The sequence below is a fragment of the Trichomycterus rosablanca genome, chromosome 9 (assembly GCF_030014385.1).
Source record: "Trichomycterus rosablanca isolate fTriRos1 chromosome 9, fTriRos1.hap1, whole genome shotgun sequence".
Taxonomy (NCBI): domain Eukaryota; kingdom Metazoa; phylum Chordata; class Actinopteri; order Siluriformes; family Trichomycteridae; genus Trichomycterus; species Trichomycterus rosablanca.
The window spans coordinates 27,298,443-27,442,621 of record NC_085996.1 but is presented as its reverse complement, the minus strand read 5'-3'; the positions used below and the strand labels follow the sequence as shown (position 1 = coordinate 27,442,621).

Genomic DNA, 144,179 nt, shown 5'->3' with positions numbered 1-144,179 from the left:
GCAAACTAAGGGAGCATCTAAAAAGTGCAAGAAGAAGAAAACTGTTTAAAATGCATTAAAGGTTGCAATAGTTACACAGTGACATGTGGGTGGCACTGTTGCCTCACAGCAAGAAGGTCCTGGGTTCAATCCCCGGGAATGCAGTCCGGGTCCTTTCTTTGTGGAGTTTGCATGTTTTCCCCGTGTCTGCATGGGTCTTCTTCCCGGTGCTCCAGTTTCCTCCCCCGGTCCAAAGACATGCAAGTGAAGTGAATTGGAGATACAAAATTGTCCATGACTGTGTTCAATATAACCTTGTGAACTGATGAACCTTGTGTAATGAGTAACTACCATTCCTGTCATGAATGTAACCAAACTTGTAAAACTTGACGTTAAAATCCTAATAAACAAACACAGTGACATGTACGATTCATTATACCTGTATTACAAAATAAAAGACCTACTCAGTAAAAAAAAGGATATAAATATATTATAACATGATGAATGTCAATTTTAATATAATAAATGTAGTTGTTCTTTAGTGACATACTATATTAATTTTAAAATGTACATTTCACAATTTTAAATTTTTTTTTTACATTGTATGATTTACTACTATACCCACGCTGTAAGGCTTTTTTCTTTAATATAGCACGTTTTTTTTTTTTTTTATGAAAAACGAATGACCAGAAGTACACGGACCCTTTTGCTTTCTCTGAACAAGCTGTCCTCCAAAGTCCCACTCAAGCTTTCATCTCATTTCTTTTCTCTATGGCAGAGAATAATTAACCTTGACCAGAAGCCAGGGGAACGGTACGCCGACGATATCCTGAAGCCTTACGGGGTCGAGGGCACGGGCTCTCCCGCAGGGTCTGTCGGGTGCTGTAGTATCCTAGAAAAACAGAACACACTGGACTTCCTCGATTCGCTCGGACCCAAATTCAAAACCCTGGCCGATGTGTGCACGAGCAAAATGGACGGGAACAGGCTGTAACCCGGTGTCAGAAATGACTGGAGGGAACGCCTCTGCTTCTCCTGAGTAGAAGAAAATGAAACGGAGGGATGTGGATACACTGGTTTGTTGTGATTAGCAGCCAAATGTACAGCCAAATGTATTACTGGTCGGGGTGAACTTCAGGAAAAAAACTGCCCCATTTAATGTGGGTGTGTTTGTGTGTCACTATAAAATGTCTATTATTGTCCTACCCTAAAACATTTTTACAGTCCAAGTATCAAACATGGGTTTTGTTTTTCGCAAAGCTGATGCCACCTGCATTTTAAAATACCGGCATTTGACTTTTGCTTGTGCGTTTTTACTGTAGTTTGCAAGTGTTCTTTATTTTTTCTTTTAAGTGGCAGTTGTGCTTTTTGTACTATATTGAGCTAGATTTTTATTATGAAATTAATGTCAATCATTCGTAGACTTAGACTTAATTTAGAATTATTTTGTGCTTGCACAGTTTGGCTTTTTTATTGAATGTTGGTGCTGGTGTGTCACTAATATCTAGTAGAACCCGTCTGTACAGTTTATTCTAACAACCAGTGGGTTCTCCAATGTCTTTGATAGGCTGTAAGATTTTGTATAGCATTTTTTTATTGCATGGATAAAAACATTTTTAACACAGATGTATTTAAAAGCCAGCTTAGATACAAACATATGTGGACACCTTTTCTAATTACTTAGTTCAGGTGATTTACACTCATTGTTAACTGGTGTATAAAATCAATACATCTGGCCAGTTCCAGCACAACTGTGTATTGTGCAGATTGGTTTCGTTAAGCTTTTGCATTCAACATCAGTGCCTGGTGGGAGCCTGTTATGGCTACAAAAGGTGAGGTGGGGTGGGGGTTCCATGTTAATGTCCGTGGTTTTAAAATGGAAAGTCTAACAATACTTCAATGAGCAAATTTTGTAGCACAGGAACATACAGTATGTCCTTAGGACCCAGTCACTGTTTTTAAGGAGTTTTGCATGTTCTTCCTGTGTCAGTGGTATGTTTTCTGGTCGCTCTGGACACACCATGGCCTTGACCAGTAATAATGAATGTTTGGAGACAATTAATGTATAAATAATTGATTTTAAACAAAAAAATTGAACAAACAGGCGCTTGGGTGGCGCAGCTGTAATATACACTGCTGGCCGACTTCTGCTGTGATCTGGGGATTCAAATCTCAGTGGTGCTATCTTCTAATCAGGCAAGGTTGGCTTTGTCTAAAGTTGTCTGGGATGAGCGAAAAAGCCAAGCCATTGGGAGGTGCACTTGTCAGTGCTGTCTCAGTGCAGGTCCCATGGCCAGTTAAAATAAGGAGGGTTGTGTCAGGATTGGCATCCAGCGTATAAAACTGTGCCAGGTCAGGTTTGCTGACCAGAATCATTTTTTAGGCAACCCCTAAATCTGTGTATGTATAGAACCAACAGAGTATCCCTTTTTTCTTATGTATTTTCATGCCTGTCTGACTCAAAATGACTAAATATTGTTCCTATTTCAGTAAATATATAGTAAATATAATATATATTTTATATTTTGGTTGGAAAGTCTGAGAGACTGAGGGAGCTTATAGTCCGGATTCAGCACCATCTGATTTCCACTTTTTTGGAAACTCAGAGAAGCTTTTTTAGATTTTCATGTAATGATGATGTGAAAGGAGTAGTACATTAGTACTATGCGCTCGACCAAAAACTATTTTTGCTGATGGAGTTAAAAAGTTGGTACGACGCTTAAAAAAAATGCATCTGAAGGTGACTATGTAGAAAAGTCATGTCATTTGTTTTTAAAATTTGTACCTAGAACATATTGAGCACTCTAAAAAGCACTTTTATGCTTAAAAACTTAAACTGTGGCATCTATAACAGATTTGCATTGATTCTACTCTGTATGTTGGATTGTAGGCGCTGGGGTGGGGCAGCAATGTATTACACTAGCGCACCACTGTTGTTTTTTTCTTTCATGTTTCATAATTCACACGGTTGTTGAGGGTCGATATTTTCTATGAGAACCACTATGTTAGTGTCTGTGTTATTGTGGCTATGTGCATACTTTAAATTGTTTTCTTTACCTAGACACGTACAGTAATGCTTCAGGCAGTGTCTGTTCTTAAAGGTGCAGGTGTGTCTGTCTACTGTTTAACACCATTTGATTGTTAAATTCTACTGAACTTGCTGTAAAAAGAAACCCAGAAGAAATTAGGCCAGATGCTCTACATGTGATAACTATGTGATAACACCCAGAAAAGTTATTTTATCAATGAATAAACATGCTTTGATTTGCTTTATTTTTTACAAAAACTTCACCTACACCCCTTCTGATGATTCACCACCTAAATAATACCTGCTCTGTAGTGGTCCTGTGGGGGTCCTGACCATTGAAGAACAGGGTGAAAGCAGGCTAAAAAGTATGTAGAGAAATATATGGACTACAGTCAGTAATTGTAGAACTACAAAGTGCTTCTATATGGTAAGTGGACTGATAAAATGGTCAGTGAGTGTACATAGAAACAAGGAGGTGGTTTTAATGTTATGGCTGATCGGTGTATGTGCTGTTATTGTGAACTGGAAACTGGAATCTAAGCATAGCAACAGCTCAGCTGAAAAAGTAGGCCACACATGCTCACAGACTAGGACTACAAAACCCAGATCTAAATTTAGTATTTACTTTTACCAATTTTTAATTGCCCATAGTGCCATTAAACATGTTTGAGTCTTCATGCAAATACACAAATGTTTTATGCCAAGTTCACACTACACGACTTTCCAAGTCGGCAGATCACTGTACAATTCACACTACACAACTGGATCTTTTAAGTCATTGTGTATTTCACACTACACGACTGATCGACGATAAGGGAGTACACACTACACGATCTGTCACCAGAAGGAATCTCAAACAAGTCTATACTCGTGAAACTATTTCACATGTGAGAAGTGATGAGGGGTTTAACAATATCATGTCCAAAAATGCATGTCAACGATCAGCTAACGGTCAAATTTGTTTGTGCGTTGATGTGCAGTGTAAAAGCAAATAGGAAAAATAAATGAATTTGAGTTGATTGGGGTATTTGACCAGCAGGGATTGTCTGTTCTGTAGGGAGTTGGAGGTTAATAAATATTTTTGCAATGCAGTGTTGGTATTATGGTTTAGCGAGGATGGTAAGATCACACATACTGTAAAGCTTGTGTGTGTGTGTGTCGATGTATTCTAATAGAAACTATATTATGCCCCTATCCCGCTTTTTTTACACTCCTCTCCCTGGTTTCCCCTCACCCCATATTTAGCATTCATTGGCTGTAGTTCGACACTTGCTGTAGTTCGCTGCCACTCGCAACCTGCTTGCAACGCCTTTCACACTACACAATTTTGAGTCATCGACAGGTCCAGATATTTAACATGCTAGATCATTTTCTCGAGTCGCCGAGCAATTGGCGAGCTGTTCGGATCGAGTTGTTGAACACTTCATGCATAGCGATCAAAAGCCAAATTTTGAGCTCAGAGCAAACGCCAAGTTGCCTCCGAGCTGCCACATCTAGTGGCAACCAGTCAGTGAGCGACCAGTCATACCAGCACAACACGCACTAACACCTAAATAATACCTGCTCTGTGGTGGTCATGTGGGGGTCCAGACCATTGAAGCACAGGGTGAAAGCAGGCTAAAAAGGTATGTAGAGAAATAGATGGACAGTAATTGTAGAACTACAAAGTGCTTCTATATGGTAAGTGGAGCTGATAAAAGGACTTTTTCCTTTTCTTCAGGCTTCAAGTAAATCAAGTGAGACTGGCAGGACTACCATGTTCTTCTAAAACCACAAAGTGTATTTTGACACCTTTACCCATGTTAGATAATAGTTTTTTTTATACAAAAATAATTCAGCTGTCTTTATCTTTTTTAATAACTTGGCTGCTGATTAACACAGCATTGTGTCAGGAGTGCTCAAAGCGCCTACAACAAACAAGAGCAGTTTGTTCCTGCCAAAAAAGATGTAAAGAATTTAAAGTCATATACATTGCACTATAATGTGTTTTCATTTAACTTATCAATCACAGTCCATCAAAATTAAATTAATTACATTAATTTGAAATTAAAGCACTGGAATTCAGACACAAGAACATCTATTCAAACTCTAGCAGACAGACAATGTTTTCAATTCCACCCAAAATGCTGGATATGATTGAGGTCAAAGCCATTGAAGTTCTTTAGACCAAGATTTGCACCTAAAGCTGAAGCACAGTCGGGTTATACAGCAGGACATTTATGTCTTGATCCAAAGCAAGTCCATCTCTGAATTAGTCCATCTTAACTAATTGGTTACATGTGTAATTGTCACGCGGGGGCTAAGGACGAGACAAAAGGAGCGGACACACACGCAAAGATGTAATAAACTAAAATTTATTACATCTCTGCGTGTGTGTCCGCCCCCTTTGTCTCGTCCTTAGTCCCCGCGTGACATAATAATCCCCCATAATTAGGACACAGCGAGATGTTGTTTGTTCTGGAATTCCCTGAATTTGGATCCATGAGGTTTTCTCAGACCTTCCCGCTCAGTAGACCAGCACCTTATGATGGAAGCGACCCTTGGGTCGAGGGCTTCCTTCTGCAGAGTCAGCTCTACCTGCAAGACCTTCTTGACCCTCAGCCCACTGAGACACAAAAAGTTTTGTTTATGATGTCAAAGCTGAAGGGTGCTGCTCAAGAATGGGCTAGGCAGCTCTGGTCTGATAAGGGTGCTGAGCTGAACTCCGTTAAAGTCTTTGAGGGTCTCTTGAGAGCCAAATTTACAGGAAGGAACCCCTACGGGTTTGGGTTAGGGAAGTTTGCTAAACCTCCCGTACCCACTGGAGACGCTCCACGCAGCAAAGTGCCCACTGTAGCGTATGCCCAGCATCCAGTGCCTGCTAGGGATGTGAAAATTACCCCAGTACCCACTGCCGATGTGGTCCGGGTGCCAGTGCCCGCTCAAAATGCTCGTGATCGTCCCACATCTATGTTAGGAGCCAGTCAGGATCGTTTGTTTCGTAATGTTTCTTGTAATAACCCCAAAGGCTCCGGGGGTTCAGTTTTTTCGCCAGCTCCAGTTCCGTGTGGTCGAGTATATGTCTGTCCTTTGCCAGTTCGGTTGGTTTCTGGTTCGCCAGGTCTAGTTAGTCCTGAAAACATGCCAAAGCAAGCTAAGGTGTTTGTAGTTTTGGGCTCTCCAGCCACCCAGTCAGAGTCAAACTGTTCCAAGTTTTCTGTAGTTAACCCACCAGGGTCCAAGCAGCTGATTCAGGACGCCACTCCAGGGTCCAAGCAGCTGATTCAAGACACCTCACCAGGGTCCAAGCAGCTGATTCAGGACGCCACTTCAGGGTCCAAGCAGCTGATTCAGGACGCCACTTCAGGGTCCAAGCAGCTGATTCAAGATGCCTCACCAGGGTTTTCGCAGCTGACTCCGGATGCCTCTCCAGGGTCCTTGCAGCTGATTCATGACATTTCTCCAGTGTTTTCACAGCTTATTCTGGACGCCTCTTCAGGGTCCTCACAGCTGACTCCGGACGCCTCTTCTCAAGGGTCCTCGCAGCTGATTCCAGACGCCTCTTCTCAAGGGTCCTCGCAGCTGACTCAGGACATCTCTTTGCCAGGGTCCTCACAGCTGACTTTGTATGCCCCTCCACCAGGGTCCTCACAGCTGACTCCGAACGCCTCTTCTCAAGGGTCCTCGCAGCTGATTCCGGATGCCTCTGACTCCGAATGCCTCTTCTCAAGGGTCCTCGCAGTTGACTTTGTACGCCTCTTCGCCAGGGTCCTCACAGCTGACTCAGGACGCCTCTTCTCAAGGGTCCTCGCAGCTGATTCCGGACGCCTCTTCTCAAGGGTCCTCGCAGCTGACTTCGGATGCCTCTTTGCCAGGGTCCTCGCAGCTGACTTCGGATGCCTCTTTGCCAGGGTCACAGCTGACAAATCACAAAACTAACCACAGCTAAACAAAGGCTAAACAAGGCTATTGACAAAGACAAAGGCTAACTAAACTAAACACTGCTAAACAAAGGCTAAACAAGGCTATTGACAAAGGCTAACTAAACTAAATACTGCTAAACAAAGGTTAAAGAAGGCTATTGACAAAGGCTAACTAAACTAAACATAGCTAAACAAAGGCTAAACAAGGCTATTGACAAAGACAAAGGCTAACTAAACTAAACACAGCTAAACAAGGGCTAATGCTAACACAAACGGGCTAATTTAAATGTTACACAAAACAATGAACCTAAAGCTAAACAGAAATAAAGCTAACAAACAAAGACTTAACAGGTAAAACAGACAAAATAGAGACTACCAAGAAACAATAGCTTACTTAAATGTATAGGCCAAACAGACGAGCCAGCCGAGTCAGTTCAAGTCAAACTGATAACAAACCAAATGCAAAAATAATCCCTCGGTTTTCAGCTCCTCTCTTAAATAGGGCTGCTGGGAATAATTAGTAGCCTGGGACAAATCAGAAAGGGGGCGTTGGCTGGAGACTGAGTGCGCTCATGGGGAGAGGGGCGTGGCACACAGGAGCTCATTACAGTAATATACTGTAGGTATTGTGGCGCCGGCGAGTAGGAAGGAGAGCGTCGGGGCTGCGAGTGAGCTGCCCTTGGCAGTTCACTCAGTGGATTAGGACAGACACTCATTCATACACACAATCATTCATACAACAGACAAACATAAAGGCTGCCTATCCAGCCCTCACCGTAGCCACCCCAGCCCCAACACTGGGCTACACGGCCACGGTAAGTACGGACAGCATGGCCGCAAGGGCTTCTGGGTAAAGCCCGTGGCGGCCCCCTAGCGGTGACGCTACAGTATTGAATACATTTCTCTTTAATAAGCAGAATGATCATTTAAGAGCTTTTGCATTTACTTTTTACTCAAATTGTATTTATCTTATATTAAAATGAGCTGGAATATCTGAAACATTTAAATGTGACAAATTAACAAAAATAAAATAAATCCACTGAGGGGCAAATACTTTTAAATGTTTTTTTTTTCCTTCTTGAAACTAGGCCAAACCCTAGTCTACATTTGGGTGTGGTTGTATAAAGCAAGTTACTACAGAGCAGAGGGAATGCCTCTTCAGCAATGTTAAAGATGTGTTAAGGCGAGGCAGCAGTGGAGCTGGTTTAGCAGGGTCACATTCTACACACAACTGTTTATATTTATATAATGTACTAGCTTAAGCTACATAATCTTCACAATTAGAACCACAAAGTTTTGTCACCCATTTCTCTTTGATGGCAGAAATCCTTTTTAACTAAATTATTACAATTAATCAAGTTAATTGAGAGATTTATTTTATCCCAGGATTCAGCATCCTGTATATCAGAGGCTTCATTTATAGGAGAAAACTGGCTGAATGTTTTCAGTAATGTATTTCAATCAAAAAATGACATATTTTAAATAAATTTAAAATACGTTTTTGGGAGGCATGGTGCCTCACCTCACAGCAAGTAGGTCCGCCCTGGGTTTGATTCCTGGGTGAAGCCGGGTCCTTTCTGTGTGGAGTTTGCATGTTCTCCCCATGTCTGTGTGGAATTCCTGGGAACTACTGTCTCCTCCTACAGTTCAAAGACATGCAAGTGAGGTCAAGTGGAGATACAAAAATTTCTATGAATGTTGTGTTTGACACTAAACTCTTGAATCTTGTGTAACGATTAATTACCTGTCCCGTCATGAATGTAACCGAATTGATTAGGATTAAAATCCTAATAAATAATAATGACATACATTTTTAAAACACCAAAGTATCTTGCAAGCAGAAAGATCAGTGTACAAAGAAAAATCAGCCCAATAATCATTGAAAAGCAGCCCAAAAACTAAACCTTAATTAAATGAGCCCAGTATAGATAAAGACAAAGTTTACATACATTTGTAAGGCAGATGGATGGTCCATGGATGGCTCATGCTGGTCAAGAAAAGTTGCTGACAAGCACCAGTTCCCACCAACACTGAAGCGGCTGGAAAAAAACTAAAAACTAATAAATACAAATGTAGAATTAAAAATACCAATTCTTTCTTTTCCCAATGTTGTGCTGGTATGAGTGGATCAGACACAGCAGCGCTGTGGACTCACTGTTCACTCTATTCTACTCTACTCTACTCTACTCTATCCACCTGTAAAGTCAGAGACGATCGCTCATCTATTGCTGCTGTTTAAGTCAGTCATCTTCTAGACCTTTATCAGTGGTCACAGGACGCTGCCCATGGGGTGATGTTGGCTGGATATTTTTTGTTGGTGGACTATTTTCAGTCCAGCAGTGACAGTGAGGTGTTTAAAGACACAGTCCAAAGACATGCAACTGAGGTGAAATGGAGAAACAAAGTTCCTCACTAGGTTTCTTCTTGTATTTTAAGGGAGTTTTTCCTTGCCACTGTCGCCCTTGGCTTGCTTTTGTCTGTTGGTCATAGATTCTGTAAAGTTGCTTTGAGACAATGTTCATTGTAAAAAGTGCTATATAAATGAATTTTACTTTGACTTGACTGTTTGTTGTTAATCTTGTGAACTGATGAATATTGTGTAACCAGTAACTACCTGTCCTGTCATAAATGTAACTAAAGTGTGTAAAACATGACATAATTATATTCAGTTTTTACTTGAAAATAAATTTTGTTTTTGTTAGTTTAGTTTTAATGGTGTATTTAATTTTTTATATTTTTATTAATTTTATTGTATATTTTTGTCATTTTATTTCAGGTAGTTTTGAAGGGAGCATTTTTATTTATAGTAAATAGTTTTTCATACAAATTCATACAAAATGCATCTGTAGTTTTACCTTTGTAAAACTGTGTTTTACCTTTTTTTTAATTTTATAATGTAAGTGCCTCTCACATTAACTGGATGTATTTCTGTTCAGGGTGTGTTCCTGACTTGCTTCTAGACATGACCACAATAAAGCAATCAATAAAGCAATTAGTGAAAATTGATAAATGACCAACATTAACCTATAAAATTATTAACAGGTTTCAAATCCTCAAGACATTTAATGCAAATGTAAAAAATTAACAGAATAGAATTATATTTATTTGTCCAGAAATAATGGTAATATATCAACCTTGATGACTGAAAATAAAGTGATGCAGCAGATTAAATAAAAACAGTGAGTGTTTTAAAGCTACAGTGTATCACAAAAGTGAGTACACCCCTCACATTTCTGCAAATATTTCATTATATCTTTTCATGGGACAACACTATAGACATGAAACTTGGATATAACTTAGAGTGGTCAGTGTACAACTTGTATAGCAGTGTAGATTTACTGTCTTCTGAAAATAACTCAACACACAGCCATTAATGTCTAAATAGCTGCAACATAAGTGAGTACACCCCACAGTGAACATGTCCAAATTGTGCCCAAAGTGTCAATATTTTGTGTGACCACCATTATTATCCAGCACTGCCTTAACCCTCCTGGGCATGGAATTCACCAGAGCTGCACAGGTTGCTACTGGAATCCTCTTCCACTCCTCCATGATGACATCACGGAGCTGGTGGATGTTAGACACCTTGAACTCCTCCACCTTCCACTTGAGGATGCGCCACAGGTGCTCAATTGGGTTTAGTCCATCACCTTTACCTTCAGCTTCCTCAGCAAGGCAGTTGTCATCTTGGAGGTTGTGTTTGGGGTCGTTATCCTGTTGGAAAACTGCCATGAGGCCCAGTTTTCGAAGGGAGGGGATCATGCTCTGTTTCAGAATGTCACAGTACATGTTGGAATTCATGTTTCCCTCAATGAACTGCAGCTCCCCAGTGCCAGCAACACTCATGCAGCCCAAGACCATGATGCTACCACCACCATGCTTGACTGTAGGCAAGATACAGTTGTCTTGGTACTTCTCACCAGGGCGCCGCCACACATGCTGGACACCATCTGAGCCAAACAAGTTTATCTTGGTCTCGTCAGACCACAGGGCATTCCAGTAATCCATGTTCTTGGACTGCTTGTCTTCAGCAAACTGTTTGCTGGCTTTCTTGTGCGTCAGCTTCCTTCTGGGATGACGACCATGCAGACCGAGTTGATGCAGTGTGCGGCGTATGGTCTGAGCACTGACAGGCTGACCTCCCACATCTTCAACCTCTGCAGCAATGCTGGCAGCACTCATGTGTCTATTTTTTAAAGCCAACCTCTGGATATGACGCCGAACACGTGGACTCAACTTCTTTGGTCGACCCTGGCGAAGCCTGTTCCGAGTGGAACCTGTCCTGGAAAACCGCTGTATGACCTTGGCCACCATGCTGTAGCTCAGTTTCAGGGTGTTAGCAATCTTCTTATAGACCAGGCCATCTTTGTGGAGAGCAACAATTCTATTTCTCACATCCTCAGAGAGTTCTTTGCCATGAGGTGCCATGTTGAATATCCAGTGGCCAGTATGAGAGAATTGTACCCAAAACACCAAATTTAACAGCCCTGCTCCCCATTTACACCTGGGACCTTGACACATGACACCAGGGAGGGACAACGACACATTTGGGCACAATTTGGACATGTTCACTGTGGGGTGTACTCACTTATGTTGCCAGCTATTTAGACATTAAAGGCTGTGTGTTGAGTTATTTTCAGAAGACAGTAAATCTACACTGCTATACAAGCTGTACAATGACCACTCTAAATTATATCCAAGTTTCATGTCTATAGTGTTGTCCCATGAAAAGATATAATGAAATATTTGCAGAAATGTGAGGGGTGTACTCACTTTTGTGATACACTGTATATAGGATTTGATTACAGCTTAGGGGCAAGGGGAAGGACATCAAGAGCATATAGACATGAATTCCACTGTGCTTGTAGGTGTGTCTAAAGTAAAAGTGCAAAAACAACCATGAGATGGTTAGCATCGCCTTCTTACTGTTACTCATATACATCAGAGAAACCAGAGACGAGGAGAAAGTGAAGATTGGTTTACCTGTAAATGCAGGACTGGTGTGACCATGGCTTCCTTAAGGTTTGAACGACTTACTCTGTTTCTGCTAGTGTTTATAATTGTGGTGAGTGAACTTTATTCATTGGATGATTTCTACTTATTTATTTATTTTTAACTCATTTTTTATCATTGTCAAAATTCAGAATATCACCTTGTAAATTGTGTATGCTTATGTAGGGTGTTTTTCAAAAGAAGAAGTTACAACTAAAACTAAATAAAACTGACCATGTTTAATGTTCCAATTCATCTCAATAGCGTTTAACTGGGTTAAGGTCAGGACTATTTTCAGCCCACTTGTGTACAGGTGCACAGTCATGCTGGAATATGGAAAGGTTGCCACAAATATATAACAATATTTGTAATTTTACCATCACTGTAATCTAAAAAAGTAAAGAACTAAACATTCTGAATATCAATGACTGACAAAATGCTGATTTCAAAGGCATAAGTCAATCTTTATTAAACTGATGTCTGATGTTATTGTAAGTTTTTTAAATAAGCTTATCACACTGAGCAGTTACAATGGAAAGAGCCCCAGGCATCACCTAAATCATCACGTCAAAACTGACCTCTGCCCCACACAGTGTTTCATAAGAAAACACTGACAGAGCCGCAGTATTTGCACATGTATTAATAGCTAACATCTACAAGAAAACTGTGCTATACCATGAATTAACATTTATTAAAATATATCCACCCAACTGTTTGGGCCCACCAGTACCTCTTCATCTAACTATTATGTTACTTTGTATTTTTTATTGTTTGACTCTTAAGTCTTTTTATAGTGCTGCATCAGCTTATGGAGTTCTACCCTTTCTCTGGTGAGCATTTGGTATGTAACAAACTGTTGGACCAAGTAGCTGACTGAGTTACACTCAAGCACTGTTCTTCAAAAATGCTAAAGCATTTTCCCCATGCATATAGCCCATACTCCAGCATGTAATGATCATAGGGCTGGTTAATAGTCTTGATATTTCTGGTAATATCAATTTGAAAGCAGTAACACTGTTAGATGAGCCTCCTTTTAGGGGCGCAGAAGTAATTTCTTGCAATAAAACATAAAATGTAATTTTATGGATTAAGGTATTAGTTATTTGTTTGTTTATTAGGATTTTACCATCATGTTTTACACATATGGTTATATTCATGACAGAAACGGTAGAAACGGTTACTCATTACACAAGGTTCATCAGTTCACAAGTTTATATCGAACACAGTCTTGGACAATTTAGTGTCTCCAATTGACCTCACTTTAGATAGATAGATGATAGATAGATAGATAGATAGATGGATAGATAGATAGATAGATAGATAGATAGATAGATAGATAGATAGATAGATAGATAGATAGATAGATAGATAGATAGATAGATAGATAGATAGATAGATAGATAGATAGATAGATAGATAGATAGATAGATAGATAGATAGATAGATAGATAGATAGATAGATAGATAGATAGATAGATAGATAGATAGATAGATAGATAGATAGATAGATAGATAGATGATAGACAGACACACAGACTAATTCTATTTCATTAAAGATACTTTTTTAATATTTTAGGCAATGAAAAATGCAGATGGATCCAAGAGACCAAAGCGGGAGTGGATTGTCCCACCAATCAATATAAAAGAAAACTACAACTATGGAACCTCTGCCATTTCAAAAGTAAGCACTCTTTATTTAATACATTTATTACACCATTTTGTAATTACTTCTTTCTTAAATGACTCCAAGAAAAAGTCTTAAAGTTTTAAGTTACTCTAAAATTACTGAAAATTGTCATTTAGTGTGAAATTAGACTTCAAAGAAAATATGTTAGGTACAAACTTGGCCTTGAGAAATTAGGGGGGTAAACTTGAATTACAGGTTTTTAAACATAGACATTTTAACAGCTCGTGTGCAGTAAATCAAAAGCATTCTCAAGGACATTCTACATGTACAGACTGAAATGCTAACGTTCTTCTAGGGGGAAAGTATAAGTTGGAATGGTTGATGACTTTAGTTTTAATTCAAATTGATGTTATAGCCGGATTCTGTCTAATATTGTAGATCAGTTGCACATATTTATAGCACTGCATTATAGTGTTGTGTTTCAGACTCCAAACCCATTTCTTACTTAATGTAGCTAACACTCACATTACTCATATTACTTAATGTTTCCCCAGATTTAAGGATTGTTGTGTGTGTTTACATGCTGAACACTGTATAAGAATCTCATGAAATTAGTAGTATCTTACTGGCCACAAACAGTCAGCTCAAAGTATCTTTACAATGATTGTAAAATGAATAGTTGCCATATAGGAAAAGTTTAAAATCATACATTTCTGTTTTATTATTAATTATTTATTATTAATTATTCATTCACATAATGTTTCAACTTTTTTAAATTAATTAAATTTTTTTAACTCATGCTTAGCTGACTCTGAGTAAATGGATTTTGGCTTGTCAGAAACTTCATATATTTCAGCCATTGTTCACCTGTTTTAAATATGGCAATGCCAGACACACAAAAAAAAAAGAAATACATGTAAATTCTTAAATATTTAAATTTTCACTCAAATTGTTATTATGAATGTTTGATTTGTAATTAAAAACACTGTATTAAATTTAAGACTTTTCAAAATAATTCACCCAACTTGCATTTTAGAAACTTACATGTTAGAACCTAGGATCTTCTCACTGTGAGTTAAGGCACCATCTTTTATAATAAGCTGCATTCTAAACATGTTAATCAAGGGTAAAAAAATACATTATGTTAAAAAATTAACATTCTGATGTCCAAAATGTCTAAATAAGTTATTTTTTATGCAGATTGATGTACATTTACATTTTCAGCATTTAGCAGATGCTTTTATCAAAAGCAACTTTCAGTTGAGACAGTATACAATCTAAGCAATTGAGGGTTAAGGGCCTTGCTCAAGGGCCCAACAGTGGTAACCTGGCAGTGGTGGGGTTTGAACTGGCAACCTTCTGATTCCTGGTACAGTACCTTAACAACTAGGCTACAACTGATGTAAAGGTTAGATTGTGATGTCAGTCAGACAAGTTTTTATTTCTTTAATTTGAATACTCTAGTAGTTAATAAAAAAAAGTTTATTTTGCACTTAATTAAAATGAGGCACTTAGGTTGACTTAATTGTTTAAATGTAGTTTTAAAAAAATTATAAAATATAATCTGCTTGTGAACATTTTTAACAATAATGTGAATAATCAGTATTAACAAAATCTAGATATTATTTTTATTTGAAAGCAAGGATGTGTGTACAATTTAGATCACATCTAAACGTTTAAAAAAGCATTTAAAAAAGTCTTGGGATTTCTTTAACTGTCTTTTTTTATGTTTATTGATTAGTTAGTATAGTGTGGGTTCTTTGAAAATGTTATAATCTGCAGGGTTGAATAATGTACAGTACATTAGGGATGCATCAATACCATATTTTCCCCAACCGAGTACAAGTACATGTATTTTTGTACTTGCCGATACCGATACCAATACCTACATGTATGCTAGAAAACTCGATCCGGTCGCCGAGCGCTCGGCGAGCCGGTCGGATCGAGTTGTTGGATAGTTCACACTTAGCCATCAAGACTAGGCACACGGTATCGGATGTTTAGTATCGGAGCCTCGTTTGCGAGTACGAGTACAAGTTAATGAGCGCGGTATCTGGCAAATACCCGATACCAGTATCGGTACTCATGCATCTCTAATGTACATACAGCAATTTAATCATGATTAATTTGGTGGTGTAAAATGCAATAAGCATTAAAATGTAAAAGGCAAAACACTGAACAGGTTTCAAAAGCTAAATCACGGAATTTCATACATCAGAAATGTCACAGGAATCTGAAATCTGCAGGTCCCAAGATCATCTGTACAAACAAATCATGTCCAGTGTCCAATGTAAATGTAAGAGTGGTATTTTTACTATAACCTAAGATACGGGGTGAGGGGAAATGCAGGGGTTTGCATAAGAGAAACCAGCTAGAATAAGTAATTAAAGACAATAGATGTGTGTCTTGATCCAGAGAACTAGGCAGTCTAAACAACAAAACAAAAAGGTTTTTAGTTGCAATACACTAAATGAAACTTGTATAGGTGTCACTAAACACTAAACCACAGATGAGAATTAAAGGGTAAACAGTCACAGTTGTAAATGCTATGTTAACACCACCATGGGCCTAAAAGATTGTAAAAGTTGTTACTCAACAAACATGCACCTTAAAGCTTGAATTAAGTTTATTGCTAATGACACAGACAAAGAAATATCTCACTGAAAGAAAGTATTGTGATCAGATAAAACAAAGATAAAGTTATTTAACCGTACTGAGGTATGCTTGGTGGTACAAATGTGAGGCATTCAAACCCAACAACAATGTCCCTGTTGTCAAAAATGCTGACGGTTGTATTGTGTTCTGAGCTGTTTTGCTACAGTTGGAACTGGTTGTATTTCAAGAATGTTTACAGAGTAATAAAGAAGAAAGACTAACTCAAAATTCTTCAACACAACCTCAAGCCTTAGGTAGGCTATGACGTGTAAATGGGTGTTTCGAAACGACGATGTAAAACACAGTTTGAAGCTGGTTTTAAATGGTTAAATTAGTTTAAAATGAAGGATCTCATTGTTAAAAAATGGGTTTTGCTGTATGTTTTGATTTAACAAAGGTAGTAATATTGTATGTAAATGTGAATTAATCACCTTTCATGTATTTATGTATTTATTTTTCATTTATTTAGTGTTTTCTAATCATATAGTTACAGCAAATAAACAGTTGCAAAAATAATTAAAATTCCAGGACTGTCCCATACAAGTTTATGTAAACTTGATCTTTTGTACAATAAAGTAAAACAAGTCAAATGTAGATATTACGTTACATATTAAGTCACAAACTAAGGCACAAACCGGTATATCAGCCATAACATTAAAACCACCTCCTTGTTTCTACACTCACTGACTCACTGTAGTTCTACAATTACTGACTGCAGTCCATCTGCTACTATGCTTTATTAGCCCCCTTTCATGCTGTTCTTCAATGGTCAGGACCCTTTGGGTTGGGTCATTCTCAGCACTGCAGTGACACTGACATGGTGGTGGTGTGTTTGTCTGTGTTGTGCCGGTATGAGTGGATCAGACACAGCAGCACTGCTGGAGTTATTAAACACCTCACTGTCACTGCTGGACTGAGAATAGTCCACCAACCAAAAATATCCAGCCATGACTTTACATCTACAAGGTGGAACAACTAGGTAGGAGTGTCTAATAGAGTGGACAGTGAGTGAACATGGAATTTAAAAACTCCAGCAGCGCTGCTGTGTCTGATCCACTCATACCAGCACAACACACACTAACACACCACCACCATGTCAGTGTCACTGCAGTGCTGAGAATGATCCAGATTTTATACAAATATGTGTAAACAACAGCACTCATTTACAGTAAATGTATATATCTTTATACATCTATACAAGGCTATCCTAAAACTCAAGTGAAAAACAAAATTTTGATTTAGTAATTACTCACTTGCAGATTAGATCTGATAAAGAAGATGAAGGCAAGCCATTTTCATACAACCTTAGAGGGCACGGTGCTGACAAGGAGCCGTTTAACATTTTTATTGTCAACCACAAAACTGGCTTTATCACTATCGCACATCCTCTGGACAGAGAGGAAATATCACAGTACAACGTGAGTTACAATTTTTATTCTCTTCAAATGCATCACTGTACACTGTTACACTACTCACAAAAAGTTAGGGATATTTAGCTTTCAAGTGAAATTTATGGAAAACGTAAAAAGTTCACGCTACAGTGATATTATATCATGAAAGTAGGGAATTTAAGTAGAAGCATGCAATGGTGATTTCCTCATCTCAAACAATTAATAGGGCGGCACGGTGGCTAAGTGGGTAGCACTGTCGCTTCACAGCAAGAAGGTCCTGGGTTTGATCCCCAGGTGGGGCGGTCCAGGTCCTTTCTGTGTGGAGTTTGCATGTTCTCCCCGTGTTTGCGTGGGTTTACTCCGGGTGCTCCGGTTTCCTCCCACAGTCCAAAGACATGCAAGTGAGGTGAATTGAAGATACAAAATTGTCCATGACTGTGTTCGATATAACCTTGTGAACTAATGAATCTTGTGTAATGAGTAACCACTGTTCCTGTCATGAATGTAACCGAAGTGTAAAACATGACGTTAAAATCCCAATAAACAAACAAACAAACAAACAATTAATAAAACAAAAGCCAACAACAGTGGTGGGTATACCCCAACAAAAAATGTCAATGTCTCATTAACTTGTCACGTGCCCTTGAGCATTCAATTACAGCTTGACAACAATGTCTCATGCTGTTCACAAGTCAGTATATTGTCTGCTGAGGCATGGCATCCCACTCTTCTTGAAGGGCGGCCCTCAAGTCATTGTGGTTCTGGGGTACAGAGTTACGAGCCTCTACACGGCGACTCAGCTAATTCCATAGGTTTTCTATGGGATTCAGGTTTGGAGAAAGTGCAGGCCACTCCATTTGAGGTACCCCAGTCTCCAGCAGCCGTTCCCTAATGATGCGACCTCGATGAGCTGGAGCATTGTCGTCCACGAAGATGAAATTAGGCCTGTATTGTTCATGCAGAGGCACAATGACTGGATTAATGATGTTATTCAAGTAGTATGGGCTGTGTTATTCAAGTGTAGGGCAGTTCTGTATTGACTAGACACACCTGCCCACACTGTAACACCACCACCACCACCAAAGGCTTGTCTAGCGCTGTCCTTGATGTCTCCAACATTGTTGGCGGGCATCATTTCTGCACAGCGTAAATCGACTTTCATCAGTGAACAGCACTGAGGCCCACTGGTGCCTCGTCCAGTGTAAATGCTCCCGTAAATGACGCCTGTGCCTGGTGGTGTGGTCAGGTACCTTTGCAGGTCGTCTAGCATGCAGACCACACTGATGTAAATGGTTTTGATTGGTCTGACGTGACACTTGGGTGCCTCTCACCTCCCTTAAATGTGCATGGAGTTGTGTGGCATTAATCATCCGGTTCCACAGGGCACTGTTCACAATGAAGCAGTCATCAGTGTGGGTCATCCTATGCCTTTCTGTGACTCCTCCAGTCTCTCTGTATCTCTGTTGCCACCTGCTGATGACACTCTGTGCCACTCTAAGCTCAGAGGCCACTTCCGTCTGAGAACATCCTGTTTGAAGCCTCGCAATGGTGATCAATTGTTAGGTGCCGTCTTGGACTCATGATGTCAAAATGTGAACAGCATGATGAGGAGGACTGTTTAAATACCAATTCTAATTCATGGATCAAACACCTGTGATTTTTGCTGTTAAGCTCCTTGTTAGAGAACAGCAGAAAAGTTGTGCAAAAAGTACTGAAACATTGAACAGTTGGACATGTGCATTCAAAAGTTTAGAGAAGGTCACATTAAGTTCACCTGTAAAGGTTAGAGTGCATTTTTGGTTCATCATGAAGTTTCACCCAAAAGCCAAACATCTCTAACTTTTTGTGAGTAGTGTATATGTGATTTGTGATTCGTGATTCATGTCTCTAAGCTTCATGTCTAATCCTAAAAACTGTTGTACTACATGTGTACTGTTTGTTTGTAGCTGACCGGGATTGCGAAGTACAATGATGGAACTTTGGCCGAGCAAGAAATTCAGATAAAAATATTGGTTGAAGATGAAAATGACAATCCCCCAAAGTTCAAAAAATTCCAAGGGTCTGTGCCAGAATGTAGACCAACAGGTATGAACTATAAACCATTATGCAGTTTGTACATTTTAGCTAATTTAGTTAAATATTGAAAAGTGCAAAAACAAGGGTGCTCAGGTGGCACAACGGTTAATCATGCTAGCACATCGGTCCCCAACCTTTTTTGCACCACAGACTGGTTTCATATAAGATATCATTTCACGGACCGGCGTAGAAGGGAGGATTTAATATTATGTAATATTATTTAATAATATTGCTCAAAAACTATGTAAATTGAGCTGTTTTCGCTGCAACAAGATGCTGCTCTCACCTAGGGGTGACAATAAGACAATAACACCCGAAATAGAAGCAGTGAAAACTGTTTTTCTAGCGATCTCTAATTATTCATTCTTTCTGTGCGGCCTGGTAAAAAAAAGCTTGCGGCCCGATGGTTGGGGACCTCTGCGCTAGCACACCAGAGCTTACATTTGGAATTGGTTGGTTTGAAACTCGGCTCTGCCATCCAGCTGGGCTGAGCACCTACATGAACAATGATTGGCTGTTGTTCATACAGGGTGGGAGCCGGATAGGGACTCCTCATAACTAAGGCAGTTACGACCTCAGATTAATGGCACCTGCACAGAGTCAAGAAATAATGCATTGATCAGGGTGTGGCTCTTTGTGCCTTGTGCAAGTGAAAAGATGCTGTCGGCTACTGCACGTGTCGACGGGGGCATGTGTCAGTCTCGCTCTTCTCAATCAGGGCGGGGATCAGCGTCAGTAGAGGGAAGCATAATGCAATTGGGTAATTTGATACGCTGAAAGGGGAGAAAATACATAAACAAAAATATATGAAAAAGTGCAAAAACATGTTTAAATCATATAAAAATGTGGCTACTCAACATGTGTTGGCTATAGTAAGTGACACTCCTTCTAAATGGTGTTTGCTGCTTTCCGTGCCATAACCTTTGCAAACAGGTGATTAAACTTAATCTTCATAAACAAACACTAGCAGTAAATACATACATAAGTAAATACTAATATGCCTCTAATGAAACTGCAGGAACCCAAGTGATGAAGATAACTGCTGATGATGCAGACCAAAGTGGAACACTCAATGCACAAATTGCATATAGCATAGTAAAGCAACTTCCAGAAGGTTCCAAACCCATGTTTGGCATTGACAAACACAGTGGAGTGATATATGTTAAAGAGCGCTCACTGGATAGAGAGGTAAGTGCTGGTAAAGCTTTAAAGTTTTTTTGCTCTGAATGTTTGCCTTCTAACTAGCCTTATTTATATGAACAAACATTTTACAAGTCATTGTTCAGATGATCTTGGCTTGTGATTCCTAAAAATCTTCTAGTTTCATTTCTATTTGTTATTCACTACACAATTTTTTTTAGACTTCGCATTTTAATGCTTATTTAAAAAGCACAGTCAAGCGCGGTGGCTCAGTGGGTAGTACTGTCTTTCTGTGCGGATTTTGCATGTTCTCCCCATGTCTACGTGGGTTTATTCCGGGTGCTCAGGTTTCCCACAGTCCAAAGACAGGCAAGTGAGGTGAATCTTGTGTTACGAGTGGCTGCAGTATCTGTCGTGGATGTGGCCTATAGGTGTAAAACATGATGTTAAAATCCAAATAAACAAACAAACAAACTTTAGTACATTAAGTCACGTTAAGCTTTTTCCATATACCTTTGTTGAGAAATTTGTACCCTTAAACTCAATGTTTCTCTTAAACTCAAGTTTGTTCAGTGCACGGCTTGAGCAGTGCATTAAAACACGATCAAAGTGCAGATATGAGGCGAATCTGCATTTGTGTGGAATAAGTCAAATTCACTCTGAAGCTTTACATGTATCTGTGTTCAACTGGATTTTTCTTCTGATTCACTTTTAAACCTGTGTTACAGCTCAGGGTTCTGAGAAATTGTAAGGATCAGCATTTTATTTCATTGTTTTTGTATTATAGATATAAGTGTATAAGTGTCAAAACAACCCCGTTATTTTACATTAGCCTAAAATAAGGTATATGCTAGTCCATGGGACCATGAAACGCATGAATAGGTTTCCCATACATCCTTATGGAAAAAATACCTTGAAACTTAACACCTTTTAAACTCAACACCTCTCCCAGCACCAATTGATGTTGAGTTTCAAGGTACCACTGTAATAAGTTTAATTAGGAACAAAAAAGCTAAATGTAAAACTTATTCCTTTCTTTCTGGAACACAGTGTAAAGAACTTGATCAGAAATAACTTTAAAACTGTAGTCCTAAACTTCTCACTTCAAAAATGTTGAAATCATCCAGGAGGCCTGCAACATAACCCCTTAAAAATTTGACCAAATCAGCAGCATTGCATATTCCAACACACTTATTTGCAGCAGCAACCAAATAAATCAACCAACTGTGAACTCACAATGTGCTTATCATTCTAATTGGAGGTTCAAATTTTGTAAAATAAATACATTAATTAATTAAAGTGGGCCTCAAAGCTCATGCCTATATTTCAAGGGAAAATGTTCTTTTGCTTTCTCTAGTCGATTTGTAACCATTTTTCAAATAATCAGTGACCAGTTTAGATGTGAATTCATAGAAATATGTTCCCGAAAAGTTATCAGTGCCCAAGTGAGAAGTGAAGCAGTATTCATCTTTAAACAAATGCTGTTATTGTGTGGAGTATAAATGTAAATGAAAAATGCAGTATTATTAAAACATAAAGGATCTGACGGCAGTTTACGTCATCTCTTTTTATTTATTTTGTTCAGACTCTCGATCACTACACCTTAATAGTACAAGGTGTGGATCTGGCTGGTGCCCCAGAAGGCAATACAGGAACTGGTACAGTAGAGATTGCAGTGACGGACATCAATGACAATGTTCCTACTCTTGAAAAAGATGAGGTAACAAAAAAAGCAGAATGAAAAAGTTCAGAATGACTCAGATATCTGTATAAATTACTCATAAAACTTGTTTTGTCCTTATCTGATTACTGTACAAACTAATTCTACCTGAACTAATAATACATAAACAAATGTAGTGTTTATGTCTCTACTAAACACAGTGATACTAAACATCCATCAGTTACATAGGTGTAGAAATCCCTATAATTTACTAAACACTTAGTACTTAATGTACTGTAAGCATGTAACATAATGCCTTGGTTTAGTACAAAGATAGATTTAAAGTTTTAAAAGCTACACTCACTGTTCATTTTATCAGCTCCACTTGCCATATAAAAGCACGTTATAGTTCTACAATTACTGACTGTAGTCTGTCTGTTTCTCTACACAGTTTTTTAGCTTGCTTTCACCACACAGGACCACCACAGAGCAGGTATTATTTATGTGGTGAATCATTCTCAGCACTGCAGTGACACTGACATGGTGCTGGTATGAGTGGATCAGACACAGCAGTGCTGCTGGAGTTTTTAAATACCATGTCCACTCACTGTCCACTCTATTAGACACACCTACCTAGTTGGCCCACCTTGTAGATGTAAAGTCAGAGACGATCGCTTATCTATTGCTGCTGGTTGAATTGGTCATCTTCTAGAACTTCATCAGTGGTCACAGGATGCTGCCCACGGGGCGCTGTTGGCTGGATGTTTTTGGTTGGTCCAGCAGTGACAGTGAGGTGTTTAAAAACTCCAGCAGTGCTGCTGTGTCTGATCCACTCATACCAGCACAACACACACTAACACACCACCACCATGTCAGTGTCACTGCAGTGCTGAGAATCATCCACCACCTAAATAATACCTACTCTGTGGTGGTCCCTTTTCAAGGACAGCATGAAAGGGGGCTAACAAAGCATGCTGAGAAACTGATTGACTACACTCACTAATTGTAGAACTACAAAGTGATTCTATATGGTAAGTGGAGCTGATAACATGGACAGTGTAGAAACAAGTTCAGTTTACCTCGGAATACGGGTAGAGGCGGAGGAGTTGTGGTGGTTTTTAAACAGCGTCTGAGATGCCAAATGCTGAATATTGGGACTTTTAAAAGTTTTGAAGCACTGGTCTTTAAATCTCACTCTGTTCTTCCATTGCTCTGTGCAGTAGTATACAGACCTCCAAAACCAAACAGCGACTTTATCACTGAGTTTGCTGAATTCCTTGCTCTGATTGTACCTGTGTCTGACAGCATTCTGCTTCTTGGTGATTTTAATATTCATGTCTGCTGCCCTGTTAGATATCAGGTGAATGATTTTAATCAACTACTGGACTCTTAGTTTTATTCAACATATTCATAAACCCACCCATATGCAAGGTCACACACTTGATTTGGTGTTTTCATCTGGTTTTGATATTGACAAACTAGATATTGAGGAGGCTAGTTTCTCTGATCATATGCCAGTAGTCTTTAGCTCAACTATAACTGCGCATTTTCCTGCTCCTGTTTTAGGGCACTGGTCAAGGATTATCACTTCGTCTACATCTAACGATTTTTCCAGAGCCTTTTCTGACATGTTAAAATTGCCCAACTATGGTCAGACTCATGCTAATGTGGATGAGTTAGTTACTTCTTTTAATTATAACTGTTCAGCTGTTCTGGATTCTCTTGCCCCTATGAAATTTAAACGCTTAAAACCAAAAGTTCAGCCCTGGTTAAATGCATCCACACAGGAAATTAGACAGGCTTGTAGAAGAGCGGAACGGAAATGGAGAAAGGACAGATTGCAAGTAAGTTTGGATATTTTTAAAGGTTGCCTGGAAGACTATCAGCTAGCTGTTCAGTCTGCTAGAGAGGCATACTTTTCAAACATAATTGCCAAAAATGACAACAGACCTAAAGTACTGTTCAGTACAATAAATTATTTACTTAAATCATCACCCGAAGTTGGAAATGTTCCTTCTCCTAGAGTATGTGAAGAGTTTTTAAACTTTTTTGTGGAAAAAACTGAAACAATTAGGTTTGGCATTACTTACTTGGGTATAGATTCTCCACTTCCACCGCCGTGCCCAGGTGTGTTTGAAAAGTTTGAGGCTGTTTCAATCTCCAAATTAACAGATTTGGTGCTGAAAACAAAGCCAACAACCTCCCCACTTGATGTGATGCCCCCACAGATAGTTAGGGAGACATTTGATATATTAGGAATTTTTGTCCTGGATATCATTAATACTTCCCTAGCCACTGGTACTGTTCCAGCATGCTTTAAACATGCTGTAGTTACACCTCTGCTCAAAAAGCATAATCTTGATGCTACAGTGGTTAGTAACTATAGGCCGATTTCTAAATTACCATTCTTGGCTAAATTGCTGGAAAAGGTTGTATATTCTCAGCTTTTACCATTTTTGAGTAGAGATGGTATTTTTGAGATTTTTCAATCTGGCTTTAAGTCTATGCACAGCACTGAATCTGCTCTTCTGAAGGTGACAAATGACTTGCTACTTACTGTTGATGAGGGAAATTGTGCCATCCTCATTTTATTGGACCTTAGTTCTGCTTTTGATACTGTTGACCATGACAAACTTGTTGGTCGCCTGGAAAAGTGGGTGGGGTTACAGGGAGAGGCCCTGAATTGGTTCATATCTTATTTTAAGAATAGAACCTTTTCAGTGAATATTAGCAGCTATTTCTCTTCTTCTGCTGATGTCTCTTGTGGTGTTCCACAAGGGTCCATACTAGGGCCCCTCCTTTTTTCTCTCTATATGCTGCCATTGGGTCAAATAATTAGGAAGCACAATGTCAGCTTTCACCTGTATGCTGATGACATACAGCTTTATCTTCCCATTAGACCGAATGACAAGGGCTCGTTAACTTCTCTTAGCAGTTGTCTTGAGGACATAAAGAGGTGGATGGCTGACAATTTTCTTCAGCTGAATGAAAGCAAGTCAGAGGTTATCGTTTTTGGGGGTCCTCATCACATCAATAGTGTCTCCAATAACCTTGGTCACTTGTCTACATGTGTCAAAACATCTGTGAGAAATTTTGGTGTTATCTTTGACTCTGACCTCCGATTTGATAAACAAATCAACTCTGTGGTAAGGAACAGCTTCTTCCAGCTCAGAAATATTGTGAAGATTAAGCCTTTTCTCTGCTATTCTGACCTGGAAAAAGTTATTCATGCATTCATTTCTGCAAGAATTGACTACTGTAATTCTCTGTATATTGGGATTAGTCAGTCTCTGTTGCGGCGCTTGCAGGTAGTCCAGAATGCAGCAGCAAGGTTACTGACTAATACCAAGAAAAGAAACCATATTACACCCGTCCTCGCCTCACTACATTGGCTGCATGTTCAGCACAGGATTCATTTTAAAGTGCTTTTATTAGTTTTTAAAGCGCTTAATGGTCAAGCCCCGGCTTATCTCAGTGGTATGCTTTCTCCCGCAACCACACAGTGATCTTTAAGATCAGCCACTCAGAATTTGTTGACTGTTCCTAGGGCTCGTTTGAAGCTGAAAGGTGATCGTGCATTTGCAGTTTATGCTCCGAGGCTATGGAACACTCTACCTCCTACTATTCGACAAGCACCTTCGGCCGCTGTTTTTAAGTCACTCCTAAAAACATACCTTTATAAGCTGGCATTTGAACAGTGAGGAGCTGTGTTAATTTTAATTGTTTAGTCTATTTTTATCTGTTTTATTTGGTTCTTACTTTTTTAACATAATGTTGCGTTATGTATGCTTATTCGATATACAGCACTTTGGTCAACGTAAGTTGTTTTAAGAGTGCTTTATAAATAAAATTTACTTACTTACTGTACTTACTTACAAGAAGGTGGCTGATCGGTGTATATGTGAATATTAAACCATGGTTTATGAGTAGTTCATTCAGAATATCCGGTATTTTTAATTATTTACAAATATAATTACACATTTGCTTATGTTAAAATTTGGTAATGCTTTTAAAGTATTTGTAATAATGATCTTTCTTTTCCCCAAATTAGTATAGCGCTTCTGTTGATGAAGATACAGCTGATGTGGTTGTAATGAGAATCAAAGCTTTGGATGTAGACTTGAAGAACACTGATAATTGGCTGGCTGTCTTTGACATTATCAGTGGTAATGAAGACGAAATGTTTACTATAGAGACGGACCCTAAAACCAACGAAGGCATTTTAAAGCTTGTCAAGGTACATAGCCTCAGTTAATTCCTCATACACTTTAACTATTACTCAGCATTTTTTACTCATGTTCTCTGTTCTCTCTATCTTTTGTTTGTCGACTCTCCAACCATGACTGCTGTGTGAAGCCTGTGGATTTTGAAAAGGTGAAAACGCTGGACCTTGATTTATCCATTTCAAATGTAGCTCCTTTTATAAATGGAAGTGCTTTATCACTGGGCATTAATCTAAGCAATTCTGGAGCTTCAGGATCCCCAGATGGGACAGCAGTTGGAACTGGGGTGGGAACAGGTGTAGGAGTAGATATGAATCCTGCGGTGGATGTAAGTGTATTTGCAGGTGCAGATGCAGGTGCAGATGCAGGTGCTGGTGCTGGTGCTGGTGCTGGTGCTGGTGCTGGTGCCGGTGCTGGTGCCGGTGCCGGAGGTAACCCTGGTGTCAGTCTTCAATCAGGTGTTAAGCCTGGAACTAAACCAGGGACTAAACCTGGTAACAAAAAGCCACCTCCAGGTGGAAAGAGCTATCCGATAAAAATAGCTGTGAACAACTTACCTGAAGGTCCAGTGTATTCACCACCAGTGAAGGACTTTCCTGTGTCAGAGAACCCAGTGGAAGTTAAAGTTCCTGTGGTCATTGGGTCCTTTCCTGCTTTGGATGGTGACACTGGAGAGCTTGCTGAAAATGTAAGGTAAGTTGTAAATACATTTTATTTTATACAGTGGTGCTTGAAAGTTTGTGAACCCTTTAGAATTTTCTATATTTCTGCATAAATATGACCTAAAACATCATCAGATTTTCACACAAGTCCTAAAAGTAGATAAAGAGAACCCAGTTAAACAAATGAGACAAAAATATTATACTTGGTCATTTATTTATTGAGGAAAATGATCCAATATTTTATATTTGTGAGTGGCAAAAGTATGTGAACCTCTAGGATTCGCAGTTAATTTGAAGGTCACATTAGAGTCAGGTGACATTTCAATCAATGGGATGACAATCAGGTGTGAGTAAGCACCCTGTTTTATTTAAAGAACAGGGATCTATCAAAGTCTGCTCTTCACAACACGTTTGTGGAAGTGTATCATGGCACGAACAAAGGAGATTTCTGAGGACCTCAGAAAAAGAGTTGTTGATGCTCATCAGGCTGGAAAAGGTTACAAAACCATCTCTAAAGAGTTTGGACTCCACCAATCCACAGTCAGACAGATTGTGTACAAATGGAGGAAATTCAAGACCATTGTTACCCTTACCGAGAGCAAGGCGTGTAATAGTCGGCGAGGTCACAAAGGACCCCAGGGTAACTTCTAAGCAACTGAAGGCCTCTCTCACATTGGCTAATGTTAATGTTCATGAGTTCACTATCAGGAGAACACTGAACAACAATGGTGTGCATGGCAAGGTTGCACGGAGAAAGCCACTGCTCTCCAAAAAGAACATTGCTGCTCGTCTGCAGTTTGCTACAGATCACATGGACAAGCCAGAAGGCTATTGGAAGAATGTTTTGTGGACGGATGAGACCAAAATAGAACTTTTTGGTTTAAACGAAAAGCGTATGTTTGGAGAAAGGAAAACACTGCATTCCAGCATAAGAACCCTATCCCATCTGTGAAAGAAGAATTCTTAAGGAAAATGTCAGGACATCTGTCCATGAACTGAATCTCAAGAGAAAGTGGGTCATGCAGCAAGACAACGACCCTAAGCACACAAGTCGTTCTACAAAGAATGGTTAAAGAAGAATAAAGTTAATGTTTTGGAATGGCCGAGTCAAAGTCCTGACCTTAATCCAATCGAAATGTTGTGGAAGGACCTGAAGAGAGCAGTCAATGTGAGGAAACCCGCCAACATCCCAGAGTTGAAGCTGTTCTGTACGGAGGAATGGGCTAAAATTCCTCCAAGCCGGTGTGCAGGACTGATCAACAGTTACCGGAAACGTTTAGTTGCAGTTATTGCTGCAAAGGGGGGTCACACCAGATACTGAAAGCAAAGGTTCACATACTTTTGCCATTCACAAATATGTAATATTGGATCATTTTCCTCAATAAATAAATGACCAAGTACAATATTTTTGTCTCATTTGTTGGGTTCTCTTTATCTACTTTTAGGACTTGTGTGAAAATCTGATGATGTTTTAGGTCATATTTATGCAGAAATATAGAAAATTCTAAAGGGTTCACAAACTTTCAAGCACCACTGTACATAGGTGGCTAATACTAACTAATTTGTCTTTGAACTCAAAGTATCTGCAGATTTAATTCTATTTGTATTTTTCAACGACAACAGTTTTACGCAAGCACATTAAAACACAGCCAGTTAAGCCGCTCAGGTGGTGCAGCAGTAAAATACTCTAGCACACCAGAGCTGGAATTTCGAATACATACACAACAATGATTGGCTGTTGTTCACAGGGTGGGACAAGCCAGACCAGGGTTCCTCATAACTGGTGCAAATACGACCTCTGCTGGCTGACTGGGTTAAGGAATAACGCTAATCAGGGTGTGGCTCTTCGTACAGAAAACTGATCTGCATATGAACTCGCCCAAGCAGGTGAAAAGATCGGGACTACACATGTGTCGGAGGGGGCGTGTGTCAGTTGTGAGGCTCCTAAGTCAGCAGTGGAGGGTTGTATCGGTAGAGGAGATGCGTAACAATCAGGGGAGAAAATGGGGATCACAATCATATTTATTAACAAAGCAGTGATTTGTAACTTTGACAAGTATTTAAACATGGTTTAATGTTTTAACTTATAAACTTTGCTTTTAATAAATACACATTCAAAATAGATAGCTGCATTTATATATACTAAACAGCTACATTGCTCAGAAATGCTTGGACAAGGATTGGATGAATGTTAATGTTAATGTTTATTAAACAAGCCACTCAGGTGGTGCAGCGGTAAAGTACGATAGCACACCAGAGCTGGGTTTTTGAATACATCATATCAGATCTTCGCTCTGCCATCCGGCTGGGCTGGGTGGCTGCATGAACAACGATTGGCTGTTGTTTATAGGGTTAGGGGCAATTTGGATTATGGGTCCTCAAAACGACCCCTGCTGGCTGATTGATGGCACCTGCACAGGGCTGGGGAATTATGCTGATCGGGTGTGGCTCTCCATGCACAAGACTGATCGGTATATATGAACTCAACTCGTTAAAAAGAGGGGGCGTGTCTCAGTTGAGAAGCATCCTCAGTCAGCGACGGAGGTTTGAATCAGTGGAGGATGCAATCAGGGTAATTGGACATGACTAGATTAGGGGAGTAAATTGGGGGGAAAAGGTTGACAAAAATAGAAAATTAAAAATAAATTGATAATCAAGATTGAATGAGACTCCTAAGTGCCAAAAATGTGTTAGCAAATGATCTAGTAGTTTAAGAGGACATTAGCATGCAGCTGCAAGGATTTTAGGTAACAGTGCATTATCAAATAAATCTCTGCATAAAGTTTAATACAGGTCAAAAACAACATTTAAACAACTTTAAAATTAACTGCATGTAGTGTAGTTTAATTTATTAGAAATGCTGATACAGGAAATCTGATTACTTACTAACCTATATGACATTTTTCACTATAGAATTACTGTACATATAGAGTTAAAATATATTAATTTATAATGATGACATATTATAATTTAATTGCAAATACAGGTATGCCAAAGGATTTGATCCAGGCAACTGGCTGTCCATTGATGAGGAAACTTCAGAAATTAAACTGACAAAGATTCCAGATCGAGAGTCTCCATATCTGGTCAATGGAACTTACATGGCAAAAATATTCTGCTTAACCAAGGGTAAAACAACCCTTATTGTTTATTAGTTGAGTTATTGCATGGTTTTTTCATATAAACTGATATGAAATATATGTTCCACTGTACCATATTTGGTTGGGGTTTGCAATCTATTTCAATTCATTTTTTTTTTTTTTTAGATGTGCCACCCAAGACAGCTACTGGAACGATAGCCCTAAAGGTGCAAGATGTAAATGACAACTGTCCGGAACTGACCAGCACCTATCAAAATGTGTGTTCGGATGTTACAGTGATAAACGTGACTGCACTTGATGTGGATATGCATCCATTTGGAGACCCTTATACATTTAAGCTTATAGAGAAGAAGACTAGAGGAAAGTGGGAAATGGTTCCTGTCAATGGTAAAGCAAACAGAATAACACTTCAACTATTACTGTACAATATTCATTCATTTCCATTATACAATCATAATGTACATGTTTAATTATTATTAGTTTGTTTATTAGGATTTTAACATCATGTTTTACACTTTGGTTACATTCATGTCAGGAACGGTAGTTACTCATTACACAAGATTCATCAGTTTACAAGGTTATATTGAACACAGTCATGGACAATTTAGTGTCTCCAATTCACCTCACTTGACTTTGGATTGTGGGAGGAAACCGGAGCACCCGGAGGAAACCCATGCAGACATGGGGAGAACATGAAAACTCCACACAGAAAGGACCTGGACCGCCCCACCTGGGGATCAAACCCAGGACCTTCTTGCTGTGAGGCGACAGTGCTACCCACTTAGCCACATTGCCACCCATTATAATGTACATACAGTGAAGGAGAACACAAGTGATTTCCAGTTTTGTTGTTTGACTTTGTATTCATTATTATAAAACATAAATAAAGAAAAATGTTTAAAATATTTTTTTAAATAAAACAGGTGCACCAGATTTGCCCTTAGACTACTAATAATGAAGATAATAGAGAAGCTAGAAGTCATTTAAAAAATTGCAGGATGACATGAAAGCAGTAGGAACAACAGTTTTACAGTGAAGAATAAGCATACACTGCTCCAATCCTACATCAAACCCGAAAGAAGCACATTTAAAAGCCTTCAATGTACACACAAGAATTTGGACAGATCAGAACAATGGTGGTAACAATTTGGCTATGGGGATTTCTACTGTATCATCAAACAGTACTGGGGTATTACTCATTATAAAAAAAACACACAAATGGAGTAAGGTATCTTGACGTAGAGAATGATTTAATATTATTAGCTATTACAAACTAAATCTGGAGATCACAACCCTGAATACAAAGCTAAACACAAAAAAAATGGTTTCTAAGGGAGGTATGGTGAAGGTGCTGACATGGCTCATCCAATCTCCTGAAGAGTTATGAAACTAACTGAAATTTCACCTTCAATACTGCTGCCATTATAACTTGGCATTGCCACGGGTCAGCTGGGTGCCATTTAGTGGGCATAATTGGCAGTGCCTGCGTGGAGGGATGACCGTAATCTGAACTTCTTGGTTTGAAACTTGGCATTGCCATGGGTCAGCTGGGCACCATCTAGTGGGCATAATTGGCAGTGCCTGCGGGGAGGAATGACCGGAATATGTGGGCGGGGTCTTTAAATGCTGTGTAAGGACCCTGATTGGTAAATAGAGGCGCCTGTGGAAAGGAGTTCCTTTATGGGCTGTGTGCGGGTCGAAGGAGGCGTGAGCCGCAATGTTCCCTCCTTAACTGCAAAAAATTGGGGATCTCCCAGCAGTGGAAGAAAAACTGACCACACTAAATTGGGAGATAATCGGGGAAAAAAAGCATTTTATATATACTGTATTTATATACATAATGGTGCTATAAAGGTTCTACCAGCTATTGAATGCCAGTGGACAAACATTTCTGTCTCATTATCAGTCTACATTTTAATTAATAATTAATGCAGAAATCTATAAAATGATACCCAATATTATCCAAATTATATCCAATATTACCCATTATAATTTTTCTATTGTCAAATTTACACTTTTAGTTTGCATTTTTACATATTAACCTGTTATTTCTCTTTTTAAGGAACATCTGTAAGCTTCCATGCCATGGAGCCTCTGTGGCCAGGGGTGTATGAGCTAACAATGGAGATTTTTGATGCGGACGGTTTGGGCTGTACGGACAGTCAGAAACTTAAAGTGGAGGTGTGCACCTGTCAGGATGGTAGCACTTGTGCTGTCAGAGCAGCCAAACTACAAAAATCTTTAGCTAGATTTGGGGTTTCAGCAATTGGGGCAATAATAGGAGCCCTGCTTCTGTTCATATGTGAGTTAAAACTGCTGTCTGTTTCAGTTTGCAAATTACTAAGGCTATTTTTGTGAATCCCTAGAAAATTATATACATTTCATGGACAAAAGTATTTGGACACCTAACCATGAGCTTGTTGGACATTCCAATTCTGAAACAAATAGTATTACAATAGAGTGACCTTTATGTGAAATTTTAGCTATAACAACAAACACTATTTTGAGAAGGATATGTTTATGGGAATTTGTGCCCATTCAGTTTAAAAAGCATTTGTATGGCTGGGTGCCGATGTTGTTTAAGAAAGCTGTTCAGTGGGGCTGAGGTCAGGGTTCTGTGCAGGCCACTGGAGTTTCTTTAAACCAAGTGTTTTTCTTCATGTGTTTATAGACCTTGCTTTGTGCACAGAATAATCTTCCTAAGCAACTGCGGAAAAGTTGAAAGCATATAATTTTATTTATATAATTAATTTATTACACCTGTTAAAATTGTTGTGGCTAAAAAACTTGTACTCAAAAATTAGAAGGGGTGTCCCAATACTTTTTTCATATAGTGTATGGTGCATTATGTGCAATATTTATTGCCCTGTTTTTATACTCATACCTGCTCTGTCTTTTTGGTATATTTTAGTGATTCCTCTCATTCTGCTGTCCTGTAAGTTTGGAGTGGAGTTTAAAGATATTCCTTTGGAGGGAAGACAATATAATATGACATATAATGATGAAGGCAATGGAGAAGACAAGGTATGTTACAACTAAAATATATTGACATACATTGTACAATAAAAAATACAATTTAAATTAAAATATAAACATATATGTGAGTATTTTTAATTTAAATTTATGTAGTGATTGTGGCTATTTTATTTATTTATTCTTTATTATAATAATTATTATTATTTATTTTTATTGCTTATTTTTTTGTAGTGATGTCTTTTATCATATGGCACTTTGAGATTTGTACCAAATGTAAAGTATGTTATAAATGAAATGTATTATTACATTTACATTTGCATTTAAATTTTCGACATTTAGCAGACGCTCTTATCCAGAGCGACTTACAGAGGTGCTTCCATAAACATTTCATTTCTCTAGTTTAAGTAAACAACAGTCGAAGAACAGAGGCAAAGAACACAAATCTGCTGAAACCTGTTAGAACCAAAGTGTTTTTTTTGTCTTTTTTTGAAAATATAAACACATTAACAATTTGATGCCTGCAACACAATCAAAAAAGTTGGGACAGAGGCAAAATAAGCATGAAACATTGATAGAATATTGAAGGTACAGTATTTTGAAACATTCCACAATAAGCAGGTGAACTGGTAACAGGTGAAGGATTAATGATCAGGTAAACATTTAGGCCAAAGGCAACAACAATGATGGGTCCAAATTTTAAGAAAGATTTGTCAATCAATTAAAAAAACGTTTCTCAGTGCAAGATTGCTAATAATTCAGGTCTTTCACCATCTACCTTACATAATATTATGAAAAGATTCAGGGAATATATCCATTTATCTGTGCATCCATCCATCCAACCATCTATCTATCCATCCATCCATCCATCCATCCATCCACCCATCCATCCATCCATCCATCCATCCACCCATCCATCCACCCATCCACCCATCCATCCATCCATCCATCCATCCATCCACCCATCCATCCATCCATCTATCTATATTCCAATCTTTAGAACCAACAGCAGCTATAAGGATTTAAATACAGTTGTCAATGTGACAGTAAAATACAATTAAATATAATAAACTAACTTAGACTTTGAAACATACTTTCTTCCTTCTTTTAATAATAAGTAGTGGCCCTGTTTCCCAGACAAGTCCATCAATCTTTCCTAGGGAGACAGGCTCTTTTCTAACAATATAAAATGGGGACAATATATACTCATAATTTGTCAAACAGCATGCGATTAAGTCAAGTCAAATTTATATGTATAGCGCTTTTTACAATGAACATTGTCTCAAAGCAAAACTCCCCTAAAATACAGGAAGAAACCTTGAGAAGAACAAGACTCAGCATGGACACCCATCCTCCTTGGGTTGCCTGAAGAATGAATTGGATTTACACAAATCATATCTACGCAAAAAATAAATTAAACTAAAAGTTTTTAGTAGTTTTTAGTTTTAGTGATTCATTTTCACTTGCAAACCCTTCAAGTTCCCCAAGAAAGCGAACATAACCTTTTGTAGATTTAATAATATTGTGACACAAAATATTACTGTGTAATTTCATAGCAATTGTGTCTTTTTCACACTAGGAGTTACCGTTGTTTGCTGCTCCAGACTATCAGAAAAATGAGGGAGTTGGTAACGGTGCCAGCACAGGACAAACAATGGTTGTTTCAAATGTCTACGGAGCTGCACCACAAGCACAAGAACTGTATACACAGACTAGAGAGTCTGACATATCTGGATACCAAGGAGACTGGAGAATGATTGCTTATCAGCCTTTACTCTCTAGTGGTGGAAAGGCTGCTTATTCCACAGCATTTGGAGAAAAGAGAACTGATGTAGATGATGGAATAGCTCTAGCAGAATCGTATCTTCATGACTACTACTCTCAGGTAGGAAAAAAATGCATCAGTGCATTAATGTTCAGTCTTAAGCAAAATATAACTTTTCTATTGAATTTAGATATCAAGACAAAATACATCAAAATCAGACTTAATCAACCGAATAAATATTACCCTTACTTATTAGTGGATGTTAGACACCTTGAACTCCTCCACCTTCCACTTGAGGATGCCCCACAGGTGCTCAATTGGGTTTAGTCCATCACCTTTACCTTCAGCTTCCTCAGCAAGGCAGTTGTCATCTTGGAGATGTGTTTGGGGTTGTTATCGTGTTGGAAAACTGGCATGCGGCCCAGTTTCCGAAGGGAGGGAATCATGCTCTGTTTCAGAATGTCACAGTACATGTTGGAATTCATGTTTCCCTCAATGAACCGCAGCCCCAGACCAGGATGCTACCACCACCATGCTTGACTGTAGGCAAGAGACAGTTGTCTTGGTACTCTTCACCAGGGTGCCGCCACACATGCTGGACACCATCTCAGCCAAACAAGTTTATCTTGGTCTCGTCAGACCACAGGACATTCCAGTAATCCATGTCCTTAGTCTGCTTGTCTTCAGCAAACTGTTTGCTGGCTTTCTTGAGGTTCAGCTTCAGAAGAGGCTTCATTCTGGGATGACGACCATGCAGACCGAGTTGATGCAGTGTCGGGCGTATGGTCTGAGCACTGACAGGCTGACCTCCCACATCTTCAACCTCTGCAGCAATGCTGGCAGCACTCATGTGTCTATTTTTTAAAGCCAACCTCTGGATATGACGCCGAACACGTGGACTCAACTTCTTTGGTCGACCCTGGCGAGGCCTGTTCCGAGTGGAACCTGTCCTGGAAAACCGCTGTATGACCTTGGCCACCATGCTGTAGCTCAGTTTCAGGGTGTTAGCAATCTTCTTATAGCCTAGGCCATCTTTGTGAAGAGCAACAATTCTATTTCTCACATCCTCAGAGAGTTCTTTGCCATGAGGTGCCATGTTGAATATCCAGTGGCCAGTATGAGAGAATTGTACCCAAAACACCAAATTTAACAGCCCTGCTCCCCATTCACATCTGGAACCTTGACACATGACACCAGGGAGCGACAACGACACAATTGAGCACAATTTGGACATGTTCACTGTGGGGTGTACTCACTTATGTTGCCAGCTATTTAGACATTAATGGCTGTGTGTTGAGTTATTTTCAGAAGACGGTAAATCTACACTGCTATTCAAGCTGTACACTGACTACTCTAAGTTATATCCAAGTTTTATTCCTATAGTGTTGTCCCATTAAAGGATATAATAAAAATATTTGCAGAAATGTGAGGGGTGTACTCACTTTTGTGAGATACTGTAGTTCTACAATTACTGACTGTAGTCCATCTATTTCTCTGAATGCTTTGTTAGCCCCTTTCATGCCGTTCTTCAATGGCCAGGACTCTACAGGACCACTACAGAGTAGGTGTTATTTGGGTGGTGGATCATTCTCAGCACGGCAGTGACACTGACATAGTGGTGGTGTGTTAGTGTGTGTTGTGCTGTTAGAGTGGATCAGACACAGCAGCGCTGATGGAGTTTTTAAACACCTCACTGTCACTGCTGGACTGAGAATAGACCACCAACCAAAAATATGCAGCCAACAGCACCCTGTGGGCAGCGTCCTGTGACCAAAGCATGCAGAGATACAGATGGACTACAGTCAGTAATTGTAGAACTACAAAGTGCTTCTATATGGTAAGTGGAGCTGATAAAATGGACAGTGAGTGTAGAAACAATGCTATGGCTGATCAGTGTATATATTGCATCTGACTTCCGTTAATTTCCTTTATTTAAATAACACCCATCCTTATTCATACCAAAAAAAAGGATTCAGCAGGTTGTGGTCACCATTTAGAGGTTCAGCCAACCTCTTTACCCTTGTCTTCACTGGGAGACTCTGAGCAAAAGGCAGGAACACCCTGGACAGTGTGCCAATCCATTGCAGTGCTTCAGCCACCCCCATCCCTTCAGACATAACCAATCATATCTGTTTAGATGCACCACGGGCCAATAGCATGGGTGAGATTAAAACCCAGATCTCAGAGATGGTTGGCTAGTGTAATAGAAATAAATATACACTTTAGTTCATAAGTATTAAATTACTAATCCCAGTACCTTTACCTTCTGTAGAAATACATAACTCTATCTTTCTAAGCCCAGCATCTCATGCCTCATAAAAAATGCAAGATGGGAGACAATAAATGAGGTAAATATGTTCCCTGGCTAACTGAGGTGCAGAGACTGACTTAAATGGCACTGTCAGTCATCTGTGGATTTATGCCCCTTGTCACTTGATAATGGCATGACAGACAGGCATGATACTGTAATCAGTGCCCTCTTCCATATAACCGACATGTAGTCAGGTTAATTTGAGATACTAAAATTGCCCTAGATGTGTGTGTGTGAGTTTATGTGTGTAGCAGTTACACCTGCTACATGTGTGTGTCTGTGTGTGTGCCCTGTCTATATAAGGTGAAGAGACTGACTTAAATTGCACTGTCAGTCATCTGTGGCTTCATGCCCCCTGCCAGTCGATAATAGCATGACAAACAGGCATGATACTGTAATTAGTGCCCTCTTCCATACAACCGACATGTAGTCAGGTTAATTTGGTGTGTGTGTGAGTATCTGTGTGAGTTTCTCTGTGTCTGCCCTGTGAGGGACTGGTGACCTGTCCAGGGTGTTTCCTGCCTGTTGCCCAGTGAATCGTACCCTAAATACGATAAAACATTGGTAAAACAGACAATGAATAAATTAATTATTACTAATGTTTATAGACCAGATGTTTATGTGCATTTAATTATAACAGCAAATTTAAGTGCCCCTGTACTCAAAATATACAGTATTTTAAACATTGCTCACTCCTGTTAAATAGCTCATGGTTAGTTTTGGCTCAAATAAGTTACCATTTATCTTGCCAGCTGCCACGACTAGGTCTTTGGAACTCTGCAGCTTGATAGACTTATTCCATACTTTGCTTTTGCATTTTGGCTGGCATAATGAATGATTAATAATAACAAAATGTCTTATTATGGCTTCATATACAGTTTCACATACAAGCACAAAAGTACTTCATTTGCTCACCACTGTAAATCATAGTCAAGTGGATGCCTGTTTTTATGTTAATATAAGGTGAACCCACACAAATGTTAAATCTAATTTCTGTTTATTGCAGAAAGCTCACTGTGCGGCTGAAAATTCTCCTTCAAGTGATGCTTTGAAGATTTACAGCGATGAAGGTCATTGCTCTCTTGCTGGCTCTTTAGAATGTCTTGTGGAGTTTTATAATGACCATGATAATGACCTGCAGTTCCTCGACAACTTGGGTCTAAAATTCAATGCTCTGGCAAAGATTTGTTCCCCTCCAAAGCCCATTCCACAACCACGCAAATTTGAACAAACTGAACAAATTGTCAAATCAATGGAAACCGAAATTGAAAGTGAGAGCTTGGAAAGCACTAGTAGAGTCCAGGATGTTACATCTATTCAGGCTGTATCAAATGAAAGCCATGTTAGTAATGTTAGTAATGTTAGTAGTGTTAGTAATGTTAGTAATGTTACCGAGACTGTCAACAGTCTTCATGCTAGTCAGACAGTACTTGTTCAGCAGCAGCCTATGTATTATCTAGTAGAACATCAGGTACCAAGCACTGTGATTCTTGCTGAGAAACCTGCACAGGCTATGTACTTAATAAATGACGCAACAGCAACTGAGGGACTAGTTCTCCAAGGCAGTAATCTGGCACAGAACACGGTAGAACAACAGGAAATGTATCTTATAGGCAATGGGTCTATGGTACAGGGAAATATAATGTTAGGTGGTTGTGTCGCCAACACTAATCTTGCCAGCTCAGGAACTTTTCTTGCAAGCTTAGACCCTGCCAGAGCGGACACATTTGTTGTCAGTCAAAATCTTGGCAACTCAGGAACCTTTGTTTCCAACCAGAATCTTGCCAACTCAGGGATCGTAACTATCTCATCTACAATGGTTCAAGACGAGAAAGGCAAACAACAACCCAATGGTTCTCTACCCCAAAACCTGCAACAAGTGCAATCAAAACAGTAATCAATGTAGTGCAGGAGAAGGTGAAGAAGACTAAGGTTTCAAAGATTCAGACTCAAGAACAGAACAGAGCTGACTTTCACAAATTAGATATTTCAATAAGTAATCTATGATGTGACTAGTGTGTGGAATCAATCAGCCATTTAGCATCACATAGCATCATGTGTGTTCAGTTCAGTATAAGAATAGCAAACAAGTTACTGCTGTGATCTCAACAAATGTTATCTTGGGCAATTATGCATGATTATTTGGAGTTTGAAAAGCAAACTGATTGTACAGTAAGTAATATTTGTGCCATACAGTCAGGGACCTGGGGACCTGGGTTCAATTATTATCTCTGGTTAAGTGTATAGATGTGTGATACCTTGCAGTAGTCATATATGCCATGGCTTTTAATGATTTGTACAACTGTTCTTTTTATGTGATATTTCTTTGTCTAGAAAGTTTATTGTGGGCTTTTTTTTTGTGGAAATTTGGCATGCTTTTTTATAAAAATTGTACAAGTAGACTGGCACAATAATGATTTTATATAGTCTACATATTCTTGATAGTGTTTTAGTTTGTTTTGTTTGTTTTTTATTTGTTTTGTTGTTGTTTTTTTGTTTTTTTTTAAATCATAACACTACGACAGCATATTAGAGCCACTGTAAAAAAATGTAAAGTTTCGACGATGCAGACTCCGAGCGCATCGGTGGCGCACATTCTTCTAAATAAATGTAATCACTTCTCGTAATCATTTCCACTTAAATCTCATAATCATTTGGACTTTAATCTCTAAATCGAAACTTATACAACTTTATTCTTGAAATTATTACAACTTTATTCTCGAAATTATTTTAAACTTATTCTCAAAATCAAAACTTATACGACTTTATTCTCGAAATTATTTTGACTTTATTCTCAAAATCAAAATGTATACGACTTTATTCTCAAAATTATTTTTACTTTATTCTCAAAATCGAAAATTATATGACTTTATTCTCGGAATTATTTCGACTTTATTCTCGAAATTATTTCGACTTTATTCTCAGAATTATTTCGACTTTATTCTCAGAATTATTTCGACTTTATTCTCAGAATTATTTCGACTTTATTCTCAGAATTATTTCGACTTTATTCTCAGAATTATTTCGACTTTATTCTCAGAATTATTTCGACTTTATTCTCGAAATTATTTCGACTTTATTCTCAGAATTATTTCGACTTTATTCTCAGAATTATTTCGACTTTATTCTTGAAATTATTTTGACTTCATTCTCAAAATCGAAACTTATATGACTTTATTCTCAAAATCGAAACTTACACGACTTTATTCTCAAAATTATTTTGACTTTATTCTCGAAATTGAAACTTATACGACTTTATTCTTGAAATTACTTCGGCTTTATTCCTAAAATCGAAACTTTCGTTAAAGTGGCCCTAATACACCACTTGAAAAACTACTATGAAAAACATGTTTTTTACAAGTGTATGTAAACTTTTGCCTCAATTTTAAACTTTGAAGGTGTACATAATAAATTGGTTACTTAGTCTAAGTGAACAGGTTTATGCAAAAGTCTGGACACCCTTGTTTAAATGTAATGTTATGTTGATATTCTAATTAAAAACAAGGTAATACATTATATACAGAGAACAATACAACTTTTCTCTAAACAATAGTGCTGATTCCTATTAAATTGCCTCATTAATTAAAAATAATTGTATTATGTATTTGTATTTGCAGAGGTTTCAAATGTACAAGTTTGTTGTGTATTTTATGTGTTTGTTGTGAAGGTTTGAGGGTGTGTTTTTTTTAACAATGCATGGAATGTAACTGAGGTGATTGAAATTTTGCCAGAGTCTGTATGTGATTTAAATAAAGGGACTGTATAGTAAAAAGAAAAATGAATGAGGGAGAAGAATGTTGAAGCAGTTTAAGCCTGATCACTTTGCAAGTACTGTACATTTGCAGAAGAAGCAGTTTCATTTGTGAATGATTCATCTTTTATTATTATTATTATTATTTTGTCTCTATTAATTTTGTTTCACTGATACTTATTATCATTTTGGCTACACCCATTGAAAAGATTAATACTGCCTAAAAAGATGAATGCTTTAACACTTTTGGGATGATTTGGAATGTCGATTGTGAGGCAGGCTTTCTCATCTAATATTAGTGTCTGCACAAATGCTGCATGGACAGAATGGGCACACATACCAATTTTGTAAAAAGTCTTGCTCAAAAAGGGGTTTTGTTCACATACATTCGGCCATACAGCATACATTATATACTATACTAATATACACTACAGTGGTACCCTGAAACTCATTGTCCTCTAAACTAAAAATCTTTGAAACTCAACGCTCCTCGTCGAGGAAGTGTTCAGTTTGTTTGTTTTTTTCATTAATTTCTTTAATTTCAAATTAACAATGAACAGTCGCTTTGTTCAGAACTCGGCTTGAGCGGTGCGGTAAGACGTCATCAAAGTGTGCATATGAGACGAATCTGCATTTGTGTGAAATAACCAGATAATAATCAGATTCACTCTAAAGGCTCCACATGTATCTGTGTTTAGCTGGATTTTCCTCACTGTTTCACTTTTAAACTTGTGTTACAGCTCGGAGTTCTGAGAAATTGTAAGAATCAGCTTTTTATTTCAGTGTTTTTATATTATATTTGCGTTATTTTTAGTGTGTCAAAAACAACCCCATTCTTTTAAATATGCCTAAAATATACGCAATTCCACGGGACCTTGGAATGCATTAACAGGTTTCCCATACATCCTAATGGGAAAACATACCTTGAAACTCAATGGCTTTTAAACTCAACGCTAGTCCCAGGACCAACTGACGTTGAGTTTCAAGGTACCACTGTACTATTTTTGATAACAGCATCATGTTATAGGAAGATTTTTAAGCAAATGGCAGTCAGGAAAGAAGAACAAGATAATGCAGAGTACCGAGAGATAAACCAAAGTTGGTCCACCTTGTAGATGTAAAGTCAGAGACGATCGCTCATCTATTGCTGCTGTTTGAGTTGGTCATCTTCTAGAACTTCATCAGTGGTCACAGGACGCTGCCCATGGAGCACTGTTGGCTGGATATTTTTGGTCGGTGGACTATTCTCAGCCCAGCAGTGACAGTGAGGTGTTTAAAAACTCCATCAGCGCTGCTGTGTACTCATACCAGCACAACACACACTAACACACCACCACCATGTCAGCGTCACTGCAGGGCTGAGAATGATCCAACGTCCAAATAATACCTACTCTGTAGTGGTCCTGTGGGGGTCCTGACCATTGAGGAACATGGTGAAAGCAGGCTAAAAAAGTATGTAAAGAAATAGATGGACTACAGTCAGTAATTGTAGAACTACAAAGTGCTTCTAGATGTAGAGTGGAGCTGATAAAATGGAAAGTGAGTGTAGAAAGAAGGAGGTGGTTTTAATGTTATAGTTGATCGGTTTAAAAATATATATTAAACCAGACCTGGGCATTGTACGGCCCGCGGGCCACATCCGGCCCGCGAGACATCCCCAACCGGCCCGCATGAGGTTCGAGGCAATTAAAAATTAGATGTAAATAAATGTACATCAAACATGCAGTATAACAGGATTGATTTTGACGGGAGCGCTGTGTCTTTAAATATCCGTAAATTTCGTTTTCGTGTGTGCGAGTGTATCAGCTTCACTGTAATGCGAACACAACTGAGTGTGATTGACGGTGGAGTTTTTAACAAGACATGAACTTCCGAAGTATTTATTTACTGAAGTCAGATGTAAAGCTGTTTAACGATCACACTTTAGGCTCTAAATCGCTGTTGCGGTACTAAACAGAGAAATACAACAATATGAACGATCGTCACACCTGAAGCTTCTCTATCTAAACTGCAAAAGCAACAAAGACTTTTTATAAAGTTTAACACATCCAGAACTGAAGCAGTCAGGACCAGCTCTGTGATTTTAAAAAGAATATCCAACAATAACAAAGGACTGAAAAACAAATGTGGTAATTAGACTCCAAACAAAATAGTTTAAAAATCTGCACATTTGTTCACATTAGTTTTTTTGCTTTTTATTTGTTTAAATAGTAAAATAATGTTGATGTTTTTTCTCTGCCTACTTCTAATTTTCTGATTGTAACATCTAAACATTAACAGCTTATTAGAACTGCACAATTTACTGCTTCTCATAAAGAGTGGGCAGTTGTAGCCTAGTGCTTAAGGTACTGGACTAGTAAATACAAGGTCGCTGGTTCAAGCCCCTCCACTGCCAGGTTGCTGCTTTTGGGCCCTTGAGCAAGGCCCTTAACCCTCAATTGCTCAGACTGTATAGTGCAGGGCTGCCCAATTTGGGGCCCGCGGGCCAAACTTGGCCCGCTGTCTCTTTTTTCTGGCCCGCCTCACTATATCAAAGTAGCGTTTACTTTTGTCAGTAGCTGGGAATTTCTTTTAACAGTGTTTAACTGCCTATAACGCTAGCTGCAATTCATTGGCTGACCACAATTTTACATGAGACAGTGGATAGGAGAGGGGGGCGCTGTGGAGCTCCTGTCAGCAGACATGATGACACGAGTGAGGCTGTTAATCATGGAGCGTATGAGGCAGTGGCATTGGATAAACGAACATTTAAAAACAGTTTGAATATTTTTTCACCGAAATAGATTAAACCGCAGTTTGCCTCATCTGCGGATAGAGAGTGGCTGCACTAAAGGAGTACAACATCCGTCAGCATTACGAAACAAAACATGCACACCTGTTCTCAAAGTACAGTGGCGAGGAAAGGTGAATATATTGAATATTTGAATATTGATGGTATATACGTATATATCAGCCCCGGTTCTGGACTGCTTTGCTTGGGGGGGCAGTAAAACCTAATGAGGGGGCATGTTGATAGTCATGTTTTTGAAGCCAGAAATATATTCAAGGCTTGATTTGTGCATGAATGACAGCCAAGCTATTGATACTGGCTTAAAGTGATGTATGGAAATAAAAATGCATGTTTTCGAACTTAAACTTAAAACCCAATGATTAAAAAATACATGTTGATTATGTAAATGGAGAAAAAAGATTATCTAATTGTATTTCATTTTAATACGCCCCCTTAATTAAATTGCCATTACTAATAGAACAACTCTATTTCTTGAAAGGCTTTAATACAAATTTAAGTCAAAGCTGACAAATGTACCTACACACAGACTGAGAATATTCAAACGTGGAAATAGGAATGAGTGAGAATATTTATATTATTGGGAAATTAAAATATAAAGAAAACAAAAGAATACTAATTCTGTAAAAAAAAGTGTTTACCAGTATACCTGCCTCTCGCTCACACTAACAGAACATACAGGTCCTTCTCAAAAAATTAGCATATTGTGATAAAGTTCATTATTTTCCATAATGTAATGATAAAAATTAAACTTTCATATATTTTAGATTCATTGCACACCAACTGAAATATTTCAGGTCTTTTATTGTTTTAATACTGAGGATTTTGGCATACAGCTCATGAAAACCCAAAATTCCTATCTCAAAAAATTAGCATATCATGAAAAGGTTCTCTAAACGAGCTATTAACCTAATCATCTGAATCAACGAATTAACTCTAAACACCTGCAAAAGATTCCTGAGGCTTTTAAAAACTCCCAGCCTGGTTCATTACTCAAAACTGCAATCATGGGTAAGACTGCCGACCTGACTGCTGTCCAGAAGGCCATCATTGACACCCTCAAGCAAGAGGGTAAGACACAGAAATAAATTTCTGAACGAATAGGCTGTTCCCAGAGTGCTGTATCAAGGCACCTCAGTGGGAAGTCTGTGGGAAGGAAAAAGTGTGGCAGAAAACGCTGCACAACGAGAAGAGGTGACCGGACCCTGAGGAAGATTGTGGAGAAGGGCCGATTCCAGACCTTGGGGGACCTGCGGAAGCAGTGGACTGAGTCTGGAGTAGAAACATCCAGAGCCACCGTGCACAGGCGTGTGCAGGAAATGGGCTACAGGTGCCACATTCCCCAGGTCAAGCCACTTTTGAACTAGAAACAGCAGCACTGGACTGTTGCTCAGTGGTCCAAAGTACTGTTTTCGGATGAAAGCAAATTTTGCATGTCATTCGGAAATCAAGGTGCCAGAGTCTGGAGGAAGACTGGGGAGAAGGAAATGCCAAAATGCCTGAAGTCCAGTGTCAAGTACCCACAGTCAGTGATGGTCTGGGGTGCCATGTCAGCTGCTGGTGTTGGTCCACTGTGTTTTATCAAGGGCAGGGTCAATGCAGCTAGCTATCAGGAGATTTTGGAGCACTTCATGCTTCCATCTGCTGAAAAGCTTTATGGAGATGAAGATTTCATTTTTCAGCACGACCTGGCACCTGCTCACAGTGCCAAAACCACTGGTGAATGGTTTACTGACCATGGTATTACTGTGCTCAATTGGCCTGCCAACTCTCCTGACCTGAACCCCATAGAGAATCTGTGGGATATTGTGAAGAGAAAGTTGAGAGACACAAGACCCAACACTCTGGATGAGCTTAAGGCCGCTATCGAAGCATCCTGGGCCTCCATAACACCTCAGCAGTGCCACAGGCTGATTGCCTCCATGCCACGCCGCATTGAAGCAGTCATTTCTGCAAAAGGATTCCCGACCAAGTATTGAGTGCATAACTGAACATAATTATTTGAAGGTTGACTTTTTTTGTATTAAAAACACTTTTCTTTTATTGGTCGGATGAAATATGCTAATTTTTTGAGATAGGAATTTTGGGTTTTCATGAGCTGTATGCCAAAATCATCAGTATTAAAACAATAAAAGACCTGAAATATTTCAGTTGGTGTGCAATGAATCTAAAATATATGAAAGTTTAATTTTTATCATTACATTATGGAAAATAATGAACTTTATCACAATATGCTAATTTTTTGAGAAGGACCTGTATACTGCCGAACTGAACTGTTTGGGGCAGTCTGCCGATTTTTATATGACTCAAAGAGCCAATCAGGAATAAGCAAGGAAATATCTTCACACTGTAAAACAAAATGCATTTTTGTGATTGGTTCAGAGATAATTTTAAAAATAGCCGTTGCTTGCATTGTGCTTGGGGGGGCAAAAACACAATTTGGGGGGGCAAAGACACAATTTGGGGGGGCAATGCCCCCCTCAGCCCCCCCTAGCGCCGGCCCTGGTATATATTGTAGCGTCAGTGGGAGGAGCCGTGGTATCCAGGCTTACCGTCAGCGTGTATCCCAGTGTGGGAGACTGGGTGGCTGCGGTGAGAGCTGGATAGGTAGCTTATATGTACCTCCGTGAAGCTGGCCCCCCATGTGGTCAGAAATGGAATATAAATATTATTATTCGTTTGTGCTGCGTTTGTGCTGGTTTGTGCCGTAGGAATCATCGTTTGTGCTGGCACCGTTTTAGAGAAATTAAGTATTATATTTTATTACCCGTGACGTCACTCAGCCCCCCATCAGAGCCCAAATTGCACCAAAAGCATCTCATTCGTTTGTGCTTCGTTTGTGCTGGTTTGTGCTGCTAAAAGAAACATTTGTGCTTTTTTAATTCTCAAGTTATTACGCTATAAATATTACACCCGTGACGTCACCAGCCCCCCCATTAACGTCCAAATTGCACCAAAAGCACCTCATTCGTTTGTGCTGCGTTTGTGCTGGTTTGTGCTGCTAAAAGAAATATTTGTGCTGGTTTAATTTTAAAGTTATAAAGCTATAAATATTACACCTGTGACATCACCAGCCCCCCATTAACGTCCAAATTGCATCAAAAGCATCTCATTCGTTTGTGCTGCGTTTGTGCTGGTTTGTGCTGCTAAAAGAAATATTTGTGCTGTTTTAATTTTAAAGTTATAAAGCTATAAATATTACACCTGTGACGTCACCAGCCCCCCATTAACGTCCAAATTGCATCAAAAGCACCTCATTCGTTTGTGCTGCGTTTGTGCTGGTTTGTGCTGCTAAAAGAAACATTTGTGCTGGTTTAATTTTAAAGTTATAAAGCTATAAATATTACACCTGTGACATCACCAGCCCCCCATTAACGTCCAAATTGCATCAAAAGCATCTCATTCGTTTGTGCTGCGTTTGTGCTGGTTTGTGCTGCTAAAAGAAATATTTGTGCTGGTTTAATTCTACAAATATTGGTCCAGTGGCGTCAGTAGGTGTGTGTCAACTTTTGACAGGTAGTGTATTCAGTAGATGTCACTCACCAATGATGAATGCAATACTAATTGAAATGCAAGACACAGAATATCAAGAAGTGGGTTATGTTTAGTATGAATGTAAAAACAGTTACAATTAATTAATTACAAAATTGTTAAAGACAGAACGTAAACATGTGATACAAAATAGAAACATTGTAGGTTAAACAATCTAGTTCACAATTGATGACTGATCATTTTTTTTATGGCATCCAGCCATAAAAGTAAAGACTATCAGTCCTTTGTATAAAATACAACATGTGGTTGAATTTTTGTGTTTTCAGGGGCTGTCATGACGCGATTACAAAAGTCATCATATCGCTCCCAGACAAAGTATGACCTCCTGCAGTAGGCCACATAGTGTCCAAGAGTGTCTTTTGGCCCTGGGAGAAATGCCACAATGCCTCTGAGTGTGAACGAGTCTTTGCTCAGACTAATGTTGATGGGGAATTCACTTAGTGGGAAACTGCATTCTGCTGCTGTTTCAATGTACAGTGCTGGACCACTTGCATAACTGTGCGTGACCAAACCATTGCACATAAATTTCAGTGCTGATGGATGTTCTGTTTTTAAACTGTCTGGACACTTTTCAGGAGACTTCAGTGGCTGAAGACATTTTGATGGCTCCAGCCTCAGACCTGCTTCAAGTGCAGCCTGAAGCCCTCTCATTCCTTCTGTATTTAAAATATCGACATTGACTGGAATCAGAGGAATTTCTCTTGAGCGTACCAAACTACGGCTGCAGTATGGAGAGGAGCACTGACTTTTGCTTGTGACACTTGGCGTATGCTTCATTGTTGAGGTGATAAAGTGAGCGATGTTGCATTCTGCATTTACCTGCTCCACACCTGACTTAAGTTGAACAGAGTTAAATATGTCTAACAACAATTTTGCCCTCTGTTTGTACACACCCTGTTGTACTCCTCTTATGGTTGTGGTCTTAACCAAATTGAACAATTCAACATTGTCTTGCTGTTCAGTTACATAGGAGCTAAAATTTTCACTGTCACAGAAGGCACAGCAGAGACACTGGCAGAAGGAGTCAAAGGCACAGGTATTGATCACGCTCACAAGTGTTTTGTCTACTTTAATGGGCTGTTTTGCAGAGTAATTGCCATTTTTTAAAACACCAATTTGGGTTCTTTGTTTTTTAAGAGATGAATCAACATGTAGCCACTCTGGACAGTGTACAAGGTATGATGATTTTCTCTTTTTCAATGGCAGACCAAGGCCTCTCCAATTTTCAATCGGAGACTCCTGTTCCATTAAGTCTTCTGTAGACTGCTGTATTTGTTTGTTCTCCTGAATCAACTGATCTTTCATGTTTGCAGGATGTCCACATTCATTTGACTTTGATATTGTTTTCTCATTATTTGCAGATGTGGCTGCTGAAGAAAGTCTCATGGTCCCTTCAATGAACCCAAGGTGTCGAGTGATGAAGCGGTCTACTCGAATTGGCAAACTTTCATGTTTGAAGAGGCCGTACTTCAAATTTTTGAATTCAGCTTCAGCATGGGCAGAGCTTGCTGTGATGCTGTCACTTTTGAAAAGTGGAACCATTACACCTGTCCAGAGAGGTAGATAAGAACCTAGTCTTATTAGATGGGGAATAAATTCTGGAAGAAAATGTAAATTATCCCGATCACCGTCGTGAACAGCCAGAATCTTGCTTTCCTCGCAGATGTCAATCACCCACTTCTTAACATCAGTGGTACATTCTGTCACAGGCTCCTGAGTCTTCACTGTGTCCAGACTGTCATCAGTGCATGTGAGTGGATCGTATCCATCAGCAATTCTTTTTTTCAGATTTGTTTTGCAAATCTCTGAGATGACAGGCATGCCCTTTTTGTCATTACCCTCAGACTCACTCAGTGCAACAATTGCAATAGAGTGTATGAGCTGCCTTGCATCCTGGATTGTCACAGACTGAAGAAGCTGTGCCATGGCTCTTAGATAAAAATCTTTAACCCGCCTTGCTTTCTTATGGAGACATTCCCATTGACTAATCATCTTTATGCAGTGTGCAACATCTACTCTGATGAAGCAAGGAGGCAGTTTTGTTGACTTCCAGCTGTTTAGTACACCAAAACACTCATTTATATAGGTCTTCAAATCAGAGTAAGGAGTAAAGGCCTTAACAAGACCACCCAGCAATGCAAGGGAGAAATCAGAAACAACTTCTTTTGGTACAGATGCTCCTGCTCTTAGCCATTCAGAGAGCCAGTTTGATATGGCATTAATGTCATGCCGCTCAGACAGCATTTGCACCACTGGGATATGAACAGAAGTATCTCCATGTGAGGACAGAACTCCTTGATACAAAAATATATGTCCTGATGTTTCTGTTGGTCTAGTGAGCCTTTTGACTACTGTACCTGTAGCATCAAAACTTACACTTGAACCTTGAGTCTTTACTAATGTTTTGTAGACTAGTAGTTGAGAGGGGGTCCAATAATGGCAAAAAAATTTGTCAAGGCCTATGTCATGAATACTGCCCCTATGAGGCACACTGTATTTTATCAGATGAAGGGAAAGGATGGGGTCTTTGTGTCCTAACTCCTTATCCCCTCTCTCTTGTTTTGCTTTTCTTAATGTATTCAGGCTTGGTAGGTGGCTAGGCTCTGGGTCACCGAGTGCCATTATTTTGTAAGCCTCTGCGGCTCGCCACACATGTGGCAGTTTTTTACCCTCCCAGAGTTCTTTAGAGACCTGCAGTCTTTTCTCTCCAGATAGCATGCGTTTTGCCTTCCCAGTATGAAGACTTTCATCAATGTTATCTATTCTGCATTTTAGCACTGCTGGTGTGCTCACCTCTGGTAGACTTTCACTGGAAATGCACAATTTTGCATTGCACTCAGTACAGTGGCCAGCGATGTCAATGCACTTAGATGCACTCTGTGGGTACACTTTTGCTCTTTTAAATCTAAGTGTGCAGGCTAATTTGGTCATGTTCCAGATCTTTTCATTTAGGACATTAGACCATGTGCCATGTTTCAAGATGGTGTAAGTTCTTTCATTTGACTGTGCAGCTTTGTTCTTGTAGACTGCTTCTTCTTGCCAGATGTCAGTCCACTCTTGAAAGGGGATGGTAAGTTCAAAGTTGATGTTATTTGTCTTTTGTGTGGAATGTTTATCAGAATCAGAGCTGTCACTGTCCTCATTTACTTGTGTACCTAGGCTTTGCCAAATGTTGTGTCGATCCATCTTGACGAATGTGTACAAGCTTTTAGGAGTCATTTTTCCACCAAGCTGTTCACTAAGTTCTGTCCACACCTTTTCAGAGGGGTGGGCAATACACTGTGCTCTGACAATTGTATCCCTAGCAGCTTGGATGAGTTTTATGACATCATCCTTGTTACAAATTGGCAGCTTCGGCATCTATGTAAAAGAACATCAGTTATTTTTGATGCAATCATTTTCAGGTTTTTTTTTGTTCCACGTGTCTATTAATATATATGTACAGCATATGTTTGTTTTATATTTTTCACAGAACTGTCCAGTCTTGTTTTAAATGTCATTAATATGATTTAAATTCTCACAGGACTATTACAGGGTTTTATTAGAAGCAATAAATTACCTTGAAATGAGAATTATGTGTTTGTGTTATAAAAACACTTTCCTTTTTTGTCAACAGTCGCCTGAGGAGAGGACAAAAGAAAAGTATGCTCAGACCCTCAAACGTGACAATGAACTTTTTGTTGCTGGGACAATGTTCTTTTTTTTTTTTTTTTTTTTTTTTTTTTATTAAATAAAGGTTGCATAAAAAAATTTTTTTTATCATGCCTTGGATTGTTGAAGCCCAATTTACTGGCCAGTGAGCATAATTAAAATGTAGGTATTCATAATGTGGTAATGTGGTGTATAGTGGAGCAGAATGACATTCTGCCAGGGTTTTGGTGCAGCATGCTATCTAGTGAAAGGGTACAAAGTAAAGTACAAAATGAATGAGTGCAGTGTTATTAGACAAGACAGTGCATCTTAATACAATAAATATGCAGGGCAGCATGGTGGAAAGTATAAATGTGTAATCTATGAAGATGTGTGAAGACCTAACAGAACTGACAGCAAGTTGCACAGGGAGACAGATGGATAAATAAGTATAACCTGAATGACTAATATGACGTTATATGGTGAGGGTTATATATTTTTGTGTTTTGTAAGTGGATGCTGCAGTAAATTTTTGCTAACAATGTTAATGATCTAAGGATATTACTTCTTTCTAGTGTCATTACAGTGATACACATATGGGAATACATTGCCCCAAGCAATGACCATGAAAACTTGATAAATTTCCCACAGCAAACAATTTGCTGATCCCCATTAAACTGCATGACAAATCAAACATACATTGCATTTTTCATATAATATTTTCTGTATTTTATCACTGATGTTGAGTCTACTAGAGACTTTTCATTAAGTGACAAAGTCTAAAATCTTGAAAATAGGTTATGTTACTGTTATTTTAGTTATATTTTTACCTGGAAAAGAAATTTTGGGGGTTGGGAAGAACTGCTGTCTGAAAATGACTGCTTACAGTCAACAGGTCCCCACCCCTTTTCTGCATCTCGGACTGGGGTCCACATGGAAACATGGCTTAAAATAAAGATTCCCCTCATAAAGAAGTCACATAGAGAGAATAGGTTTATCACATAAGTTTTGACATTAAAATTATTGATGGTGGTGAATTATTGAAGTGTCATCACTTTACATATTATTTAGCCTATAACTCGAGAATTAAACCAGCACAAATATTTCTTTTAGCAGCACAAACCAGCACAAACGCAGCACAAACGAATGAGGTGCTTTTGATGCAATTTGGACGTTAATGGGGGGCTGGTGATGTCACAGGTGTAATATTTATAGCTTTATAACTTTAAAATTAAACCAGCACAAATATTTCTTTTAGCAGCACAAACCAGCACAAACGCAGCACAAACGAATGAGGTGCTTTTGGTGCAATTTGGACGTTAATGGGGGGCTGGTGACGTCACGGGTGTAATATTTATAGCGTAATAACTTGAGAATTAAAACAGCACAAATGTTTCTTTTAGCAGCACAAACCAGCACAAACGAATTAAAGGGTTTTGGTGCAATTTGGACGTTAATGGGGGGGCTGGTGACGTCACGGGTGTAATATTTATAGCTTTATAACTTTAAAATTAAACCAGCACAAATATTTCTTTTAGCAGCACAAACCAGCACAAACGTAGCACAAACGAATTAAAGGGTTTTGGTGCAATTTGGACGTTAATGGGGGGCTGGTGATGTCACAGGTGTAATATTTATAGCTTTATAACTTTAAAATTAAACCAGCACAAATATTTCTTTTAGCAGCACAAACCAGCACAAACGTAGCACAAACGAATTAAAGGGTTTTGGTGCAATTTGGACGTTAATGGGGGGCTGGTGATGTCACAGGTGTAATATTTATAGCTTTATAACTTTAAAATTAAACCAGCACAAATATTTCTTTTAGCAGCACAAACCAGCACAAACGTAGCACAAACGAATTAAAGGGTTTTGGTGCAATTTGGACGTTAATGGGGGGCTGGTGATGTCACAGGTGTAATATTTATAGCTTTATAACTTTAAAATTAAACCAGCACAAATATTTCTTTTAGTAGCACAAACCAGCACAAACGCAGCACAAACGAATGAGGTGCTTTTGGTGCAATTTGGACGTTAATGGGGGGCTGGTGATGTCACAGGTGTAATATTTATAGCTTTATAACTTTAAAATTAAACCAGCACAAATATTTCTTTTAGTAGCACAAACCAGCACAAACGCAGCACAAACGAATGAGATGCTTTTGATGCAATTTGGACGTTAATGGGGGGCTGGTGATGTCACAGGTGTAATATTTATAGCTTTATAACTTTAAAATTAAACCAGCACAAATATTTCTTTTAGCAGCACAAACCAGCACAAACGCAGCACAAACGAATGAGGTGCTTTTGGTGCAATTTGGACGTTAATGGGGGGGCTGGTGACGTCACGGGTGTAATATTTATAGCGTAATAACTTGAGAATTAAAAAAGCACAAATGTTTCTTTTAGCAGCACAAACCAGCACAAACGTAGCACAAACGAACGAGGTGGTTTTGGTGCAATTTGGACGTTAATGGGGGGCTGGTGACGTCACATGTGTAATATTTATAGCTTTATAACTTTAAAATGAAAAAAGCACAAATGTTTCTTTTAGCAGCACAAACCAGCACAAACGAAGCACAAACGAATGAGATGCTTTTGGTGCAATTTGGGCTCTGATGGGGGGCTGAGTGACGTCACGGGTAATAAAATATAATACTTAATTTCTCTAAAACGGTGCCAGCACAAACGATGATTCCTACGGCACAAACCAGCACAAACGCAGCACAAACGAATAATAATATTTATATTCCATTTCTGACCACATGGGGGGCCAGCTTCACGGAGGTCTTATACCTTTGTCTATTGTATGGATGTATGTGTGTATGAATGAGTGTACGTCCTAAACCACTGAGAGAACTGCCAAGAGCAGCTCACTCGAGGCCCCGACGCTCGCCTTCCTGCTCGCCGGCGCCACAATATACAGTATATATTTTGCTTTGCATGTTTTTCTTTACAAATTTACATTTGTTCAAATATTTCTGCTCCTAAAAAGAAACATCTATCATCCGTTGAAATAAATAAAAGCACTGTTAATTAGAATAAACAGTAGTGTTTTATTTAACAACAAAAACGTGATATTTTTAAATTTAATGCAATATTAAAATTAGGGTGGGCGATTTTCACGATTAATTCGAATGAACGTTTTCACACGATGTTAGAAATGTGACAATCGCGATTGTTTACATACTTTATATTTTAATTAAAATACCAACATGTCAGTTTAATATCAAAAGAGTAAAAACAGTAAACGGAAGACAACAAGGGTCATACACGGTAATAGTTAGATTCAGAAATAAGGAGCGCAAACACGATCGGCAAAACTTCACAACGAGACTCACAAACAGAAGAGTTTAATTAAGATTCATGGAATCGAACACAGCTGAACTGAATCAAAACTCCGGAGTGGGAGGACCGATCAGAATTGACTGACCGGGGACTTGTGGTAGTCACGTGACAGTCTGTGAGAGCATGGGAGTTGTAGTCAATATTGTTAGAAGCGGAATGTGCCCCTCCATCCACCCCCCAATCACAAGGGGACAAAATGAAAGCTGAGTGATTACTTGTGGTCCCCCAGTGTAGATACTGATACACTAACTTCATTGGTGAAAACAGTATACAGGCTTGTGTTTCTTTTAAGAAATCTGTAAAGAACTTTTTGTAGCTTTGCACTTTTCTTAATGTAAGGAGGTTCTGCTGCAAATTACTTAAAGTGAGTTGTTTGTGAGCTGTTCCTAAAAAGCATATAGCTAATTAAGATTTCTGTTTATTGTTAATTGTTATATTGTTATTGTTATAAAGTTTGAGTCCCTTGAAAAGATAATTATAGGTGGTGCTGTTACTATTTTTTCACTTCTGCAGTCTTTTAAATTAAAATGCAAAAAAAGTCTTTTTTTTTTCAATTGCATTATACAAAAACAACAACAACAACAACAAAAAAAAACACAATCAGAATCTTTTTTTTTTTTTCAATATCGCCCAGCCCTAGTTAAAATAACTTTTAGTTTTGGCCCGTGGCCCCTCACTGAGATTAAATTTTGGCCCCTTATAAGGAATTATTTGGGCACCCCTGGTATAGTGTAACTGTAATGTAAGTCGCTTTGGATAAAGACGTAAACGCTAAATGCTGAAAATGTAATGTAAACGTAAATAAAGAGATCAAATTAATATTGAGCAGAATTAAGTTCACCTTATTGGTCCGGCCCTCCACAACAGTCCCAGTTTCTTATGTGGCCCCTTGGAAAATTTAATTGCCCACCCCTGTATTAAACAGCACATGAAATGTTACCAGTTTGTCTTCCTGGTCATTCACTCTGCTCTGATTACTCCCACAATGTTGCTGCTCTTACTTTGGAAGGTCACTGTGATCAAGTTGAAATATTTTATGTAACTATTACTAATTATACAGCTGTTTAAATATTCAGACATCATGTTATGTAAAAAAGTAGTAATTTAATGACCTGGTGTAAACACCCCCTTTCTCAGAAATGACTGATTTAACTGAAATTGCCTGAATATGGTTATGTTTAAAGTTATACATTACCTTGCTATTTACTTTGACCACAGAACACCCCACGTCTTGTGTCATCTGACTATGCAGGGAAAAACAAATGTATATAAAGCACATAATCAGTGCCGGTAGTCCTGCTCTACCATGGAAAAAGCTAAGACTTTGATCCTTCTGGCCTTAATGCTGGTCTTCTGTCAGGCTGCACCTGTGGTAAGTTATTATATTCTACACGGATTCCTGATAAATTGACATAAAATATAAATTAAACATTTATATATATTAATATATATATTAAGCATTTCTCTCTCTCTCTCTCTCTCTCTCTCTCTCAATTCAATTCAATTCAATTCAAAAGTGCTTTATTAGCATGACAAATATTCACATTTGTATTGCCAAAGCGCATTTACAAACTAGATAATAAATGAAAAAAAAAAAAAAAAAAATTGCATACATAAACATTTATATTAATTTAAAGAATGTTCAATAACATTAGCAATTAGCCTTAAAAAATAACAGAAACAAATTAGAACAACAAGTATATAAAGTGTGTATATGTATGTGTGGAAAAAGTATTTGTAAGTGTGTGTGTGTTTGTGTGTGTGTGTATGATGGTGTGTGTGTATGATGGTGTGTGTGTGCGAGTATGTGTGAGTGTGTATGGGATACAGTATAAGGTCACTCACTGTCCCTCACCTGGTGGCAGGTGTGTAGGTAGAGAGCTGCGAGTGTGCAGCTCGCTCTGTGCTCCCCCAATAGGTAGGGCAGCTTGTCAGGGTTTGAGAGAGAATTAAAATTGGGGATAATTTTGTTGATTTTGGTAAAATATTGTTTTCGAATGTGTGTGTATTTTGTACATTCAGTGAGGAAGTGCAGCTCTGTCTCTATTTGGTTTGAAGGGCAGTGTTGACACACTCTCTCCTCTCTGGGCATCCAGGACTGTCTGTGTCGTCCCGTCTCGATGGCCAGGCTGTGTTCGCTGAGTCTGTACCTTGTCAAGGTGTTTCTGAGTTTTGGATCAGTTATAGTGCTGAGATAATCTGCCACACTATACTGTCTATTTAGAGCCAAATAACATTGTAGTTTACTTTGGAGTTTAGTTTGTGTTTCCCAATAGGCCAAATAGTTTATCTTTAATTTATGTGTAATTTGATCAGTTCTGGTCTTGAGTCTTAATAGTGTTAGTCTGTGTTAGTGGTGTGTTAATATGTGTTAATGGTGTGTTAATGCAGTGACTCAGGACCAGTTGGATGAGGGGGCTGGTATCTTTGCTCAGCTCTGCAATACCAGCTTTGTAATGATACGAGTGTGGGTCGCTCTCTTTTAGATGATTCCAGAATTTTATTGCCCTTTCTTGTATATTAATAATAAGTGGGTATCGGCCTAATTCTGCCCTGCACACATTGTTGGTCTGTCTGTCTCTCTCTGTCTCTCTCTCTCTCTCTCTCTCTCTCTCTCTCTCTCTCTCTCTCTCTCTCTCTCTCTCATATATATATATATATATATATATATATATATATATATATATATATATATATATATATATATACCGTAACTCTCCCGGATGTGGGGAAAACAGTAAAGGTGGACTCATCAGAGAACAATACATGTTTCACATTGTCCACAGCCCAAGATTTGCGCTCCTTGCACCATTGAAACCGACATTTGGCATTGGCACGAGTGACCAAAGGTTTGGCTATAGCAGCCCGGCCGTGTATATTGACCCTGTGGAGCTCCCGACGGACAGTTCTGGTGGAAACAGGAGAGTTGAGGTGCACATTTAATTCTGCCGTGATTTGGGCAGCCGTGGTTTTATGTTTTTTGGATACAATCCGGGTTAGCACCCGAACATCCCTTTCAGACAGCTTCCTCTTGCGTCCACAGTTAATCCTGTTGGATGTGGTTTGTCCTTCTTGGTGGTATGCTGACATTACCCTGGATACCGTGGCTCTTGATACATCACAAAGACTTGCTGTCTTGGTCACAGATGCGCCAGCAAGACGTGCACCAACAATTTGTCCTCTTTTGAACTCTGGTATGTCACCCATAATGTTGTGTGCATTGCAATATTTTGAGCAAAACTGTGCTCTTACCCTGCTAATTGAACCTTCACACTCTGCTCTTACTGGTGCAATGTGCAATTAATGAAGATTGGCCACCAGACTGGTCCAATTTAGCCATGAAACCTCCCACACTAAAATGACAGGTGTTTCAGTTATTTTGTCCAACCCCTGTATATATATATATATATATATATATATATATATATATACAGTCATGTGAAAAAGTTAGGATACCCCATGAGAACCTTTGTCTTTTTGAACATATTTAAACATATGGACATTTGAGCTTCATTTGAACAGTACTGAGAGATGGAGCTTATATAACTAAACAACAGAAATGTTTAAAAATACTTTTAAACTCAAGTTGTAAAATGTAATGAACAAAAATGGAAATTTATTGTGAGGAAAAAGTTAGGACAGCCCAAATAGCTGGTATTTCCCCATTTGGCTGAAATAACCTCAATTAGACATTTCCGATAACCACTGACCAGACATCGACTGGTGGAAAGTTTTTCCCACTCCTCCATGCAGAATTTCTCCAGCTGTGTGAGGTTTGAGGGGTTTCTTGCATGCACAGCCCGTTTCAAATCAGCCCACAGCATCTCAATAGGATTAAGATCCGGGCTTTGACCTGGCCATTCCAGAGGTCTCAATTTCTTTCTTTTGAGCCATTCCTTGGTGGATTTACTGGGATGTTTTGGGTCGTTGTCCTGCTGCATGGTCCACTTCCGCTTCAGTTTTTGGACAGTTTTTTACATTTTCCTCAAGCACCCTCTGATACAGTGAAGAATTCATTGTAAATTCTATTATGGAGAGCTTGCCAGGCCGTGCTGCTACAAATCAGCCCCAAACCATGACATTTCCACCTCCATGCTTCACAGTTGAGTATGAGGTTCTTGTGCTCAAATGCTGTGTTTGGTTTGCACCAAAGATGTCTTCTGTTACTGTGCCCAAATAATTCAGCTTTGGATTCATCTGTCCAAAGCACATTGTTCCAGAAGTCCTGGTCTTTGTCTAGGTGTTCTCTGGTAAATTTTAGTCTTGCCCTGATGTTTTTTTTGACAGCAAGGGTTTCTTCCTTGCACACCTCCCATGAAAATCAAACTTGTGCAGTCTCTTTCTGATGATAGATGCATGTACCTTCCTATCAACTATGGCAAGAGCTAGCTGTAGGTCCTGTGATGACATTGAAGGATTATTGGAGACTTCTTTATGCATATTGCGGTCTGCTCTTGGGCTGAACTTGCTAGGACGGCCTGACCTGGCCATGTTGGCAGTTGTTTTAAATGTTCTCCAGTGGAATGGCTGATTTCTAATTGTTCTGAGATCTTTTTAAAACCTGTCCCAGACTAATATGCATCTACAACCTTATTTCTGAAGGCCTCAGAGAGCTCTTTAGATCTCACCATGGTGATACCACTCACTTCAACAATCATAGGCAAACCAAACTTATGTCTGAGGTTTAAATAAAACTCCAATGTCCTCTAACAATGGTCTAATCATTGCAGCTGATGTGGTGCACCTGATTCTAATTTTAGACATTTTAAGTAGTAATAAATGTGGGGGTGTCCTAATTTTTTTCCTCACAATAAATTACCATTTTTGTTCATTAAATTTTACAACTTGTGTTTAAAAGTAATTAAGAAATTTTTTTGTTAAGTTATATAAGCTCCATCTCTCAGTACTGTTCAAATGAAGCTCAAATGTTCATATGTTTAAATATGTTCAAAAAGACAAAGGTTTTCATGGGGTGTCCTAACTTTTTCACATGACTATATATATATATATATATATATATATATATATATATATATATATATATATATATATACCACTAGGCTACACCTGCCTACAGTTTAATGCATATCTGCAGTCACAGTAAGCTTTATATATACGGTGTGTATATATATATATATATATATATATATATATATATATATATATATATATATATATATATATATATATATATATATATATATATATATATACATACACCATATATATATATATATATACACCGTATATATAAAGCTTACTGTGACTGCAGATATGCATTAAACTGTAGGCAGGTGTAGCCTAGTGGTTAAGGTGCTGGATTACTAATCAAAAGGTTAAAGCAATAAGCCACGAGAGGCCGTGCATTACTGTGATTTTAGCACGGGGATGACGTTTTTGGCACGACGCGAAGCGGAGTGCCTAAAACTTCTTTCGCCGTGCTAAAATCATAACAGTAATGCACGGTCTCGAGTGGCTTATTGCTTTTATAAAACGGCGGTCAACATAAAATATAATAAATACAACAATGTTTAATTCATAAATGTATTTATTGTGTATAAACTTACAATAAAGCATTCTTCCGCGACGCAAAATAGTTAGATTAACAGTGTTGCTAGGCAACATGAGGGCGAAAATAACATTAATTTTTTCTATTCAGTGGCGTATTAATATGGAATGATGTGAGGTGGTCCTAGGTGTGCGTTTATCGGGGATTTTACAACGGCTTCGAACGCGGCTCAGCCAATCAGATTTTAGGACCGGAACTATCCGTTTTATAATACTGGTTTAAGCATCACCACTGCCAGGTTGCTGCTGTTGGGCCCTGAGCAAGACCCTTAACCCTCAATTGCTCAGAACATGTACTATTACGGTACTGCAAGACGCATTGGAAATGCTGAAAATTTAACAAGTTAATTTAACAAAATTTTTTTCTTTTTAAAAAGCAGTATTCATAGAAAACAATAGTTTTTAATACCATGTATAATATAGAGTAAATAATGCTTTAAAACTATTTGTATATAACACATGTCAACTTTTTACCTCACATAGCAGCTCTTTTCCTTAGAGCACTCCATACAGGGTTTACAGGTGAACAGTGTTTCCAAGGATTTGTTGTGTTCTGAACTTCTGTTAGGTGCTTTCAAGTGTTTTTCATACACTATATGAACGAAAGTATTTCTATTTATTGAATTCATGTGTTTCAGCCATAACAATTGCTAATAGGTGTAATAAAGCAATTATATAAAGAAAATTATATGCCTCCAATTTGGCAGCAACAGTTTATGCTGGAACAGTTTCACAAAACAAGGTCTATAAAAACATGAAGAAAAGCTTGGTTCATAGAAACTCCATTGGTCTACACATAACCCTGAACTCAAGCTTGCTGAGAATGAACTGGAACATGCTCACTATTTCTTTTAATGCATTTTCACCCCTTTTTCTCCCTTTTAGTGCATCCAATTGCCCGTTTGTGTCAGCCTTCCTCTCCACTAATGCAGACCCACACTCTGATTGAGGAGAACGAAGCACGTGGGCAGCAGCCGTATGCATTTTGTCACCTACACTTTGATGAGTGCAATGCGGATCAGCACTCTGTACGGAGAGACACACCCTGACAGCACTCTTTTCCCGTCTCTGCAGGTGCCATCAATCACCAGCAGAGGTCGTAATTGCATTAGTTATGAGACAGATGGCTATATCCAGCTATATCCCACCCCTATCTGAACAACAGGCCAATCGTTGTTCATGTGGCTGCTCAGCCTAGCCGGCTATGCTCACACTATTTTAATACCATTTGTTTTTGGTCATGGTCATGGTCAAGTGTACAAATACTTTTGGCCATATAGTGTATAATGCATTCATATCAGAACATGCATAAACAAACATATGGTGGCCTTCTCTCAAAGGTCATTTATATGTTTATTTATTTCTATATTTTCTATAACTGCTTCTTTTTGGTCAGGTACATAGTGGGCCTGGTACCAGGCAGAAACAATTGTCGCCAAGCAGGACGCCAGTCCATCACAAGGAATCACACACTCTTACATTTGCATATTCACTGAAACCTAGGGGCAGTTTAGAGCAGCCAGTCAATTACTTTTTGAAGTGGAAACACACAGACTCACTGAGAACATGTAAAAGTTCTCACTGTCCGTTTCCTAAGGGATTAATTGAAAAAGAACTTGGCGTCTGCTTTCATGCTATGTGTGTTTTTGTTCCTGATATCCTAGGATCATCATGGTGGGTCAGATGGTCAATGCCCTTTAACCGTAAAGATCCTGAATGCATTAAAAGGCGAACCTGCTGGAAATGTGGCACTAAAGGTCTTTCGGCAAAGCACTAGTGGAACATGGGAAAAGGTTGCCAGTGGGTAAGATCATTTGATTATATATTAAATAATATTACCAAACTTAATATAATAGTGATATTTTTTACATTGTCTATTATTTTAGTAAGTAATCTGGAAGAATTAAACAACCACTGCAATGATGAAATATAAAAGAGGAATGAGGAAATGAGAAATATATTCTTACATTATGCCACACCAATATTTTTACACAATCCTACTATGAAGTTAAAATGACTTAAGATAGCCGCTCAGGTGGCGCAGCGGTAAAAACACCTGGAACACCAGGGTTCTCAAATACATCGCATCGAGTCTCAGTTCTCCCTGCCGGCTGGGCTGAGCAGCCACATGAACAACGATTGGCCTGTTGTTCAGATAGGAGTGGGATATTAAAAGCCGGATAGGGACTCTCTCATAACTAATGCAATTACGACCTCTGCTGGCTATTGATGGCGCCTGCATTGCACTCGTCAAAGTGTAGGTGACAAAATGTATACAGTGTATCACAAAAGTGAGTACACCCCTCACATTTCTGCAAATATTTTATTATATCTTTTCTTGGGACAACACTATAGAAATAAAACTTGGATATAACTTAGAGTAGTCAATGTAAAACTTGTATAGCAGTGTAGATTTACTGTCTTCTGAAAATAACTCAACACACAGCCATTAATGTCTAAATGGCTGGCAACATAAGTGAGTACACCCCACAGTGAACATGTCCAAATTGTGCCCAAAGTGTCAATATTTTGTGTGACCACCATTATTATCCAGCACTGCCTTAACCCTCCTGGGCATGGAATTCACCAGAGCTGCACAGGTTGCTACTGAATCCTCTTCCACTCCTCCATGATGACATCACGGAGCTGGTGGATGTTAGACACCTTGAACTCCTCCACCTTCCACTTGAGGATGCGCCACAGGTGCTCAATTGGGTTTAGTCCATCACCTTTACCTTCAGCTTCCTCAGCAAGCAGTTTTCGAAAGGAGGGGATCATGCTCTGTTTCAGAATGTCACAGTACATGTTGGAATTCATCCATGAACTGCAGCTCCCCAGTGCCAGCAACACTCATGCAGCCCAAGACCATGATGCTACCACCACCATGCTTGACTGTAGGCAAGATACAGTTGTCTTGGTACTTCTCACCAGGGCGCCGCCACACATGCTGGACACCATCTGAGCCAAACAAGTTTATCTTGGTCTCGTCAGACCACAGGGCATTCCAGTAATCCATGTTCTTGGACTGCTTGTCTTCAGCAAACTGTTTGCGGGCTTTCTTGAGGTTCAGCTTCCTTCTGGGATGACGACCATGCAGACCGAGTTGATGCAGTGTGCGGCGTATGGTCTGAGCACTGACAGGCTGACCTCCCACGTCTTCAACCTCTGCAGCAATGCTGGCAGCACTCATGTGTCTATTTTTTAAAGCCAACCTCTGGATATGACGCCGAACACATGGACTCAACTTCTTTGGTCGACCCTGGCGAAGCCTGTTCCGAGTGGAACCTGTCCTGGAAAACCGCTGTATGACCTTGGCCACCATGCTGTAGCTCAGTTTCAGGGTGTTAGCAATCTTCTTATAGCCCAGGCCATCTTTGTGGAGAGCAACAATTCTATTTCTCACATCCTCAGAGAGTTCTTTGCCATGAGGTGCCATGTTGAATATCCAGTGGCCAGTATGAGAGAATTGTACCCAAAACACCAAATTTAACAGCCCTGCTCCCCATTTACACCTGGAACCTTGACACATGACACCAGGAAGGGACAACGACACATTTGGGCACAATTTGGACATGTTCACTGTGGGGTGTACTCACTTATGTTGCCAGCTATTTAGACATTAATGGCTGTGTGTTGAGTTATTTTCAGAAGACAGTAAATCTACACTGCTATACAAGTTGTACACTGACTACCCTAAGTTATATCCAAGTTTCATGTCTATAGTGTTGTCCCATGAAAAGATATAATGAAATATTTGCAGAAATGTGAGGGGTGTACTCACTTTTGTGATACACTGTATATATACACACCAGGCAAAGCAGATTATAATGCTTCACCACCAAGCCTGTGGTACCTAATTCCCAGTTGTTCCCACTAATGCATTTACACTTGTAAAGTAAGTGGATGAAATGCACCATACAGCTTTTTTAAGCAGTCTTAGTGTACAGTACATTGTTAAATGTTTTTGCATCTACAATTTAATATGAATCATTCCTACATAAACAAAATCTATATTTTATGTTTAAGATTAATAAAAATGATCCATAACAGAGAGTACAGAAGGCATCTGTGTTAAAAAGCTATATCTTTTTAACCAACGGTACAACTGTATTGTATTTAACCTTCACTCCCCAGAAGGACAGCTTAAGGATTTGGATCCTTGCTTTGTTTAAAGGCATTCTCTCCTTTTTTGTACTTTTGCAGGAGTTCAGATATGGCTGGTGAGGTTCATGAACTTCTCACAGAGCAAGATTTTAAAGCTGGTATATACCGTGTGGAATTCGATTCTAAATCCTACTGGAAGGCAGAAGGTCAAACATCATTCCACCAAGTTGCTGATGTGAGGCATTTCCTTCAATTTCTCCTTACTTAGTTTTACTTTTTAGGAATTATCTAGGCAACAAATTATAACAGATTGTTAAAAAAAAAAAACTAAATAATGACATGATTTCAAACTGGTGATTGTGGTCATGATTTGGAAAATTCTCAGTCCGTGTAGGGCAAGGCCAGAAACCACTGTTATATGGTTTGTAAATGATGTTAGGAAGACCTACACCAATCAGCCATAACATTAAAACCACCTCCTGGTTCACCTTCATCAGTGGTCACAGGATGCTTCCCATGGGGCGCTGTTGGCTGGATATTTGGTTGGTGGTCTATTCCAGTCCAGCAGTGACAGTGAGGTGTTTAAAAACTTCAGCAGCGCTGCTGTGTCTGATCCACTCATACCAGCACAACACACACTAACACACCATCTCCATGTCAGTGTCACTGCAGTGCTGAGAATGATCCACCACCCAAATAATACCTGCTCTGTAGTGGCTCGGGAGAGTCCTGACCATTGAGGAAAGGTGGGTTAACAAAGCATGCAGAGAAACAGATGGACTACAGTCAGTAATTGGTGGCGTGTTATATGGTAAGTGGAGCTGATAAAATGGACAGTGAGTGTAGAAACAAGGAGGTAGTCATAATGTTATGCCTGATCGGTGTATGTTTTACATGTTTAGCAGGAAATACAATGTCTGTTTTTTACTGATTGCAGGTGGAGTTTGAGGCTCATGCAGAAGGACATCAGCACTACATTCTGGCTCTGCTGATGAGCCCCTTCTCCTACACCTCCACAGCCGTCGTATCAAAAGCACATCATTAATGACACACAGATATGCCATAGGTTAACGTTGCAATTGGAAATACAGTATTTAACCCCCGTCTTTACCTTAAGGCTATTATGGTGATGTGTATAAATTAAAAATGAAAGTCTTGGTAAACAGAAACAATATATATTTACTAATACATACAAGCTGATAAATTGATAATATTGAGTTGAAATAAAATAAAAACATCTAGTTCTCGTGCACTATTATTTAAATCCCAGTCTTAGTACTTGGTGGAACATCCCTTTGATAACCTCTGATAAGCAGTTTAATTAAGTGCTAACAATCTTTACCTATTCTTCTCCTGAAAAGCTTCCAGCTCACTGAGGTTTGATAGCTTTTGTGCTGAAACTGCTTTCTTTAAATCCCACCAAGATTTATTAAGGGATAAAATCTGGAGACTGAGAAGGCCACTCTAGGATTTTCCAGGATTGATTTCTTAACAAAGCATTGGTTGACTTGGAAGTGAGCTTGGGATCATTATCTTTCTGTAAAGTAAAATTATCACCAAGGTTGAATTTCACCACACAACATTCCTCCTCAAGATGCCTTGGTATTTCTGTGAATCTATGATGCCAGACATACGGTCAAGATTAACATCCCGTCATCATCACTGACTTACAGGTTCCTGCAGCAGAGCAGAATGATCCACTGTGACGACCCCTAACGACAGGAGGACCCCAGTTCCCAATTTTTAATTAATGTTGTAACCCAACTTTAGGCCATACAGACTAGCAGCAGGGTTTAAGGTCAATTGTGACATTATTAACCAGTATTAACTAAATATCCTGTTACCAAAAATACTACATCCTTCATTCACTTAATTTAAAGCAAACTCCATATCTGCACAAAAAAAAGTTAAAAAGGAAGTTAGGAGGGTTTAATATTTCCAATTGCAACTGTGGTTTAGGGTAATTCTCCAATAACTGGTGTAAACTTGCTACAAAAAAGGTCATTTTTTAATTAAAATACACCAATCAGCCATAACATTAAAACCACCTCCTTGTTTCTACACTCACTGTCCATTCTATCAGCTCCACTTACCATATAGAAGCACTTTGAAGTTCTACAATTACTGACTGTAGTCCATCTGTTTCTCTGCATGCTTTGTTAGCTCCCTTTCATGCTGTCCTTCAATGGTCAGGACTCTCCCAGGACCACTACAGAGCAGGTATTATTTGGGTGGTGGATCATTCTAAGCACTGCAGTGACACTGACATGGTGGTGGTGTGTTAGTGTGTGTTGTGCTGTTATGAGTGGATCAGACACAACAATGCCGATGGAGTCTTTAAACACCTCACTGTCACTGCTGGACTGAGAACACTCCACCAACCAAAAATATCCAGCCAACAGTGGCCCATAGACAGCGTCCTGTGACCACTGATGAAGGTCTAGAAGATGACCAACTCGAACAGCAGCAATAGATTAGCGATCGTCTCCGACTTTACATCTACAAGGTGGACCAACTAGGTAGGAGTGTCTAATAAAGTGGACAGTGAGTGGACATACCAACACAACACACACTAACACACCACCACCATGTCAGTGTTACTGCAGTGCTGAGAATCATCCACCACCTAAATAATACCTACTCTGTAGTGGTCCTGACCATTGAAGAACAGGGTGAAAGGAGGTTAAAAAAGTATGCAGAGAAACAGATGGACTACAGTCAGTAATTGTAGAACTACAAAGTGCTTCTATATGGTAAGTGGAGCTGATAAAATGGACAGTGAGTGTAGAAACAAGGAGGTGGTTTTAATGTTGTGGCTGATCAGTGTAAATATTTTCACAAACTTATAATTGTGTAATTAATGGTATCTTTTAAATAACAAATAATTTTAATATATCCACTTTACATTTATGATTATTTAACATATCATTAAAATACATTTACATGATTTATTTTTTACATTGTAAACAGTAACAATAAATGGCAACATCTGATAATGACAATCGTGCTCTTTCCTGTTAGGAATTTAACTAAATGCAATTTTAGCATCCTAGTTATTTATAAATCATTTTTAGTAACTACTCATCTTAATTAGGGTCACAGAAGGAAACTGGACAGGGCATCATGAATTTATCTAGTCACCTACATCTAGGGGTAATTAAGACACCTTTAACAATAGTGAATGTTTGTTTGTTAGGATTTTTTTTTACACTTCGGTTACATTCATGACAGAAACAGTAGTTACTCATTACACAAGATTCATCAGTTCACAAGGTTATATCAAACACAGTCATGGACAATTTAGTGTATCTTGCATGTCTTTGGACTGTGGGAGGAAACTGGAGCAAAAGGAGTAAACCCATGCAGACATGGGGAGAACATGCAAACCACACAGAAAGGACCCGGACTGCCCCAGCTGGGGATCGAACCCAGGACCTTCTTGCTGTGAGGCGACCGTGCTATCCACTGTGCCACCCCTATAGTCAATGAAGATTAATTATGAGAATGTAAAAAAGAATGGGTTATTCAGAGTCTATTTGCAGGTTAATAAGTAAGGTGGCTAAAAAACAGAATAGGAAAATCTTTTGAAAGCACCAATTTTGGGATGCAATGGTGTAGGTAAAATACTGTGCTTGTGGAAAAGCTGCTAAATTAATTTATTTATATATAAAATAATTTATTCGATGACAATATAGACGTGGAACGAGAGTGCTGCAACAACAGGTTTGATGCTCTAATTTGACCATAACCAAACATGGTCTGATGAGTTAAGTGTCAAAGAACTTATGCACTTATCCTTGGCCTCGACCCTATTTAAGATCTTTGGGATCAATTGAAAGAGCAAGCCAGACCTACTCTTCCACCATCTGTGCTTGGGCTCACAAGTGCTCTTGACTTAAATACCAACAATTGTTGCTGAAACTGCCACCATTCCTGCTAAAATTGTGCACTGCTATGTATTTTAATCCAAAATAACTGTCGTATAACTGGTAATTAAATATAAGTACACGCTGCTCAGGTGGCGCAGTGGTAAAAACACACGCTGGAATACATCGTATTGGATCTCAGCTCTGCCTACCGGCTAAGGCTGAGCAACCACATGAACAACGATTGGCCTGTTGTTCAGATATGGGCGGGACTAAGCCGGATGTGGTCTGTCTCCCATGAATGGTGCAATTACGACCTCTGCTGGCTGATTGATGGCGCTTGCACAGAGGTGAAAAAAGAGTTCTCTCAGGGTGTGTTCTCTCCGTACACAACGCTGAGCTGCACTGCAATCGTCAAAGTGCAGGTGATAAAATGCATACGGCATGCTGCCCACGTGTTGGAGGGGGTGTGGGTTAGCTTTGTTCTCCTCAATCAGAGCGGGGACAATTGGATGCACTAAAAAAGGGAGAAAAATGGGAGAAAATGCATAAAGAAAATATATTTCTTAAATATACAGGGGTTGGACAAAATAACTGAAACACCTGTCATTTTAGTGTGGGAGGTTTCATGGCTAAATTGGACCAGTCTGGTGGCCAATCTTCATTAATTGCACATTGCACCAGTAAGAGCAGAGTGTGAAGGTTCAATTAGCAGGGTAAGAGCACAGTTTTGCTCAAAATATTGCAATGCACACAACATTATGGGTGACATACCAGAGTTCAAAAGAGGACAAATTGTTGGTGCACGTCTTGCTGGCGCATCTGTGACCAAGACAGCAAGTCTTTGTGATGTATCAAGAGCCACGGTATCCAGGGTAATGTCAGCATACCACCAAGAAGGACAAACCACATCCAACAGGATTAACTGTGGACGCAAGAGGAAGCTGTCTGAAAGGGATGTTTGGGTGCTAACCCGGATTGTATCCAAAAAACATAAAACCACGGCTGCCCAAATCACGGCAGAATTAAATGTGCACCTCAACTCTCCTGTTTCCACCAGAACTGTCCGTCGGGAGCTCCACAGGGTCAATATACACGGCCGGGCTGCTATAGCCAAACCTTTGGTCACTCGTGCCAATGCGAAACGTCGATTTCAATGGTGCAAGGAGCGCAAATCTTGGGCTGTGGACAATGTGAAACATGTATTGTTCTCTGATGAGTCCACCTTTACTGTTTTCCCCACATCCGGGAGAGTTACGGTGTGGAGAAGCCCCAAAGAAGCGTACCACCCAGACTGTTACATGCCCAGAGTGAAGCATGGGGGGGATCAGTGATGGTTTGGGCTGCCATATCATGGCATTCCCTTGGCCCAATACTTGTGCTAGATGGGCGCGTCACTGCCAAGGACTACCGAACCATTCTGGAGGACCATGTGCATCCAATGGCGGTGCCGTGTATCAGGATGACAATGCACCAATACACACAGCAAGACTGGTGAAAGATTGGTTTGATGAACATGAAAGTGAAGTTGAACATCTCCCATGGCCTGCACAGTCACCAGATCTAAATATTATTGAGCCACTTTGGGGTGTTTTGGAGAAGCGAGTCAGGAAACGTTTTCCTCCACCAGCATCACGTAGTGACCTGGCCACTATCCTGCAAGAAGAATGGCTTAAAATCCCTCTGACCACTGTGCAGGACTTGTATATGTCATTTCCAAGACGAATTGACGCTGTATTTGCCGCAAAAGGAGGCCCTACACCATACTAATAAATTATTGTGGTCTAAAACCAGGTGTTTCAGTTATTTTGTCCAACCCCTGTATATATATATATTAGGGCTGTCAAACGATTAAAATTTTTAATCGCGATTAATCTCAGAATTTTATATAGTTAATCGCGATTAATCGCATTAAAAAAAATCTGTGTAAATGTTATAGAAAACAAGGATTTTTAAGTGAAATGTTACAATTAAAATGGTGAATTCATTTTATGCTAAATGTACTTATGTTAAAAACTGCTGGGACAAGAGAAAACTGTAAGGGAGTTTTATTCACTCACATACTAGGCAGTATATCAGATTGTAGTTTAGAATTTCTCCATCAGCAAACATTGTAGATCAGCGGTGCTTTAGGTGGGATAAAGCGTAGTTATTGTAACAGACTTTTCTGTGGTTGTATTGTGACAATGGTTTGATGGCCGTTTCTACACGAAGTGAGTGTGTTTTGACCCTTTGGGGCTTCCATAGTGCATGGACTAACGTGCTTGACTCAGCTTTCCGGTATTTGGTACCTTAACAGAATAAGTTAATAAAAGTGTTCTGCTCCCGACAACTTGTGAATATAGCGTGTATTTATTTCTTTATAAGTGCATCACTACAACGCTCGGTTACATTATGTTAACAAACCGCAAATGAAAAACGGTGGCAAGTCCAACATTAAAACGTTTGTTTTAACATAATGTTAACATAATGTAACCGAGCGTTGTAGTTCTACCAGTCAAGTCTCAACATTAACTAGAATTTGCGTTAACGGCACTATTATTTTTAATCGCGTTAAATTGAAATCGCGTTAATGCGTTATTATCGCGTTAACTTCGACAGCCCTAATATATATATATATATATATATATATATATATATATATATAATATATATATATATATATACATATACACATATATATATATATACACATACAGGGTGGGCCATTTATATATATATACAGTGTATCACAAAAGTGAGTACACCCCTCACATTTCTGCAGATATTTAAGTATATCTTTTCATGGGACAACACTGACAAAATGACACTTTGACACAATTAAAAGTAGTCTGTGTGCAGCTTATATAACAGTGTAAATTTATTCTTCCCTCAAAATAACTCAATATACAGCCATTAATGTCTAAACCACCGGCAACAAAAGTGAGTACACCCCTAAGAGACTACACCCCTAAATGTCCAAATTGAGCACGGCTTGTCATTTTCCCTCCAAAATGTCATGTGACTCGTTAGTGTTACTAGGTCTCAGGTGTGCATAGGGAGCAGGTGTGTTCAATTTAGTAGTACAGCTCTCACACTCTCTCATACTGGTCACTGAAAGTTCCAACATGGCACCTCATGGCAAAGAACTCTCTGAGGATCTTAAAAGACAAATTGTTGCGCTACATGAAGATGGCCAAGGCTACAAGAAGATTGCCAACACCCTGAAACTGAGCTGCAGCACAGTGGCCAAGATCATCCAGCGTTTTAAAAGAGCAGGTTCCACTCAGAACAGACCTCGCGTTGGTCGTCCAAAGAAGCTGAGTGCACGTGCTCAGCGTCACATCCAACTGCTGTCTTTGAAAGATAGGCGCAGGAGTGCTGTCAGCATTGCTGCAGAGATTGAAAAGGTGGGGGGTCAGCCTGTCAGTGCTCAGACCATACGCCGCACACTACATCAAATTGGTCTGCATGGCCGTCACCCCAGAAGGAAGCCTCTTCTGAAGTCTCTACACAAGAAAGCCCGCAAACAGTTTGCTGAAGACATGTCAACAAAGGACATGGATTACTGGAACCATGTCCTATGGTCTGATGAGACCAAGATTAATTTGTTTGGTTCAGATGGTCTCAAGCATGTGTGGCGGCAATCAGGTGAGGAGTACAAAGATAAGTGTGTCATGCCTACAGTCAAGCATGGTGGTGGGAATGCCATGGTCTGGGGCTGCATGAGTGCAGCAGGTGTTGGGGAGTTACATTTCATTGAGGGACACATGAACTCCAATATGTACTGTGAAATACTGAAGCAGAGCATGATCCCCTCCCTCCGGAAACTGGGTCGCAGGGCAGTGTTCCAGCATGATAATGACCCCAAACACACCTCTAAGACGACCACTGCTTTATTGAAGAGGCTGAGGGTAAAGGTGATGGACTGGCCAAGCATGTCTCCAGACCTAAACCCAATAGAACATCTTTGGGGCATCCTCAAGCGGAAGGTGGAGGAGCGCAAAGTCTCGAATATCCGCCAGCTCCGTGATGACGTCATGGAGGAGTGGAAAAGCATTCCAGTGGCAACCTGTGAAGCTCTGGTAAACTCCATGCCCAGGAGAGTTAAGGCAGTTCTGGGAAATAATGGTGGCCACACAAAATATTGACACTTCAGGAACTTTCACTAAGGGGTGTACTCACTTTTGTTGCTGGTGGTTTAGACATTAATGGCTGTATATTAAGTTATTTTGAGGGAAGAATAAATTTACACTGTCATATAAGCTGCACACAGACTACTTTTCATTGTGTCAAAGTGTCATTTTGTCAGTGTTGTCCCATGAAAAGATATACTTAAATATCTGCAGAAATGTGAGGGGTGTACTCACTTTTGTGATACACTGTATATATAAAGGCCTGTATATACAGGGTGGGCCATTTATATGGCTACACCTAAATAAAATGGGAATGGTTGGTGATATTAACTTCCTGTTTGTGGCACATTAGAATATGGGAGGGGGAAAACTTTTCAAGATGGGTGGTGACCATGGCGGCCATTTTGAAGTCACCCATTTTGGATCCAACTTTAGTTTTTTCAATGGGAAGAGGGTCATGTGACATCAAACTTATTGAGAATTTCACAAGAAAAACAATGGTGTGCTTGGTTTTAACGTAACTTTATTCTTTCATGAGTTATTTACAAGTTTCTGACCACTTATAAAATGTGTTCAAAGTTGTGCTGCCCATTGTGTTGGATTGTCAATGCAACCCTCTTCTCCCACTCTTCACACACTGATAGCAACACTGCAAAAGAAATGCTAGCACAGGCTTCCAGTATCCGTAGTTTCAGGTGCTGCACATCTCGTATCTTCACAGCATAGACAATTGCAGATGACCCCAAAGATAAAAGTCTAAGGGGGTCAGATCGGGAGACCTTGGGGGCCATTCAACTGGCCCACGACGACCAATCCACTTTCCAGGAAACTGTTCATCTAGGAATGCTCGGACCTGACACCCATAATGTGGTGGTGCACCATCTTGCTGGAAAAACTCAGGGAATGTGCCAGCTTCAGTGCATAAAGAGGGAAACACATCATCATGTAGCAATTTCAAATATCCAGTGGCCTTGAGGTTTCCATTGATGAAGAATGGCCCCACTATCTTTGTACCCCATATACCACACCATACCATACAATTTTTGTGTTCCAACAGTCTTGGAGGGATCTATCCAATGTGGGTTAGTGTCAGACCAATAGCGGTGCTTTTGTTTGTTAACTTCACCATTCACATAAAAGTTTGCCTCATCACTGAACAAAATGTTCTGTGTAAACTGAGGGTCCTGTTCCAATTTTTGTTTTGCCCATTCTGCAAATTCAGTGCACCGATCTGGGTCATCCTCGTTGAGATGCTGCAGCAGCTGGAGTTTGTAGGGGTGCCATTTGTGAGTAGCTAATATCTGCCGAAGGGATGTTCGACTGATGCCACTCTCCAGTGACATGCGGCGAGTGCTACGCTGTGGGCTCTTGCTGAATGAAGCTAGGACAGCCACTGATGTTTCTTCATTAGTGACAGTTTTCATGCGTCCACATTTTGGCAAATCCAACACTGAACCAGTTTCACGAAACTTGGCAAGCAGTTTGCTAACTGTAGCATGGGAGATGGGTGGTCTCGTAGGGTGTCTTGCATTGAAATCTACTGCAATGACCCGGGTACTGCGTTCACCAGACATCAACACAATTTCTATCCGCTCCTCACGTGTTAACCTCTGCGACATGTCAATGGCTGTAAACAAAGAGAAGCTTGTAAATAACTCATGAAAGAATAAAGTTACGTTAAAACCAAGCACACCATTGTTTTTCTTGTGAAATTCTCAATAAGTTTGATGTGTCACATGACCCTCTTCCCATTGAAAAAACTAAAGTTGGATCCAAAATGGCCGACTTCAAAATGGCCACCATGGTCACCACCCATCTTGAAAAGTTTTCCCCCTCCCATATACTAATGTGCCACAAACAGGAAGTTAATATCACCAACCATTCCCATTTTATTTAGGTGTATCCATATAAATGGCCCACCCTGTGTATATATACAGTATATATATATATATATATATATATATATATATATATATATATATATATATATATATACACATACACACACACACACACACACACACACACGAACAGGATACATTGCACAGTGCTGACGCGAGGCAAACACACAGACAAAAAAGAGACTGCTCAGGGTATTCAACTATAAATTCTTTTAATGGTCATTAGAGAGCACAATGCAGTGAGCAAACCATTAACACAGTGAAAAGACCGGCAAAAGAAAATGATCTAAAAACCAAAATTAGTCAAAGCAATAGACAAATCAGGAGATCAGTTTCTGAAATTGTTTCACAAAATATAAACCCAAACAAAGAGAAACCTGAAAAGCTTCAGCTTGACTTACTTTAATAATGGTTTTAAATAGGGTAGATTAAAAGGTTCTGAATCTTTTCAAGGGAAAGGGGAGATACTGTAACATTTTTATTTTCGATGCGCAGACCATTCACAACCACCGGATCTCACTGCACCTCTCAATCAAAAATCTAAATGTCTAATGAAAAGAAAAGAAAAGAAAAGAAACTCAAGGCACAAACATGAATACTGCAAAGATCGCAACACTGTTACAAATTTGTAAATAGTGAATACAATATTAAAATTCAATAATCCAATATCTTTTCACTTTAATTCTTTAAAGATACAGATAGACTTGAGATGGGAGTGCAATGTTTTAAGGGGAACGATGCTGGAACAGTTAGGATAAAACTGATGACTGCAGACAGACCACAGACTTGAACTCAACCGTTTTCATAGTAAGAATTGAATAAAACAGCTGCAGGATCACCAGTTTCTCCCAAACAGCTCCAGTAATACATTTTATACACTTAACACTGTGAGCAAGGGTCAAATTCAAAATACTGGGACAACGCCGAAGGTTAACGACCTCCCGAACTAAGGAAAATCTAAATCATATATTTATATGATGTTTGTAATATATAAAGGTTTGTTATATGTGATCATTCTTAATACTACAACATTAACACAGGAGTTTTCTATTTGCACATTTCAAGCACCTTTGTAAGCCTCTGTTTTGCCTTCACTTCCGGTTCTGAAACCATAGATGACCATTTAAACTTGATGAAGAAAAACTGATACGCCAAGAGTATTGCAACACGAGAGTACAAGACCTCTAGACTGTATCTGAATAATGACACCCGCTATCTGATGAACACAATCAAGTTAAAAAAAAAAAAAAAAAAGTCATACAAGTTAGTGTATTTTTATGGCCAAAAGCATGTTAACAGTACAAGACACTTCTTTCATTTATGATGCTCATTGCTGCCAGTGTGAATGCAATGCATCCTTCTCACAGACTGACATAAACTGGCATTTTTATCATAAAGCTTTTGGTGATACAAAAAAAAAAAAGACTTTCGCACCAGTAATCTTCATTTCACCAGTATTATTCAATTTTAAAGCCTTTTTTGTATGGTTCTACATGCTCCGGAGCCAGACATGATCTCATAATGAGAATACACATCTGGAAAACCATGCAGGGAAATTTGTCTTGTAAGGTGTGGAAACAAACTGAGTTAAAAGTTTAAGCCAAGTAAGAGAGGTGAAACTACCAGGGCTGCATCCCAATCAACACACGACAAAAGTAAACATGTCAATTTAATAAACCACAAATGGCATTTGTATACAATTGGGTATAGTAGTGTGCAGATAAGGAGACAGTTCCTAAAGCTTTGCCTTTAAGTTCAGGCTTGAGTGGGATCTGTAAGTCAAACCAACCCTAGATGTGGCTTTCAAGTTTAGACAGGTGTAGTCACCCAAAGGGAAAAGTGACACTAATACCTCAAATACCTCTGAGAAAAGCAATTCCTACCAAAAATCTTGGAAAATACATTCTAAATAACTGTGCTTGTTTTTTGTTGTTGTATTTTGTTTATGCATTTTCTCCCCTTTTAGTGCATCCAATTGCCCGAATATATCACGCTTCCTCTCCACTAATGCCACTCCCGCTCTGATTGAGGAGAACGAAGCCAACCCACGCCCCCGCCGACATGTGGGCAGCAGCCGTATGCATTTTTTCACCTACACTAGGCGAGTGCAAATGCGGATCAGCCCTGTGCACTCCCTCCTCCCTGTGCAGGCACCAATCAGCCAGCAGAGGTCGTAGTTTCATCACTTGCGAGGAGACCCTATCCGGCTTACTACTACCCCACTCATATTCCAATCGTTGTTCATGTAGCCGCTCAGCCCAGCCGAATGGCAGAGCTGAGATTTGATACGATGTATTCGAGATCCCAGCTCTGGTGTGCTAGCGTGTGTTTTACCGCTGCGCCACCTGAGCGGCTCTAACTGTGCTTGTTGAACAAATTCTACTCTGGCTGATGGTAAGCATGTTCAATCTTAGGAGGGGTTTATAGGACAATGAGTTCTCCAGATGTGTATTCTTACTACAAGGTCATTTTTAAAACATTAAGACTATGGTCCATGTAACCTCTAACCAGGATAACTGGGCCTGATAAGACTGCAGGTTTAGAAAGAAAAAAAAGAAAAAACTGTAAACAAAACGACAGTCTACACTCAAGACCTGTTTCCATTCACACAATGATATTTAGAGTGGTACAACATGAGAACTTGCAACACCCTGCACTGCAGACACTATGGGGTTACCATTGTGAGCAAATTCGACACTTCAAAGATGTTTTCACACCTGGCCTGAATACTAAATTGTGCTTCACACATAATCTCTGCAAATTGATTTGCAAAACTGCTCCACTTTCTTACTGCAACCATGAACACTGATTGGCTCATGTATTACATATTAAATTAGTGAGTCTACTTTTAAACTGGCTCAGTGTTTTAACATCTTATTTATGAAGATACCATTCTGTATTATTGCCCCCATTTCTACCCAAAAATAATGTGACCTGTGATTCGCCTAATATGCTGTCAAAACAGTTCTGGACTCCTGTGGTATCCAGTAGCAAAATGTTACTAGCTGGTCATTCAACTTTTGTACATTGTGAGGTGGATTGTAAGACATTATATTATGACTGATACAGTTTTAAGCAATAAAGGAGTAAAGGGTCTTGCTCAGGGGCCCAACTGTGGCAGCTTGGCATTACTAGTCCAGTACCTTAACTGCTGAGCTACCACTGCCCCCAGGTACAGTGCATCCTTAAGTAGAAAACAGGATTTGATGGACTGGTTGACCTGCTTCTGTTACTCTGATATCCAGTTACAATGCCTGTGTACCCATTCCTTTGATGGCACTTCCTACAATGGACATGGGTTACTCTTTTGTCACATATACAGAATGGCCCGATGCACTGTACGCTGTGACAAACTTCATCACCAGTATTAAAACGATCTGCAATTTTAAACAGCAGTAGTTCTTCTGTTAGTTCGTACTAGACACCACAGCCTGCATATCCTCTGCCTGAGTCTTGGCCACCCAACAACCTGTTCTTTTGGTTGGGAAGCTGTCGGTCCTAATGTTTTGACTCATCCTTGCAGAAGGAATTATTTCTGCTCAAAGCTCAGGAATATGGTAAGACCTATACCACCAAAATAAGTAGGCCAAATGATGTTTGAATAATAGATCAATAGATAAAGCCCTTCATTAGTGGTTAGGCTCAAATCACAAAAATCTACAGCTCTACAGCTTCTGCACATGAAGATTGCTACAATTGCTTCTAGGCAGTGATTCTACTGATGGGCTAAATACCAAATGCCTTCCTAGTCTCTACATTTTTGCACTACATTGGATGAAAAAAGGGTTTTACACCCTAAAAATGCAGCCTATACAAAGAAATGACGAGTTTATCTCGTTGACGAGGCTTTTCCCTAACCTACATAAATAGAGGTACAAAATGTATTGTTGTAGTGTAAAAACAAAGTCCTTTTTTTTTTTTTTTTTTAAAAAGGTAGGAACTTCTGGTAGTGCAAGGCCATGTTACGCTTTTTCTCATTTATATTTTAACCAGTGCCATGATTCAAATAGGGACTTATTAATATCCTACTGTGTTATCTAATGCTCTAACTTTAAAACAGATGAATTATACATGAAGTGATAGCTCAGTGGTTAAGATACTGGACTAGTAAACAGAAGGTTGTCGCTTCAAGCCCCGCCACCACCAAGTTGTCACTGTTGGGTCAAGGCCCTTAACCCTCAATTGCTCATCGTGTAAGTCACTTTGGATAAAAGCGTCTGCCAAATGCTGAGAATGTAAATGTAAATGAAATAGTTCACGTAAAGTGAACCCCAGACTACTAATTTCAGGTGGAGCAGAAGACGCTTCCAAGGAGCGCATGTACCCAAACATATTAAACCCTCTGTAGAAACAGATTCAAGGCCAAGTATGAAAACATCCTATAAGCAGGTCTGAGGAACAGAACGAGGTAAGATAGTACCACAAGCTGCACTATCTATATGCAAGACTTCATACACACACACACAAATGATTTTTATGTGGAAACATCAGTTTGTCTCTTCAAAACCGATCTGAAAAATGAACAAAATCACTAAGAAAAAAATACAAATAAAAAAATAAAATAGAGTACATCTCCAACATAAGACTATATACAAACACAAAGGCAATTAAAATGTACAAAGTAAAGCTGAGCCCACCATCTGCTCAGAGTGCTCAAAACTTTAACAGCATAAAGTCTTCATTGCCGACTCATACTGATGCCATTCAAGAGTAACACATAGATTACTCTCTCATCCAGGCCCAACTTACAGTCCGAGTGCAACATGACAAGGTACTTCGTATGCGCAGCTAGGGCATCTCTCACACTCACACCCGCTTCTCGACACACATTCACACACTCGCAAGCGCACACGCATCCACCCAGGGTAGAGCATTTAAGCATTTAGCAGCTGTGAAACAGACCAGCGAGTCTCCGTGTGAACGATCGTTTCCACAGCGGTTCTTTACATATTCGTTAGTATAGTGCACTTCAACTGAAAAGTAACATTTTATAAATTAAACAGAACAGAAGGCATACCCCCCTCCAAAACAAAAATAAATAAATATAAAATAAGGCATGCATCTGATATGGGTTTGCATTTTTCTTTTACAAACATCCTTCAAGCGAAATCGTGTGGAATTAAGATTTAGAAAAAAGATGGAAATCAAATTAGCTGCCAAAGTAAGTGTGTCTGTACTGGAATGACACGCAATATTAGGTTACGAAGTGAGAACGTCAGTTTAGGAGACTGGTTGTTTTCCTGACCAGTCTGAAACTATGTGCTCACAGCTGCTTTTTTATCAAAGAAGAAGAAAAAAAAAAAAGAAAGGCTCACAACACCATGGGAGTGCTCCAACAAATCAATGAAAAAAAAAGAAAAATAAGCACGTTGACATTTATAAATGTACAGTAGGTACATAAATCAGCATGACTGCCACACACTTTCTCTCTAAAGAAAATGCCTTGAAATCTTAATGTATGATACAAAAACGTGCCAAAAAATGTCTATTGGCATCTAGGTCGCTTGTAAAACTGAGCTGTCTACATTGTTGGCATGGATTACTTAACACTCAACTAACACTTATAAACAGCCCATGGAAATTAGTTAAGGCTTCGCAGTAAACATCAGATTTGTTGACACAGGAACTGGAACTGCTCGCTTGTTTTTGTTTAGAGTGGTGTTATTTGAGTAGCTTAAGTCGCGAAAAACATAGAAACATGCAGTAAGACACACGTGCTCTCACTCACTCACTCGCTCGCTCGCTCACTCACTCACTGACTGAACAATAACGTAGGTATGACGCAACATCCGCACACACACACACAGTCGATTGTTTCAGATTTCAGGCCTTCAATTGTCTGTCTCTAGCTATTAAGGAAACTCGACAGCGTACGTGGTGCCGGTTCGTGTTCAGGTAGGGGGGGAAGGGGGGGGGGGGGGGTCAATACTCTTCTATAGGTGCCAGTTCAGGGCTCAGGTTGACAGTAATGTTCTTGTATAGACTACTTAAAGAGATTTCAGGGGAATACTGAAGATTGTTCAGGCCATCCAGGTGCTGCCGCTCTTTGGAGTATCTTAGCAACTTGTACCTGAGAAGGAAAGCCAGAGACATGAAGTTAGCAGTGTGTTCGGGACGGGCACTCGTGTGCCATCAATAGGTCGTTGCACTAGCGGTTATGCACACATAACACTAACAATGTGTACCTACCTATGTTAAAGGTCATTTTAATCTCTGTATGCAAATGTTCATATCTTAAGCTCTTTAACTGTGTCCCAACTGACCACCAAGGACACTTATTAGACATGTTCGCCTGAAAGTTAATGTAAAAGTAACTTAGCCAAGTCTTTTTGCTATGTAATCTAATTTTTTTTTTTTTTAATGTGCGGGGGTTTTAAGGCTTACAGTGGATATAAAAAGTCTGCACACCCTGGCACAATGCAAGGTGTTTGTGATGTAAAATCATTGACATTTCAGAACTTTTTCCACCTTTAATGTGACCTATATTTATGTATTTATTTATTAGGATTTTAACGTCATGTTTTACACACCTTGGTTACATTAATGACAGAACAGGTAGTTACTGGTTACACAAGATTCATCAGTTCCAGTCTTAGTCATGTACAATTTTGTATCTCCAATTCACCTCACTTGCATGTCTTTAGACTGTGGGGGGACACCCACGCAGACACGATGAGAACATACAAACTCCACACAGAATCAAACCCATGACCTTCTTGAGGCGACAGTGAGGTGACAGTGCTACCCACCAAGCCCATTTTAGTGAGGACACGCTTAAACTAATACTTCAGTTTAGTTTTGGAGGTAGAAGTCTATCAGCATGGCACATCTTGGCAATCTTCGCCCACTCTTCCTTGCAAAAGTGCAATAAATTGTTGTCATCAGTCCATAACACATGCTCCCACATGCTTTAGGCAGACTTGAAGTATGTTTGTATTTGTGGTTACATTAAAATTACTCCAGTAATAACACCCCTATGTGAAGGACAAAAAGAAAATCATCATCCACTGTAGTATGTCAACCACAAAAAAGGAGTGGATGTACTGTATGTGGTTGGGTGTTTTATTTCTAGCTTTTCAATTTATTTTTTGCAATTTTATTAATTTTTTTAGTTTTATGCCACTTTATACACCCGATTGTGTCATTTATGGCATGATAAGCGTTACACTATTTTTTTCTTGTTTCAATTTGTCCATTTATATATATTTTTTTATTTTTGCTCTTGTGTTTTCTTGGTTGAGGGTTTCTTTAACAGTTCTGGGTAAGTATTTATGCAACAGTATTATTATTAGTATTTTTTTTTAATGCATTTTCTCTCCCTTTAGCACGTCCAATTGCCCCCAATTGCATCATGCTTCCTCTTTGCCTATGCCGATTCTCTGCTCTGACTGAGGAGATCGAAGCTAACCCACGCCCCCTCCGACACGTGGGCAGCAAGCCGTACGCATCTCATCACCCACACATTGACGAGTGTTGTGCCACCTATCGTTGTGTACAGAGAGACACACCCTGAGAGCACTCTCTCCTCATCTCTGTGCAGGCGCCTCTAATCAGCCAGCAGAGGTCGTAATTGCACCATTCTGACAGAGAGAGACCCATATACGGCTTAGTCCCGCCCATCTGAACAACAGGCCAATCGTTGTTCATGTGACCGCTCAGCCTCAGCCGGCAAGGCAGAGCTGAGATTCGATACGACTTACTCAAAATCCAGCTCTGGTTGCAGCGTGTGTTTTTACCGCTGCGCCACCTGAGCGGCACATCTTGGCAATCTTTGCCCACTCTTCCTTGCAAAAGTGCAATAAATTGTTGTCATCAGTCCATAACACATGCTCCCACATGCTTTAGGCAGACTTCAAGTATGTTTGGATTTGTGGTTACACTAAAATTACTCCAGTAATAACACCCCTATGTGAAGGACAAAAAGAAAAAAAAGATGATCATCCACTGTAGTATGTCAACCACAAAAAAGGAGTGAATGTATTTGGTTAGTTGTTTAATTTCTGGCACGATTGTGTCATTTATGGCATGATCAGCGTTACACCATTTTTTCCTTGTTTCTATTTGTACATTTATATTTTTGTTTTGATTTTTGCTCTTGTGTTTTCTTGGTTGAGGGTTTCTTTAACAGTTCTGGGTAAGTATTTTTGCAACAGTTTTATTTTTAATATATTTTTAAATTTGAATGGTAAATGACTTAAAAAAGATTCTTTATCAAAGATGTAAGCATATATCATATTTTCATTACTACACCAATATAGCCTATGAACTACTTTAAAAGCACATGCATTGCTAGCTAGATTGAGTAAATAGAAAGGATGCATGTTAGCTGCCTGTTTATATACTGTATGTTGAAGACAAAATAAGCTAGGAAAAAAAATCTTAGCATACTTCATGGATTTGCTAAAGGCTCTTCAAAAATTTTAATTTAATATAGAAAAGTTTAAAATGACCTGATGTGTTTTATTTAGGAGGATGCAAAGGCAGAGACAGTGGCCATGTAAACACATTGGTTATTTCTTATACTGAACTAGTAATAATAATGTTGCAGGTTTAAGCCCCATCATTGCCAAGTTGCCACTGTTGAGCCCCTGAGCAAGGCCCTTAACCCTCAAGTCATTAAACTGTACAGAGTTATACAAATGAGTCAATTTGGATAAAAGCATCTGCCACAAATGTAAATGAGGATGTAGCACACTGAGGTTTCTGACTCACAATTTAAACTGACAGGGCAAACCCTGCTTCAAGTGCTCATCAACTATTACTATATTATACACATATGTTTATAATGTAAATCCTAAAAATAATTAAACAATTACCAACATATTAAGCCTCAATAATCAGACTCAAAACTTCATCAGATGACCATTGTTGTGTAATTTATGCAAAGTCTAAAAAAGGGAAATATGAAAAAAACTAATTAGGGGAAAAGTTTCAACTGACCTTCCCAGAAACTGCACTTCTCCTCGGTGGTGATGTGGGATTGATTTGTATTTGCCCATCTCCCCTTCAGGCCTGGTGACATTAAATCCGGCAAAGTGCACCCTGGGAAATTATACATCAAATAATGAACTATGGTCACACAGGAACGAGCATGAGGGATTTGGGCACTATTTAATCATAACAGGACTCAAGACTGACAATTACCTGTTCCAAAGATCATCATCTTCCCCTCCCCAGCCCCAGAAAGCATTGGGAAATCCGTTGATCTTGCGGAACTGCTCGACGGTAAGTCCACTAACTCCCCCGAAGAACTCGCTGTAGGGCAGGCTGACGAATATAAATTATACATGATTAGTGGGGTAATCTGTTTCCATTCAAAACTGAATACACTAGTTCAATGAACCTTTACCAGAACTCTGGTGTTTCGTTTACAATAGTGCACTCACGGTTATTACAGAACTCTCGCTTACTATAAAAAAAAATTCCTCCCATAGCCTTGAATATGTACCCAAATCTTTAATCTGTACTGTTATTAAACCACTGATAATATAACCCTAATCATATGTGCTGTCTAAAAAAATGCAACAATTATGCTCCTTCCTGAACAGAAACATTATGCATGAATAATCAGGATTAAAACAGTAAGTAGTAAAAGACTATTTGCAACAACAAATACATTTAAGTTGGTCATCCAAACCATAAGTCATTTTTTAAATTGGCTAATTCTGCTGAACCTTTATTAAACTGATAAGATTACATGAATTCTTCTTTTAATTGCATGTTACAAAAAGTCCCGGGAATGGTGTGTATGGGCATATACTGTACATTCATATACATATACAGGGGTTGGACAAAATAACTGAAACACCTGTCATTTTAGTGTGGGAGGTTTCATGGCTAAATTGGACCAGTCTGGTGGCCAATCTTCATTAATTGCACATTGCACCAGTAAGAGCAGAGTGTGAAGGTTCAATTAGCAGGGTAAGAGCACAGTTTTGCTCAAAATATTGCAATGCACACAACATTATGGGTGACATACCAGAGTTCAAAAGAGGACAAATTGTTGGTGCACGTCTTGCTGGCGCATCTGTGACCAAGACAGCAAGTCTTTGTGATTTATCAAGAACCACGGTATCCAGGGTAATGTCAGCATACCACCAAGAAGGACAAACCACATCCAACAGGATTAACTGTGGACGCAAGAGGAAGCTGTCTGAAAGGGATGTTCGGGTGCTAACCCGGATTGTATCCAAAAAACATAAAACCACGGCTGCCCAAATCACAGCAGAATTAAATGTGCACCTCGACTCTCCTGTTTCCACCAGAACTGTCCGTCGGGAGCTCCACAGGGTCAATATACACGGCCGGGCTGCTATAGCCAAACCTTTGGTCACTCGTGCCAATGCCAAACGTCGGTTTCAATAGTGCAAGGAGCGCAAATCTTGGGCTGTGGACAATGTGAAACATGTATTGTTCTCTGATGAGTCCACCTTTACTGTTTTCCCCACATCCGGGAGAGTTACGGTGTGGAGAAGCCCCAAAGAAGCATACCACCCAGACTGTTGCATGCCCAGAGTGAAGCATGGGGGTGGATCAGTGATGGTTTGGGCTGCCATATCATGGCATTCCCTTGGCCCAATACTTGTGCTAGATGGGCGCGTCACTGCCAAGGACTACCGAACCATTCTGGAGGACCATGTGCATCCAATGGCGGTGCCGTGTATCAGGATGACAATGCACCAATACACACAGCAAGACTGGTAAAAGATTGGTTTGATGAACATGAAAGTGAAGTTGAACATCTCCCATGGCCTGCACAGTCACCAGATCTAAATATTATTGAGCCACTTTGGGGTGTTTTGGAGAAGCGAGTCAGGAAACGTTTTCCTCCACCAGCATCATGTAGTGACCTGGCCACTATCCTGCAAGAAGAATGGCTTAAAATCTCTCTGACCACTGTGCAGGACTTGTATATGTCATTTCCAAGACGAATTGACGCTGTATTGGCCGCAAAAGGAGGCCCTACACCATACTAATAAATTATTGTGGTCTAAAACCAGGTGTTTCAGTTATTTTGTCCAACCCCTGTATATACAGTATATATACACACACATATGTACAGTACATACATACATACATACATACATACATACTGTGAAGTAAATAAGTGTGCAAACAATGGGTTTTATCAAAACATTGTGTGTGGATAATTAACGCACAATAGAAGCCCTACAATTTAACATGATTTGAACTCACCGGGCAGTAAAGAGCCAGTCTATTACAAAGCTGCCCCATCAATTATTATTTAATAAGGTTTCTTAAACTAAAAATAATAAATACATATAATCCTACAGTTTTGTTGGTAACAACAGTATCAGTGTGAGGCAGATTAAGTCTGGAATGATTGATAAACTGTTGCACTTGCTTGAAATAAATCATACAGAGCAGCATTTCTCAGCAGGAACTCTCCCCTGACAGCTACAGACTCACGACAGAATTAATTATTACACAAAACATAGATATATTAAAACAATAGTTCAACTAGCAGTCTTATTCTTAATGTAGCTTACTTACATGTACATATACTTGTCCAGCTTTGAGGCAAAGTGTCGAGGCATCTGCCCACAGCCGTAGTAATTCCGGTCATTTTCGGGGATGTGATCAACATCGTGAAACACTACACAGTCCCAGTCCAGGTCTCTCATTGCTTCTTTAAAGCCCACGTTAAAAAGCATGGCACGGTTGAATGGCTGCGTACCTGTCTAAAGACAAAAAAACAAAGCACCACCAACGGCACTATTCATTCAGAGGTCTGGGCTCTGTGCAGGTCAGTTCATTATGATCACCTCCTTGTTTCTACACTCACTGTCTATTTTATCAGCTACACTTACCATATAGAAGCACTTTGTAGTTCTACAATTACTGACTGTAGTCCGTCTGTTTCTCTACATACTTTTTTAGCCTGCTTTATCCCTTTTTGCCCCCCAATGGTCAGGACCCCCACAGGTCCACTACAGAGTAGGTATTATTTGGGTGGTGGATCATTCTTAGCACTGCAGTGACACTGACATGGTGGTGGTGTGTTAGTGTGTGTTGTGCTGGTATGAGTGGATAAGACACAGCGATGCTGATGGAGTTTTTAAAAACACCTCACTGTCACTGCTGGACTGGGAATAGTCCACCAACCAAAAATATCCAGCCAACAGCACCCCGTGGGCAGCATCCTGTAACCACTGATGAAGGTCTAGAAGATGACCAACTCAAACAGCAGCAATAGATGAGCGATGGTCTCTGACTTTACATCCGCAAGGTGGACCAACTAGGTAGGAGTGTCTAATAGAGTGGACAGTGAGTGGACACGGTATTCAAAAACTCCAGCAGCGCTGGCTGATCTGTGTATCTTGCTTTGTGAACAGTCTAAACCAGATAAGGACTTCTCCAAAACTGTCACAATGCTGAAAGATTATTATTTAAACTCAATAATTAGAGAGAGTAACCACATACTTCTGGTCTTATAAGGTAGCTTAGAGAATAAAGGTACTGTAAAGAAAAAAAGATAATTCAATATCTAAGGGGAAAAAAACCCTGCAGGCCAACATCCTGCTCCATTTAACGACAGTGAAATTATATATACCAAATGTAGAATAAATATATAATGTATAATAAATTCCATTTACCAGTTTCATTTTAAGCTACTTTGTACCTCAGAATGTCCAAAATGAGTCAATTAGTATTTCTGTCAAAAATGTTGATAAACTCTCTAGTTTTTTAAATAGCCAGAACTTTTAACCAGGGGTGCCGAACCTTGTTAATTAAGGGCTGGTGTGGCTGCAGAATTTAATTCCATCCATCAGGAGCTTTGCTTGATTCAGTTTGTTTAATCAACTGCCCCCCCAACAACAAACTGCTGATCAGATCATGCTTTGCAAATTTGCACATGGCACTATTGCACTACTTACACCAGCACAACAATAATGTATATACTGTATATAGCTGCTATACTTATATACTTCACTTTATTTATTCACATTCATTACCCATTCATGTAGCCACTTTAGTCACCTTCCATTACTCTGTAAATACATATTAGTCTATACACTGTACAATCATCATTATCTGTTTAATATCAACATCATCTGTTTAATATTCTTAATATTCTTATATGTCTCCTCTCTTCACTTATCTGGTCACTTCTGCACTTTAACTGTGTATTATATGTAAATAATCTCTATCTTGCACTTCTGGGTAGATGCTACTGCATTTTGTTGGCTTTGTACTTGTTTACTCTGCACAATGACAATAAAGTTTAATCTAATCTAACTGGACAAACTAAAATATGAAGGGCAGAGGTGCTCCAGAATTGACCAATAACCTTTTTGTTTTTTAATAAAACTAGAGAACCACTCAAGAACAAATCAGCAGAAGACAAACGGTCAAATATGCATTTGTACCGGTATATCTGCCGTAAAGATGCATTAGGGTGGTTTCATTTCTTGGTTCAAATCTCAGCTCTGCTATTACAAACAACACAAAACGAAGCCCACCAGTACAGGTTTACCTTCTGTTTTCGATGTTGCTATACCTAAAATGTAAACCATGCGACAGTCTGAGTCACTTCTGTAATTTAACACCGTTGTCCTGGCTCCTGCATTCCAGTAAAAAACCTTGACCATAAATCTCCTCAGAAACTGCACAGCTTTCATTACAGCAAGATGTAAAGTGCATTTTCACAAAGCTTTCTAAGCTTTAGAGAAACTAGAGTGAAAGTATTTACCTGTTCAATTACATAAAATGCAAACTGTAAGCGCTGCCGCTGGAGCATAGGAATGAGGTGCAGAAACAGGATGGGGATATGTTCGTGACGTTTTCTAAAGGGGATTAGAATAGCCACCTGAATGAGACACAGAGAGAGATGGAGAGAATTAAATGACTACACTGATCAGCCATAACATTAAAACCACCTCCTTGTTTCTACACACATTGTCCATTTTATCAGCTCCACTTACCATATAGAAGCACTTTATAGTTCTACAATTACTGACTGTAGTCCATCCATTTCTCTGATGCTTTGTTAACCCCCTTTCATGCTGTTATTCAATGGTCAGGACCCCCCACAGGACCACCACAGAGCACGTATTATTTAGGTGGTGGATCATTCTCAGGACTGCGTGACACTGACATGGTGGTGGTGTGTTAGTGTGTGTTGTGCTGGTATGAGTGGATAAGACACAGCAACGCTGATGGAGTTTTAAAACACCTCACTGTCACTGCTGGACTGAGAATAGTCCACGAACCAAAAATCTCCAGCCAACAGTGCCCCGTGGGCAGCGTCCTGTGACCACTGATGAAGGTCTAGAAGATGACCAACTCAAACAGCAGCAATAGATGAGCGATCGTCTCTGACTTTACATCTACAAGGTGGACCAACTAGGTAGGAGTGCCTAATAGAGTGGACACGGTATTTAAAAACTCCAGCAGCGCTGCTGTCTCTGATCCACTCATACCAGCACAACACTCTCAATGTACAACACTCTCAGTGTCTGAGAGTACAGTGCTGAGAATCATCCACCACCTAAATAATACCTGCTCAGTGGTGGTTCTGAAGGGGTCCTGACCATTGAAGAACAGGGTGAAAGCAGGCTAAAAAAAGTATGCAGAGAAACAGATGGACTACAGTCAGTAATTGTAGAACTACAAAGTATATGGTAAGTGGAGCTGATAAAATGGACAGTGAGTGTAGAAACAAGGAGGTGATTTTAATGTTATGGCTGATCGGTGTATTCAGTAAACCAGTATTATTGAAGTAAACATAATGAATAAGAACACAAAGCTCGGAAGTAAGCCAGCATGTGGTAGAAAGAACAGTGCCACATTTCACAGCAGTCAGTCATTAAATAACACTCATAAATCGAATGATAAAGCTTCTAATAATTCTAATACATAGCACAATCTACCCTAACTTAAATGTAACCTAGAACATTCAGTCTCAAATTCAAAAATACTCGTCCGTGTTTGACACACCCCCCTCTGCGTTTACAGAATTGGTTGGAAGTTTTCCAAACTGTGTTACCCGAGTAGTGTTTTTAGCTGCTTTACGCTTCGACATCTTGGACATTTTGACTAACGGATTGCTAACTGAATTGCCGTAGGATTGCTAGGACCGCCTCATAGAGCAGATTTACCCAGTAAACGTGACACACTTGAAAGCTTTGCGAATGAAAAACGATAAATCGCTAAACACACACCTTAAATTTTTAATTTCACAGCAAATTGCATATTACACAGGAAACTGGTCATTTCACAGTCTGTGACAATTTTCATAGCCGTGAATTAAATAGGGCATTAGTCATGATACAATGAGGTTAACATCTCGATATGCTTTTGAGACATGGCGATGTACGCTGCGATACAATGTAAACTTAAAGTGCAGTGGCAGACCACTGCCCGTATTTTAGCTTATATTGTAATAAGCTTATACAAGTTATCTTAAAAACACAAAACACTGTAGTTCTGATACATTCTGACACAATAACATAACTGCTGCATACCTGAGCTTCTGTTCCTCAGATTGTTAATCAAATTTATATCTGTGTGTTGTTCCATTAGGGATATAATCACCTTGTTTTTCTTCTTGAAGACCACCTTATATGTTTCCAGAATATTTCCAGAATATATTAATACATTTCCAACTGTGTTTATCCTCCTATAAGGTAAAAAGCTGAAACTGGTGCCTTTACAACCAATCAAGACAGAGATTGAGAGATTGAAATTCCACCCAAAATCTGAATTCAGAAGCTCTGATTGGTTTATACAGCTGTTTTTAAGGCTTGAACCACAAATGAATCTCTTTCACAAATGAACTGATTCATTTGTGTGAGCAAAACAAATGAATCTTTACCATAGATAAGAGCACAGCTCCCTGACTCAATTCCAATAAATAAATCGTTTGAAAAGAGTCGTTTCTGACTCTTTACTCAGTGATTCAGTTTGCATGTGTACATGCACGCACCCACCCGCTCATGTGCTAGAAAAAACGTTATGCACAGCGCTTGTGCTCTGTTTTAAATGTTCTCAAATGGTAACCTGTGTATCCTAGACATACTCGATGTATCGAATATTAAAGCAATAAGCCACGAGAGGCCGTGCATTACTGTGATTTTAGCACGGGGATGACGTTTTTGGCACGACGCGAAGCGGAGTGCCTAAAACTTCTTTCCCCGTGCTAAAATCATAACAGTAACGCACAGTCTCGAGTGGCTTATTGCTTTTATAAAACGGCGGTCAACATAAAATATAATAAATACAACAATGTTTAATTCATAAATGTATTTATTGTGTATAAACTTACAATAAAGCATTCTTCCGCGACGCAAAATAGTTCGATTAACAGTGTTGCTAGGCAACATGAGGGCGAAAATAACATTAACTTTTTCTTTTCAGTGGCGTATTAATATGGAATGATGTGAGGTGGTCATAGGTGTGCGTTTATCGGGGATTTTACAACGGCTTTGAATGCGGCTCAGCCAATCAGATTTTAGGACCGGAACTATCCGTTTTATGAGGCCATTTTTAACATTGTGTAAAAAGTAACATCGAATATATCGATATTCGCGGTATACCGCTCAGCCTAGGTTACCCTGCGGCGTGAACTTAAGACAAGAAAGGGGTTGTAAGAAAAGATTAGTTTTACAGAGAATAGGAAAAATGATACAGTTAAAAGGATAAATATTTAGATGAGTTTACTGTAATACTGTTACATACATAAAACAATGTCATGTTAGTGATTATAATTAACTATTGCTTATAATTTAGTTATGTTTGTTTATTTAATAGGATATTTAATAGAATGTAGTGTCTTACACTGGTTACATTCATGACAGGACAGATAGTTACAGGTTACACATGATTTATTAGTTCATGTTTAATGTAAAACACAGTCATGGCCAATTTTGTATCTTCAATTCACCTACACTTACATGTCTCTGGACTGTGGGAGGAAACTGGAGCTCCCAGAAGAAAATCCACGCAGACACAGGGAGAACATGCAAAATCCACACAGAAAGGACCCGGACTGTTCCACCTCGGAATAGAACACAGGACCTTCTCGCTGTGAGGTGACAGTGCTACCAACCAAGACACCCAAATAGGGAGTTCTACTGTCCCTATAAAAACAAATACATGGAACAGGGGTCTCTTGCCAAGATCAATAAGAAAAATCCTAGATAATAGTCTATAATAGTTTTAGATTTTTAATGATGAAGTATTAATGCAACTGATAAATGCATTTTTTTATATTTTGGTTTTATTTTAAAGTAAAGTGTTATATTTTGGTAGAAATGCACTTTTTCAATATTTAAATTAGATCTAGAGGGTAAAATACAAAAAAAATTAAAAAATCTAAAATACAAAAAATAAAAAACAAAACAGATTTTAAAGGATCCGACTAGGATTACAAATAAAAAAGGGCTCAAACAAATCACATGGTTTAATAAAACACACCCATAAGGAACACCTACCTTCCAGCGTGGTTTGCAGTCTTCAGGCTTCCAGTGGCCCCCAAACTGAATACCCAGCTGTGTAAGGTGCCGCTCAGCCTCCTCCATAGGAACCTCAGTCATATTGACTTCTATAAGACCCTCTACAGAGAAACAACACACCAGCACACAGTTACCTCATTACCATGAACTTATTCAGGCATAATGTTTAAATCCCTGGCAAATAGCTTTCTGTCGAGATGAACAGATAAAGTACAAAGACAAACAGAATAGGTTTATTACTATAGTCTACAGTATTATACTCTTACAATGTATGATTTATGGATTTCAAAATGTGTACATAAGGTACAAGCTACTACATTCTGTGGCACCTGCTGTGTCAGCAGTTCTGTTAGGTTACAGCAGATATACGGGTATTGCTTTACAATGTGGGAAAGCTTTTGCACTAAATCACCACATCTGTCAACTTGATGTTTATTGTTAATTTATTTATTAGGATTTTAACGTTATGTTTTACACACTTTGGTTACATTAATGACAGAACAGATAGTTCAGAACAGATTGTTTCTACACTCACTGTCCATTTTATCAGCTCCACTTACCACATAGAAGCACTTTGTAGTTCTACAATTATTGATTGTAGACCATCTATTTCTCTACATAACTTTTTAACCTGCTTTCACTCTGTTCTTCAATGTTCAGGACCCCCACAGGGCCACCACAGAGCAGGTATTATTTAGGTGGTGGATCATTCTCAGCACTGCAGTGACACTGACATGGTGGTGGTGTGTTAGTACAGCAGCTCTGCTGGAGTTTTTAAATACCGTGTCCACTCACTGTCCATTCTATTAGACACTCCTACCTAGTTGGTCCACCTTGTAGATGTAAAGTCAGAGACGACCGCTCATCTATTGCTGCTGTTTGAGTTGGTCATCTTCATCAGTGGTCACATGACACTGCCCACGGGGTGCTGTTGGCTGGATATTTTTGGTTGGTGGACTATTCTCAGTCCAGCAGTGACATTGAGGTGTTTAAAAACTCCAGCAGCGCTGCTGTGTCTGATCCACTCATACCAGCACAACACACACTAACACACCACCACCATGTCATCGTCACTGCTGTGCTGAGAATGATCCACCACCCAAATAATACCTGCTCTGTAGTGGTCCTGGGAGAGTCCTGACCATTGAAGAACAGCATGAAAGGAGGCAAACAAAGCATGCAGAGAAACAGACTACAGTCAGTAATTGTAGAACCACAAAGTGCTTCTATATGGTAAGTGGAGCTGATAAAATGGACAGTGAGTGTAGAAACAAGGAGGTGGTTTTAATCTTATGGCTGATCGGTGTATACTATCACTGTACTGTAGGTCGCTTTAGATAAGAGTGAAAATGTAAATGTATATTTATAGACCCAGTTTTGTGCAGAGTCATGCTGGAAAAGGAAATGACCTTTTCTAAAGTGCTGGCAAAGAGCTGGGAGCATTTATTTTATCCAATTAATTTTATTTACACCTTTAGCAAATAAATGTGGCTAAAATATCTGACGGGTGGTATGGTGGTACGGTGAGTAGCACTGCTGCCTCACAGCAAGAAGGTCCTGGGTTTATTTCCAAGGTGGAGCAGTCCAGGTCCTTTCAGTGTAGAGTTTGCATGTTCTCCCTGTATCTGCATGGGTTTCCTTCCACAGCGACATGCAAGTGAGGTGAACTGGATATACTACATTGTCCGTGACTTGAACTGATGAACATGTGTAGCCTGTCCTGTCATGAATGTAACCATAGTGTGTAACCAAAGTGTGTGAAATATCTAAACTTAATAATAGGAAGTGATGTCCACATAATTCTGCCCATATAGTGTATATTAGTAGTCAAACATTTATTTTTAAACAAGGACATCAAACTCTGGAAGTGTTAACACTTACTCATAGAAGGTAAGCGCTCAGGACAGGGCAGGTTCTGAGCATAGGTGAAATTTTCAGGGAGGTATGTAGTTGGTTGAACAATATATTCACTGGAGTTATTTCCATCTGGATAATCTGTAAACAGGCACAAAGAAACAATTGTGACATAAGCCTTATTATCACAAGATAAAAGCCAGAATTATTGTTATTTCATATAATCTGTCAGTATTATCTTGCTCTTACCTGTACCATTGAACGTGCTGTTCTTATTGGTGTACGACCTGATCATCTGGCCAATCGTCCGCACGTTATCGCGCAACATCATACCCTGAGCCTGCACCATGAAGAAATACGTGTTGGCTGGAAGGTGTAAAAGAGAGAGAAAGAAAGAAGTAAATAAACTCGATTCTGTTTTAAGGCAGCATTGAAGTGAATCACACGTGGGCAGCATGCCGTATGCATCTCATCACCTACACTTTGACGAGTGCAGTGCAGCTCAGCGTTGTGTACGGAGAGACACACCCAGAGAGCACTCTTTTCTCATCTCTGTGCAGGCGCCATCAATCAGCCAGCAGAGGTCGTAATTGCACCAGTCATGAGAGAGAGACCCCCATCCGGCTTAGTCCCGCCCATATCTGAACAACAGGCCGATCGTTGTTCGTGTGGCCGCTCAGCCTTAGACGGCAGGCAGAGCTGAGATTCGATACGATGTATTCGAGATCCAGCTCTGGTTCCAGCGTGTGTTGTTACCGCTGCGCCACCTGAGCGGCCGAATTAAAAACACATTTATTGTTAATATGTGGAGCCATATGAAATCTGTGATGTGAAGAACACGCATGTGTCTATTCTACAGCGTTCTAAACACAGAAGGACATTAGTTTACTCGATCACTATTACTTTCCAGTGGTTAAAATAAACCAATAGGAAGATGAACACTGAAATGCTCTTAGCTTTCCAGTCTTTGTACACATACATTTTTGTGCATTACAACTAGGACTAATGCTTATTTGCAATAAATCAATATACACAAGTATAATTTACAATGCCATTTGGAGACTTGGGAGAAAATTTTCATCCAGCAGACGTAGCAATCTCATCAGGACAACAAACCCTTGTGTTACTGCAAAAGACTAAAAAATACTGACTATTACTATTATTAAAAGACTATTACCGTAAAAAGCATTACTCAGTCAAGGCTGGGACAACTGTGTCAGTGGTAATCATGATTACTTAACAACAAAAACCTTCACGACTGGACTCCATGATGCATGCTAGGGCTGCACGATATTGGAAAAAAGACATTGCGATTTTTTTTTTCCTGCGATATATATTGCGACATTAAAAAAATGCAGGAATTTTCACCACATTATTAATAATATTAATAATGCATGTATCTTACTCTAAATAAGGGGCTCATCTGTAAAAAAGGGTGGTGCCTACAAGGGATACAAAAGATTATGACAAGCTACATCTTTGTACTTGGTTGAAACTGAGCATTAAACTAAGAAAGCTTCAATATCACATGAGGGAATTAACAGGATTGACAAAATGGGTCATTTAATATTTTATTTCACAATCAAAACCTCTTCAAGTAGTAAACATTATTTTAAAAAAACTATACAAACAAAAGAGCAGCTATAAACCTGTTCGAAATCCGAGATGCCTTACTAAGCTCACTACTGAGGCATCTTAATATTTCAATGTTATTTTGACTTATTAGAATCCTCTCTACTGAGGCAGCTGCATATGTCGGTAGTAAGACAGCGAGGCGGCTCTCTAGGTTTTCGAACACACTGGTAGATACGTCATGGAAAATGAGAACGGTGTGAATTTTCGTTTTGTGTCAAGCAGCAAAAAAGTTGTAGGGACGTATTTGATTTAATTTGCATTAAGTGACATCGCACGTCCTGCGATGTGACTATTGCGCATGCACACATCGCGATGACGATGCTGAACTGATATATCGTGCAGCCCTAATGCATGCCACTCTTGACCAAGAACCACAAAGATGACTGGAATACGCCAGAAAATAAATTGGATATATAAAAGTTTTAGGACAGTTCTTTGGGCTGACGAATTAAAACTTGAACTCATTGTTCCAGCGGCTTGTGTGGTGTGAGAAAAGTGATGCTTATGACCAGAATAATACTATCCCCTTTGGTAGTGTCTCGGTGATGATGAGATGATGTTTTTCTGCTGCAGGAACTGTTAATCTTGACCATGTGACCAACATCATGGACTCACAGTAATACTAAGGCAGGGGTGCACAACTTCTTTTTACCAAGGGCCGATTTCACATAAACACCTACACCAGAGGGCCACAAATTTCATTTTTACAGACTTGTTCACATGAATTTATAACACCGTTACATAAAATCAGGTAGTTACAAGAAATGTCTCGGTCAATGGGAGATATTGCAGCGTCTTTCTGACACCAACTGATTAATGTGGTGGTCGCAAGTCTTTTAGTGTTTATGCCTAGTTCACACTACACGACTTTTGCCCTGATTTTCGCTCGGCGACTGGTCAGCGCTGGAGCAACTTGGCGTTTGCTCGGCGATCGAAACTCGGCTCTCGAGCGCTATGTGTGAACTACTCAGCAACTCGAACCGAATCGAGATTTCGAGCATGTCAGATATCTGATCCGAGTTGGCCGACTGGCAATGAGTGCAGGGGAGGAGTGTAAAAGGTGGTACAGGGGCTTAATATAGTTTATATCAGAATACATCGGCACACACAAGTTTTACAGTATTTACATTTTCAGCATTTAGCAGACGCTTTTATCCAAAGCAACTTACAAGTATACAATCTAAGCAATTGAGGGTTAAGGGCCTTGCTCGAGGGCCCAACAGTGACAACCTGACAGTGGTGAGGTTTGAACCAGCAACCTTCTGCTTACTAGTCCTTACTAGTCCGGTACGTTAAATTCACTTCAAGTCAGAAGCTGAATTAAAAAAAAACATCAGGATAAAATTTTTATAAAATCTGCAGATATACTAAGATAACTAAATTGCTAAAATAACTTTTTAGCTCACAAGTGTAAATCTTTGGTGTGCTGGGAACACTTTATAAAACAATTATTAGCATAAAGCTTTTTCTAACATTGAATATATTGTTTGAATATATTCAACCAATAATATTAACAAGATATGCAACACAAATGTAAAAGAAAGAAATTATTTTAAAAAACCTTTACTATTTCTGTAGTATTTCTGACCTTATCGTTCGCTACAAAACACCAACGCTGCATGGCAAAAATATTTATTAACCTCCAACTCACTATAGAACAATCCAAGCAAAATCCACTCAATCGTTTATTTTTCCTCTTTGCTTTTACGCTGCACATCAGATCACTCGCTACTTGTTGACGTGCATTTTTGAAATACACACCGATTTAAAAGACTCGATTACAACAGATCCAGTCGTGTAGTGTGAACTTGGCATTAATCTTTTGCTTTCTGTCCTCACCTCGGAGATCGCAGAGTTTTGGGTGTTTAGTTTTGTAATGTCTCTGTAAATTATATTCATTTGCCATTGCCATGCATTCCAAGCACACCAGACATGAGAAAACACCATGGCCAGTTTCATAAATAAAAATACTTGTATGTCCATTCAGGGTTAAATTTCCTATGCTCGAGATTCACTTTTCTTTTTTTACTCACACTTGGTTTGAACAAAGACATGGTACCACTGAAGTAACTAGTATTTAATTCTAGAGATGGACCGATCGGGTTTTTTGGCATCGATTGCGATCTCCGATCTCCTTTCAGGGCAATCGGCCGATAGTCGATTTCGATCGGGGTGGGGGGGGATGACATGCAATTTTTAGCGCAAAATCAGCAGTAAATAATAAAGTAACCAAACAATTATTTTTTTCACCCACAGGAGACATATCTTATTAGTCTAACTGACCACACACACACACACACAGGTTTAATGTTATCCAGTTTAGTCTGAAAAAAACTTAAAAAGAGCCTCACAGTGAAAATAAACCGAAAGCAACAGTGTGTGTGTGTTTCTTTAAAAAAACGCTTTGTTCACAGTGTCGCTTTAAATGATTCTGATTCAGGAGTCGAATGTGACGCGTAAGTTTCTCTCTCCGTTTTTACTGTTATTAATAAATGCTGTGGTTTTAAATAAACACCAGCTACTACAGAACATTTTGTGTGACTTTCTTACATTAAAAAGCTTAATTAAAAAGCTTAATTAAACCGCTATTACCACAGAGCGGTCACCGAGTCAGACTCCTTCCGTCTGTGGAGCTAAAAGTTCTGATTACCCTAAAAGTTTAGCAGATGATCCTGAACTAACGAATTTGGTAATGAATAAACTTTTGCCTCTGATTGGCTCTGTAACGTTTCTGTTCTCATTTACATCAAAAGCAATGAATAATGTGCTGATAGAATCGGCTCAGATGTGACCGGGTTGTATTATCTTTTTAAAGTAAATATTTCAGTCAGCAAAATTGCATCGTATGTATGATGCACAACGTTAATTCTGTTATTTTAGGTCGTGAAGAGCTTTCATGATGGTTTCTGTATGATGGTTGATGAATGGTGATGTGATGGTTCGTGTTTTGTAGCGCAAAGTCTGGATCAATCCACTGAGCTGTTAAGCTTAACATGATCTTTATATATCAAGTGATCGGATCGGCTACATTTGGGAAATATCGTCCGATCGTCGATAGCATATTTTGATTGAAAATCGGCCGATATCGATTTAAAGTCGATCGATCGCCCCATCGCTATTTAATTCATTTACTTTTCAGTCACAATTTCATGGAATTACCCGGTGAATTTAAAGTGACAGCATCATTTGTTAAAAAATGCATCAGCACTTCATTTGGCGGGCCGGATCGAGAGTTTTGACGGGCCGTGTCTGGCCCGCGGGCCGTATGTTGTGCACCCCTGTACTACGGCATTTCTGAAGAAGAATTTTTTGTGCCTTTTCTAGTGAAAATCCACATTGGCGATAACTGGACTCTCAAGCTGGACAATGATACCAACCTCATTTCCAAGTCAACCAAACATTGGTTAAGGAATCAGTCCTGGAATATCCTGGAGTGGCCGTCTCAGTCTTCAGATTTAAAATCCTATATAAGATCTTTGGTGGTCTTTAAAGAAAGACATCAAACCTCAATGAAAAAATAAATAAATAATCCAAAGCTCTAATAAATGGGACACTGAATACATTTGGCTTAATTCCATGAATTATCTTTCAAAATGTTCAACTTTTGTCAGGTACATTAATTATACACAACTGCATTGAGTTGTCATACAGATGTTTGGCAACAACAGGCAAACTATTTTCTGATGAGGTACAAAAAATAAAAATGACATAACACCACAACACCCAGCGGTAATGACCCATCACACTACAACTGTGCACTCATACTGGGTACAAATAAATTACTACAAAAGGAATTATTATTTCCATCATAACACAAGTTAAGCCATAAAAACAGCAATTTAAATGGATAGGTTTATTTTTGTCGCAGTGTTGTTACAAATTTAACACACATATATACAGTATATATATATATGCTTTCTTCCTCTATGTATCTAACATAATTTCTCTTCAGGTGTTAGTGCATTGCTGTTCTACTTCAGTGCCAGCATTAAAACCACCTCCTTGTTTCTACACTCACTGTCCATTTTATCAGCTCCACTGACCATATAGAAGCACTTTGTAGTTCTATAATTACTGACTGTAGTCCATATGTTTCTCTGCATGCTTTGTTAGCCCCCTTTCATGCTGTTCTTCAATGGTCAGGACTCTCCCAGGACCACCACAGAGCAGGTACTATTTGGGTGGTGGATCATTCTCAGCACTGCAGTGACACTGACATGGTGGTGGTGTGTTAGTGTGTGTTGTGCTGGTATGAGTGGATAAGACACAGCAATGCTGCTGGAGTTTTTTTTTAAACACCTCACCGTCACTGCTGGACTGAGACCAGTCCAGCAACCAAAAACATCCAACCAACATCACCCCATGGGCAGCATCCTGTGTCATCACTGATGAACGTCTAGAAAATGACCAACTCAAACAGCAGCAATAGATGAGCGATTGTCTCTAACTTCACATCTACAAGGTGGACCAACAAGGTAGGAGTGTCTAATAGAGTGGACAGTGAGTGGACACGATATTTAAAAACTCCAGCAGTGCTGCTGTCTGATTCACTCATACCAGCACAACACACACTAACACAACACCATCATGTCAGTGTCACTGCAGTGCTGAGAATGATCCACCACCTAAATAATACCTGCTTTGTAGTGGTCCTGACCATTGAAGAACAGGGTGAAAGCAGGCTAAAAATGTATGTAGAGAAATAGATGGACTACAGTCAGTAATCGTATAACTACAAAGTGCTCCTATATGGTAAGTGGAGCTGATAAAAATGGACAGTGTGTGTAGAAACCAGGAGGTGGTTTTTATGTTATGGCTCATCGGTGTAGTTAGTGAGTAGTAACATGTCCACCATTAAGCAAGCTCTACAATGCCATGCAAGAAAAAGCCTCTGCTTTAAACTACAACGCTGCAACAGCACTCTAAAGCTCGACTGTTCACTGCTGATTACACGAACAAAGAAAAACCTGTCTGTTTCATCTGATTGCACACACTTTCTCCAAAGATTGATTGTTTTAGGCCACAAAGAGCAGCAGAAAAGGTTAGGCATGCCCTAAAGGCACTGCACTAGAGATGTCGATGATTAACTGATTATCCGATAATCTAATAACTGTAGGTTCAAATGACTTTTAAATTAATTTCCAACTGCTGATTCTTGATTTCGATTGAGAGCGCAGCTACAGCCTGTATGGAGTAAAAGTGTCGGTTTAAAATACAGCCAGTCACCCTCAGTGTGCATTTACAGCTCAGTGTACAGCCGCATTCAGATTCTAATCCAAACAAGAAAACTAAATGCATTAACTTACGTTGCCAAGTGTGACCTACACTGATCAGCCATAACATTAAAACCACCTCCTTGTTTCTACACTCACTGTCCATTGTATCAGCTCCACTTACCATATAGAAGCACTTTGTTGTTCTACAATTACTGACTGTAGTCCATCTGTTACTCTGCATGCTTTTGTGGCCTGCTTTCAACCTGTTCTTTAATGGTCAGGACCCCCACAGGACCACAACAGAGCAGGTATCATTCTCAGCACTGCAGTGACACTGACATGGTGGTGGTGTGTTAGTGTGTGTTGTGCTGTTATGAGTGGATAAGACACAGCAGCGCTGCTGGAGTTTTTAAACACCTCACTGTCACTGCTGGACTGAGAATAGTCCACCAACCAAAAATATCCAGCCAACAGCGCCCCGTGGGCAGCGTCCTGTGACCACTGATGAAGATCTACAAGATCTAGACCAACTCAAACAGCAGCATAGATGAGCAACATATCAAACACAGTCATGGACATGAACATGCAACTCCACACAAAGAACCTGGACTGCTCCACCTGGAAATCAAACCCAGGACCTTCTTGCTGTGAGGCAGCAGTGCTACCCACAGTTATATTAAGAGTGCCCTTATCTTGCCAGCTCCTAATATCCGGAAACCTACGTAACTGATAGCCAATTATTTAAAACTAATAAAGAATCAGTTGTAATTATTCTATTTTCAAATGTACACCTTGCTCTTATTCATTGTTTTTAGATGTTCTACAACTACATCATTTTGAGTGGACCAGCTCCAGGTGATCAGTCCAAGATGCACTTAAAGAAATACACAAATTATTCTGAGCTGACAAGATAAGAGCACACTTGGTTATATTTATGGTCCATGGAGAGCTGAATTATGTGAGGAGAAACTTTTTCTCAGAAAGACTGTCAAGCATGAGAACAAATGAGCAGAGGAGCAAGCGAACACTTGCTTCTCTTTATTATAACTCACTTTAATCATGCTGCAATAGCAACTCTATATCTTATGACAGAATTAATAAAGTGTATTAAAATAAGTGATAGGTGATCATAAGGTGACAAAAAGCTTTACAACTAATTAGTGATCGACCGATTAATCGGCCGGCCGATTTTTGGCATTTTTTAGATAATCGGCATCGGCCGATATATGTGCGCACAAGGCCGATATTTAAACATTGCCTCCGTCAGCTCAGTGACTGTATACAGTCATTGGTCTGGCTGTTGTTAGAGCGCCCCGTGTGTCCATTTTGCCACTCTCCAGGCAGACATCAGTGAATGCACAAGAACAAGGATTGTAATCCTCCAGCCTGGAGGTTTAAGCATGTTTGTTCATTCTTAAAAACAAAAAGATACTGCTATCTGCTTGTGTATGTTAAGTGCACTGAAACCTTTGAAATAATTTGTATTTTATTTAAAGTTTTAATTTTTTTTTTTTTAATTTTTTGAACGGCCAAAAGAGCAAACAAGAATATACAGTGATAAATAAATGTATTTTTTAGTTGTAAAAAAATGGTATTATCGGCTTTATATATCGGCCATCGGCCACTTCTTTCGTCTAAATATCGGTATCGGCATCGGCCATTAAAAAACCCATATCGGTCGATCACTACAACTAATGTTGATGTTGATCAATAAAATATGTTTCAAAGAACTTCAGATGAAAAACACTGTACATGCTGGTTTCAGAGAGCTTTGCTATATTTTACCCCACAACAAACACCAAAAAGCAACCACACCCAGATGATACACACACTTATTTCTAAAGGACCAGAGTTTGAAGATAATTTAAGGTTCCACTGAGCTTTGCGGTGTTATACTAAAATGCTCACAGCTTATTCTACAACCCCAAATCAGAAAAGGTTGGGACAGTATGGAAAATGCAAATAAAATAAAAATGCAGTGTTCCTTACATTCACTTTGACTTTTATTTCACTGCAGATAAAATGAACCTGAGATATTTCATGTTTTGTCTGGTCAACTTCATTTCATTCATTAATAAACATCCATTCCCGCATGTCAGGCCTGCAACACATTACCACTTTGTAATGTTGCCATTCCTTTTCACCACACTTAAGACGTTTTGGCACCGAGGACACCAAGTGATTTAGTGTTTCAGCTTTCATTTTGTCCCATTATTCCTACAAACACGTCTTAAGTACGGGGTCGTCGTTGTCGCATTTTTCGTTTCAAAATTCACTATTGGGGATAGGTCAGGACTGCAGGCAGGCCAGTCCAGTACCAGTACCCTCTTGCATGGACGTCCTTGGAAAAGATGACGTCTTGTAGGCAGCATATGTTGCTCTAAGATCTCAATGTACTTTTCTGCATTAATGCTACCATCACAGAAGTGTAAATGACACCGCCCCATACCATGACAGATCCTGGCTTTTGGACTTGTTGCTGATAAGTCTGGATGGTCCTTTTCGTCTTTGGTCTGGAGCACACGGCGTCCATTTCTTCCGAAAAAGACCTGGAATGCTGCTTCATCTGACCACAATACACGTTTCCACTAGAGATGGGACTATCGAATCGGTATCGGACGATTTTTAATCAAAATATGCTATCGGCAATCGGCCAATATTTCCTAAAAGTAGCCGATCCGATCGTGTGATATATAAAGATCACGTTAAGTTAACAGCTCAGTGGATTGATCCAGACTTTGAGCTACAAAGCACCAACCATCGCATCAAAATTCGTCAACCATCGTACAGAAACCATCGTGAAAGCTCTTCATGACCTAAAATAACATCATTAACGTTGTGCATCATACATATGATGCTATTTTGCTGACTGAAATATTTACTTTAAAAAGATAATTCAACCCGGTCACATCTGAGTCGATTCTATCAGCACGTTATATAAACTCCTGGTTCACTTTAGTAACCCGTAAGCAGGGCTCTAGACTAACTTTTTGCACTGGTTGCACTGGTGCGCCTAACTTTTTTTCTTAGGTGCACCAGCACAAAAGTTAGGTGCACCCTAATTTTCGACCGCATCGCATTTAACACCGCAGTTTTACAGGTTCACTTTTTTTTCGCTGTCCATATAGGCAATATTGACTTGTAAATGATTAACTAACAATATGGTCAACATGGCCTCGTCTGATGATCTGTTTGCTGCTGCCTGCCGCTGAAAGGCAGTGGGGAGAGGGGACACTTGGGCAAGGGGACACTTGGGCAGTGCATTTATTGGGGCACGTAATGTGTTTTATAGATGCATTGTGCTTTTCAGCCTTTCAATTCGAAATGTATTAGAACCAGTCTCAAATACACTATTGCCGGCCATGGTCTTCCCATGCTCTTTACAGTTAATTATAGTATTATAGTCTAATTATAGTACACTATTATAAAAATTATAACAATAATAATAGAGTAAATGTGTGTATGTATGTGTGTCTATCTATTTATATGTGTTGTGTATATTTAAAATTATATGTATATATATATTTTTTACTTTCGCTATCGCCGCACTTTACCGCTAGCATTAGCCTATTGCTACTAGAGGGTCGGCTCACCACTGTCCGGGATGTTACAGGTCTCTTGCTGTGTGGTGATGGAGGTGTGGGAATAAAAGCACACGACAAGGTAGACTTCACTGTCTAGCTCCAGAAACCGAACTTTAATGCTGGGACTGTCCCGCGAGTCTCATATACAAAACTAAACCAACTGAACGTCGAAACGCACATGTATAAACCTGGTGCTGCATTCTGATTGGCTGAGCTGAATGTCGCTCACATATCGCCGCTACAATATTGTCCCGCCCTTCACTGTCTCTGATTGGTTTAGACCATGATTTGGGCCTGATGTGTGTCTGTTGTACCACAGGGAGACTTTCAGAGTAGCGGAGACTTTTTTCCCCTTGAACGGCTGGTCGTACCGGTGCGACCTCAGATTTTTTTTAGTCGCACCATTGAGAAATTAGGTCGCATGTGCGACCAAATTGGTCGCACTCTAGAGCCCTGGTAAGCGGTTCTTGCTTGTGATTTAGATGAGAACAGAAAACGTTACAGAGCCAATCAGAGGCAAAAGTTTATTCATTACCAAATTCGTTAGTTCAGGATCATCTGCTGAACTTTTAGGATCATCAGAAAACTTTTAGACGGAACGAGTCTGACTCGGTTACAGATCTGTGGTAATAGCAGTTTAATTAAGCTTTTAAATTAAGCTTTTTAATGTAAGAGAGTCACACAAACTGTTCTGAAGTATCTGGTGTTTATTTAAAACCACGACATTTAATTAATAACAGTAAACACGGAGAGATAACTGAGAAGAAGAACTTACGCATCGCATGAAAACGAATCGACTCATGAATCACTTAGCGACACTAAACAGATCATCTCTTAAAGGCACAAACACACACACGCGCGCTGTTGCGTTTGTCTCCGGTTTATCTTCACCGTGAGGCTCTTTTTAAGTTTTTTTTTTCAGACTGAACTGGATAACATTAAACCTGCGTGTGTGTGTGTGTGTGTGTGGGCATGTTGCACACAACAATTACAGTCACATGTTTGGAATCACATAATTATTAAGATTTTTCACCTCATTACTAGCCCTAAACTGTCTCCGCCCCAATTTTTTTTTGGAATGTGTTGCAGGCCTGAAATGCAGGAATGGAGATATATTAACATAATGAAATGAATGAGTCAAGCAGACAAAACATGAAATATTTTGGGTTCAAACTGTCTGCAATCAAATAAGTCAAAGTAACTGTAAAGAACACTGCTTTTTTTTATTTTATTAGCATTTTCTATACTGTCCCAACTTTTTCTGATTTGAGGTTGTATAGTTATTTATTATTTTCATTCCTGACGTCCTTCATCACTTCACTTCGTGTCTATAGCCAGAAAATTTACTCTATATTGATAATAAGTCTATACTGATACCTGTAAAAAAGCAATAACCCAATTGTGGGTTAGGTTTCGGTTTAAACATGCCCAGCAAAGGGCAAAAACAGAACTATTAGGAAGGTGCCAACCTGAGCACATCGAAATGTTTCATTCACCAATGTTTAGTTGAGCATGTGACTAAAATACCTTAAGCTGTGGGAACAAATCTGCAGCCAGAAAACTCACCTCACCACAATTTAGATTAGATTTATCACTGACCACAGAAATTGCTTCTCATACGCATCACTGAGTTCCTGTTTTGTACAGCTTTTACTCTCTCCTTCACAGCTTATCCAAACGTTGACCATGAAATATACCCAATTATGCCTTTACCCCACTTTTACATACTTTAACCTTGTAAATCAATGTATAAACCCAATCCAAAAAAGGTGGGGCAGTGTGTAAACACAAATAAAAACAAAACTCACTAATCTGTAAACTGTTTTGTACATACACTGATCAGCCATAACATTAAACCCACCTCCTTGTTTCTACACTCACTGTCCATTTTATCAGCTCCACTTACCATATAGAAGCACTTTGTAGTTCTACAATTACTGACTGTAGTCCATCTATTTATCAACATACATTTTTAACCTGTTCTTCAATGGTCAGGAGCCCCACAGGACCACCACAGAGCAGGTATTATTTAGGTGATGGATGGTTCTCAGCACTGCAGTGACACTGACATGGTGGTGGTGTGTTAGTGTGTGTTGTGCTGGTATGAGTGGATCAGACACAGCAATGCTGCTGGAGTTTTTAAATACTATGTCCACTCACTGTCCACTCTATTAGACACTCCTACCTAGTTGGTCCACCCTGTAGATGTAAAGTCAGAGACGATCGCTCATCTATTGCTGCTGTTTTAGTTCTATATATAGAAGCACTTTGTAGTTCTACAATTACTGACTGTAGTCCACCTAATTTTCTACATACTTTTTTGCCTGCTTTCACCCTGTTCTTGAATGGTCAGGACCCACACAGGACCACCACAGAGCAGGTATTATTTAGGTGGTGGGTCATTCTCGGCACTGCAATGACATGGTGGTGGTGTGTTAGTGTGTGTTGTGCTGGTATGAGTAGATCAGACACAGCAGCGCTGCTGGAGTTTTTAAATAGTGTCCACTCACTGTCCACTCTATTAGACACTCCTACCTAGTTGGTCCACCTTGTAGATGTAAAGTCAAAGATGATCGCTTACATATTGCTGCTGTTTGAGTTGGTCATCTTCTAGACCTTCATCAGTGGTCACAGGACGCTGCCCATGGGGCGCTGTTGGCTGGATGTTTTTGGTTGGTGGACTATTCTCAGTCCAGCAGTGACAGTGATGTGTTTAAAAACTCCAGCAGTGCTGCTGTGTCTTATCCACTCATACTAACACACCACCACCACCATGTCAGTGTCACTGCAGTGCTGAGAATGATCCACCACCTAAATAATACCTGCTCTGTAGTGGTTCTGGGAGAGTCCTGACCATTGTAGAACAGCATAAAAGGAGGCAAACAAAGCATGCAGAGAAACAGATGTACTACTGTCAGTAATTGTAGAACTACAAAGTGTTTCTATATGGTAAGTGGAGCTGATCTGATAAAATGGACAGTCGGTGTAGAAACAAGGAGGTGGTTTTAATGTTATAGCTGATCGGTGTATATTTAATTGCAAAAACAATTTAATGCTTTAATTCTTCATTTGTACAACACAGTGCCTAGAAAAGTCAGTCGAGCGGTTTAGGAACAGCATTCCTCAATGCACAATTACAACTACACCATATACAGTGCACAGCATTATTACAAAATATAGAAAAAAAAAGTGTGCACGCTAAAGCAACAGTGCAAAAACGGAAGCCATATAACAAGTTTGATTGTTTGAGGTTAACGCTATTTATACAGCGGTACACAATTTGCATCCTTAGACTATGTCAGATGTTTTAGATTTAAATGTGTCAAAAAGTTCAGTACTTTCTCAGGTGATGTAATCTTAAGCAGGTTTTGTACTGTATATTGTTTTCTGTAAAGAATTTCAGTCTTTCTGTGTTTAGTGCTGACCAGCCCATCAATATGTGTTTGACTGTTAGTGTAGCTTTGCATAGATGGCAAGCTGGTGCAACTTCCCCTCTAAAAAGGCGCTTATGTGTCAGTTCGGAGTGTCCGATGCGGCATCTTGTAACAATAGTAGGGATGTCCTGATCCCGATCATTAATTTTGATCCCGATCCGATCCGATCTCAAACCGATACTTGTATTTTCTAGATATTGTCTAGATAAGAACTAGATAATACTGTTCACACAGTGCACACTTCAAGTACATAACAGTTATTCAAATTAATCCAATGTACATGTTTAACAACTGAATAGCTCTGCAGTGCTGTAGGAAAAAAATGGCCTGCATCCAAGCTATTGCTTAATGTTCTTTTATTTTTACAAAATAAAAGTAAACAAACTTTTATTTGTTATTAAAAAACTAGAACACTCAAAATGAAGTGAAGGTTCTTTTTGAGGAAAATCAGTATCTCTGCCGGGTTAGCGGGTCATCTCTGCCGGGTTCTTCTCATTATATAATAATAAACTCGCTGTATTCGACTGCCGTATCAAATTGGTAGTAATTGTAGATCGTTTGGTTAAATGATATCTGGTTTGTTTCTTATGAGCCACCGTACTTGTATGCGTGTTGTAACTGTAACAAACTTTTCTGTGGTTGTATTGTGACAATGGTTTGATGGATGTTTCTACGCGAAGTGAGTGTGTTTTGACCCTTTGGGGCTTCCATAGTGCATGGAATAGCGTGCTTGGCTAAAGCGATGACTCTAGCTGTCCGCTATTCGGTACCGTAACAGAAGAAGTTAATAAAGTGTTTTGCTCCCGACAATTTGTGAATATACCGTGTATTTATTTCTTTATTAAGCAAGTGCATCACTACGACGCTCGGTTACATACCTAAGCCAATCAGAGTGCTTGATACTGAGATGTCGTTCAGTCTTGTAACACGTAAACTCGTAAAAGCTGTATGTTATGGTCCTGAAGTTTGCATACTAGGATTAAAAGTTATTGTTTTATACCCGGAGTGATCCTTGACTCACACACCATATAAACAGTAAAATTCTACAGTAATGAGCGCAGCTCTGCTCCTACCGTCTCGTGAAACGCTCGCATTGCAGACATTACACCGCTGTTGGACTTGTTTCACTTTCCAATTTAAAGTATTTCCACACAGCGGACATGCTGACGTAAAACAAAGGATTGGGATTAGGATCGGGTTTAGTAAAACCGATACCGTTCAGTAAAAAAATGCCTTGATCGGCCCCGATTCCGATCTTCGAGATCGGATCGAGACATCCCTAGTCTAGACATATAACAAACCCAGTTTTATTTTTAACAGTGCTGACATATCTAGTTTGTTTAAAGTCTGGGATTAGAACAATCTTAAAAAATCAGAACATGCAAAAGTGAATATTTGTAAGATTGAGCCGGAACTGGAATAAATCAGCAGGAAACAGAGCAGCAGGAAACAGCTTTTTATCTCGGCTGCTGTGTTGTAATCCCAGTGCAATCAATAGGAACACCAGCTACACCACTCTGAAGTATTTTACCCACCTCAAACTGCCCATACTGTTACACATAATGTCCATTTCTACAAAATATGCTAATATAAAAATATATATTGTGTTTTCCTGCTTCAAATATACTAGCATTCAAACTAAACTGCTATTCAGTGCTGTAAAACTGTATTTGCCAAGAGTATTTTTTATTTTAATTATATTGTTTATGCATTTTCTCCCCTTTAACTCCCGACTTTCAGTGCGTCCAATTGCCCAATTGCGTCATGCTTCCTCAGAGACGATCGCTCATCTATTGCTGCTGTTCGAGTTGGTCATCTTCTAGACCTTCATCAGTGGTCACAGGATGCTGCCCACGGGGCGCTGTTGGCTGGATATATATTTGGTTGGTGGACTATTCTTAGTCCAGAAGTGACAGTGGTGTTTAAAAACTCCATCAGAGCTGCTGTGTCTTATCCACTAATGCCGGTCCCGCCTCTGATAGAGGAGAACAAAGCTAACCAACGCCCCCTCCGACACGTGGGCAGCAGCCGTATGCATTTTGCCACATACACTAGACGAGATCAGCTGCGGCTCAGCTCTGTGTACGGAGAGACACACTATGATCCGCAGTCTTTCCCCTTCTCTATGCAGACACCATCAATTAGCCAGCAGAGGTCGTAGTTTGCATCAGTTATGAGTCCCTATCCGGCTTGATGCCCCATCCCTATATGAGCAACAGGCCAATCGTTGTTTATGTGGCTGCTCAGCCCAGCCGGCAGGCAGAGCTGAGACTCGATAGGATGTACTCAAGATCCCAGCTCTGGTGCGCCACCTGAGCGGCTACAGTCTTTTGTTTCTGTATGCCACACTTCCTCGTTTCAATTTTTTTTGCATTTTTGTTAGAGAAGACACAAATGCTTTATTACTGTCAGTCCTGCTAAATCTAATCACCTAAATTGAGTATTTCAGAAGGGTAAAGTAAACTAAAATGTGTCGACCATACTATGTCCCTATTAAAAGAAGCCCGGTGGACAGTGGTTGCCTAGTGGGTAGAGCTTTGGGCTATCAACCGGAAGATTGGCGGTTCAAATCCAGGCTCTGCTATGAGCAAGGCCCTTAACCCTGTCTGCTCCAGGGGCGCCGTACGATGGCTGACCCTGCGCTCTGACCCCAGCTTCCAAACAAGCTGGAATATGTGAAGAAAGAATTTCATTGTACTGTACATCTGTATATGTATATATGACAAATAAAGTATATCTATCTATCTATCTATCTATCTATCTATCTATCTATCTATCTATCTATCCATCTATCCATCTATCTATCTATCTATCTATCTATCTATCTATCCATATATCTATCTATCTATCTATCTATCAAAATAGAAAACAATCTCAGAATGCATAGAGTGGAAGCAGTGAACGTTTAGTGGAAGTTAAGTGGAAGTTAAGTGGAAGTTTTGCCATCAATAAAAAAGTTGAAGGTTTGAATTTCGACCTCACTAAGCAGCCACTATTGGACCCCTGAGCAAGGCCCTTAATTCTCTCGGCTCCAGACAAGCTGGGATATGCAAAGAAAACTATTTCATTGTACCGTACACCTGAATATATGACAAAGGTTTTATTCTTCTAAAACAGTCTAGCCATACTCATCTGACCTCAACAGCAATGCGAGTCCAAGCCACAGAACTGTCACTGTCTGGATGTTGGTTTTGTTTTTCTCACCATTCCGTGTAAGCCCTGGAGAACTGCTTTGCTTGGAAATTCCAGATCAGCAGTTTCTGACCTAACCTAACCAGCTCACTCGGCACCAACAACCACAAATAGTCATGTAAAAATTTCATGAATGTAAAGGCTGTCACCTGACTTACAGACTGGAGAGTTACTTGAATGAGCGGATCGGCACGGTGGCTAAGTGGGTAGCACTGTCGCCTCACAGCAAGAAGGTCCTGGGTTCGAGCCCCAGGTGGGGCGGTCTGGGTCCTTCCTGTGTGGAGTTTGCATGTTTGCAATTGTGTGGGTTTCCTCCGGGTGCTCCGGTTTCCTCCCACAGTCCAAAGACATGCAAGTGAGGTGAATTGGAGACACTAAATTGTCCATGACTGTGTTCGATAGAACCTTGTGTGAACTGATGAACCTTGTGTAATGAGTAGCTACCGTTCCTGTCATGAATGTAACCAAAGTGTGAAACATGACATTAAAATCCTAATAAACAAACAAACATGAATGAGTGTACACGCGTTCCTAATAATACCACAAATTATATAACAGGTAGTTCCGACCTTACAATCTGATTGGTTGAGAAGTGTTCTAGCCGTGCTGATATTCGTGATAACAGCACGGTCTTTTCACACCACAACTGTATTACTCCGCTGACGCGTTGCCATTAACGACAAGCTTCATGCACACAAACGCGCACGCAGGCAACACAGCCTTTTTTTCCCGGTCGCGTTTTAAATCCGTTATCTGATACACAATCATCTAGCGCACTGTGTAGGGAACATAACCAATTGTCTAATTCACTATCTAGTGCACTATGTAGGGAACATATACACATGATCTGATACACAATCTAGTGCACTATTTAGGGAACATTAATGTGTTTGTAACGCGAACAGTTAGTTAAGCCAGTTAGCAGCTCCTAGTAGTTCTGTTTTCACCCATAGCCTTTGGTGTGTGCGAGAGGTTTTTTTATTTCTTTTTTTCCCTTCGGAGGTTCTTGCTTTCTTCTTCTTCTTGTTCTTACCTCCCTGAAATAAGTTTTTGCAACTTGGGATGTCTGCTTTGTAGTGTTAAACTTTATATTCATTGTGGAACTACTTTTTGGCGGAAGGTATTGTCAATATTAAAGCATATTTATGATTAAATTTAGGGCTTCTTTGATTTATTTTCTTTCTTTATTTTGTAAGAACTGTTGTATAAAAGCAATAGAACACTCGAGGTCGTGTGTTATCGCGAATAACATCACGGCTGTGATGATCTACGGCACTCGCCTTCGGTTCGTGCCTGCGACCAAATCACAGCCGTGATGTTATTCGCAATAACACACTCCCTCTCGTGTTCTATTGCTTAAGTATACAGACTAACAACAGCGATAACAACAACTTATCTTTAGAAGACTGAGCAAATATAGTAAAATAGTATCCATGGAACGCATGCTAGATAAATCCACTACTAACAAAGAGGACATACAGGGCTTTCTTACATGTGCTGAAAATACCTTAAAAAACGACATGCTTTTTTTTAACTATGAATTAAACCTGTTCCCTCGTCAGCCCTAAATTCTTGTCCTTGGCTAACCTCTACATGGTCTTTTGCTGTAGTAGCCTATACACCTCAAGATTCCACAGTGAACAATAATAGTGAGCAGAAAAGAATCTTGAGGCACAAACATGCTGGTCCACCAGTGCTGAGGTCTCAAGCTCTCGAATTCAGATCTCAGCTCTGCTATCGGCCAACCGGGCACCTACACAGACATACGATTGACTATGTCTAAAACAGGGTTCCTCGTCACAGGGACAATTATGACCTCTGCTGACTGGTCGAGCAGCCTGTACAGGTTTTGGCTGATCACGGGTGGCGGTGCATAGCTCTCCGCATGCGTTACTGCGCTCTGTGAGACCTCACCCCTAGCAGGTGAAAATAAGCCATCGGTGGCTGTGCACATGGCCAAGACTGAATTGGGTAAAAAAAAGAGGGAAAATTAATAAATAGAAGATTAAAATTGAAAAGGATCTCAGAATGCATAGAGTGGAAGTTTTGTCATTAATAGCTAGCATTGATGTGGAAGCAGTGAACGTTTAGTGGAAGTTCTGCCATCAGTAGAAAAGTTGAGGGTTTAAGTTTCGACCTCACCAAGCAGCCACTATTGGACCCCTGAGCAAGGCCCTTAATTCTCTCGGCTCCAGACAAGCTGGGATATGCACTACATAAACTATTTCATTGTACCGTACACCTGAATATATGACAAAGGTTTTATTCTTCTAAGCCAGTCTAGCCATACTCATCCGACCTCAACAGCAATGCGAGTACAAGCCGAAGAACTGTCAATGACAGGATGTTGGTTTTGTTTTGCTCACCATTCCGTGTTTGTTTATTAGGATTTTAACGTCATGTTTTACACTTTGGTTACATTCATGACAGGAACGGTAGTTACTCATTACACAAGGTTCTTCAGTTCACACAAGGTTATATCGAACACAGTCATGGACAATTTAGTGTCTCCAATTCACCTCACTTGCATGTCTTTGGACTGTGGGAGGAAACCAGACCACACCCGGAGGAAACCCACGCGGACACGGGGAGAACATGCAAACTCCACACAGAAAGGACCCGGACCGCCCCACCTGGGGATCGAACCCAGGACCTTCTTGCTGTGAGGCGACAAGTGCTACCCACTTAGCCACCGTGCCGCCCCATTCCGTGTAAGCCTTGGAGAACTGTTTTGCTCGGAAATTCCAGATCAGCAGTTTCTGATCTAACCAAACCGGCTCACTCAGCACCAACAACCACAAATAGTCATGTAAAAATTTCATAAATGTAAAGGCTGTCACGTGACTTACACACTGGAGAGTTACATGAATGAGCGGAGCGGCACAAAGGCAAGAACACAGCAAGAAGGTCCTGGGTTCGATCCCCAGGTGGGGCGGTCGGGGTCCTTTCTGTTTGGAGTTTGCATGTTCTCCCCGTGTCTGTGTGGGTTTCCTCCGGGTGCTCCGGTTTCCTCCCACAGTCCAAAGACACGCAAGTGAGGTAAATTGGAGACACTAAATTGTCCATGAATGTGTTCGATATAACCTTGTGTGAACTGATGAACCTTGTGTGATGACTAACTACCGTCTCTGTCACGAATGTAACCAAAGTGTAAAACGTGACGTTAAAATCCTAATAAACAAACAAACATGAATGAGCAAGTGTACACGCGTTCCTAATAAACTGGCCACACACTCCAGCCCTTCTGCCAACAACAGCCCGGCTCTAGTAGTTCATATTTTTTTGATAATACAAAAACATAAGCGACTCAGTATATTCTGGTCATGTTATATCACACTATCATGAGCTTACTTTCTAATCATATTACATTCACACGTCCAGCTAAGTGGATAGATAGTATATTGGCTAACTCGGGCTTAGCGTTACTGCATTTAAATGGCGCTAGCTAGTGTCCGGCAAAGCTGATTAAGCTCGTAGCTAATGCTAGCTAAGCCATTAACTGTATTAAAAACATTAAGTATTTAACGCAGAATTTCAACATACTAAAAGTTAAAGCTAACGGCTGTATTAACTCCGCCAGAATTAAATGGCCTGTAATAGGACAGTGTAAACAGCTAACCTTAGCAATTCATGCTACCTGACCAGAATGAATGAAATTTGATTAGGTAGCCGTGTAGCTAGCTAAGCATGAAGTAGCAATAGAAAGAAACAAGCAAGCGTGATAGCAGCATGAACAGCGACAGCTGCACGTATACAGTGAATTAATAAACACTCACCGATTCCAGGAGCCACATATATGAAATACAGACAGGTCGTAGACATGGAGAAGAAAAAAATGAAGGCCAGAAAGGAGCGGCTAGAAAGCCGCAAAAGCCGCCTCGAATTCAGCATTTTCTCTGTGCTCGGAGAAGCGGCTACTAGCTGTCCGTCAGGTCCATATAAAGAAATTAAATTCGTAAAGCGAAAAGATGTTTAGCGGCTGAAAAGAAATCAAGGCTGTGCTAAAGTCCGCATCGCTATGGCCTGTGCTGACCGGTTTGGGCTCGGCTGAGAAGCGATGCAGCACCGATAAAAAGCTCAGCTAGCGCCCAGGACCACCGAAGCCCGAGAAATTTCCAGATGGACCAAAAAGCAGCAGGCCTAGTGTAAAATCACCAGCCGTAAACATGGTACGTACTGCGGTACTGTGGTGTAAAATAAAGAGTCCGGAGTCACATCCGCACCTGCCTGTGCACCATGTTGGATATGGAGTCGGTGGGGATAAAAAAAACAAATTAGCTGGGTGATGAGAACTTCTGTGGGAGAGTCAATGCACCGCTCCTCCTCCTCCTCCTCCTCCTCCCAGTACTAACAGTTCTTTTAAATCTACTCACAGAAATATAAAGCCGATAAAATATCTGAAAACAAACACGAAAATAGAAAAACTGAATGTTGCTGCTACTAATTTCTGCTTCACATCCGGTGGGTGTAACCACCAGAGACTGAAAGCTGGCAGAATGTAAAGGGCTGCGTCTGACGCAACAGAACTAGGGTGGCACTGGCACTGTCTGTGGGAATTTGTGTCTGCTATGTAAGGTCATGGTATTACTATAATAGTGACAGTGGTACCCTAGTTGGTAGAGTGTTGGGCTATCAGCTAAAAGGTTGAGACTGAGTTCGAATTCCAGCTCTGCCATGCAGCCACTGTTGGGCCCTCGAGCAAGGCCCTTAACCCTCTCTGCTCCAGTGGAGCCGTACGATGGCTGACCCAAACAAGCTGGGATACGCAAAGTAAGAATCTCTTTATACTGTATGTATATGTACATACACCGATCAGCCATAACATTAAAACCACCTCCTTGTTTCTACACTCACTGTCCATTTAATCAGCTCCACTTACCATATAGGAGCACTTTGTAGTTCTACAATTACTGACTGTAGTCCATCTGTTTCTCTGCATGCTTTGTTAGCCCTCTTTCATGCTGTTCTTCAATGGTCAGGTCTCTCCTAGTACCATTACAGAGTAGGTATTATTTGGGTAATGGATCATTCTCAGCACTGCAGTGACACTGACATGTTGGTGGTGTGTTCGTGTGTGTTGTGCTGGTATGAGTGGATGACACAGCAATGACGATGGAGTTTTTAAACACCTCACTGTCACTGCTGGACTGAGAATAGTCCACCAACCAAAAATATCCAGCCAACAGCGCCCCGTGGGCAGCGTCCTGTGACCACTGATGAAGGTCTGGAAGATGACCGACTCAAACAGCAGCAATAGATGAGCGATCGTCTCTGACTTTAGATCTACAAGGTGGACCAACTAGGTAGGAATGTCTAATAGAGTGGACAGTGAGTGGACACGATATTTAAAAACTCATACAAGCACAACACACACTAACACACCACCACCATGTCAGTGTCACTGCAGTGCTGGTAATGATCCACCACCTAAATAATACCTGCTCTGTAGTGGTCCTGTGGGGGTCCTGACCATTGAAGAACAGGGTGAAAGGGGGCTAACAAAGCATGCAGAGAAACAGATGGACTACAGTCAGTAATTGTAGAACTATAAAGTGCTTCTATAAGTGGAGCTGATAAAATGGACAGTGAGTGTAGAAAGAAGGAGATGGTTTTAATGTTATGGCTGATCGGTGTATGACAAAGGCATTCTATTCTAACAACGCCTAATTGTTGCATACATCCATTAAATTGTTTAGTTTATTTCTTTTTACTGCTTATTTTCCGTTCTGAATGAAGATTGGTAAAATACTCCTTGAGCAAAGCTTTAGTATGTGTAGGGCATCAGAATCTCACACATTCACTCATAACATTTTAAGAGCAGTGAATCCACCTTCTGCGTGTTTTAAGAGGTGGAAACGCGGACCAGAGGTAAGAATCAAAACCCCAGTAGTTTGGACCCATGTTAACTGTGCTTCAATGCCACAAAAGTTGACTTGGTTGCTCTGAACTGTCCTAGGATTAATAACGTCGTGCCTTGCAATAGATAAGCACCCTGTAAAGGGTCTGTTTCTAACTTGCGACCAGTCTTGGATGGCACCAAACCCGCAGTGACCCACAGTGATAATGGAGTTAGTTCATGTAACAATAGATACATGAAAATGTTGCAAATTAGCTGCAAATAAAAGCAGACTGCTACTCGTATGTGAGCAAAAACACTGGGAATAAATCCTAGACAAGGCACCAGTTTTTGGCAGAGCAACAGACACCTACACATTCATTTATCCATTTACACTTTCGTCCAGTTTAAAGCAGCCTGTCCACCGACTGGTAAAAGTTCTAAGAACATGCAAAAAAAAGTATTTACTAAAATTATAGATATAGATATAGATATACTTTATTTGTCATATATACATATACAGATGTACAGTATAATGAAAGTCTTTCTTCGCATATCCCAGCTTGTTTGGAAGCTGGGGTCAGAGCGCAGGGTCAGCCATCGTACGGCTCCTCTGGAGCAGACAGGGTTAAGGGCCTTGTTCAAGGACCCAACAGTGGCTGCATAGCAGAGCCTGGATTTGAACTGCCAATCTTCCGGTTGATAGCCCAAAGCTCTACACAAGGATCAAACCCATGTTGCTGTATGACACCCACTCTACCAAATGCACCACTGTGTCTTCCTTTTGTATTTGTCACACCTAATGATGTTACAACATTAATTATGTTTATTATGTATGTACGTTACATTACTTCCTAAATTAGTTTTCTTGAGCCTTCAGAAAAAAATTGTTAGGCTGGCAACTCCTTTGTAGATTTAGCATTGCTCTATTGTTTATGTTTCCTTCATTTATTGATATTGGCACTTATTGTGGTTATTGTGATTGATTGCCTGACATCAGGAGTAATATCTAGTTGTTTCCTATGGTCTGAATGAAATTGAGACTGTGTTTAGTCAGCTCAGTATGTTTACAGATTAAATGTGTGTTAATCTGTTGATTAAGTAACCAAGGGTGCAATAGCCTCTTTTAGGTTGACGACAAGAAGTTCCTGGGTTCGATCCCTAGGTGGGGCGGTCCGGGTCCTTTCTGTGTGGAGTTTGCACATTTTACCCGTGTCTGTGTGGGTTTCTTCCGGGTGCTCCGGTTTCCTCCCACAGTCCAAAGACATGCAAGTGAGGTGAACTGGAGACACTAAATTGTCCATGACTGTGTTAGATATAATCTTGTGTGATGAGTAACTACCGTTCCTGTCATGAATGTAACCAAATGTAAAACATGACGTTAAAATCCTAATAAACAAACAAATTTAGGTTGACGTAGACATTGGATAACTTTGTTCTTTAAATGTGCCAGTTTTTTTACCTCAGTTTTCTTGGTGTAAGATTTCTTTTATCTGACATCATTGTGACAAATATGCATTTGCATATAAAGTATTTTTAATTAATTATATCATGATTAATAGTAGATTTTTTTAATAGTGTTCAGAGAAATTAGAACTTGCCTAAGCTCTGTATCTCTGTACAGCTGACATCAAATTTTACAGTTGATTTCATTAAAAATAGCCTAAATAATTAGTTAGTAAATAAGTCATGCAGTTTTGGTGTCAGCTTGGTTGAAGGTAGTTCAGCTATCATTAAAACAAAGCCTGCTAGTTGGCGGCCAGGTTAGGATACCTGTTATTTGATATTTAGTTCCAGTCACTCTGCTTCACACTACAGCTGTGACTGCCATTAAAAATGTAGTATAACATTAATTACTCACACAGTTAACCTAAAGACAAGCCTACACTGAATACACATTAATAAATAATTCTTTATTAAACTTTATCTTTGGCATCAATCCACTTGCCATACTTTATGTCAATAAATTAGACAATGTTTAATCAGTAATCTCTTAATTCCAGTCCAGTTGTATTTATCACCTTCACCATTGATGATAATAAATAGTAATGATAATAACCAGTAGCAATCATTGATATCCTGTGTTGTGTTCACTTATATTATTTCGTTACCAATGTTTTTCATTCACACACAGGAACCATAGGCAGTTGGATGCAATTATTAAACAGTTTTATTTCAGCATTTTCAATAGTCATTGTTCTATCGGAAAGAACAGGTCAAATTACAAGCAACCAGAATTGACACAGCTACATCCATGATCAATCTCCATGCCAACATACGCTAAGACATAGCCTATCCTAGAAACCAAACACTAAAATGGTAACATAGCAGGAAGGAGGAAAAAAACTATTTCTGGAAAGTTAATGGTTCAGCTATCCCAAACAATATGAAAGGTCAATGTTCTTCCTAATGTTTAAACTAATTCCTGCTTGTTGTAATCCTGTGTAATTTAGCCTGTAACCCAAACACTGCCTAAAGTCTGACATCCTGAAGAACACTCCTGAAGGACACTTACTCAGAGGACATAAGAATCTTTTGTCTTTTTTATTTTGCCATGTGACAAACACAGGGTAGTAGGTAAATTCTCCACTTTTACATGAGAAACAAAGTAGCCTAAAAACCTTGAATTGAAGTTATTTAAAGTGTAACTGCTAATGTCATATGGGTGGCACAGCAGTCTAACATGCCTAGTACCTGAGACCTGAGTTTTAGAATCTGAATTTTGAATCTTGGCAGTGCCACTGGCTCAATAAACACACAGTTATTTGTGTCTGAGTGAGGGAAGGTCGATTAAGAATCACCTCCTTGATGCTGTACACTTTCACCCCGAGCATGTGAAGTAGCATATGGTCATCCTTAAACCCTGAGGCCCTCTGAATCCACTGCTGGCCGGTGTAAAAATGTGTCCCGTGAACTAACTTGTGCTGCGACCCTCCTCTGCTAGCGTGGGTGCTGTGCAAAATGGGACTGTTGTGATTGCTATCAAACATTCATATTTGAAATCGCTAGATCATATGTAAGCTAAATTAAATAAGCATGTGGTGTTTACAAATTTAATGTTCATTTCGTTTGTAATAACATCGTTTGGTTTATACGTAGAAGTGCTGAGCAAAAATTGTTTTCAAAATCTGGCTAACATGCTGCCCTGGCTTCCAAACACTGTCTATAAAATAGGGGTAAAACTAGGGTTGCCAACTGTCCCATAAAATATGGAATCGTTCCTTATCCCCTTATAAATTTGAAGGTTTTTTCTTCTTGCCGTCGTAAAATTAGCACACTTGCTAAGTTTACTCAGACTCAGCTTTTTTGTTTGTTTGTCTGTTTATTAGGATTTTACCGTCATGTTTTACACTTTGGTTACATTCATGACAGGAACGGTAGTTAGTCATCACACAAGGTTCATCAGTTCACAAGTTTATATCGAACACAGTCATGGACAAATTAGTGTCTCCAATTCACCTCACTTGCATGTCTTTGGACTGTGGGAGGAAACCGGAGCATCCGGAGTAAACCCACGTGGACACGGGGAGAACATGCAAACTCCACACAAAAAGGACCCGGACCGCCCCATTTGGGTGGTGGGTCATTCTCAGCACTGTGCCTCATCCAGACATTGACATAGTGGTGGTGTGTTAGTGTATGTTGTGCTGGTATGAGTGGATAAGACACAGCAGCACTGATGGAGTTTTTAAACACCTCACTGTCACTGCTGGACTGAAAATAGTCCACCAACCAAAAATATCCAGCCAACAGCGCCCCGTAGGCAGCGTCCTGTGACCACTGATGAAGGTCTAGAAGATGACCAACTCAAACAGCAGCAACAGATGAGCGATCGTCTCTGACTTTACATCTACAAGGTGGACTAAGTAGGTAGGAGTGTCTAATAGAGTGGACAGTGAGTGGACACGGTATTTAAAAACTCCACTCTTACCAGCACAACACACTAACACACCACCACCATGTCAGTGTCACTGCAGTGCTGAGAATGATCAACCATCTAAATAATACCTGCTCGGTGGTGGTCCTGTGGGGGTCCTGACCATTGAAGAACAGCATGAAAGGGGGCTAAAAAGGTATGTAGAGAAACAGATGGACTACAGTCAGTAATTGTAGAGCTACAAAGTGCTTCTATATGGTAAGTGGAGCTGATAAAATGGACAATGAGTGTAGAAACAAGGAGGTGGTTTTAATGTAATGGCTGATCGGTGTATATATACAGTATATGTATACAACTTTTTTTTTTTCATTTACAAAGGCACACATTTACAAAGCTGCAGCATCTGTCAATGTGTGCTGAATAAAAATGTGTGTTTTATTGGGCTGTGTGGAAGCTGCTGTATTTGTGAATGACTGTGTGCCAGAGAAAATATGTGTTTCAGGGCTGTGTGGGTGTATGCTTGCACATGGTTTGGTATTCTGTGCAAATTTGTATTTACCTACACGTGACTGGAAGCAGACAGCAAGTCTCTGCACACTAGTCTGTGTGGGTTGATTTCATGGCACGTGGCACATCTTTTATCAATTATGCTCCATGACAAGTGTGTCTCAATTCCAGTCTGAAAAAAGACACTCACACCTACTCTGTCCTCCTGAGAATACAATATCCCATCCATGGTCCATTGTCCTCTATACATAGTTTTAGCCAAGCCAGATTAGAGGCCATGGAAGTCAATCATGCCCACTTATCACTGAATGTAAGGGCCTAATGAACAATGACCTACACTGATCAGTCATAACATTTAAACCACCTCGTTTCTACACTCACTGTCTATTTTATCAGCTCCACTTACCATATAGAAGCACTTTGTAGTTCTACAATTACTGTCTGTAGTCCATCTGTTTCTCTGCATACTTTGTTAGCCCCCTTTCATGCTGTTCATTAATGGTCAAGACCATCACAGAGCAGGTATTATTTAGGTGGTGGATCATTCTCATCACTGCAGTGACAATGACATGGTGGTGGTGTGTTAGTGTGTGTTGTGCTGGTATGAGTGGAGTTTTTAAATACCGTGTCCACTCACTGTCCACTCTATTAGACACTCCTACCTAGTTGGTCCACCTTGTAGATGTAAAGTCAGAGACGACCGCTCATCTATTGCTGCTGTTTGAGTTGGTCATCTTCAAGACCTTCATCAGTGGTCACGGATTGCTGCTTACGGGGCGCTGTTGGCTGGGTATATTTTTGGTTGGTGAACTATTCTCAGTCCAGCAGTGACAGTGAGGTGTTTAAAAACTCCAGAAGCACTGCTGTGTCTTATCCACTCATACCAGTGCAACACACACTAACACACCACCACCATGTCAGTGTCACTGCAGTGCTGAGAATGATCCACCGACCTAAATAATACCTGCTCTGTGGTGGTCCTGACCATTGAAGAACAGAGTAAAAGGAGGTTAAAACAGTATGCAGAGAAACAGATGGACTACAGTCAGTAATTGTAGAACTACAAAGTGCTTCTATATGGTAAGTGGAGCTGATAAAATTGACAGTGAGTGTAGAAACAAGGAGGTGGTCATAATGTTATGCCCGATCGGTGTATATGGACTATATTATGGATTGTGTTAGCCACAACAGCATCATTGCATTAGCCTCTGCATTAGCACACATTAGCTATATTTTTACACACTTTATATGCCATTATTACATTTGTTTGTGTCCTCAGTTCCCAAACCATTAAAATATCTCATTAATGCGGAAGCTAATGGAAAACAGTACTAAACATGGCTCTGTCCCAACTTTTATCAGTCTGTTGCAGACATGTAATTCTAAATTTATATATTTATATATGGAATATAATATATCTATATTTAATTTATTTATATATATATTTGTGTATTTACAAACTTCAGTGATCAGTGAAAACATTGAAAATCTTTTTATTTTTACTTTTGTCAGGTAAATAAAAATTTAAGAGAATTAACAAATCACACATTCTTCTTTTTATTGCATTTTACAAAATGTTCCATCATTTCTGGAAACATGGTTTGTACATACAAAAAGCTTCTGATAGATGAATTATGCAAAGTCGGGTTTAATCAGATTACTGAGGTGTACACCTTTATCAGTGATACACAGACACACTTAATGAGCTGCAAAATAAACAGAGGTATTATTTATTTAAAATAATAATACTTTGGTGCCCAGGTGGCACAGCGGGATATTCCGCTAACACACCAGCACCGAGATTCTAAACTCCTCTGTTCGAAACTCGGCGTTGCCACCGGTCGGCTGGGCGCCATCTAGCAGGCATAATTGGCAGTGCCTGCAGCAGACACGACGTCTCTGCTAGGGAGGGATGACCGGACTATGTGGGTGAGGTCTTCAAACTCTGTGTAAGAACCCTAATTGGCAGTTAGAGAGGCGCCTGTGCGGAGTGCATAGGTGAAAAAGGGTTCCGCTAAGGGCTGCAATATACCCAGCTCAACTGCAATCAGGGATCCCCAAGCAGTGGAAAACAAATTGACTATGCTAAATTGTGGAGAAAATGCATAAATTAAATAGAAACAAACAAAAAAAATAATACTTTGTAGTTCTGAAATTTGAAACTTCCCCAAAAACAAAATAATTACTGTTCTTTTCAACTGGCTAGCTGTGGTTCTGATTTCACCGACAGTTGATATAAAATGTTATTAAAAACACAGACCGTGACCAAAAAGTGGCCCACTTATTAAATGCTAACCTGACATCTACACAATCGTGGTCCAATATAAAGGATAACTGGAAATGTTTAGCATTTTTACACCTGTCTGTAAATATCATTTACTTTGCCAAACAGTGCTTACAAGCATGCACACAGAAGTATGCACACACATTAACACAATATACACTGATCAACCATAACATTAAAACCACCTCTTTGTTTCTACACTGTCCATTTTATCAGCTTCACTTACCATTTAGAAGCACTTTGTAGTTCTACAATTACTGACTGTAGTCCATCTGTTTCTCTGCATGCTTTGTTAGCCCCCTTTCATGCTGTTCTTCAATGGTCAGGACTCTCCTAGGTCCACTACAGAGTAGGTATTATTTATTGGTGGATGATTCTCAGCACTGCAGTGACACTGACATGGTGGTGGTGTGTTAGTGTGTGTTGTGCTGGTATGAGTGGATAAGACACAGCAGTGTTGATTGAGTTTTTAAACACTACACTGTCACTGCTGGACTGAGAATAGTCCACCAACCAAAAATATATCCAGCCAACAGCACCCTGTGGGCAGCGTCCTGTGACCACTGATGAAGGTCTAGAAGATGACCAACTCAAACAGCAGCAATGGATGAGTGATCATCTCTGACTTTACATCTACAAGATGGACGAACTAGGTAGGAGTGTCTAATAGAGTGGACAGTGAGTGGACACGGTATTTAAAAACTCCAGCAGCGCTGCTGTGTCTAATCCAGCATACCAGCACAACACACACTAACACACCACCACCATGTCAGTGTCACTGCAGTGCTAAGAATGATCCACCACCTAAATAATACCTGCTCTGTGGTGGTCCTGTGGGGGTCCTGACCATGGACTACAGTCAGTAATTGTAGAACTACAAAGTGCTTCTATATGGTAAGTGGAGCTGATAAAATGGACAGTGAGTGTAGAAACAAGGAGGTGGTTTTAATGTTATAGCTGATCAATATATAATTCATAAAAATAAATATAAAGAGTATAAAAGGTTTATAAACTTGCATGTTCATACAAATGATCATGCAATAATGAATCCTTCCCAGTTTTTCATGTGCCTGTTTTGGAGAAAAACCATCGCTCCCTTGAGGTAATGCTTTTAACATTCACCAGCAGTCTGCTCTGGATATCACAGGTTTTCCCTCCACTCTCTGAGCTCTTCCTGTTCCGAAACGGGTTCAGTCACACAAACTGAGCCCTTGATCCTTTTCTAGCTTCACTTTTGATTCTATCTCGGGATCCAGCTCCGGCTCGGTGATTTCATGCAGTGAGAACTGCACTGTGCTGATTGTGACGGGGCAGCTGCGCGGGTAGAGTTTGAACTGCTCAAACGGGTCATTACACCACCTACCTACTCTTTTGGACCAGTCCGTCCACCTTGCCATGCACTGGCTCTGTGGCCTTAGCGAGTGCAGCCCCATGACCGGGGCTGAACGTGGCTCACACCCAGAGTGCCTGCAGACCTGCCACAGGGAGTGCATGTCCTTACAGAGGAGCTGCCGAAAGTTGGGCTTGAGCAAAAGATAAATGAGGGGGTTGTAGATAGTGGAGGATTTGGACAACATGGCAGAAAGAGCAAACGCCAGTGGAGGGATTTTCTCTGGATCGCCAAATGCTGCCCATATAGAGACAAAAGCGTATGGACTCCATGCTGCAATGAATCCTATACATACGGCCACACTGAGCTGTACAGAAAGAGAAAAGAAAGTAAACAGTATTTATTTGCTATGTAAATGAACTATACACATTATAAACAACAGTATGGGGATGTCTGACTATGAGAATTCATACAATCCAATCCAAGTGTTACAATCCACACCTAAGGTGTTCAGTGGGGTCGAGATCAGGGCCTCCTGACTTTATGGACAATACACTATATTGCCAAACGTATTCACTCACCCATCCAAATCATTGAATTCAGGTGTTCCAATCACTTCCATGGCCACAGGTGTACAAAACCAAGCACCTAGGAATGAAGACTGCTTCTACAAACATTTGTGAAAGAATGGGTCGCTCTCAGGAGCTCAGTAAATTCCAGCGTGGTACCGTGATAGGATGCCACCTGTGCAACAAGTCCAGTCGTGAAATTTCCTCGCTACTAAATATTCCACAGTCAACTGTCAGTGATATTATAACAAAGTGGAAGCAATTGGGAACGACAGCAGCTCAGCCACCAAGTGTTAGGCCACGTAAAATGACAGAGCGGGGTCAGCGGATGCTGAGACGCATAGTGTGCAGAGGTCGCCAACTTTCTGCAGAGTCAATCGCTACAGACCTCCAATATATGGTTTTTATTTGACACAGTTACACTGAATTTATGCATGAACCACTTCCCAATACTCATCTGGTACTGGCAACACTCCACCCCACATTGTGTTCTGCACTGATTTTGCAATACAGCATTATATTAACCAAGGCTCATGGCAGGACTAGTCTATTACTCTCCTTTGCAGTAAATACATCAGCCATAACATTAAACCCACCTCCTTGTTTCTACACTTGCTGTCCATTTTATCAGCTCCACTTACCATATAGAAGCACTTTGTAGTTCTACAATTACTGACTGTAGTCAATCTGTTTCTCTACATACTTTTTTAGCCTGCTTTTACCCTGTTCTTCAATGGTCAGGACCCCCACAGGACCACCACAGAGTAGGTATTATTTTGGTGGTGGATCATTCTCAGCACTGCAATGACACTGACATGGTGGTGGTGTGTTAGTGTGTGTTGTGCTGGTATGAGTGGATAAGACACAGCAGCGCTGATGGAGTTTTTAAACACCTGTCACTGCTGGACTGAGAATAGTCCACCAACCAAAAATATCCAGCCAACAGGTCATGTTACCACTGATGAAGGTCTAGAAGATGACCAACTCAAACAGCAGCAATAGATGAGCGATCAGCTCTGACTTTACATCTACAAGGTGGACCAACTAGGTAGAAGTGTCTAATAGAGTGGACAGTGAGTGGACACGATTTAAAAACACACACTAACACACCACCACTATGTCATTGTCACTGCAGTGCTGAGAATGATCCACCACCTAAATAATACCTGCTCTGTGGTGGTCCTGTGGGGGGTCCTGACCATTGAAGAACAGGTTGAAAACAGGCTAAAAAGTATGTAGAGAAACAGACAGACTACAGTCAATAATTGTAGAACTACAAAGTGCTTCTATATGGTAAGTGGAGCTGATAAAATGGCCAGTAAGTGTAGAAACAAGGAGGTGGTTTTAATGCTATGGCTGATCAGTATAAATAAATGGTAAATGATTTTTTCATTAGTGGTCTTAGACATTTGCCCCACAGTGTATATTAGTAGATTCATAATGACTAATAATAACTTCCTGTGCTGATTTTTAAAGCCTGCAGACAAGGCCTCATTGAGCACTATAATTAATAATAATAATAATACATTTTATTTATATAGCGCTTTTCAAGATACTCAAAGACGCTTTACATAAGACAAATAATCAAAACAAATACGTACATACACCATACAAATCATAGTACAAAATCAAAATAGTACATCAACATCAAGAATAATTAAGATAAAAACAAAGAGAGCAGCATAAGACAGTTCATTAAAAATTAGCTAAATTATGAGAGAGAACAACAAATATAGAACAATTTCTTAAAATTAGACAGAAACAGGACAGATTTACATGCAATCAGGAAACTGAAAACTTTACAAGTTTTAGGATCTAGGACTTCACATTTCTGTCGTGATCTAAGTATAAAAACTATTAAAAAGAATAGCAAAAATAAAAGCATTTATTTCGTGTTGTTACAAGTTAAATGCCATATTGAATAGATGAGTTTTGAGAAGTGACTTGAATTTGGACAGGTCAGGACAATCTCGTAGGTGTTTGGGGAGAGCATTCCATAAAGATGGAGCAGCTATGGAAAAGGCCCTGTCACCCCAGGTCCGGTGCTTGGTCCTAGAGGGTATGGACAGTAGGTTAGCCTCAGAAGAGCGAAGGCTACGGGAGGGAATGTGCTGATGGAGCAGGTCGGTGAGGTAGGATGGGGCCTGATTATGGAGAGCTTTGTGAGTGAATAGAAGAATTTTGAATTGAATGCGTTGAGCAACGGGAAGCCAATGAAGTTTTTGTAGAACAGGTGTAATATGATCACGGGAGCGAGTATGAGTAAGGAGGCGAGCAGCTGAATTCTGGATATACTGAAGTTTTTTTAGGATTTTGTTAGATGTACCATAAAGGATGCTATTGCAATAATCAATTCTGGATGTAATAAAAGCATGAATCAAGGTTTCGGCGGCAGAAAAGGAGAGTGATGGACGTAGACGTGCTATGTTTTTTAGATGAAAGAAAGCAGTTTTGGTGATGTGATTTACATGGCGGTCAAAAGAGAGGTTGCTATCAAAAATTACACCAAGATTTCGGATGTTAGAAGACGGAGACAAAGTGTCATTATCAATGGTAATTTGAAAATTTTTTGTGGTTTTTGCCAGGGATGTAGGACCTACAATGATCATATCTGATTTTTCACAGTTTAATTTGAGGAAATTAGCTTTCATCCACAATTTCATTTCAGTGATGCAATTTGTCAGAGTGGAGTGAAGTTCAGTATTAATGGATTTGGAGGAGATGTAAAGCTGAATATCATCAGCATAGCAGTGGAAATGTAAACCATGCCGACGTATGATGTCACCAAGGGGGAGCATATAAAGAATAAACAAAAGGGGACCTAACACTGAGCCTTGGGGAACGCCTTGGGACAGTGGAGCAATGGCAGAACTACAATTGTTGATATTAACAAACTGTTGTCTGTTTACGAGATATGACCTTAACCACAAAAGGGCAGTACCAGTGATGTTGACAGAGGATTCAAGGCGGGACAGAAGAATGGAGTGATTAATGGTGTCAAAAGCTGCAGTAAGATCAAGGAGGACGAGAATATTAATTTGTCCAGAGTCTGAGGAAAGAAGAAGGTCATTTGTGACTTTGAGGAGGGCTGACTCAGTGCTGTGCTGGGGGCGGAAACCAGACTGAAATGATTCAAATAGATTATTGGAATTTAGGTGATCTTTGAGCTGTGAGGCAACAACACGTTCCAGTATTTTCGACAGAAATGGAAGATTGGAAATGGGCCGAAAGTTACTCATAATGTTAGAGTCAAGTCCAGGTTTTTTAAGTATGGGAGTAACAGCAGCCAATTTGAGTGATTGAGGGACTGAGCCAGAACTAAGAGAGGAATTGATTATCTCTGTGATAAGTGATGAGATAACTGGAAAACAACCCTTAACAAGTTTTGATGGAGCAGGATCCAAAACACAAGTGGAGCTTCGCATCCCTGTTAAGATCTCAGATAGGTCCAAAAGAGACACAGGTGAGAACTGAGACAGAGGCTGGGTAATAAATTGAGATGAGATAGGCGGAGAAACAGAGATGACAGGGGAAACTGTCAGAAAATTGTGGATATTCTCAACTTTTGTTTGAAAAAATGAGAGGTAAGAGTTACACTTGTCAACTGTAAAGGAATTGGTAGTATTGTCAACTGGTTTGAGAAGTTTATTTATTGTGGAAAAGAGAGTCTTAGGATTTGTTGATCCAGCATGTATGAGTTCGGAATAGTAAGTGGATCGGGCTGCCGTAAGAGCGTCTTTGTAATGTTGAAGATAATCAGAATAAATCTGATAATGTACTGTTAGACCGGTTTTCTTATAAAGTCTTTCAAGCTGGCGTTTACGGGATTTCATTTGGTGAAGCTCAATTGTGTACCATGGTGCGGAATGACTAAATGAAACAAATTTGGTTCTCAAAGGAGCCAGCTCATCAAGACATGAGGCGAGTATGTCATTATAGTAATCGACAAGGTCAGATGAATTACTAGACAGTACAGGACAGACAGACATCTTTTTAACAAGAGAATCTGAGAAAGCAGAGGGAGAGATATATTGAAGATTCCTGAAGGATATTTTACGTTTAGCTCTAGTGATGGGCCTAGTGACCTCAATGTCCATGATGATTGTCAAATGATCAGAGACAGTAAGGTCATGGCTGGACGGCTGATGAACTAGGACACCAGTAGAGCAGACAAGGTCAAGAGTATGACCTTTTTTATGAGTTGGAAAATGTATATGTTGTGTGAAATTAAAACACTGTAACAATTCCAAAAATTCCCTGGCAAATTTACAGTTGTTGTCATCAATATGGATGTTAAAATCACCCATAAGCAGTACAGAGGATGAGAGGGCACTAAGCTGGGTTAAAAAATCTGAAAAATCAGAGAGAAAGGAAGCGTTTGGCTTTGGCGGACGATAAACTACAGCAGTGACCAGAGGAGAAGGCCCTGACAACTTGAAAGCCAGGTGTTCAAAAGAAAGAGCAGCAGGAAAAGACAAAGTGGTTATTTTAATATCATCCCTATAGACTGCAGCAACACCACCACCTCGCCCTTCCATACGAGGTTCATCAATATACGAGTATCCCATTGGCGTGGTCTGATTTAACGTAAAATAATCCAAGGGTTTATGCCAAGTTTCAGTGAGACAGAAAAAGTCTAGTTCACTGTCAGATATAAATTCACTAAGTACAGTACTTTTTGTGTTGAGTGAACGAACATTAAGCAATGCCATTTTCAAGTGGTATTGTTGTGTAGTTGGCTGTGAGGAACGAGGAAGAGAACGGAGATTTGCTAAGTCCACTCCGCGTTTTCTATCCCACTCCGTGGACAGCGTTGTCATGGAGACTACACCGCTACTGGTGTGCAAGGCAGCAGCGCTCTGATGACGTGTTTGCGGAGCGACAGTGCGCACGGCTGACCAGAAGGATGGAATAGCGTTACCGTTTCGAAGATAAACAAGCTTTCTCCGGGAGCCCCTGTGAATATAACGAGGCCGGCGAAGGAGTCCAAGCTGTTTGATGACTGAAATACACGATGGAGTAGTGCAGTTGTTGAACTTCCTCAGCTGGTCAACGGAATAGTTCAACATCGTGCCGATCCCAGGAAAACTCACCCACCGTTCACCACCGGCCGCAGACGCGATGTAGAGTAGAAAGAACAAAAAGTATCAAAAGCACAAATAAAAGTATCAAAAGTAACATAAAAGAAATAGATCCACAAGGTGTGTAAAAAGATGAAAACGAAAAACGATAAAAATACAATAAAATACGGTAAAATACGGTAACGGTAGCGGCAGCCAAATGCGCCAGCGTCCACCATCACCATGGCAACTCTGAATGATTATAATAATTGGTCAATTAAAATCTACCTGCTGCTTTCTGGACCCTGTTCTGATTATTTAAGTAAAGGTTTTGAGCAATTGTATTGTGAATAATCACATTTCCTCTTGTAATATGCCTTCTACTCTACTAACTATATCTAACTGTAAATATAACAGCATATGCTGATCAGTAATCTGTATATTTAATGCCCTGTATAAAGCTACATTATTTTATTCAGTTTAGGGTCTGGACTCTGATGCAGCTCCTCCAAAACAAAACAAAAATTTATTTTTTCACTGTTCTGTTGATTTACATGTGTGTTATCTTGTTGCATCATTAAATGCCTTTAGATTTTAATATATATTTAGATAATTGATCACTATCTTGACATTAACCAGTGAAACAATGATGCTTTCTCCACCATGTTTCACAGTTAAGATGGGTTTTTGTCATAAGACATGCAGATGTGTTTGTCTGTCACTGTAACTTGCAAGATTATCTGACCACTTTTTTCTGAGAAATGCTTTGGTGTACAGTTACTGACTGTACTGGCAGTTGCTATGCATTCACCCTCTAATATATTAATATAAAGGCAACAAATGATGAACACTACTAATCAGCTTTTCTGGTTTGTGGATCTCAGCAAATTGACAATTCCACTAAGGTAATGGCATATGCTAGCGCAACATACACCAATGAGGCATAACATTATGACCACCTCTTCCTAATATTGTGTTGGTACCCCTATTGCTGCCAAAACAGCTCTGCAACTGTGATGCACTGTGTATTCGGACACCGTTCTATCAGAACCAGCATTAACTTCTTCAGCAGTGTGAGCTACAGTAGCTCGTCTGAACCATGCTGGGATTGTAACACTGTATGTTTACTGGGAACAGCTCTTGGCTGAATATGTTTGGTTGGTGCAATTTCATTAATCCTATACTGCAGCATCTAATTGACATCTAATACCAGCATTACATTCACTACTATATCACCATGTATAATAACTGGTCAGTAGTGGTCTTGTTAGATGTAATCAGCATGTCTGATGTATGTCTGTGTGTGTGTCTTGCCTTCACTATGATGGTCTGGACGTTGGTCACTCGCCCTGAGATGTGCTGCTTCACAGCTCTGCGTGACCCTCTCACAGTGAGCAGGATATGCGTGTAAGAAAGCACAATGATGGTGCAGGGCAGCAGGTAGCAGCAGATGAAGAGTGTTATGGTGTAGGAGCGGGCGACCGGATCCTTGTTAGACCAGACCCAGTCGATACAGCAGGCGGTGCCGTAGGGCTCTGGACCGTACTGACCCCAGTGAGCCAGCGGAGAACAGGCGAACAGCAGTGCATACCCCCATGCACAGGCTATTAACACACGGCCATGTTCAAAGCCAATCCTGTTACCTTCACACATACACAAATACACCAATATTATCATACATGAATTGTTAACATACTACTGTACATTAAATAGATATACTGTTTTACACAGACTACATAGCTAAAAGTATGTCGGTACTCCTTCTAAATGGTGGATTCATCTGTTTAGTCACAATCACTGTTTACATGATAACAAGAATACAGCCAAGGTACGCCTCTCAGGTGGCGCAGCGGTAAAGTACGCTAGCGCACCAGAGTTGGGGTTTCGAATACATCGTATCAAATCTCACACACTGTTGGGCGGCAGCATGAACAACGACTGGCTGTTGTTCAGGGTTAGAGGGTAAGAAAGTCGGATCATAGGTCCTCATAACTGGTGCAACTGCGGCCCCTGCTGGCTGACTGATGGCGCCTGCACAGGGCTGAGGAATAATGCTGATGGGGGTGTGGCCCTCCGTACACAGTGCCCGTCAGTGTATGAACTCGACTCGTGCAGGTGAAAAATGCAGTCTGTACTGACTGTACGTGCCGGAGGGGGCATATGTCAGTTGAGAGGCGTCCTCAGTCAGCAGGGAAGGGTCGAATCAGTATAGAGGACACATGCCCTGTGCACTATTCTATGTTACAGTAAACCACCAATGCCATTACTGCAAAGCTACAATGTCTAGGAGCAACAACAGCTCAGCAATACTACTAAGTACTAGGTCACATTTACATGCTATGTATAAAGAACAAAATCATCTGGCTTAACTTCAAATTCACTACTGAGTTCCAAACAGCCACTTGAACATTATTAGTACAATGACTATTCATCAAAAGCATCAAGAATTGGCTTTCCATGCCCAAACCAATATTACATTTACATTTTCAGCATTTAGTTGACGCTTTTGTCCAAAGCAACTTATAGTACCGTGACAGTATATTATCTAAACAATTGAGGTTTAAGTGCCTTGCTCAAGGGTCCAACAGTGGCAAGCTGACAGTTTTGAGGCTTGAACCGGTGACCTTTCGATTACTAGTCCAGTACCTTAACTGCTAGGCTACAACTGCCCCCACATAAACCTAATTGTGTAGACTGACAAATAGATTGTCTGTTAGATGGGTGAAAAGCACACTGCAACTGGAATCTGGAGCAGATGAAGCATGTTCCCTGGAATAATTAATTTTAAACCTATCACATGCAACCATACTTTTGGCCATGTAGTGCAATCATTTGTATTGTATGTTTGTGTTCTTACCATAGATAGGATAACACACTTTAAGACAGCAGACAGTACTGAGTATCGTAAGAGTGGTGAGAGAGCAAATACCAAATAGAACACCACAGAAGGCATACACTATACACACTGTCTTCCCATACAGCCACCTGCAGACAGGTCAAATAGATCATTATTAATATCTAATTAGACATAACATTAAAACCACCTCCTTGTTTCTACACTCACTGTCCATTTTATCAGCTCCACTTATCATATAGAAGCACTTTGTAGTTCTACAATTACTGACTGTAGTCCATCTGTATCTCTACATACCATTTTTAGCCTGCTTTCACCCTGTTCTACAATGGTCAGGACCCCCACATGACCACCACAGAGTAGGTATTATTTAGGTGCTGGATCATTCTCAGCACTGCAGTGATACTGACATGGTGGTGGTGTGTTAGTGTGTGTTGTGCTGGTATGAGTGGATCAGACACAGCAGAGCTGCTGGAGTTTTTAAATACCATGTCCACTCACTGTCTATTCTATTAGACACTCCTACCTAGTTGGTCCACCTTGTAGATTTAAAGTCAGAGACGATCGCTCATCTATTGCTGCGGTTTGAGTTGGTCATCTTTGAGATCCTCATCAGTGGTCACAGGACGCTGCCTACTGGGCGCTGTTGGCTGGATATTTCTGATTGGTGGACTATTCTCAGTCCAGCGGTGACAGTGAGGTGTTTAAAAACTCCAGCAGTGCTGCTGTGTCTGATCCACTCATACCAGCACAACACACACTAACACACCACCACCATGTCAGTGTCACTGCAGTGCTGAGAATGATCCACCACCCAAATAATACCTGCTCTGTAGTGGTCCTGACCATTGAAGAACAGCATGAAAGGGGGCTAACAAAGCATGCAGAGAAACAGATGGACTACAGTCAGTAATTGTAGAACTACAAAGTGCTTCTACAGTATATGGTAAGTGGAGCTGATAAAATTGACAGTAAGTGTAGAAACAAGGAGGTGGTAAATGAGCTTTTTCCAAAATGTTCCTGCTAGGATATTTTGCTCAATGAACCGACCAGCATGTGTCCCTTTTTTTTTGCCAAATTACTCTGATTAATCTGAGAGCTGCTGGCATTTAACTAACGCTTGACTATGTGTTTTTTAATTGGCTACACCAATTAAATTTACAATTATATTTTTTCATGACATTTGAATAAAGATGGTCTACAAGTGAGAGGAAATACTGTATGTGTTAATGTAATAGGTGATTTTGAAGATAAGTGTGCCAAACTATGTATTATAAAACGGATAGTTCCGGTCCTAAAATCTGATTGGCTGAGCCGCGTTCGAAGCCGTTGTAAAATCCCCGATAAACTCACACCTATGACCACCTCACATCATTCCATATTAATACGCCACTGAAAAGAAAAATTTAATGTTATTTTCGCCCTCATGTTGCCTAGCAACACTGTTAATCGAACTATTTTGCGTCGCGGAAGAATGCTTTATTGTAAGTTTATACACAATAAATACATTTATGAATTAAACATTGTTGTATTTATTATATTTTATGTTGACCGCCGTTTTATAAAAGCAATAAGCCACTCGAGACCGTACGTTACTGTTACGATTTTAGCACGGGGAAAGAAGTTTTAGGCACTCCGCCCAAAAACGTCATCCCCGTGCTAAAATCACAGTAATGCACGGCCTCTCGTGGCTTATTGCTTTAATGTTTCCTAACCTTAATTCAGCAAACACAATGACCGAGTTCTGTCACTAGAACTTATTTTTTGCATTAAAACCCCTTCATTTTTATACTCACTTCATTGTGTAATGGACTTTATTTTAAATAGATTTACTTGCCATTTTTACCCGAAATCAAGATGTCTTATTTAAAGTATTCAGGTATTTTATTGTGTTTGTAGTGAGATTGTAGTGAGATGCCTCCTGTTTACTTTAATTATTTTTGAGATGAGTCTAGAACTGCACTTAAAAAAAAGAAAAATTCTTTATGCATTTCCTCTCCTTTTTTCCTCCCTTTTTAGCGCTTCCAATTGCATCATGCTTCCTCTCCACCAATGCGATCTCTGCTCTGACGAAGATAACCCACGTCCCCTCCGACACGTGGGCAGCAGCCGTATGCATCTTATCACCTACACTTTGACTAGTGCAGTGCAGCTAAGCATTGTGTACGGAACGACACACCCTAAGAGAACTCTTTTCTCATCTCTGTGCAGGCACCACCAATCAGCCAGCAGAGGTCGCAATTGCACCTGTCATGAGAGAGAGAGACCCCATCTGGCTTAGTCCCGCCCATATCTGAACAACAGGCCAATCGTTGTTCATGTGGCTGCTCATCCTCAGCCGGCAGGCAGAGCTGAGATTCGCTATAATGTATTTGAGATCCCAGCTCTGGTTCCAGCGTGTGTTTTTACCACTGCGCCACCTGAGCGGCCAAAAATTATTTAATTTTAAATGAATGTGACAAAACTAACAATAATAGAGGCATTCCGAAAGGAGGCATTACTTTTTCACAGCAATGAAATACAAATATGCCCAGATTAAATTGTTATTATTAATATTATTATCATTACAATGGTCTGCAAATGTAGGTAAGAGGACAGGATTTAGGGAGCAGGTATGTCAAGTCTGTTATGCAGACCAGATGGCGACCCCCAAATACAAAAGCAGACAATTTTTAAAAATAATAATAATAATAATTGTATAAATGTGAATGATTTGTGATGAAACAATGCATGCAGTATATTCGGTATTTCTAAAAATACTGCTTTACAGAAAAGCTAATTATAAACAACTACAATCTTTACTGCAAAAAAACTTAATTACTTGTTTATTTACTTTTTTAACTACCACATATTTACTATATACTACATACTTACTATAAATGATTGATTGTGTAATAAAATATTGAAATCATGGTGTGACTGGTTGTGGTAAAGCAAGCATTCTAATGCATGTAATTTACTGGAAACCTAAAAGACCCCCACAGCTGAATAAAGATGTACTCATTACTATCATGAACTCAACATCAGGATGGGATGCAGCATCTAAATTCAGCAATTCAGCTGCTGTCAGGACTGCATGAACCATCTCCATTATTCTTTATCTCTGTTCCCCATATGTACCTGTGCTGGAAGCTTGATGTGACAGCTAATGGGTAGAGACTGATGGTCATGCCCAGATCACTGACAGCCAGGTTAATGATAAAGAACTCAGCCGGCTTCAACTGATGCTTTCGCTGATAAGACACATAGAGCAGCATGCTGTTCCCACAGAGTGAGCACATGCCTGAAACACACACAGATACATCAAGAGTTTAGGATGCTATATCCAAGTACATACTGAAATAAAAGACCTTTCCTCCAGAACCAGGGTGCAACGCAGATTATAAGTGCAAACAACAAAATACACACAGTGCAGATAAAAAATACAATAAATACAAAAAGCTACAATTAATGTGCAGTCTAATCTAAAAAAAAAATCAGGGGGGTGGGACAAAAAGACAAGTGCAGTGTTGCCCAGTATGCGATACTGGGTAAATGTTAAGTGAGGAAAACATATTCTGATACACAAGTAGCAGTGGTTAGTTGTTTATATTAACATCAGATAATCATAATCATAACAGAAGAATCTTGACATGTCACTAATCATAACAAATATGTCATTCTAACTAATTAGTGGGCCAATATGCATCTTTATTACTTATGTATTACTATATATATATTATATATACATTAACCAGTGTTGCATATTTGTATGCCTTAAAGTCATAAGGCAAGTTTACAGTTTAAAAATACCAAGATCTAAAAACATTTATTAATTTTCAAACTGAAGGAGGTTACAAAACCCATCATCCCCCATGTTCATGTACTTTGACTCCTCAGACGCTGCCATAATGCTAGATACAACAGGTAAGTAAAACACAACACCTGTTTTCAAGTGAATTAAATGGAAAATATACCATTACATTACATTGTTAATTAATGGGTGGAATCTAAATAATGCACAGCAATCACAACTGCTTGTGGTCATTTTCCATCCATGGTACAGGTGTATGCAGTAATTAGGGGTGTTGGAATTGGTACAAAACGTTCTAAAGAAACAACAACAAAAGAAACAACACTTTATAATAATACATTAGGTAAACAAAGCAGCTTTCTAAACCAATTAAAATATGCTTGATAAAAAGCTAGAGTATTTAAATGTAAACCAAATAATGTTTGTTTTTGAATCCATTTAATACATAAACATTTCAATTACTTAAATACTTACTATTTAATACAAATGACCAATTCTGCTTTAAAAATAAATATATATCTGACTTACCAAATATAGAATAGATCACGCCAAACGAGATGTCAGCAGCCAATGGAATGTTTGATTGGAAGGTGCTGTTGTGTACAGGTCTTTGCATCTGAAACACAAATAATATTGTATTTAGTATAAAACAAGTAACGTTAAAATGAAATGTATATAAAATAGAATTATTTGTTTGTGCAACAGTTTTGGTTTAAAAGAGGGACCTTAAGACTTCCATCTCTCTGTCTTATTGTTCCAATTTTTTCTTAGACACTTTATGGAGATTAAAAAAAGCATTTGCTGAGCTTTCTTCAGACTATTGTAGTAAACGCTGGAAGGATAGGGGGCAATTATAAAAAACAGTCATTTCATTTTCTGCTGAACAGAGAAGTGGAGTCACTGGAAAAGAAGCTTTTGCCAACAAATGAATAGTTGCAGTATCTTTACAGGCTAAGCACTACTCCAGTAGATGATGCAGACAAAGAACAGACTTGTGAATCACTAGGTAATTCTTACACTGTAGGATTTCTCATCTTGTACTATAATGATAACATAAGTCTATCTCATCTGCATTTTATTCCAGATGGCTGACCTGGGCTCAATATTTCTTACCTTTCATAGTCAACTGCAAAACAATCTAATGTGACTTTACGTGATAAAATAGCATTTAAAACATTATTTTTTTCATACTGGCTCGCAATCAACGTTCCAGTTTGTCCCAAAGGTGTTCACTGGAGTTTAGGTCACTTTAGTTCCACAAATTTGCCACAAATTTAAAAGTGTACGCTGATCAGCCATAACATTAAAACCGCCTCCTTGTTTCTACACTCACTGTCCATTTTATCAGCTCCACTTACCATAAAGAAGCACTTTGTAGTTCTACAATTACTGACTGTAGTCCATCTGTTTCTTTGCATGCTTTTTTTAGCCTGCTTTCACCCTGTTCTTCAATGGTCAGGACCCCCACAGAGTAGGTATTATTTAGGTTGTGGATGATTCTCAGCACTGCAGTGACACTGACATGGTGGTGGTGTGTTAGTGTGAGTGGATCACACACAGCAGCGCTGCTGGAGTTTTTTTAAAATACCGTGTCCACTCACGGTCCACTCTATTAGACACTCCTACCTACTTGGTCCACCTTGTAGATGTAAAGTCAGAGATGATCGCTCATCTATTGTTGCTGTTTGAGTTGGTAATCTTCTAGATCTTCATCAGTGGTCACAGGACGCTGCCTACGGGCGCTGTTGGATGGATATATTTGGTTGGTGGACTATTATCAGTCCAGCAGTGACAGTGAGGTAAAAACTCCATCAGCGCTGCTGTGTCTTATCCACTCATACAAGCACAACACACACTAACACACCACCAGCATGTCAGTGTCACTGCAGTGCTGAGAATGATCCACCACCCAAATAATACCTGCTCTGTAGTGGTCCTGTGGGGGTCCTGACCATTGAAGAACAGCATGAAAAGGGGCTAACAAAGCATGCAGAGAAACAGATGGACAGTCAGTAATTGTAGAACCACAAAGTAAATTTCGTAAATTTCTTACGAAAGGTACATTATCACCCATTATTACTGTGTGTTTATAAGCCACCCTGTGGTTTAATGGACAGCTATAGAATCTTTTAGTGTTTCTAAAAGCTTCTGACTACCCTCCAATCAAAATGTGAGCCATTCATTACATGCACTTTGGGCGATAGTGCATTTATGTTACACATGAATAACAAGTTTTATGCAGTTATATACAGTATAAGATATAAACTTTACTGTTTAAACTAGGCTCTGAACAAAATCCACATCTTTAATAACAGACTGAACTGCAGACAGGTCAGTCTAACACCTGCACTCATGCCAGCATTACTTGTTTTAGCTTTACTTCTTATTTACTACTATTGTTTTTTGTTGCATGTAACATTTCCTGGTCTTAATTTGCCCCTGTCCCAACGTTTTTGGAATGTCTGCAGGCATCAAATTGAGTTAATTGATCGGATGCATCCTAAAATGCACCCACAACATCTCACACCGTCTGATGACTAAGAATTTGTATGGGCTGCTGTATCCAGACCTTCTAATGCGACTACACAAGCTCCAACAGACTGACTCACTCACTCTCTCCTACAGATTAATGAACACTTCCGTGACAGTGATTGTAGACAGGTAATCTTTTATCAAAGGTCTGCAACACAGTCAGACGTACATCCTAATCAGAGAGCTCTGGTGTGTTGGTTAAAAAATAATAAGGAGACAGAGGGAAAGAGGTTCTCACTTCAAATTAAATATAGTAGCACGGCACAGGTGGTGTGTAGGAGTTTTACACTGTACAGGGCATTTAACCTGAGAAAACCTGCTTTTGAATGTGTGGATGTGACAGAAATCACCCTCAGTAATACCTGATCAGTGCTCAGCCATCAACAGTCTGTACTTCATAAAGCAAAAAGTATTTGGACACCCATCCTAATTATCAGGTTCATGTGTTTCAACCACACTCATGGCTAACAAGTGCATAACCTGTATTCAGCCTCAACTTTGTGGCAAAAGTCTGAGAAAGGTCCTTTTCTGCTGATTTGAGTTTAGTGTTGGGAAATCCCAATGGCCTGCCCAAAGTCCTTACATCAATCGCACCAAATATCTTTGGGATAGACAGAATCTTTGACTGAGAGCCAGACCTTCTCAGCAACCATCACAGACTGACCTCTCAAATGCTCTTTTAATTGCATGAACACAAATGCTTTTGGTACCTCACTTACTCAACATAGAAGAAGAAGATATACTTTATTTGTCATATATACATATACAGGTGTACAGTACAATGAAATTCTTTCTTCGCATATCCAAACTTCCAAACAAGCTGGGGTCAGAGCGCAGGGTCAGCCATCGTACGGCGCCCCTGGAGCAGAAAGGGTTAAGGGCCTTGCTCAAGGACCCAACAGTGGCTGCATAGCAGAGCCTGGATTTGAACCGCCAATTTTCCAGTTGATAGCCCAAAACTCTACCCACTAGGCTACCACTGTCCAACATAACAGCGCTGAGTCTGCTCCTATAATGTAGAATGAGTGTTGGAGGATATAGAGCAATAAATCTAAGCACACTAAATATAAAAAAATCTCTTTAGGTCCTCCAGGCTCCTAGGTCCATTCTTGAGCAAAAACCTCTAACACCAAAGCTGTAGCCATGAACTAAACATTGGGGGTTTGCCATTCTAAAACATTCCTGCCATTAACAGCTGATGTGAACACTGATGTATTCTAACAATTGGCTTTGCGTAATGTTAGAATTAGTGGACTGTTTATTTATCATTTTCTGTATATCTGTATATTGGGAGGGGGCAATTTAAGCATATCTAAATATTGAAGGGGGTGCCCCCCAATATATATTGTAATTACAGCCTTGTCCAACACTGATCCAGTTTCAGGTTAATGGAAAACACAACCAAGATGACCATGTCTTTATGACCCACTGAGATTTTTTTACTTATAATAAACATCTCCCTCATATTTTCAACACACTAACTAAGCAAATTAGAAGCACATAACCAGTTATAACCACATCATAACCCTTTATACTCAAGTTTACCAAGCGTGCCACAAATTTTAAAGCTGACTGTATTTATACCATTGATAAAGCCAGTTAAGAAAAGCTTTCAATAAAATAAATAATTTACTGGGAACTGTTTAACTTAGAATAGAAAAATACTGGAGCCATGCTAAGAATAAAAACACCTGCAAGATTAGAACAGGATGAGTCACAGGATGAGTTCTTAAAAAAATACAAATGTATTTTTTTAAAGAGAAATTACTAACACACCTGCTGGTTGGAGATAAAAAGGGTAAAATGGGTCAGGAAGATGATGTCAAAAATAGTTTTATGGATATAATGGTATTCAAATTTAAAGATGAGATGCAAAGGAAAGGCAAGATGATTAACTTCCTGTGTGGAAAAAGGTATAACATGAGTACAGTATGCACTGAATTTGTATTTTGCATATTCTTCAGATTGGTGCCCAGTTATGATCAGATCAAGTTTTTTCTTCAACCCTTTAATGGTCTCACCAAGAAAACAGTGTTTAAAAAATTATTACTTTGCATTTCTTAGTTTATTGGGTCTATACCAACAACAAACAATTAATATTATTTTTTACTAGCATACACAGTATTTTTAATAAGCCTCTACCAAACAGTTGATGATCACAAAAATGATGCAAATTTCATATTTCATAGTTGACATATAGGTTAGAAAAGCTGTTCTCCTAAGACCATCTACCAATATTTTTGAGTTTAACACATGTCAACCAAGGAGTAGATATGGGCCAAACAACATTATTTAAATGCAGCTTATTTTGCCCAAGTATTTAGACTGAAAGTTTAAACTCGGACCATTAAATCGTTATCTGAATCCAGTCCATGGAGTTTTTGTATTAGTTTATACACCGATCAGCTATAACATTAAAACCACCTCCTTGTTTCTACACTCACTGTCCATTTTCAGCTCCATTTACCATGCAGGAGCACTTTGTAGTTCTACAATTACTGACTGTAGTCCATCTGTTTCTCTGCATGCTTTGTTAGCCCCCTTTCATGCTGTTCTTCAATGGTCAGGACCACTACAGAGCAGGTATTATTTAGGTGGTGGATCATTCTCAGCGTTTCAGTAACAATGACATGGTGGTGGTGTGTTAGTGTGTGTTGTGCTGGTATGAGTGGATAAGACACAGCAGCGCTGCTGGAGTTTTTAAATACTGTGTCCAATCACTGTCCACTCTAGTAGACACTCCTACCTAGTTGGTCCACCTTGTAGATGTAAAGTCAGAGACGATCGCTCATCTATTGCTGCTGTTTGAGTTGGTCATCTTTAAGATCTTCATCAGTGGTCACAGGATGCTGGATATTTTTGATTGGTGGACTATTCGTAGTCCAGCAGTGACAGTGAGGTGTTTATAAACTCCATCAGCGCTGCTGTGTCTGATCCTCATACCAGCACAACACGCACTAACACACCACCACCATGTCAGTGTCACTGCAGTGCTGAGAATGATCCACCACCTAAATAATACCTGCTCTGTGGTGGTCCTGGGAGAGTCCTGACTATTAAAGAACAGCATGAAAGGGGGTAACGGAAACAGGTTTGCGTGTTTCTAGCTGTTATAAATAATTTATAAAGTGTTATTTGTAGTTCAACTAACACTTGAATAGAATGTGCTGAATGTAATCTAATAATTTAAAAATTTGACACTTGATCAAACAACACTGATGAATAAGTGAGTGAATTAATGTACTTACCATTCTGTGCTCTGAGGGGGGGTGAGAAAGAACTCCATTTAGAAGCACCCGAGGCTTCCCCAGTTGCAGCGACAGGACTGTTCAGTTTGGAATTGCATGATGTTTCATCACTTATTAATTGAATCACTCATTAAGGTAGCAGACAAACAGGACAGAGCTGCTCTGTGCTCAGCAGCTGCTGAACTGTCAGACAGAAAAGCACCGCAGCATCAGTTAAACCATCGGAGTAAGAGAGTACTCTGTCATGTGTAGTGAAAATCCAGCAGCTGTATAGCAACATGTATCCTGGAAGCTGGGTCTGATCATCGTTTCCATTCACTGACCGTGCCTGCAATTCATCCCACCTCTCCAAATCATGCAGGAGGTGGACTAGATGCTCTCAATTGCCCATAGGTGGGAGTAGGTGTTCAGGAGTTGGGGAAGAGGGTTTACAGTTCAAGTATCTCTCTCTCTCACACACACTCTCTCTCTCTCTCTCTCTCTCACACACACACTCAACAAAATGAGGACTATGACATACAGTATATACTTTTCAGGACACTACTTTCCAGACCTTAAAATGAACTACAAATAATTATAAATCTGTGTTATTAATGGCGATAATAAAAATAAATTTTTATTTTATTTTATATATTTTATTAGGATTTTAACTTCATGTTTTACACACTCTGCTTACATTCATGAAAGGACAGATAATCACTGGTTACACAGATTCATCAGTTCAAGTTTTTAATGTCAAACACAGTCACATACAATTTTGTATCTCCAATTTACCTCACTTGCATGTCTTTGGACTGTGGGAGGAAACAGGAGCTTCCGGAGGCATGAGAAGAACATGCAAACTCCACACAGAAAGGACCCGGGACTGCTCCACCTGGGAATTAAACCCAAAACCTTCTTGCTGTGATGCGACAGTGCTACCCACCGAGCCACCCTAAAAATAATAAAACTGCATTCTAAAATCTATGAAATGTGAACTGCACATTAAGGACTTATTATTCCATATTATTCCAGTCCAAAATGGGGACAAACCCAAACACAAACCTGAAATTGCAGACCTTTAAGGACATGATGGTTACATTTAGGGTCACAGATTCAGTACGAAGTGCACACAGAATTGTTATTTTGCATATGTTATATATTGTTTTTGTTATGTTAATCTTAATTTTCCTTACAGAAATATTCTCAATACCAAAAACTGTACCATTTCATTGTAGTTGCCCATAAACAGATCACAACTGAATGACAATGACAAATCTTTTATTTATTAAATGTTTAAATTTACCATTATATAAAATATTTTTAAAAAGTAATACTGTCCAGTTTTTAAATATCGTGTTCACTCACTGTCCACTCTATTAGACACTCCTACCTAGTTGGTCCACCTTGTAGATGTAAAGTCAGAGACGATCACTCATCTATTGCTGCTGTTTGAGTTGGTCATCTTCGAGACCTTCATCAGTGGTCACAGGACGCTGCCTACAGGGTGCTGTTGGCTGGATATATTTTTGGTTGGTGGACTATTCTCAGTCCAGCAGTGACAGTGAGGTGTTTAAAAACTCTAGCAGCGCTGCTGTGCCTGATCCACTCATACCAGCACAACACACACTAACACACCACCACCATGTCAGTGTCACTGCAGTGGTCTGAATGATCCACCACTCAAGTAATACCTACTCTGTAGAGGTCCTGGGAGTCCTGACCATTAAAGAACAGCATGAAATGGTTTAACAAAGCATGCAGAGAAACAGATGGACTACAGTCAGTAATTGTGCTTCTATATGGTAAG

At 39.6% G+C, this 144,179-nt stretch overlaps 4 protein-coding genes across 4 annotated transcripts; 2 read left to right on the top strand and 2 right to left on the bottom strand.

Annotated features, from left to right (window-relative positions):
• Window positions 1-11,917: 11,917 nt before the first annotated feature.
• On the top strand, window positions 11,918-39,382 carry LOC134320869 (desmoglein-2.1-like). Its single transcript, XM_063002503.1, has 15 exons — window positions 11,918-11,974; window positions 13,478-13,582; window positions 17,443-17,601; window positions 19,521-19,659; window positions 20,669-20,838; window positions 22,376-22,510; window positions 26,502-26,687; window positions 26,807-27,366; window positions 30,322-30,464; window positions 30,602-30,823; window positions 32,499-32,738; window positions 33,348-33,460; window positions 34,989-35,294; window positions 38,492-39,145; window positions 39,263-39,382. The coding sequence occupies exons 1-15, from the start codon at window positions 11,918-11,920 to the stop codon at window positions 39,380-39,382; spliced, it is 3,309 nt and encodes a 1,102-aa protein (XP_062858573.1).
• Window positions 39,383-55,854: 16,472 nt separating this feature from the next.
• ttr (transthyretin (prealbumin, amyloidosis type I)) lies at window positions 55,855-65,418 on the top strand. The gene is made up of 4 exons (XM_063001314.1): window positions 55,855-55,926; window positions 61,787-61,926; window positions 64,326-64,461; window positions 65,164-65,418. Exons 1-4 carry the CDS (start codon window positions 55,861-55,863, stop codon window positions 65,269-65,271), a joined length of 450 nt encoding a protein of 149 aa, XP_062857384.1. The 5' UTR covers window positions 55,855-55,860; the 3' UTR covers window positions 65,272-65,418.
• A 14,099-nt stretch (window positions 65,419-79,517) lies between these two features.
• Window positions 79,518-114,730, bottom strand: b4galt6 (UDP-Gal:betaGlcNAc beta 1,4- galactosyltransferase, polypeptide 6). Its single transcript, XM_063001313.1, has 9 exons — window positions 114,277-114,730; window positions 93,689-93,805; window positions 93,467-93,580; window positions 91,565-91,686; window positions 87,823-87,939; window positions 85,623-85,810; window positions 83,253-83,375; window positions 83,049-83,150; window positions 79,518-80,178 (listed from the first exon to the last, which is right to left on the bottom strand). The coding sequence occupies exons 1-9, from the start codon at window positions 114,389-114,391 to the stop codon at window positions 80,031-80,033; spliced, it is 1,146 nt and encodes a 381-aa protein (XP_062857383.1). The 5' UTR covers window positions 114,392-114,730; the 3' UTR covers window positions 79,518-80,030.
• Window positions 114,731-122,352: 7,622 nt separating this feature from the next.
• Window positions 122,353-137,226, bottom strand: opn7a (opsin 7, group member a). Its single transcript, XM_063002502.1, has 7 exons — window positions 137,139-137,226; window positions 135,938-136,100; window positions 132,821-132,948; window positions 131,278-131,606; window positions 124,205-124,701; window positions 122,861-122,934; window positions 122,353-122,393 (listed from the first exon to the last, which is right to left on the bottom strand). Exons 1-7 carry the CDS (start codon window positions 137,224-137,226, stop codon window positions 122,353-122,355), a joined length of 1,320 nt encoding a protein of 439 aa, XP_062858572.1.
• Between the last annotated feature and the right edge of the window lie 6,953 nt (window positions 137,227-144,179).

Bases quoted from the DNA above. Each gene is read 5' to 3' on its own strand.
- LOC134320869 (XM_063002503.1), top strand. From the start codon at position 11,918: ATGGCTTCCTTAAGGTTTGAACGACTTACTCTGTTTCTGCTAGTGTTT. The intron at 11,975-13,477 runs GTGAGTGAACTT...TTAATATTTTAG, and splicing joins TGCTAGTGTTTATAATTGTG to GCAATGAAAAATGCAGATGG. The intron at 32,739-33,347 runs GTGAGTTAAAAC...GGTATATTTTAG, and splicing joins AGCCCTGCTTCTGTTCATAT to TGATTCCTCTCATTCTGCTG.
- ttr (XM_063001314.1), top strand. From the start codon at position 55,861: ATGGAAAAAGCTAAGACTTTGATCCTTCTGGCCTTAATGCTGGTCTTC. The intron at 55,927-61,786 runs GTAAGTTATTAT...CTGATATCCTAG, and splicing joins TCTGTCAGGCTGCACCTGTG to GATCATCATGGTGGGTCAGA. The intron at 61,927-64,325 runs GTAAGATCATTT...GTACTTTTGCAG, and splicing joins TGGGAAAAGGTTGCCAGTGG to GAGTTCAGATATGGCTGGTG.
- b4galt6 (XM_063001313.1), bottom strand. From the start codon at position 114,391: ATGCTGAATTCGAGGCGGCTTTTGCGGCTTTCTAGCCGCTCCTTTCTG. The intron at 93,806-114,276 runs GTGAGTGTTTAT...TACACCTTCCAG, and splicing joins ATATGTGGCTCCTGGAATCG to CCAACACGTATTTCTTCATG. The intron at 83,376-85,622 runs GTAAGTAAGCTA...TATATTCGTCAG, and splicing joins CTGGACAAGTATATGTACAT to CCTGCCCTACAGCGAGTTCT.
- opn7a (XM_063002502.1), bottom strand. From the start codon at position 137,226: ATGCAAAGACCTGTACACAACAGCACCTTCCAATCAAACATTCCATTG. The intron at 136,101-137,138 runs GTAAGTCAGATA...TGTGTGTTTCAG, and splicing joins CGTGATCTATTCTATATTTG to GCATGTGCTCACTCTGTGGG. The intron at 131,607-132,820 runs GTAAGAACACAA...GTATGTGTGAAG, and splicing joins AGTGTGTTATCCTATCTATG to GTAACAGGATTGGCTTTGAA.